General features: G+C 45.1%; 1 protein-coding gene across 3 annotated transcripts; it reads right to left on the reverse strand.

Annotated features, from left to right (window-relative positions):
- Positions 1-11,185: 11,185 nt before the first annotated feature.
- LARP1 (La ribonucleoprotein 1, translational regulator) lies at positions 11,186-99,461 on the reverse strand. Of its 3 annotated transcripts, none has more exons than XM_040345095.1 (19): positions 99,063-99,461; positions 63,268-63,329; positions 60,060-60,125; positions 44,768-44,927; positions 38,151-38,279; positions 35,635-35,784; positions 35,372-35,534; positions 31,859-32,003; positions 30,437-30,608; positions 29,400-29,572; positions 26,575-26,961; positions 20,497-20,620; positions 20,166-20,368; positions 19,411-19,517; positions 17,351-17,508; positions 17,121-17,265; positions 16,805-16,914; positions 15,484-15,611; positions 11,186-14,517 (listed from the first exon to the last, which is right to left on the reverse strand). In XM_040345095.1, exons 1-19 carry the CDS (start codon positions 99,262-99,264, stop codon positions 14,308-14,310), a joined length of 2,994 nt encoding a protein of 997 aa, XP_040201029.1. In that variant the 5' UTR covers positions 99,265-99,461; the 3' UTR covers positions 11,186-14,307. The 3 variants fall into 3 exon arrangements, with proteins under 3 accessions (XP_040201029.1, XP_040201028.1, XP_040201030.1); XM_040345094.1 differs by having other exon boundaries at positions 38,151-38,303; XM_040345096.1 differs by lacking the exon at positions 99,063-99,461 and adding an exon at positions 78,828-78,914 and having other exon boundaries at positions 38,151-38,303.
- Between the last annotated feature and the right edge of the window lie 44,718 nt (positions 99,462-144,179).

Raw genomic sequence — 144,179 nt, forward strand, 5'->3', positions numbered from 1 at the left:
ATATGTATAACTTTATGTGGCTCCAATTTGGATTACTTTTCTGTTTGACTTCTATTACCACTGATCAGTTGGAGGTAATTTTTTATTCGGGCCACTGGCGTAGTCAGACTTTCGGTATGCATAGTTGCTGACAGCGTGTCACTGGGATGATATTCAGTGCGGATCATATGACCGCAGTCAACGTGCTGTGTTCGGGTCTCCACGCTGAGGTTTGATCCGCACTCACTTCCTCTTGTTGGTAGTGGAGAGGTAGTGGCGAGGTCTGGTTCAGTACATCCTCCCTGCTTTACATACAGGGCATTGAGCGCGGCTGATTGATGGCCAACATGCCAGAGCGAGGCATGAATTATCATGCTATGCTCTATCATTTATTGGATAAAACAAATATATTATGATATTTTGATCAGTGCCAGCCAGCAACATCGGCGTCTTGGAATTCTCCCTTGTATTGCACAATCTATATTTAACCTCCTTATCGATTTAAACAAGTGTTTTATGCAATTTCATAGACCGGAAGTGACACACTTTCCACACAGAAACTTACGATTGGTACATGATTCAAGTTGGGGCCACGTTGTCTGTATAAGCGCATTGTCTGTGGCAGGGACTCACAACCCAGATGACGTCTAAGTAGACAAAATGCGTCAGTTCGAGTCCTGCCAACATCATTGCACTATTCCATGTCTCTGCAAGAGCCTTTTATCTTCATTTGAAATGAGAGTGTTCCTGCATTAACTTTTTTTTTATGTTAAACTATTTTTTTTGGTTACATTGTGCGAGTACGTGGATATCCTTTGGTCCCCCTTCCCTCTATGTGAACTTCACCCGTATGTTCCACTGAGAACCTGCCAATGACCAGTGCTGTTCTGACCCGGATCAGTGATCATATGCGATCCATCATCACTTTAAAACAGTGAATATCACTACAAGCCTGCATGACTTAAGAGGTATATGCCCCTTTAACTTTACCATTTCCAGTAAGCCCCAACAGTTGGTGGTGGTTTTCCTTGCAAGTTTTCTTCTGTCATGTTTCCATTGAAGCCTCAGTGATGTCAACCTACTGACAGTGTTCACCTACTTCAGGACATTTTGATTCAACCCCCTCTTGTTTTACACCTTTTTCCTCACATTGGTGGAAAAAAAAAAATTCAAATTAATTTAATATTTTTTTTTTTACACTTGCATTACAAAAATAAAAAAAATGAGGGGTGGGTGCCGTGTACATCCATGAACTTCAGAGAAAAGGATTTTACGATAACAAAATCCTATTTTCTCTTTCTTCATGGACAGACACAGCTCCAAATATTATTGACAGTAGGGATGTCCCCAAGCAGTGTGTGTGTGTGTGTGTGTGTGTGTGTGTGTGTGTGTGTGTGTGTGTGTGTGTGTGTGTGTGTGTGTGTGTGTGTGTGTGTGTGTGTGTGTGTGTATATATATATATATATATATATATATATATATATATAAAAAAAAAAAAACAAGGGGTGGGTACAGCAAGCAAACCAACTTCCACCCAAAAAGAAACAGTGCTCCTCAACGGAGGAGTTGCAACCTTAAACAGCCGCCTGCAAAACTTTTCGGCCAAAGCAAGCATCCGCAGATAGATGCATGCACATCAACCTTGTAAAATTTAGTGAAGGTGTGAACGGACGACCAGGTCGCCACTTTACATACCTGTGATACAGATGCTTGATGTCGGAAAGGCTCAGGAAGCACCTATTGCCCTGGTTGAATGCGCTGTGACAAAAGGGAGGCGCCCACCCCTGTAGGGCATACACCTGAATAGGACTTTGTGACAGAAGATCCTCCCGTATTGGCAGTCGCCAAGGGACATCCACTAACAGGTGTTCCAAGGGCACGGAGGCCAATCTGGAGCAATTAGATTCACTGGGATTCCTATGGGTCATCACTCTGCGAAGCAGACGAGGAAGAAGCTTCAGAAAAGGGGGGGGAAGTATATATCAGCTGATACTGTCCCCATGGAGCCACCAACACGTCCGTCCGCCCAGGGATCTTTGGACCAGGCCACAAACCTCAATACCTTAGTTGTTGCAGCTTATGTTAATTTAGTATTTTTCCTAGCGCGGTATTTTCCTGTTTTTTTTCCACAAACCTCAATACCTTGCGCTTGAGTCAAGACGCTAGGAGATCCACGTCTGGCGTGCTCCAGCAAAGTAGCTGAAACACATCCGCGTGTAGTGACCGGTCTCCTTAGTCCAACATCTGGAGACTTAAGTTGTCTGCTTGCCAGTTTTCTATGGCCGCTCCGCTCTGCCCACCGAAGGATGTGAGCGACCTCCAATGCTGCAACCAAGCTTCTTGTTCCTCCTTGATGGTGGACATATGCCACCGCTGTTGTCTGACTGGACGTCCCTGAAGCTTCAGAGACCATGTGGAGAGGGCATAGTCTGATTGCCCAAAGTTCCAACACATTGATCAGCAGACAGGATTCGTCCATCGACCCTGTGTTGACTGAACCCCCCCCCCCCCCAGCCATTCAGTCAGGCTGGCGTCCGTCGCGATCACCGTCCAGCAAACGGGAAGGAACGACTTCTCGGACTCAGCCACCATACCAGGGAAGCCTTGACTAGTTGACAATCCAGGGACGACGGAGACATGTCCCATTTGGGCAAGATTTTTCTGCAAGAGACGTGTGTGGAATTAGGCATAAGGTACCGCCTTAAAAAGGTGGCCACCATGAGACCCAGGACTCGCATGCAGGAGCGCAGTGTCGATCACCTGCAGGATGCCAACAGCTTCACTGCCGACCGAAGAGTCTGCAACTTCTCCAAGGGGAGGAAAAACTCTCACCTCTGAGGAGTCCAGAATTAAGCCCAGGTACTCCAGGCGCTGAGTCGGCACCAACACCAACTTCTGTAGGTTCAACACCCGACTCTTGAAGAGTCTGACTAGCGATCGCCACATCTTCCTCTAATTTTGAGCCCAAAGCAGCTCTGAGCAGGAGGTCGTCCAAGTAACCCATGATAGCGATTCCTCACCGTCTCAGCAAGGCCAGAATAGGAGCGAGCACCTTGGTAAAAACCCTTGGTGCTGATGCCAGGCCAAAACGGGAGAGCCACAAACTGGTAGTTGGTTGTCCCTGACCGCAACGCGCAGAAACCTCCGATGCCTGGAATATATGGGGACATTCAAGTATGTACCCTTGATGTCCAAGGACGCCAGAAAATCCCTTGGATGGAGTGCAGCGACCACAGAGCGAATTGATTCCATCCTGAACGTTCGTCGAGAGCCTTGAGATCCAGGATTGGACAGACCCCATCCTTTCGAGACTACAAACAGATTGGAGTAGAATCCCTGAAACCTTTCCGGCAGCGGCACAGGTACTATTACCCCGCGCCTCAGCAGGTCCTGTATTGCCCCCACTAGGGCGTTCCGACGAGCCGGAGGAAGATGAAGGTTTGAGGAAAAGAATCTGTTTGGTGGACAAGATAGAAACCATCTTGTACCCTGATGAAACCACTTCGCAAACCCACTGGTCGCAAAGCAGGGAGGTCCATCGAGCTGCAAAGGTGACACCCCCACCCACCCGGGCAGGGGCAAACCTTCATGCAGATTTGTTTTGCTTGCAGATTTGTTTTGCTTGCAAATCCAGGGATGCTTTTGTCCCTCAGCTGGCCCCTTGTCAGCCTGGGAACATTTACCTGCGGGCCCAGACTGACGAAAATACAGCTGAGCAGAAAAGGAGGGCCCTGGCCTACGGCAGTGCTCCTTACCTTTTCTGGATTGTGGGAGTAACGTGCCCTTACCCCCAGTGGCCTTCTTAATAATGTCATCTGTAGAGGCTCCAAATAGCCTCTCTTACTGCAAGGGTAAAGCCACCAGTCTTCTTGGAAATCTGGTCCGCGGACCAGCATTTTAGCCGAATCAGGCGACGTAGTACCACAACAGATACTGAGGCTCTGGAGAGTAAGAGAGCTGTATCCAAGACTTAAAAAGGAAGAAAGTGCGCTTACTAATGCAAACAAATCGTGAACGAGCTGCTAACTCAAAAATGTTATACTAACATAAAATCTGATACAAAAAAATGGAGTAGCGCTGAGAAAAATGAAGTGAAGGCCTTCAAAGGACAGAAGGCTGTATAAAACACAATGTCTATCAAGGTGGTGTGATATACAAGAGTGAAGACAATTATTAATATTAGTCCATGTGAAAATCAAATTCAGAGCGTGACACCCCAATGTGATTCAGGTTAAGTGGAGTCTGGTTCCAATAAAGAAATGCGACTTGCTGACCCTTACCGCAAAGAAAGATCCTAACGGACCAAGTCAAGCTGGATTCACTGGGTGTGCTGGAGAGGATCCTCTCTGTATATACAATCCCTCCAGGGGTCACCAATCGATCAGTGAAGCGACCAAATAAAAAGGAAAAAAAACTCATATAGTGTAAATCCGTGTATGATGATCATAAACGTGTATCCCCAGTGACTGGTAACAGACAGTGTGAACATAAACAAACCACCACCAGTACACACACTGACCCTTACCAGAGCCACTGATCCATCAGGATCAGTCAGAGCATAGGGGATATACACAGTAGGCAGCGATGGGACGTCTCAGCCAATGTTGGAACAGGAGATGCAGCAGGTAGAATATGTGAGAGGAGGAAGAAAGACTCACATAGCGTAATACCGTAGGAATATTTAATAAAATAAAGTAGTAACACTTACAATTGGATAAAGAAATAACAGCAGGGTATGAGAAAAAGCCGGCCGGCGTGTCAGAACGGATCCTCTGACTGATCCTGATGGATCAGTGGCTCTGGTAAGGGTCAGTGTGTGTACTGGTGGTGGTTTGTTTATGTTCACACTGTCTGTTACCAGTCACTGGGGATACACGTTTATGATCATCATACACGGATTTACACTATAAGAGTTTTTTTTCCTTTTTATTTGGTCGCTTCACTGATCGATTGGTGACCCCTGGAGGGATTGTATATACAGAGAGGATCCTCTCCAGCACACCCAGTGAATCCAGCTTGACTTGGTCCGTTAGGATCTTTCTTTGCGGTAAGGGTCAGCAAGTCGCATTTCTTTATTGGAACCAGACTCCACTTAACCTAAATCACATTGGGGTGTCACGCTCTGAATTTGATTTTCACATGGACTAATATTAATAATTGTCTTCACTCTTGTATATCACACCACCTTGATAGACATTGTGTTTTATACAGCCTTCTGTCCTTTGAAGGCCTTCACTTCATTTTTCTCAGCGCTACTCCATTTTTTTGTATCCAAGACTGCATCACAGACGTACGTAAGGCCATGCACCAACTGGTTGGCCAACTCCACACATACCGGGGGTAGCCTGTTGCTTCTCCACCTCGCGGTGCAACAATTTTGCCCACTTTTAAGAGTCTGTGAAACCAGGGCCGCGGCCAATACTGGTCACAATGCTGACCCCCAGCATGGTGAACATGGACCGGGCCACTGCTTCAGACCTCCTGTCAGTAGGGTCTTTAAATGCAGGGGTCCCCTCTACCGGAATTGTGGTGAACTTATTCAACCTAGACACCAGGGGGTCCACAACCGGGGGACCCATTCCTGGTCTATAAACTTATCAACATAAGTCACATAAGGAAAAACTTTAGCAGTGCAAGTCGACCTGCGGGACCCAAAATGGACCGACACCTCAGATGCCCCAGCCGCATCCCCCAATTTGAGGGTTTGCCGCACTGCGGCGAGATGTGCTCCAACAAGCGCCTTTTCCTGCGCTGCCCCAGACACAGAGTCTTCCTCACTGTCTGAAGGGTTCTGGTCTACATCCTCCAATACATCAGAACAGGGGCCCTGTGCCACAGCCAGGCCCGAGTCTGAATCGGAGCTTTCCCCAGATGATGGTGGGGGAGGGGGTGCTTTTTTTACTCCCCCTTACGCCCACACATCACTTCCACCCTGGTAACAAAGGACCGACGACAAAGCGTCCAGAGATACTACAGGTGCTGGGGCACCAGTTGCTATCACAGGAATTTCTGGGGTAGAAGCGCCAGCCTCCGACGCCATACTGACCTCGCGCACCTGACAGCCACTCAGGGACTAAGACAAGGTATACGGGGAAAAAAAAAAAATTGGGATTTTTATAACAACTTACCTGTAAAATCCTTTTCTTGAAGTACATCACGGGACACAGAGCTGCATAGTAATAACTATGTGGGTTATATATCCTACCTTCAGGTGCTGGACACTGGTGTAATCAATTAAACAGTAAGTTCCCTCCCTATATAACCCCTCCCATACTGGGAGTACCTCAGTTTTTGTAGCAAAGCAATAAGTGTCCCAATATCCCCAAACAAGAGGGGCGGGAGCTCTGTGTCCCGTGATGTACTTCAAGAAAAGGATTTTACAGGTAAGCCGTTATAAAAAAAATCCTATTTTCTTTATCGTACATAACGGGACACAGAGCTGCATAGTAATAACTATGTGGGATGTCCCAAAGCAATGCCTACTAAGGGGATGGAGACACCAACAACACAGACCGCCATTAAAAGGAGAGGACCTATAATGCTGCCTGCAGCATACTGCGCCAAAAAGCTGCGTCCTCCTGCCGTCTTATGTTCACCCGATAGGAATTAGTGAACGTAAGCACAGACGACCAAGTTGCGGCCCTGCAAATCTGAGTTATAAAGGCTTGGTAATGCATCGCGCAAAGAGATTACTATCTTGGTAGGGAGCCCCCAACAAAAGCCAGGGGGAATCCCACTCTCTAAACTACAAGCCTGAATAATAACCTGATGAATCAACATTAAAAACAGTTGAATTAGACTTTGCCTGCCCTTTCCTGGGGCCTTCTGGCAGCGCAAACCTCTCAGTTTTCTGTATCCGAGTAGCTGCTTCAGCTAGGGCTTAACCCTTCTTACTCTAACGAGAGGGAGAGAGACCATCTTAATAGCTGATCTGAATACTGCCTGTCCATATCTAGGGTCTTCTGGCAGCACCATAAAAACGCCAGCTTTTTATATCTGAAAACCTTCAGATAGATTGTTAACTGCTCTCATCTCTATTGAGAGAAAAAGCAATAACCTTCCTTCCGCGAACCAAGGTTTTGAAAAAAGGAAGGCAAAAATATCTTGGATTCAAAAGAACACTAGATCCTTCTAGTAACTAAGGTTGGGTGAGGATTTAACATCACCCTTCTTGTGCAAATAATCAAGTATGGCCCTATACAAAGAAAGTTGCCAATACTTTCTTGCAGATGCAACCAAGAACACCAATTTCCTCTTTAGAAGAATGAAGGGAGTATGGCGCATCAGCCCAAGGTGCTGACCCTGTAAGCTGACACACCTAGATCCAATCTTCCGAGCCTAAGGGCGACCTAACTGGCGAACTTATACCCGTCACCACTTGTACAACGGCCCGAATCAAGAGTGTGACACAAGTGACCCTTGAAAATATTGACAAGGCCGAGATCGGATCATTGATGGAACTTAAGGCTAGCTCCATCTCCTTACCACTGTAGGAAGGCAAGAATCTTACTTGAGACATACTACCAAGGATGCCACCCCTTGGTTTCACACCAGGAACATAGGCCTTCCAGATCCTAGGATATCTGGTCCTGGAGGCCAGCTCTCCTGTATGAATCAAGGTAGTTGCCGCTGATTCTGAAAACCCCGATCCTCAAGAATGCGGGCTATAACAGCCAGACAATTAATACCCCTGTATGCAAGACAGGATGTAACCCTGCGAAGCAGGCCTGGACAAGCCATAAGGAGTCCTAGTTCCTATACGATCACTTCTGCTGTGCCTGCACAGTCAGGTTGCATGGGCTATGCCGGAGCAATTAGGTCAGCTTCCGTTCCTCTAAAGTAGCATGGAAGCCACAAAGTTGAGGCCCTGGGGGGAGAAAACACCTAACCAGCGATGACTGGTCCCCCAGGATCACGGACACATCTGTTCCGCATGCGGGTGGATCCTTTGTCCTTGCCACAAAGTTGTTCAATTTCTTGCTGAACCTGGACGTCAATACCCCCTATGTACAGGGTACCGTTTCTGTGACATATGGTCAGAAACAGGTTGGGGTGTAGAGGCTAATCCCCCGGACATAATCGTAGACGGCTCTAGCAAATCGCCTGCCAATCTAGTATTCCATGAATTGACGATTGTCAATAGGCAAGGCACAAGCTCCTCCCTGGTAAATAAAGAAAACCACCACAGAGGCACTGTGAGATTGTATTCAGACAGGGCAACCCTGTAACTTAAACGTTCTGGCTTAAGGGCCTGATGCTCCATCTGCAGCTCTAGAAGGCTGACAGATAAAGCTCCCTTGGAGCATGACCACCTTCCCTGTGCCGTGGTCTCTTCCAGGCCTGGATTCTATCCCTAGAGGCCAGCCCTCGCAACCTGCTCCCAGGTAACGGGTATGAAGGATCTTCCCTTCTGTCAATCATTCAGTCAAAAACCCTCAACTGAAATTCCAGCATATCCCTGGGACCAGACTCCTAGGATAATGCTAGGTTAGGATTCACTTGTTCCAGGCCGACCAAACAATGTCTATATCAGCCTTGATTAAAACTGAGCATAGGGAACTGTCTCTGAATGAAGCCAGCATATTCCCACTAGACTGGGATCCTAACCCAGGAGTTCCAGAGTTTGCTTCAGTATGCCATTACTGCTATACCCTGGGCCTTTAGGTAGAGGCGGGCCCTAGCAGCCTCGTAAATAAAACACACCTGCAAATGGCTCCTCATGTGCATGTGGCCAGTTTTTAAAAGGCCACATGCCTCTATGGAAGCGTGTGTACATGGAAATATGAAATCATGCAGGTTATCAGGTAACCGTGTGCGATCTCGCATCTCTATGCACTCCCGCATCTTTATGCGATTTTCAGCGCTAGAGGCCAAAACCAGTGCTAAACCCACGACAAGATGGCTGCCGCTCGCTTCATAAAAAGAGCACGAGCTACAAGAAAATGCAAGCCAGCTGTATTGTAATAGATACAGTGCGGCTACAGGAAAAGGTCGCCTGCGTGATCCTGAGGTAAATTAAGCCCCCAAAACGCTCACCATTAGCGGGCCCCCACACAGCATGCAGCCCCCAGTAAACGGCAGGCCCAGAAATGCATGGGGGGGAGGGAGGGTGAGAGACCCCCTAAACAACCACCCCAGGAATGTCCAGCTGCTCCATCCTGCCAGGACATGATGAACCGTACTTACCCGTCCCGCTGGATGTGTTCCTGACATACCCACCGCTGAGCAGTATGGAGTGGCTGTCGGCCATGGCCCACCGTGACACGAACAGCAGTAGCCCGGTCATACGTGAGCCCCAGAGCATATAGCTCACCGGCCACCCCTGGAGCAATGGGGTATGTCATGGCCGACCCCACGCGTAGCTAAAGGTCTGCTCATGCTCGATAGCTGGACTGGGGAGACAACAAGGATCTATATTATCCAGCCTGTCACTCAGCCAGCAGTTGATAGTAGCTCTCAGGATCAAAAATACAAATAAAAAAAAGTTCTCCAGGACCAATGTGCCCCTAGGGAGCCAGGTCCTTCTCCTATGCTAGGCAGAAAAAACGAAGCTGCTGACTGCAAGGTGAGGGGTTATGACTAGAGGGCCCGTCCCCTGGACGGTGCTGTTCGGGTTTGCTGTGTTACATGTTTAACTTGTCTGCTTAGTTCTCTCCTGATAGACGGAACATAATCCTACTGTCAAGAATATTTGGAGCTGTGTCCGTCCATGAACGAAAGAGAAAGATTTGTTTGGGGGCGTCCAGATGCATTTTGTCCCAGATGTGGAGGGGCGACGGGTGATTTAATCCATATGCTCTGGTGGTGTCCCAAACTATATAGATATTGGAAGGATGTGGTGCATAAAATAAATACAATCTTCAGCACAAGCATATGGCTGGAACCAGTAACATGCATACTGGGATATATAGGGTGGGAACAGGCCCACGAAAATATTTTTGTTCAAGCTAGAAAGGCGATTAATTGGAGATTGTGGGTAAGGATCACGCGCCAATAATAAAATAAGTTTAAATAGTGAATAAATTAAAGTGTTTTGAGCTGCTCCCCAAAATTCAGAATCTGAATACAAACAAAAAAAGCAAAGACAGGGGGTGCTTATTACCATTGCAAAATATGTATAGTGAAAAATAAATATTTAAATTGTTCTAATAAAATTCCAAAATAGATACCAAATCTGTGCAGTATCTGGCATCCATCCAAACTTGGATGTTTAACCAGTAATTCAACAAAGCAAAAATTATCACATGCATAGAAATAAGTTCGTATGTGAAAAAATGTATTTGAAATTAAAATAGATGAAACAAAGTGTCCATAGAGAAAAACTGTGTTAGAAGTGTTCAAATTCCTTGAAATTAACGCTGTGCAAAAGGACAGGGAGGGTTTCCACCTTCACCGATTGAAGACACCAAAAAAGTGCATATAAGGATGGCTCCTTACCAAAAGTAGTTGACCTTTCTCGTTAGAAAAAAGGTCAAATAAAGCTTGTTGTCACCACGGACAGATATGCAACAAATGAAGTTCCCTTGGTTCAGCTTGTTTGAGCGTCATAAGGCATGGTAAAAGAAGAGAGATACCGCCATAGCATAATAACATTTTGAATAATTTGAATATTTATTTTTCACTATACATATTTTGCACTAATGGTAATAAGCGCCCCCTGTCTTTGCTTTTTTGATTAATTGGAGATGGTTAGACCTCCAAACCACCATCAATAACAAACTGGCAAAGATTGGCTTATATGAGTAGTGATAGCAGAAAATGGTTAAACCTTTCCCAACAGAACTAAAAGAGAAAACATCCATTCTCCTGCAACTAGCATGCCTCCATTTTACTAGTGTCATAAGAGGGGTTATCCTGGGCTGGCTTCCAGTTTTTTTGCTTGCCAGGGTCCAATCCTTGCATAGGCAGCAGGTAACTTACTATATTCCCCAATGGACAAAAACAAATAACAGTTACTGCTGCATTAAACATGCAAACCTTTATATTTGACAGGATTTTAGCTTTAATGTGGCACAATACCTGTGGAATAAACAAACGCCATCAATTTAACAGAAAGAAAATGATAAAGATCAGATTAAAAGGAAAAATATACAAGAATTCAAAGGCCTTGTCAAATAATATTTCAAAGTAAATGCAACATCTTAACATACACTTACTATTAAAACTGGAAACAGATCACAAGAAAAGGAAAGAATACACAAAACACTGGTCTTTTAAAGTTTTTATTTTTATACATTTTTTTGTATTAAAAAGGAGAAAAGTAGAATTACCACAAATTACCATGACTAAAGCACAGCTATAAGCAAATCATAAAACGCAATAAGAATGGATACTCTGAATAATATTAATGTTATAATACAAGCGCTCATTCAAGTATTTTACATTTTCTTTCTTTTTTTTTTTTTTTGATTTTCTCTGTTCTCTTATGATTTGTTGGATTATAAAAAACGGGCAAGATTATGTACTTAGCATTCCATGACACGGGGCAGCAGCTTGCATGAACAAGGTTAACCTTGTGGTGGTGTTGGTATTTCAAAGTTGGCAAGGGATCGTGGGTAAAGGATTTTTTTTTCCCTAGAAAAAAAAAAGTTTTAACCAGATTCTTGGTTCCTGAAGCTAATGGAACATCGTCTAAATTCTGAAAGTTGTAAAAATTAAGAACCTAGTGAACACCCTGGAGGCTGGAGCCTGAACTGGGGGGCAAAAAAGCTATAGGAGTTTATAAGTACACACCAGCATTCTGAAGGGGTTCGATAAAATATCTAGAGAGAGTCTATTTGCTGGCGTTTAGGTAGCTTGGATCTGGCAAAACCTCTTTAGGTAAGGTGTAACAAACTGGGACCATGCAATGTTTCCTTGAATTATCTAAAGCCAGATTTAACTCTGCAGAAATGTGATGTAAACAAAAAAATTTACACTGTCAAATCCCAATATAAAAACAAAAAGTAGGCCAAGTAAGGCTCGTCAGCAGCTAACCATATGATATAATATATCTTTATATATTATGTAATATATGTTCCGTAGCACAAATATACATTAAAAAAGCATATTTTGGGCTATGATTTTGCCCTTTCCACTGCATAAATGATCGAAAAAGGAGGAGCATTGAGAGCTTATCTTAAAGCACCATTACAAAGACTTGTAGAGGATTTTGAAAGTTTCAGACCCTCATCCCCATCTCTCCTCTATTCTCCAGTGAGACAGAACTATGAAAAGTAGGACAAAACAGCTGCTGGCTCCTAGACACCAGCGATGGTGAACACAAATGCAGGACAGATAAAGGGAATCACTAGCTTCTGTGTTTGAACAGCAAAAAAATTTCATCCTCAAGGATCCAGCCCTAAATAAAGTGTGCACAATGCAGCCATGCTGCATACTAAGTGAACTAATGTGCAGGACTAGTACTCATCCACCGCAGGAATAAAAGCAATAAACCAGTATTACTACCAAGGGCAAAGTGAATACAGTAATTCTGCATATTCAAGGTGTACCTGTTGCCTTGCATTTAAACACAGGGTACTGGCACTCCAGAAGTTCCAAACCTGTGGCTGTGTTCACTGGCAAAATGGCCCCCCATCATAGACCGAATTCTAATAGAGAATATTGTAAATTAGCGTGTAGGACCGAAGACACTTTTTTATGGAAATGCAATTACCCGATTTCCAAAAACTAAAGAGGGTTGCATCCCAGTTACCCTGACTTTAGGGTACCCAGACCCCATCCTCTCGCCTGTGCTGCAGTGCAAGTTCACAGCATACAAATCAGATGCCTTGCCAGCTCAAAGGTTTTGCACCTTTTTGCCACAATTATGACAGAGTTTAAGATAGAAAGAACCCCATACAATTTAAACCACCACCACCACTTTTTCAATTTGCCAATGGTTCCAGAGCCCTGCAGACAACACTGTGGCAGTGATATGGTTAAACAGTTAAAACGGTGTATTGTTTCGAACGCCCTCCGGCGATAAAAATATCCAATGCAGTCCAGGATCGCATTGACCAGCTTTTACTTGCCAACGTTTGATAAAATGAAGCCCTGTTATCACGCCCAAAAGTGACACAGCAGATGAGCAAAACCAACCCTCGGCACAGTATATACCCAATCAACTTAATTCTATACATCCCTTGGAGGAGGAAAAACAGTCTCACTCTGCAATCAGTGGCAAATTCTACTGTATGCACCCAGTAATTACACCCTGGGGTTTAGCCAAGCTTGAAAGGTCTCTCTGTGAAATTAAGCGGCAGTGATGGAAAACAAAAATTTAAACTGCTCACTTGTTGTCATGCAACGTCCCCTTTTCTGCAATCTCTGCTTTCAACCGGCCACAAATTCTCCCGCAAAAACAGCAGCTCTGAGTATCAAGGTTACAATAAGGCAACATTTTGTACTCTGCTTTATAATCGCCTAGTATAATTTGAGAGAGAGAGAGAGAGAGAAAGGCAGTTTTTTTTGTTCAAAGTTTTTTTTCAAAGTGTTTTTTTTTTTTTTTTTTTCGTTTCCATATGTAGCCGTCTGCTATTAAGTTTTTTTCTGTAGTTTTTTCTTTCACAGTCTGAAGTAACAATAAAACAAAAACAAATAAAAATATATATATATATCTTTAAAAAGAAAAAAAAAGAAAAAAAAAAAAAAAAGATGCAGGCTGTGGTGAAAGCAGTCGGCTGTGTGCCACAGGGGTTTTAAAGGGTTTTGCTGTAGTACAGAAGCCACAAGAAAGCAGCAGCACCTCCAAGTGGCCAATTTTTAGATTCTCAGTTGTATCCAGGGGAGGAATTCATCTAAAAGGCCACAGGCGAAGAGGGCGGAGTCTAGAATATAGTACAAGCAGCTCCGACGCAGATAGGAGTGGTGATGTTTCATCCTCTGGAGCCTGTAACAGCAAACCTCTGCTTTGTCCGTTCAGCAGTTAGAGCAGAGATGAATCCTGCACTTGTTCGGCCAACCCAGTTTAGAGGAAGGGCAGCAATTCAATAATTTAAAAAAAGAAAAAAAAAAGGAGAAGGAAAACATCTGCCTCCCAACTCCTCCAGCCCTTTCCTCCAGGTTCCTGCTAATAGGGAGAAAAAAAAAAAAAAACTAAAAATTTCATACCCCTAAAGCAAACCAAGATCCTCTTCCATTGTAGGATGAGCATCCGCCACCCTGGCAGGTAAGCCGTGGGAACAGTCCAATGTCTCCAGAATAAGGAGTCTTTTTAAAGCAGAATAATTTTCCTTCAGCAGTAGAGGGGAATCCATATCAAGTTTGAACCATCACATCCCTCCACACTGAGGAAATGTCCCTAATGTTCCCTCCCCAAAACCCTCCATAGCGCCAAATAGATCCATGCTACTTCTCCCCACCACCCAGTGTTTGGGAATTCGGGATGGCAGTCGAGGGTTGGCTTTGGCCTTTGACATCCTCCTTTGCTGGGTTGTGGGACGCCGATTGAGACTGATGACTAGATCCTTTGCTGGAAGACTGTGAAGGATACCTTCTTCTGCCTTCTCCCGACAAGGAGGGGCGCCTTCGGGATCCTCCATCCTCTCCAATCGGGGGCTGGAAAAAAGAGGAGACTTTATACTTATCAAAAAAATACCAGCTGTACATGAAGTGTAAAAAGCTAAATGGTTAGCGGTGCTTTCTTGCCATGCTGGAATGCTAAACTCCCTTTTTATCAGGGCAATTTCTGAATGATTGACTTGTTTTATGTGGGATTCCCGTTTGGTTTCCTCCAACAAAAACACAATTTTGTGTTGAGACCATTCAAGGCAAAGTGACAGACTCTTCAAGGCCCAGCTCCTGGCCAACTTCTAACTCCCAAAAGCACGAGGTATTTAGGGGTGAAATACAACAGCCAGTGCTGGCGTTTTTATCAAGTCCAGGGCTGAGTATGAAACCCTGGGATTATTAGGTACACCCAAGGTCATCTGGTTCATCAGGTTATCAGATTATTTTTGTTTAAATTGACTAGCAGTCGTAAAGAAACTGGAAGATTTTTTTTTTTTTCGTTTTAGATAGCATGAAGAGGGGTTATAACTTTTTTTTTGCCATTTGTGTCCCATTTGGGAGATGTTCTCTCTTCATTTATTGTCCCACTGCCAAAACAAGTGAGAGGAAATCCATCCAAAGTGAAAGAATCCCAGATTGTCACCAGAAGTAGTGTGCCTCTTTGGAAGATTTCCTCTCTACCCCTCTGGGGCCACCCCAAAAATGTGGGATTTTCACTTCATGATAATGGTAAACATGACAAAGTGAAGATCCGTGAGGAGACCGCAAAAAAAAACCAAAAAAAAAACCTTCCACACTATCCAAACCTGGAAAAAAAAAAAAAAAGGTTTGCCTAGCTATACATTTGAGGGGTGTGCACTGATTTTTGGGCAGTTATTTTGTCATAAGAAAAACTGGGGTGCTAATTTTATGTACATTAGAAAAAACAGGGTACAACTGAGCCTGCAAATAGTGTGACAATAGTCTAACTGAACTGCTACAAGTCATAAAAAAAAACTGTTCTCATAAACTTACATCCACTCGGAAATCCTCTAGCCGACGGAACTTGCCCAGGTAATCCTGCAACTTTGGATCAATATCCAGGGTTTTGGCTTTGGAGTATTTCAGAAATGCCCAGAATTTCTCAAGTCCATATAGTTGACCTTGAATGAACAAAAGTTGAAAATTAGCAATACTGCAGTACTACGCAAATGAAAGGCAAATCAGCTACTGAAGTCCACTTCATAGCAGCACAAGTCCAACATATGGCTGGCTGGGAGAGGGAGAGACCTCCACCCTTGTCCTGCCTATCTTGAAATACACTCTAATTACCTGCACTAATAATGTGTACGATCAGGAAAGCCCCCACCTTTTAGTAATCAATGGATTTACCCAAGTCACACCCCTATGATCTAACAAGCTTCTCCCTGAGGTCTGTAAACTACAGGACTTTCAGAGGGGGATAGAACTGGGAACAGGGTGGAAATTTTATGTCAACAGTTGTCTCATTCTTTCAGCGACTCCGTTCTAAATTTAAACTAGCCCAGAAATGGTTTCTACCAGTGCTTGCACCTTCTGCTCTGTTTGATGAGCCAAGCGGTCAATACTAAAGGTCTCATTTCTGAGGCATATACACAACTATTGGATACATTTCTCCTTAATGTTACGCTGCTTAGCAGAAGATGGGAAATCGACCTGGGGGTCATATCAAATGACATATGGGATGATACTTTGCAATCTGCACAGATTGCATCTATAATCCTCACACCAATTAATGCTTCTTTCCTTCAGAGTATGTTATACCCACAAGGATTGGTTTGCGAGACGACCTCCAGCACAGTAGATGATGCACTTCTGTGCAGTGCATCATAAAGGGAATGGAATACACGTTTTTTGGGGGATGCCCCAAAAGCGATACCAGGATGGAGCGATTAAAACTCTTAATGGACCCACTCGTCCCTTATGGATATTAGCCAACACCTACATCTGTAGAGGGTTGGATATCTGAAGAAAATGGATGTCTTTAACTCACAAAACATACTTCTTTTAGAACATAATGCGTATATTTGACTCCATCTGGCCAACATTATATTGGTGTTTTCTGACTCCTATTACTATTGTACTTTATTATGTGATACTGTACAGCAATCTGTTTTTACAAATGTAGGCCCCCAGGGTTATGAACTGTATGAGGTCTTCTCTTCTACAGCCTTGTCCTATGTGATGGACACACAGATATAGATACACAGATAAACCTATCCTCAAGAAAGATTACCCAGGGGGGGAAAAAAAAAAAAGCATACTAATTAGATGTGTAAAACTATAGGTAGAAAAATGCTTAAATTATAAGCCTCACCAGTTTCATAATCCCTCCCGGTTTCTTCCTGGAAGTCCCGGAAAATGTCCACTCTGAATTTTTTTTCCAGACCATAGCTGTAGTATCGGAAAAGGCACTCCAAACCATACCTGATGAGAAATGGGCAGTGTAAAAAAAAAAAAAAAAGAAGACTTTAGAATTTTGGCCAGTAAGATGTGACAGTGCAACAGAAGATCAATGTAATAGCAATAGTAACCAAGAGTGCTGCCGTGTCATCTTTCAACAAAGAAAACAATTTTGGGCAATGAACTAAACATACACATGCTTTAGCACATTCATGCAGTTGGTCACCTACCTGTATCCTTCCTTTCCATCCTCTACGGCGAGTTGACGGAACTCCTCATACATCTTCTTATTGAAATGATCTCGTAGGAAGAAGGACCAGAAGCGAAAAAGCGTGTTCATTTCCTGGGACTGGCCAATGCCTAGCCGTTTCCTCTCTAAGGAACGAACAAAGCAGTGAGTTGTCTGCAAGTGAGGGCCTTGCAAATCAAACCTGAACATTTTGCAGTGGCAAATTCTCACCATTAAGGCAACGTCGGCGGTACTTGTGGTAAACATGTTGTGTAAATCCATTCTCCTTCAGCAGTTCATGGGAAGGATGCTGGAACTTTGGCAGAGACTGAGGTGTACATCCAAAACTGCTCAAGGCTGGAGCCCCCTCAGAAGGGCTAGCATTGGAGCTGTAATAGAAAACAGATGATCATTTTCACAGCTGTACTTCCAACAGTCCCTATATCATAAGGCCATTATCCTAGACCCACTACTATTGGAATTTAACTTTATTCCTTGTGATTTAGTGACTTTCATAAATGATTCCAAGAAAACTGTGAGCACTTTGGCTCACCTCAGCAAATGGATGTCAGGTACACTTAACATATTTAATGTTCCATAAACAATTTACTGTAGTTTCAGAGAAAGTTACAATACATAGGGACAACAATAGCAATACTATAATATACAGACATAAGAAAGTGAAGTGGAATAAAAATCCATAAAACATACCTACATACAATCCGACATTGAACAAAGGAAACCAGGGAGGGAAAAGAAAGAAAGACCTTGTCCTCAGAAGTGATAGAAACATCTCTATCAAGGTTGAATAAAATTAAGCTGCCCAACGGACACGTATATTGCTGTTTTTTTCCCTAACATAGATAATGCCTCAGTAATGGCACAGGCTGCCATTATGCAGTCTTATGAAGCCATGATCAACTTGCTGTTTATAGGATGCATTAAGGTGGAAAAACATGAAGCTTGTTCTTATTCTTATTATATTTTCATGTATATGTACGTGTTCGTGTCCATTATTGTTAAATAACTTTTCAGGCTGAATGATATGTACCCTGTCTGACGATTGATTGTTCTTTATTGTAAAATATAATATCTTTAAAAAAAATTTTATAAAAATAAAAAGGTTGAATAAAATAAAAGGAGCGGTTGTGGGCTATCAATGAGAGGGCAGAAGGCGAGTGTGGGGAAAGGGATCTCTGGTTAAAGAGACGGGTCACGGCCAGATGAAAAGGGGAAGGCTGCATTCACACCTGAGCACTTGGTGTGTAAAAGCATTCCACAAATCGTGCAGAAAATGTGTGTCGCTTGTGGTGCCATGTATGGTCAACAGCACCCCAAATGCGTCAAGCAGATGCGCACGAAAACACACGGGTAAAAAACTAAACAAAACAAAAAAAAACACCACACATGCAAACGCAACGCCCAGAAAGGTACACAAGTTACTTTGGTGCATTTGTTGTATATATGGCACCCCTTTGAAAAACATATCTATCTATCTAGGCTGAACAGGGAAAGGGGGCTGGTAGAAGAAAAAAAGATGTCTGCTTCCCTTTCCAGTCTCCCATCCCCTAGCTCAGAGATGTACCGTACTTCCAAAAATTCCACAAGACGGAAACAGCAGATAGGCTACACTATGAATATCTTGTAGTATGCACTGAGGGTTCAGCATCATGCATTAATCAGGCTTGTATCCAATATAATTTTATTTAATTCTACACCATCAGTCCAGTAATATTAACCTAGCAGGTTAGCTTTAATATGTTGTGCGGAGTCACCCTCCCAACACAATTGCATAGAGCATTGCAATGTTTTTTATGCATATATATATATATATATATATATATATATATATATATATATATATATATATATATATATATATATATATATATATATATATATAATCTCTCACATGGAAACTGCTTCTTTACTAAACCATTCTCCATTTGCAGGCCTATCAAGCATATTTGTGACACTAGTTTATAGAAGCAGGAACACTATTACTAAAGCCTGGTAGAAGCCGATGTACTAACTATGCAATGTTAGTACATCAGTCTCCCCACTGAGCTATTGTGTTCTTACAGGGAGCCATTGGCTGCAAGCGCTTATAGGATGCCGTTCGGTAGATGTTTTTCTGGCATGCCCGTTCGACAGAAGCCAGGCAGGCTGCTGTACACACGGGTCAAATGTCGGCCAGTTTCTGTTCAACAAGCCAATGCTGCCCGATATTCAGTCTGTGTGTACCAGGCTTAAGCTTTGTGTTATCAACGTTTTATCTATTGCTAGCTTACCTCACAGAGGCAGTTCGAGGTCGATGTTCCCTGGAGTCCATCACCCACCCCACGTGGCACTCCATTGGTGGATTAGAACTGTGGCGCGTTTTCCTTTTTCTTGGTGTCTGCCAAAGATAGAAAAAAAAAAAGTAATTGAAATGTATTCATAGGAGAAATGCATTAAAGTGAACTTCACAATGCCTAAAAAAGCGCCAAAAGGTAACAGTACACAGTCCCATTTTAGATATAATGGCTTTCTGCTAATCAGGGCAGGTTTTTCTTTTCTATAAAGTAAAGCTTGAAAACATTCAAAAAGGTCCAGTTCACCTTTAGGAGCATCTTACATCCAATATTTATTTCTCCCCACAGCCGCTGTTCCAATTTGAAAACAGAGTGGCAGTGTGGGGCTCCGCCCATACAGCTGCGTCATTCATTTACAGCTTCCTGCAAATTATTGGACAATTACCATTGTCTGCAGCAGCAATTTAGTGACAGTCTAGTCTGCAGGATCCTGAAATCGCACACAGGATCTGCTGATTTCGGTGCAATGCTTTTCACAGACTCAAAAAATAAATCCAAATGTTTTACCTGCAAAAATATGATTTTTTTTTTTTTTTTTTTTTTTTAAAGGTCAACTTATCCTTTAGGGGCCTATGCACAAAGGCATTATAACCTCAAACTGTTTTTATTGTTTTTGTAGGTTGAGATTGTAGCCCATACCTTCCAGTAACTTTATATGTTGTATGGTTATGCGATTAGTTATGCTCCATTACCTTTGCATCGATTGCTCGTCCCTCCTTCACTACAGGGTAAAACCGAGGCGTGAGCGTAGGATCCTTCAACCGGGGGGTGCGTGGGGTACGTGGTGTTCGGGCATTGCGGTAATTTGGTGATTCTGGGACTGTGGTCGGTAAGGAGCGGGCAATGGAAGGTTCAGGGACACCAAACAGCTTGTTCGCCAAGGCATCTGTGGGAACTATAAATCAGGAGATATTAGAAGGTTTTTCATTCATCAGATGGCCACACATTATTTAAAAACTAAAGAAACATTACTAAGGCCACTTTGAGTATTTTCAGAAAGCATTGCAAGGCAATTACCATTACCTTGCTGAAATTTTGGGGGTCCTGGAGGAACTTCTTGGTTGGGATCAACTGGAGGTTCTGGCGTTAAGGTGTCAAACTCCTCTCGGGTGATCATGTTGACCTTTTTAAAGTTCTCCACCTCTTGCTGAAATGAAAAAGAAAAAAAAAAAGGATTGTGAAAATGGCAGTCAGGCTGTGTATATAAACAACATGTATAAAGAAGGTTGTGTCTTAGCATTAGTATAGAAACTCAACCCACTGAGCAAAACAGGGAGAATGGTACGTGGGTCTTGTCTTTTTGTAGGGGTCAGAGTTCAAGCAGGCTAAACAGGACTTGTCAAAAATTGACCTCACTCTTTCTGGAGCAGGAACCAAGTCAGCCAAAGTGCACGCAAGTGTTACAGTCTGATCACCAAACTCATGCTTCATGCCATGTGTGAAAAAAAGTCTGATCATCTTGGCATCTGTAGCATTCATTTAAGCGGCCCTGACACTACTTTACTAAAGCCTCAGTCCAACCATTTCTGTGTGCCCTGTTTCAGCTTTTGGACTTCGAAATGTTTTCTGGCTTTGCCACAAAGCTGAAAGGTGCAGACATTAAAAAAAAAAAAAAAAAAGTTTTTGTTGCATGGCAGATCTGCTGAAAGGGCATGAATGATAATCTTACCCACAAAGTGCTAAAAAAAAATTGAGAGGGCAGCTCTGCAAAATAAGATTAGTAGTGTGAGGGGTATACATTAACCCTTACTTTTTAAACTAACCCAAGTCACTTTCATCGATGCCTATGCAGCACAGTTCTCCATTTAGGCATAAAAAGGCAAAGGCCCACAATTCTTAATCATCTTTCACATCCCAGGAGAACAATTAAGAATACACAAAAAAAAAAAAACATTTAAACAGATAATGTAAACATTATCAAACTACCGACCTGCTCAGGACAAAAGCGACAAGAGTTCTGTTGCCATGAGCAATAGCCTATAAAACTTAAAGTGCTAATGATTCAATGATGAGACTTATCTTTAGAAGGGTACCATGTGCAGCAATTCATCTGTGGTATACAGGGAGTGCAGAATTATTAGGCAAGTTGTATTTTTGAGGATTAATTTTATTATTGAACAACAACCATGTTCTCAATGAACCCAAAAAACTCATTAATATCAAAGCTGAATATTTTTGGAAGTAGTTTTTAGTTTGTTTTTAGTTTTAGCTATTTTAGGGGGATATCTGTGTGTGCAGGTGACTATTACTGTGCATAATTATTAGGCAACTTAACAAAAAAAAAATATATACCCATTTAAATTATTTATTTTTACCATCTCAACATTCACAAATATACATTTCTGACATTCAAAAACAAAACAAAAACAAATCAGTGACCAATATAGCCACCTTTCTTTGCAAGGACACTCAAAAGCCTGCCATCCATGGATTCTGTCAGTGTTTTGATCTGTTCACCATCAACATTTCGTGCAGCAGCAACCGCAGCCTCCCAGACACTGTTCAGAGAGGTGTACTGTTTTCCCTCCTTGTAAATCTCACATTTGATGATGGACCACAGGTTCTCAATGGGGTTCAGATCAGGTGAACAAGGAGGCCATGTCATTAGTTTTTCTTCTTTTATACCCTTTCTTGCCAGCCACGCTGTGAAGTACTTGGACGCGTGTGATGGAGCATTGTCCTGCATGAAAATCATGTTTTTCTTGAAGGATGCAGACTTCTTCCTGTACCACTGCTTGAAGAAGGTGTCTTCCAGAAACTGGCAGTAGGACTGGGAGTTGAGCTTGACTCCATCCTCAACCCGAAAAGGCCCCACAAGCTCATCTTTGATGATACCAGCCCAAACCAGTACTCCACCTCCACCTTGCTGGCGTCTGAGTTGGACTGGAGCTCTCTGCCCTTTACCAATCCAGCCACGGGCCCATCCATCTGGCCCATCAAGACTCACTCTCATTTCATCAGTCCATAAAACCTTATAAAAATCAGTCTTGAGATATTTCTTGGCCCAGTCTTGACGTTTCAGCTTGTGTGTCTTGTTCAGTGGTGGTCGTCTTTCAGCCTTTCTTATCTTGGCCATGTCTCTGAGTATTGCACACCTTGTGCTTTTGGGCACTCCTGTGATGTTGCAGCTCTGAAATATGGCCAAACTGGTGGCAAGTGGCATCTTGGCAGCTGCACGCTTGACTTTTCTCAGTTCATGGGCAGTTATTTTGCGCCTTGGTTTTTCCACACGCTTCTTGCGACCCTGTTGACTATTTTGAATGAAACGCTTGATTGTTCGATGATCACGCTTCAGAAGCTTTGCAATTTTAAGAGTGCTTCATCCCTCTGCAAGATATCTCACTATTTTTGACTTTTCTGAGCCTGTCAAGTCCTTCTTTTGACCCATTTTGCCAAAGGAAAGGAAGTTGACTAATAATTATGCACACCTGATATAGGGTGTTGATGTCATTAGACCACACCCCTTCTTATTACAGAGATGCACATCACCTAATATGCTTAATTGGTAGTAGGCTTTCGAGCCTATACAGCTTGGAGTAAGACAACATGCATAAAGAGGATGATGTGGTCAAAATACTCATTTGCCTAATAATTCTGCACTCCCTGTATAGAGGCTAGGGTGCACAATGAGCCTCTCCACAGTTGGTTAGCATCTCATGTCCAGTATAGTCCCACCCCCAGTGTTCAGGCCTAGAATGTGCCCATAGAGGAGTCACAGCTGGAGGGCTCAGTGTGCAGAGTGGGGCCTGGAACCTGCTGTGACATGAGAGGGCAGCTGACCAACAGGCACACACTGTGACCCTAAAAGAACACAATCCAGTCACATGCAGAGTACAGTTCTTTGGGAGAACCAGAAGACAGGTGAGCCTTGTTAACCTTCCTTACAATAAAAAAAATAAAGTGAGAAATTATACCGCTCTAAAAACTGCTGATCCCTTGGCTTTGCTTCCGTCCCACTAAACCAAAAGGGTGCTGGCTATGCACAGGTGCATTGGATAGAAGAAGATCCTGGATTGCCGCACTCCTTAAAACCATGTCTTTATTGTACAAATAAAATCCAAAAAACAACCAAAGCCATGCAGTCAAAATGAAGTGAACAGGAAAAGGGTAGCTGACATGTTTCACATCATGTGACGCTTACTCGTAGCTCGCTTTTTTTGGATTTTATTTGTACAATAAAGACATCGTTTTAAGGAGTGCGGCAGTCCAGGATTTTCTTCTATCCAATAAAAAATTTGGTCAAGAACTAAAATCTGCTTTTTTTTTGGAACAGCCAGAGGCAACACAAGACAAATAACCCACAGATTTACTTCAAATCCTGGTATGCCTTGCAGCCAGAAGGAACAAGGAATGCCCAACTTTGACTTTTCTCTTGAAAGTTCTGAAGCATGTTGGGGGACCCGAAACAAAACAAAAAAAAAAAACAGAAAGCAGATTATGTCCTTACAGCATACAGGGTTCCCTCCGCAAATCGCTCCCAGGATACACCTAATCTTGGAGCAGCATTTACAGCGGGGATCAGTAACCAGTCAATTGTGGGCAGGTGACAGGTAGATTGTGTCCCTTTCATTACAACCTGGATAGGAGCGTAGGTGGCACTTGGTGGAATGGATCCCCTGAATTTTCCTTCTGCAGCAGCCAAAATATGGCTTCTCTTTGTCTCTCTACCATCAGCATTCAGCTGCTGCAGGAGAAAGATACAGTGGGAATAGGTTCCAGTAATTGACACCCACACCACCCCTCCTGTCCACCTTCCTTCTTTTGCTCCCCTTGCAGTGCTGCTGGCTTCCCCTTGTCTCCTGGCAGCTGCTGCAGGGGATCGTTACAGAAAGGAGCTGGTAAATATGTCCTTTACCAGCCCCTTCCTTTTCTGAGTGAACACAGTGTAAACCGTTCACTATACTTCAGTTTGTTAATGAACAGGGAGACAACTGCACAGTAATTTCTTCATTAAGTGCAGTTGAGGCTACAGAGATAGGGGACCGTGTCCTCAATCGCTGTCTCAAAAAACAAAAAAAAACCTGACACCGTCTACTGCCTGACACTGTCCACTTTTAAAAGGTAGGCCAAGTTTATATATTTTTATTTGTTGTAATACATTTTTCTAAGCTTTCCTTACCATTTAGTTAGGTGTGGCTCGTAAATGTTGAAAAACAAAAGTAAAGGGGCACCCCAGTGCTCTTTGATCTTTCATGTTAATCTCCACATCACACAAGGTTGCCTACCCCGATTTAGAGAATTAACTCAGGATACCACCTGCTGGAGAAATTTGATATTGCAAAGGAACAGCTGCATTTTTATGGTCCTACTTGATCCAGCAGAGGGATCTTTTTTTTTTAGTTTAATTGTTTTTTATTTGATTTTAAAATGACTTAGTACAGCAGGCACATATTTCAACAGGTAACAGTGTTACACCATATAAGAATACATACAATACGGAAGAGACAAAAAAAAAAGAGACAGCTTCTACAGCCAATACTGCCCGTACTCCTAACTTATATACCCTTAAGTACCTGATGCCTGCAATATCTCCTAGCCATACATCTATTCTTGCCCCTTCCCCGTCCCCCCCACCCTACCCCTATCTAAGGAAGCGTATTACCCCTTTAATTGATCTGCTGTGTAGGACAACAAGAAGAGAAGGGAGGAGGCCCCTGCGCTTTTCTGTTAACAGAGTCCCCTTGTGTTAATATGAGAAGACAAGTTCCCCAGGGTGGTTTGCCCTATCAGAGCTCCCGGCAATCTCACCCCGGCATCTAAGGAAATAAACCATCGATGCCGGGGGGGGGGGGTGTTGGGGGTGACGTTCTGGAATCAAACGAGGGTGGAGAGGTGGTCTTTCGTTCAAGACTAACCCTCAAAAGCGGGTGGAACTCCGCTTTAACGTCAAGCCCTTTTGCAATACAGCACTGCGGCGCTTTAACCGACAATTGCGCAGTCGTGCGACGTTGTACCTAAATACAAGTCCTTTCTCCCACCACAAATGGCTTTCTTTTGATGGCATTTGATCACCTCTGCAGTTCTGCGCTATAAAAAACCCACAATTTTGGAGGGAGAAAAAAAAAAAAAGTATTTTACTAGAATATCCCCTAAAAAATTGTATATTGATTGGTTTGCGCAAAAGTTATAGCATCTACAAAATGGGGGGAAAAAATGTAATGGCATATGTACTAGTAATCGCGGTGATCGGCATTTTTTTTTTAACGGGACTTCGACATTGCGGCGGACAGATCGGACACTTTTTTGGGACCAGTGACATTTATACAGCAATTGGTGCTATAAAAATGCACCGACTACTGTATAAATGACACTGGCAGGAAAGGGGTTAACACTAGGGGGCGATCAAGGGGTTAAGTGTTCTCTAGGGAGGTGTTTAACTGTGGGGGGGGGAGTGGACTGACTGGAAGAGAGATGGCTTCTCCTGATCACTAGGAACAGACGATCTCTCTACTCCCCTGACAGAACAGGGGTCTGTTGGTTTACATTGACAGATCCCCCGTTCTGCCTGTCTGGAGCAATTGCAGGTGACTGGCTGAACATAGTGTCTATGCGCATCAGCGACGCGCGTTGGATCTATTACACGGTAAAGAACGCACCGGCAAGCCGATTCGCGCAATAGAGCCGACCTTACCGCCATTCTGTCAAGTTCTCCAACCCGTCAAACTCCAACCACTTAACTTGCGGTTTATTTAAAACCAGCAATAATTGTTTTTGACAAATTTGTGGTTGGACACAATGCTGGCAACCGAATAGAGTCCGGTGCAGGAAATTATGAGTGGAGATTCTTATTCCGCTCGGATACTAGCCAACAAAATGGTCGCCTCCGAGGCAGCGACAACTTTGTCCTCGTTAGCCGCTGTGCTGTCAACACAGCTCAGTCTTCCTGTACCGAACTAGTCAGTTGTCGGTGTTGTCTCCACCCACCAATTTGTCAAAATCTCAGATTACTAAGGTTTTAAATAAACCGGAAGTGACTGTATATCGGCGGCGGCTGGTCGGCAGATGGTTAAAAGGGGATACATTTATTTTGGTGCACTGGCTCTGGTTATTTCAACTGTGAATGCGACATTACTATAAATGAACCACTGTTACCCTGCTCACCTTAATCTGGGAATACTCTGGCTCAAACGTCTCAGTCCACAAGTCCTTCTCATAGTAGAACAGGCCATCGTTGATCACTTTGGCCCACTCAGAGCTCATCTTGGCCCGGGACGTGTGGTATCCTGTGCGATCTCCTCCAGGGTGCTTGCGCAGAGAAGGTGGGGTTTGCGTGACGATCAGGATTTTGTTCACATCATGGTCGTCGATCTCGAAGTCAGAGTCCTCATCTGACCAGTCTGTGAAGGTGTTCTTGCGGCCATCCATCTGTTCCATCTCCTCATCAAACATGAAGTCCAGCTCCTCTGGCTCGTCCTGGTCCTTGGAGGGTTTCTGAGGCGTCACTGCAGCGGTCACTGTCTGCTGTGGGGACTTCACATCTTCTGGCTTCTAGATAATTCAAAAAAGACATTACTACACACACACACACGCAAGCAAGACGAGGTACATATAAAAATTACCAAAAAAAAAAACACACAAAAAAAAAGTTACCACAACCGAAGCCAAGAAATAATTTGAGAGAAAAAAAAAAAAAAACACACGTGTTCTGTAAAATTTCTAGTTTGAGCACAATTTGTTGCAGTTTATATAGAAGTTCAGGAGATTGCTGCCTGCTAACACCCTAGGGCTACTAGATAATTTATCACAATAAGTTCCAAAGCAATAATGAATGTGTTAAAGCATGGCAAAATAGCCATATTTAAAAATGGCTGGAGTTCATATTTAAATGCACTACAGTGGAGACTTGATATTTAGATCAGACGATATGTCATTTTGCAACAGCTCCAAAAGGAAAGGATAAAAAGGAAATTTCTTTACCATTTAATACAGGGTCACATAAAAAGTTCTGTAAACAATGAATGCGTAATCATTAAAACCCAACTGTTTATGCCAAAAAGTATCAAACCACTGTGTCTCAAAATAGTATGTTTCTTACCCCCCCCCCCCTTCTATAAATCAGCCCCGGCAGAAAACTGCTGTGCTTGTCAGTATGCCACAGATTAAAACTGCTGCAGGCTGTGTGAGTGCAGAGGGTATTGGGACCACTGCCAAGTCAGACCTACAGTCCTCCAAATAGCAATGCTGAAAACAGAGTGCAGTGGCCTTTCTCTAGTGGTACTTTCACACTGAGGAATGTTTGCCACGATTTTCGGCCACTAGCGGGGTTAAACCCGCCCGCAAAACCATGCTGCTGCAGCGGCAGTTTGCAGGCGGTACAGCCTGGTACAGGGGCGCTATAGGAGCTGTATTTTTACCGCTTCTCAAAGATGCGCTTGGCAGGACTTTTTTTTTACCGTCCTGCCATTGCAACGCTCCAGTGTGAAAGCTCTCAGGCTTTCACACTGGATAGAAAGGAGCGGCTCTTTCAGGGCACATTGCAGGCGCTATTTTTAGCGCAATATCGCCTGCAAAGCGCCTCAGTGTGAAAGCAGCCTACCGCATACCCAAGCATTGGGATCTTCTGCTGGGGAAGGGTTACAAAAATAACACAGATGGTTACTTACTATATTGCGCCACCATGATTTAATTTATATCATTGTATTATAAATTGGGCATTGAAATGTATTTTAAAAGCAAGAAGTGATATTCTAAAACAGGGATAAGCAATTAGCGGACCTCCAGATGTTGCCAAACTACAAGTCCCATGAGGCATAGCGAGACTGACAGCATCAAGCATGACTCCCAGAGGCAGAGGCATGATGGGACTTGTAGTTTGGCAACAGCTGGAGGTCCGCTAATTGCTTATCCCTGTTCTAAAACATGAACTAGAGCTTCACGAGTCTAGTACATGATTTACCAATACAACTCAGGTGATGAAAGTCAAATCATGATGTATTATGACATCCTACATGTAAAAATCTTTTTTTCTAGAAAATTTCTCCGAACCCCCAAACGTTTTTTTTTTTATTTTTAGCAGAGACCCTAGGGAATAAAATGGCAGCCGTTGCAACTTTTTATGTCACACAGTCTTTGCGCAGCGATTTTTCAAATGCTTTTTGGGGGTGCAGTTTCATAAATATATATTTTATGCTGAGCAAATAGATACCCAACATGTCACGCTTTAAAAATTAGGCACGTTCATGGAATGGCACCAAACATTGGTACTTAAATATCTCCGTAAGTGGCGCTATAAACATATATTATTTTTCGTTTAGAGTTATACAGGAAGTCTTGGGCTAGAATTATTGCTCTCTCTCCAATGTTCGCGGTGATACCTTATATATGAGTGATTTGAACATTGTTTACATATGCGTATACATTCTCTTCTGCACGTGGGGACAGGGGCGCTTTAATTATGAATTACTTTTTGTTTAATTTTTACACTTTCCCTGTAATAGGAATAAAAGTGATAGAAAAAAAAAAAAAAAGGTTTTAAAAAGAGAGTGTAAACACCCTGTAATAAGAATAGTGTGCGACAGGTACTCTTTATGGAGGAAAGGCTCCAAAAGTCAGATAGCCACACCCATCTGTCGCTCGTATTTCTCTATGACTCCTTCTGACGCCAGTGGATTCCTTCTGCGGGTCACCGATCGCACGGGAGGGCAGCAGGAGTCACCTCCCACCGCTTGTAAGAACGATCAAGCAGCTGAACTGCCACTATGATTGTTCTTGTGGTGCACAGAATCACCGGCTGAAGAGAACGATAGCTGAATGATGCCTGTAGCTGCATGCATCATTCGTATATCCCCACTGAAAGCCCAGGATGTCATATGAGGTGCCATGGGCACGAGGTGGTTAAGCTGGAACCAGTCCAAAAGTAAATATTGCACATTGCCCGGTAATTTGCCTGTACTGGTCCACAATGTGTTGACTATTTCTGGTCTAACCTTTGTCCTGGCTGGGGAAGGTCGTGGCCGCTTCTTGACTTCTATCCAGCTCTCAGAGTCTAGGTCTGGTAAACTTGCCGACAGCCCCTTTGGCATAGTCTTCAGGTTGCTAACCTCCTCTGACTTTGAGGGCACATTAGGGCTGGATGATCTCGGCGATCCAGGGGCTGATTCTGCAAATAGGGATAGAAATTATAAAGGTTCTATTAGATAAAAAAGTACTGTCCTCCGTATAATACGCTTATTCATAACCTTGACACACTCACAAAGGGTGGAATATTGAGGAGAAAAGCTTGGCAATTCAAACTGCGCATCTGATGAAAACCTATTTGCCAATGTAAAAACCACAGATCAAAACCATCACTAGATCCAGAGATATGGAAAGATGAAAGGTTAATGCAAGCCCTAACTTGTTAAAAGCTTAGCCTGCACCTAATGCTTCTCTACTGTTACATAAGTTGAAAACTACACATTTATCGAGTTTTGGTACAAAAGACTAAACTGAATAAAAAGCCTTGCCACCTTGCAGAACCCATAGCTGATCTAAAGGGAAGCAAAATAACCTTTTTAAAGAATGCTGCAATTGTCTATACCAAGAAAATGTTCTGCCTATCCCCCCAAGGCAGTCGGACATTCCCTGGATTAACATAATAATTTAGTATTATCTCTTACAAATGCGAATAGCCGTTATATTTTGTGCATTTAAAAAAACTCCCAGCCTTTTTGTTGCAATTTATTGGTTTTGATCTAGCTCCAGTGGAAGTCTATTAGAAGTGTAAACAGCTCTAGATGTAAAGAAACCTTCCCATATTCAGAGGTTAAAACTTTCACCAGTTCATTTTGCAATGACCTAAAAGTGAACAGCTATGCACCAAGTTTACTTTACAGACCATTTCTTTAGTGACGTATCCACTTAAATCGACTTTAAAAAAAAAAAAATCAGTTATTCTGTTTTACTGGTGACTAGCCCTTTGCATGCTATTTTGAAACACACCATCCACCGTACTGATAACCAGGTAGTTAAAAAAAAAGTCTACCTGTCTCCTTCTGAAATCCTTGTCTGGGTACAAACTCTGGACAGTTGACGAGTTGGGAAAAGTCAGTTTGAGAAGCATCCCCTGAAGTACCTAAGAGAGGCCAGAGAGCAGGCTGCTCTTTTCTACGAATTTTCTCATCAATGACTTCTACCACTTTACTGTCTTTTAATGCCTAGAGGTTAAGGGGAAAAAAAAAAAAAACACATTTGTTAAAAGAAAAGCTTTACACAAAATGGCTAAATGAACATTAAAGTACATAAAGTTTACATACCCTGGCAGAAGTTATGATTTTTTGAGAATATGAATAACACAAACTTTTCTTTCACTCATGGTTAGGGTCCTTTCACACAGAGCGGACCGTTTCTGTGTCCGCCAAAGCTCAGCGGGGATACTCGCTGAGCTGTCGGCGGGTATGGCGGTCCCCGCACACAGTGCAGAGACCGCCCTGTCTCTGCTCCGCTCTCCCCTATGGGGGATCGGATGCAGACGGACCGTCTGTCCGTCTGCATCCGATCCGTTCCGCCGAACGGAAAAAAAATAGGGTTTCTTCCGTTCGCAAAAGCGGATCCCGACGGACGCGGACGCTAGCGGATGCTCCATCCGCTAACGGACGCGATCCCATAGGGATTCATTACAAGTCCGTTAACGGACTTGTAATGAACGGACGAACGGTCCGCTCGTGTGAAAGGACCCTTAGTGTTTAGCTGAAGCCATTTATCATCAACCAACTGAATTTACTTTATAAATCATAATGACAACAGAAACTACTCAAATGACCCTGATCAAAAGTTTACATACCCTGACACAAAGGGGTTTGAATGGCTATTAAAAAAGGTAACCATCCTCACCTGTGATCTGTTTGCTTGTAATTGGTGTGTGTATAAAAGGTCCATAACGTTTCTGGACTCCTGACAGACCCTTGCATCTTTCATCCAGTGCTGCACTGACATTTCTGGATTCTGAGAAATGTTTTTTTGAGATATCATTCATAGTCTCTGAAAAATGGCCAAGAAATCTAATTCTGCCGGGGTATGTAAACTTATGAGCACAGACCTGGACGTAGGCTGCAGAAGGTCCATAGGATTTGGTATGGGGGAACTTGGGGGGGGGTTAGCCAAAAGCGTCAGTGGGGGGACTCGAGAAGAGGAGGATCGGCGCTGCTTTGTGCAAAAACACTGCATGGAGCAGGCAAGTATAACAGGTTTATTTTAATTTAAAAAAAATTGAATATTTATTATTACTTTAAGGTTTAATTAACAGTTTGTGAATGGAAAGAGGATGACCCATTTGGCAGAATACTTTGTTATCCCAGAAATATGGTAGCGCTTGTAAAGGGGTATTCAAAGTCTTCCTGATCACATTTGCTAAAGAAACACTTTGAAAATACATTCTGTCACCATTAAAGCTTCAAGTACAACCCACCTTAATTATCAGCGCAACGTCAGTGGTGAGAGCCTGCACCCTATGAAAGGTGGCTATTAGCTCTAAAGGAAGGAAACCATCAGTATCCATTCTTCTACGCAGGTAAAAGTCTCTCTCCAGATTGTCCACACTGAAGTAATATTCTCTGAAAGACAATATTGGAATCCATTTAAAACATCACAAGAAGATCTTTAAAATAATTAACAGTTACATATGAAGCACAGGGATTACAAACCATTAAAGTGGAGGTTCACCCAAAAACTCAATTTTTAACATTAGATTGAGGCTCATTTTTGTTAAGGGGAATCGGATGTTTTTTTTTTTTAAATCGAAGCAGTACTTACCGTTTTAGAGATAGATCTTCTCCGCCGCATCCGGGTATGGGCTGCGGGACTGGGCGGTCCTATTTGATTGACAGACTTCCGACGGTCGTATACAGTGCGTTACGATTTTTCGAAAGTAGCCGAACGTCGCTGCGCAGGCGCCGTATAGAGCGGCACCGACAATTGGCTTCTTTCGGCTACTCGTGACGCGATGTATGCGACTGTCGGAAGACTGTCAATCAAATAGGAACACCCAGTCCCGCAGCCCATACCCGGAAGCGGTGGAGAAGATCTCTCTCTAAAACGGTAAGTACTGCTTCGATTTAAAAAAAAACACCCGATTCCCCTTGACAAAATGAGCATCAATCTAATGTTAAAAATTGTTTTTCGGGTGAACTCCCGCTTTAAGCCCAACCAAAGCCAACAGCTCCAAGGCTTGCAAGCCATTAGACTTGGTTTCTACCAAGTTTGAACTCTGGGTAAATGTATGCATAAATTGTTAAGTGGCTTTTTATCTCCTCTATAAAAAGTATTCATTGAGCCGTTCATCCCAAGGGCTTGTGACAGACTGAATACACAATTTTATCGATGACCAACCTAAATACCGTATTTATCGGCGTATACGCGCACTTTTTTGCCATGAAATTCAGGGCAAAATCGTGAGTGCGCGATATACGCCGATATCCGCGCCGAGTTTGAACTACTGTGCCGGCATATACCAAGCGCAGTACACTTGTGTATAGTCGGGCAGGCTCGGGTTCTCTCGCAGTCACGTCTTGGACGTACAGGACGTGACCGCGAGAGGAGCCAAGCCTGCCCGACTATACACAAGTGTACTGCGCTCGTTATATGCTGGCGCAGTGGTTCAAACTCAGCACGGGAAGGACACCGCAGAAGGACGCTGGACCCGACGAGGAGGACACCACCGAAGCCGCAGACGGACGCCGGACCCGACGAGGCCGCCGCGCAAGACACCAAAACTGTAAGTACTAAAATCTTTTTTTACATGAATGCTGGTCCACTTTAGGAGTGCGCGCTATACGCCGGAGCCGTGCTATACGCTGGAGCGCGCAATACCCCGATAAATACGGTAGGTTTGATTGTGGACGTTTTTCACTGGTCAAGGTCCACAATACTTTGTGGTATGAAGTATAAAACCTAAAGCACAGCACCTAATGTAGAATTGAGTAACATATGTAATATAATGCATACTGTGCAGAATGAGCAGGGCCGGATGTCACATACAGAACAGTATCCGATTGGCTCAGAGAATGTAACATACAGGACAGTCAGAAAGGTTATATTTGCTAATGTGGCAAACATACCGCAACTTTGTTTGCAGTACACACCATGCGGTCATGTGAGGGAGTGTGTGGGTGGGGCCAAATCTCACCCTTACTACAAATATTGCATGCTACCTGACAAGTGCCTGGACAATTTTAGTCCTGAACAAAGGTACACAGAACTGGTTAAATGATGAAAGTTACAATACAGGTTCCTTTTCCAGTCTTATGCTGAATTTTGCTAAACTGCACAAGACAAACATGTACTGTAAACAAGATGCATGTAATACGATTAAACTGTTGCTGCTTTCTTTGCCACATGCTACAAAGTCTATGCAGCTTCCACCCTTAATTTCTGCATGATCGTGCTAGGATATGCCTCCGATTACAGATTACTATCCTAGGAACTGATATGAGGAGAAATTTGTGCCAACCATGTAATAACAGGACACTGGTAAGTAAAAGCCACATCTGATCAGAATGTTAACCTGGGGCGGTCAAGAAAATGCAGACTGAGGGCTGTGGAAATTAAAGATTAATTCCTTGATTAATCGCTATTTTTTTTGGATCGATCAAAATTTTGATCGGTACTAGTGGTGCAATGGATCGTAAAAATTATCCGTGATCCGAACGGTCACCATATGCGGATCGGCGCATCACGTGATCCGGAACTCCACTGCTGCCTCAGCCATAGGGAAGGCTGCGGCTTCGGCCTAGCTCCCAGCCATCTTGGTCCATCCGACGGCCTAGGTGAGCCTAGAACGGCGCGCTGACATCAACCGGCCTCAACTGCTTGTGTTCGGCCGGCTTCTCTGGTAAGACTAAGCAAGCACTAATCTTCCTATACAGTGGGGGAGATGTCTGTGGCCCATATTACAGTGGGGGAGATGTCTGTGGCCCATATTACAGTGGGGACTATATATGGTGGTGATCCGAAAAATGTATGCGCGTTATAATTAATCGAAATTAGTCGATTACCAAATAAAAAAATGTAATCAGTAACAGCCCTAAAAAATGTAATTGGCTACTATTAACCAAAGTAAATCAGCCTCCCCCTTTTTAGTTTCTCAGTTTCTGCCAATTCTGTTTTATACCATGTTACTGAAACGTCCTATGTGCAAGCAATTGAAGTATTAACGTGGTTGTTCATTGTTAGACTGTAGTCGCAGTTATGCTACATACCTTACTTTGTAATATGAAACTGTTAGTTGGACTACTAGCTTGTACACATCGTTGTACTGTACATCTTTTTTATATATATATATCAAATAAAGTAAATCAGCCACCATAAACTGCTAGACTATTCATTTTACTCCACCATTTGTCCCACAGAAAGCCCCTGAGTGTACATGAACTTTTTACTTTCAGAAGATTAAGCAAACCCAAAACACCTTTTACATGGCATGGCCCAGGTGTGTAGCTTGTAGCTTCATCACTAAAGCATTGTATTAAAAGGAGGTGGACCAAGTCATACCCAATTTCAACAACTAGAAGCATTTTGGGAGGCTAGAACACAAAGGGGCATTATTTTAAAGTTTGAGAGGACATGTACTTTTAAAAATTCAGTTATAAAAAAAATTATAGGTAACAGCGGAGGCTCACTTCCTAGCTGGCATCACATGCATCTGTATTAGCTCTTAGTAACCTAAAATAACATTTTATTGTGGTTTTGTATGCAATATTAGGTTCAGGGCTTTTTAGTAAAATACATATTTTGCATTCTGCTTTAGGTAGTAAGTTGGCCCATTTGCTTAACTGATGAAAGAAACCAGTATAGAGATTGCAAGATACAATTTACACACGTGGATGACTTATTATGCCGACTCATCCCCTTAGGAATAAAGTACAAAATAACTGCAGTGCCCATAGATTTTTGTAGAATTATGCAGGACTAGAACATGACTTACATCTGCCTTCTGATGTAATCTTTCAGCAGCTCCTGATCCACACTGTACAGATCTGAGCTGCTCATGTTGTCATAATAGTAAGTGATATTACTGGGACATTTCTGACCTCGAGGACCATCTGAACCATCAAATTTCCTGTACCCATACTGGTAATCAAAGTGTGCTATATGTATATAAAAAGAAAAAAAAATTAGTCAACAGGTCTCTGTAAGAATATATATATATGTAGTTAATTTTGCAGGACATTTAGATTTTGGACTTACGACGCATGCCTCCTCGGCCACGTCCTCTCCCTCTACCTCGTCCACGACCGCGTCCTCTGAAGCCACCGCGTACAGCACCCTCGCTTTTCACGCTAGAGGTGTCATCATAATCTGGCCAATCCCGCTCCTGTTTGTTATCCGAATACCAAACTGAACACAAGAATAATAAAAAAAAATATATATATTATTATGAATACACTCAAAACCAAGGTACCCTTTATGGCAGCACCAACAGTCACCCGAAAGCTGTATTGCAATTATATTTTCCTCTTCCTTACGAAATTGCTGTATACTAAAGGGGCGTCTTTAGATGTGCATTTAAAATTAGAGGTGAACAAGCATCTAAAAAAGGGATGCCTTTTCATACATCAGATAACATGTAGTCCATTTCTCTTTCCTTACCCTCAGCAATTTTAAAGTGCAAATTCGCTGCTACGATCCACAAAGCAAAAAGACAAGGGTCAGGTATTTTATTTTTTAAAACGGATAACATTCTCTCACTGAAAATTTACTGATTTTGGCACTTATCTCTTAGCTACAGACTTCTGTATTAGGTTCTCCTATTATCTTTTCCCTTTACTCTTAAAATCGGTAGCAGTCAAGTACATGACGTCAGACTCGCCCCTAGTCCTGAGCATGCACTTTATGACTCCTCCAGCCGTATTTGTGAACTGAAAGTACAGGCGTCTCCAGGTTACAAAACATTCGACTTACAAACTCCTGTTTACAAAATGGAGGGAGACAACAGGAAGTGAGAGGAAATCTACCCCAAGACCCCATACACACTATTAGATTTTCTGCAGATTTTTGCCTTCCGATTTACCAAAACCACACTGTGCACGGGCCTGCCCGATTGCATACAAATTGTAACTCTAAAGCCCCGTATACACGATAAGAAAATCGTACGCAAATGCCGCATTCGAATCGATCGCACGATAATATTATTCTATCGGACATGCACAGAATTTTTAGGACGATACCAGATCATATGATTTTGGTTTAATCAGTACAGCCGGCGTTCGAAAATGCATTGCAACACATGACATAATTTCCGAATTTTTATTCTGTCGTTCGAGAATTCACGACTTTAGTAAAATCTTCAGATTCGATCTGAGATTAGCATGCAAAAAAAAAAAAAACAGATGATCAATCGTCCGATAATCTCATTGTGTGTACCGGGCATTAAGGTTTGACCTCATATGGTTTTGGTAAATCTGAAGACAAAAATCTGCTAAAATCTAATAGTGTGTATGGGGCTTTAGGAAGGGAAATCCACTCCTGTAAGTTATAGGAAAAATGTGTCTACTGGAGCTGTAGCACCCATCCTTGCTTCCACAAGGACCCAAAATGTTCAAAATTCAATTGTCATTGGGACAGAAACAGAGGTAAAATCTTCTGAACAGGAGCACAGACAGCAAAACAAATGATACAGGGGTGTTAACCCTTCCCTATCCAAAAATTATTTGGCTGAAGCTACAATGCAAAAAAGTACCTGTTCCGACGTACAAAACAAATTCAACTTAAGATCTAACCTACCTTGTTTGTAACCTGGGGATTGCCTGTACTTACTATGTGCTCTGATGTGTCAATGGATGTGAATAGCAGAAGTGTGGGGGTGAGAAACACCAGGGAGGGCATGAAACGATCTTAAAAAGGTCCATTGTAGAAGCAGCAAAGTGTGGACAAGAGAAGGATTTATGTAACAAAGTACATGGCTGTTTAACTGCTTGCCAACCAGCCGCCGCCATTATACGGTGGCAGGTTGGCACATTCCCGCTGCACTGCGGGGGACCCGATGACTGCCGACCACACGTGATCGCATGCACGAGAGCCAGAATTGGGACGGGTGTGTGTGTAAACACACAAATCCCTGTTCTGTGAGGATAGACAGATTGTGTTCCTACTAGCTAGGAGCAACAATCTGTCATCTCCTTTAGTCGCTCCATCCCCCTACAACACACACGGGGGAACAGTTAACCCCCTTGATCGCCTCTAGTGTTAATCCCTTCTCTGCCCATGACATTTACACAGTAAGTAGTGCATTTTTATAGCACTGATTGCTGTATAAATGCCTCCCCATCAACGCTGCCGGCGATAGCTGTCAGAATACAATAGCTCAGCAGGAGGGGGCCCCAACCAATGTGTGGATGGGGGGGAAATAAAAAATCAGGTCAGTTTTTTTCATGCAATCCATTGGTTAAGGGGGGAACTGACTCATGTATAGGCTGCCCTATATTTTTATTAGCACCTGTTGACTCGCACCTAAATTATATACGCATTTGTAATTCCTGGGAGCAAAGACAAAGCTCAGTACTTTTCGGTATAGGGACCATGTGGGAGGAGGGTTAAGCCCAGTCTAAGCCCAACGATTGACTAATAGCTTCCAGCAAAACTAATGAAATGATATGGTGCCTCGATGTATTTGACTTCCATTTGCAAGTGAAAGTCACTTCACAGGGTCACATTAGAGTGATCCGAGATGCGAGCCACGTGTTAGAATGGATGTCTGCTCATACCTTTGGGGTCGCTCCGGTTTAAAGAGTGACGCTGCTGTTCATTCTGGCGGTTGTTCCTTGAAGTGGTTTTGTCTCGTGGTCCCTCGGGTTTCATTTCAATTTGCAGGGGAACCCATTTGTGTTTATTTCCTGTGATGGGGAAGAAAGAAGTTGCTGGAATAAAATGAATAAAAAAAAGAGGAAAATAAGAAATGAACATTTATGTGAACAAGTTTACTTCTGTCTGCCTTTGGATTTGTCTTCTCAGGGTTTGTCCCTGCAGACAAAACACATCATGCCAGCCAACTAAGGATATTTCCACAGATAGACTTGGTTGACTTTGTCAAAGCTATAACCCTGTCAAATCAACTTATTTGTGCTGAAGCATGTTTGATTGCAGAGAAGTATTTTAGTTAAGTAAAACAGCGACATGTGAGCTCAAAGCATGTACATGGTGGGTCAAAGATGCATTCACAAATGTAACTATATGCAGAGAGCCTTGGATCTGTACAGCTTTCCCAGGCAATGGTCAGGAAGTAGGAACTGGCAGAGTTGGTGGGAAATCCTGCACAGCTCTAAGGTGACAGCAGGAGCAAGATAAAATGCGACATTATGGCCATATTAAAAAAGGGACCAAGGCTCCTTTCACACTAGGCGGACTCCGTCGCTACGGAGTCTGCCAGCTCAGCGGGAGATCTGTCCACTGAGCCGGCAGATGACAAGCCCCTCAATGCAGCAGGGGCTTGTGCAGCATGGCTGTGTCCTATGGAGTGATCTGATGAAAATGGACAGCATGTCCGTTTTTATCAGATCTTACCCGATCCGCCATGGACGGATGGGAACGTATCGCCATACGTCTGACTTTGGTTGATCGGGTCGGATGTCTCCGCTGACATCCGATGCTCCATAGGACTGTATGGCCCCTTTCACACATGCGGATCCGTTTTTAGACATCCACTTGCTCAGCGTGGATCACTCCGTTGATCCCCGCTGAGCCGGCGGATGACTAGTCAGTCTCTTCGCACTTTGCAGAAACGAACCGATCACATCACGTCTGTCTGTTTTCATCCGATCCACCAGACGGATGGAAAATGGGGTTTGCATCCGCCTGGATTTAGCGGGGCAGATCGGATGTCACCGCTGATATCCGTCACTCTATAGAGATGTATGGAGCGTCCGTTCAGGTTCGCCTGAAAAAAAACGGCAGGTCCGCACATGTGAAAGGGGCCTTATGGGTTAAAAAAAAGTTCAGTTTTTAATAAGCGTTTTTTCCCCCCGATGAGTTATGTAAAATTATGAAATTAATTAGAAATGCTTTAAAAGGCATTAAACACGCATTTTAAAGCATCCTACACTGGACTAAACCTTTTGTCGATTTACATTGACAACGTACAATATTGCACACTTAAAAAGCCTGTTACAACTACATATAACTGACAAACATTTTAATGTCAATGAAAACACCATCAGGCCAAATAGGTGTAAATCTAACCTTAAAGGCAATTTTTTTTTTTTACAAACATGTCATAGTCACCCGCAGTGGAATGTATTTCACAGATCAGCCCTGAAATGCCTCTTCTGGGGTCCCCCTCCTATGTGTCTGCTCCCATAGCAAGAACTTGCTATGGGGCAGACATTGGGGCTCACTCCCAAGGTGCTCTGTGTTATCAAAAAATGCCTCAAGGTAAAAAAAAAACAAATAAAAAAAAAAACACACAAACCTTAAAAGCGGTAGTAAACTCCACTTTTAAACTTGTACCTACAGGTAAGCCTATAATAATAATAAAAAAAAAAAGCTTACACATAGGTACAGTGAATATCTCCCAAACTTGCGGTGTTTAGGAGAGATTCACACGGTATGAAACCGGTGACAACGCATGCGCTCTGAAGGGACGACATACCTGTGCCATCCCCCCCATGGCTCCTGTGCCGTGACGTCATCACAGCTCAGCCAAAAGACCAGAGCTAGCGAACCTGGAAGGAAGATAGAAGCCCTGTTAGCAGTGACCTGTGCACCACTTCAGGACTTCGCTCTAAAAGAGAAGTATTTCATAATGTGCTAGTACGCAATGCATACCAACGCATTAAGCCTCTGCCTAGCGAGAATTTTTAAAAACGTTTATATTTTAAAGGCCTCAATTTACTACAGCTTTAAACCTTAAAGCAGTTGTAGTGTCATTTTTGGAACTTTTAGTTACAGGTAAGGCTTGCCTGTAGGTAAAAAATAAAATAAAAATTCCTAAACCTTACGGTTTAGGAGATATTCCCCTTGCAATGAGCCACTGACTGCAGCAGCGCATGCGCACAGGGGATTCTCGGCTTAAGGTCCAACAGATGCCGGACCTTGCCGGAAATAAGTCTCCCGCACGCATGCGCAGGAGTGACGACATCGCGGCTCCAGCCACTCATAGCACTGGAGCTGGAGCCACGATACCCGGAAGACGCCGAGGTAACATGTCAGCTACCTCAGCGTGGACCAGGTAACTTACCAAAGCCTCGTTCTAAGGCAAGTATTTCATAATGAGCTAGTATGCGGTGCATACTAGCTCATTATTCCTTTTGCCTTACAGGTGAGAAAAAAAAAGAAGAACAGGGCCATGCAAGCCTACCTTCTAACCGAACGCTTCTGCATTGCAGTTACTGTTTTTATATGTGCATGCCTCAAAGTGAGTTTCATTGTACTGTAAATTATTTTCTTGGAGTCCACTGAAGGACACAGGAAGCCATATTGTTAGGTATACAGTCAACTGCAAGAGCATTAGCAAAAAAAAATAAAAAATGCAGCTCAGGATAACCCTTTGTACTCCTAGCATGCCTTGGCTTGTGTAGCAAAGCAGTATCACATAAGTATCAAACACCAGGAAACCAAAGATCAGTCAGCCTATTATCAATTGTATGTAAGGTATTTGAGGGAATGTTAAGTTACTCTATACAGAAATTTGTCTGCAATAAAAAGGTATCCTAAGTGACCACAAGCATGGATTTAATAAAGACTGTTCTTGTCAGACCAAGCAGGCATATGAGAAAGTGATATATTGCATGGTGGAAATCCAGCAGATGTAGTTTATCTAGATTTTATATTTCAATATTTTTTAATGAAGTAGTAAAAAGATAATGTCATAAGGCAGATTCTTTGAACAATAGTACTAACTGGTGCTAAACCAAAAAACACAGACATTTTTTCCCCATTTATCTAGATTTTAAAAGCATTTATATATCTATAAAGGTCTGTAGGACTTCATGAAAATGTACACAAATAAACTGGTTACATGAACAGGTCCTGAGAGTTGATAAAGGATTCTCTGGATGGTCTAAAAAGTTGTAAATGATATGCCCCAGGGTTCAGTTTTGGGGCCAATGATGTTCAATTTGTATACTAATGCAAACGAGGCTGGAATTGAAAGCTCAATTTCAGGGTTTAATTATATCAAATTATGCAGGGAACTTTGGTACAGAATTTAGAATTACTACAAAAAGGCCCTAAAATAGGGGGTCGTGCAACAAAATGGCTGATAAGGTTCAATACAGAGAATGTTAAGATATGCACATGAGTGCCAAAATTGCACATGAAAGGGAGAATCGGTGATGGAAAAGAAACTTGAAAGCTGTGGCTTGGCATTACATGCCAACAAAATACTCTCATGCAAAGAGGCATTATTTAAGAGAGGAATGAATAGTTCTACCCCATTACAAACAATTCAACCTCATCTTAAATATGTAGTTCATTTAGTCACCAGTCTTCAGGAAAGACATTGAATTAGAAAGTTCAGCAAAAGGGCAACAAAATTACCAAAAGGGATAAAGGACCCCAGCTATGAGAATCAATTACATAGTTATTGCACTCTGACAAGAAGCACATCGTGTTTTTTTTTCTTGGCAAAAAAAAAGTTACTTACTTGCACAATGAAATAGGATTTGACGGACAGCAGCAGGAGCTAATGGTTCTCGCTGCTGCTTCTGTGTCCTGTGAGCAGGGAGAGTGACGCTAAGGTCACTCTCTCCGACTAAGGCAATGAGAGGAAGCTGTGTATTCATTGATCGAATGCAACGCTGCCTATGAATGGCTAATTGCCACTTGAACTGACCTTTGTTCCGGGTATAAGATGGGACGTCTATCTCACAGCCGGAACCCAAGCACAGTACTGTATGTAGCTAAGAAACATACAGTGCTTAGTGCCAGTGCAGTATTCAGAGAAAGAAATCATTTGGACCAGCTTGGTTCAAACAAATTACTGTATTTATTGGCGTATAACACTCACTTTTTTACCCTGAAAATAGAGGGTAAACTGTGCCTGCGTGTTATACGCAGGGGGCTGTGGAAATTATTTTTTTTCCTGAAACTTCCCTCTTAAAGTTAGGATGCGTGTTATACACAGATAAATACGGTATAATAAGTGACAGGAAGCATAGAGATTGGCTTTTAGGTCAGAGTATATCTGCATCAGAAAGCTAGCTTGTACAGCATACAGGTAGTTTCAGGTATCACAGGGCCCTCCAACATTCTACCTACAGTGCATTATACGCATTGCAACTTGGTGCATGGATTGCACCTTTAAGTCCAGAAGTCAGAAGGAACTGGCCTCCAGAAGATGGCACTTGTTGGGAGCAGGCAGACAACATCTTGGAGAATCTAGTTCTATATACTGTCCCCGCCAGTGTTCTCAGGGGACCTGCTCAGAAAATGATCCTGCAATGTTGGGTTGGGCCACCTGTTATGGAATTTTCTGAAATTGCAAACCAGAAGAGGAGAATTCTCCAAAGACAGTATCTGCCTGGAAGTGTGAAGAGTACACACCAGCCCAAATATCTGAAAAGGCTGGTTCATCAGGCCTCGGTCTAAATGGTTCACAGAGGCAAACAGGCAATCTTCTCATGAGGTAAACCCACAACAGTGGAGAAGAGGGCTTAAGGGGTCAGAAAAGAGACAGGAGAAAAGAAAGCTCACTGAAAGGAAATGTCTCTTTAGGCTTGACTTTCCAGCAACACCCATCTCCCTGACCAAGGGAGAAGGCAAACGTGTGGTAGACCCTTTAACTGAAGCCTGGCATTTTGTGGATACAGATTTTGCCTCCCAGTACCTTAACCAGAGTGGTCTACACATGTGTATGGACAATAGGCCCATCATAAAACAATATAAAAAGCCGCGCCAGATATCAACAAAAAAAAATGAATACAATAGTTCAACAGTCCACAACTGGTATGAGTAAATGGATTTTAGATTGGTTCTCAAACAAAGACAGAATCGCTGTATTGATCAGAGGCTGATTTGCATGTAGAGATGTTCAGCTTTTCAATGCACCAGGTGACATGCATACAATGTGTGAGATCCCACCACCGGTATTGTATATCAGCTTACCAGATAGCAAGCCTTTAGTGCAGTTGGCTATAGCCCAGCCACGGCCTTTGAATCCCCTGGGCTAAGATGTTTCAAAATTCCCAATCAAATGGCAGCCTTGAAGTTGAAAGTGGTGCGTGTTTGCGATTTAGGACACCCCGCACCTCATCAATTATCACAGTAACACGACAAGCGTAACCCAATCCGGTTCATATACAGACAGGAAGATAGAAAGGGACGCAATAGCGTGATATCGTAGGTAACAGATTTATTAAAAAAAGTAATGTACTTACACTTAGACAGTATAAACACAGCATGTAAACAGGTAAAAAAGCCGGCCGGCTTATGGAGCCCTCCTCCTAGGCGTGGTGACGTCACTGACGCTGCCTCTGAGGCAGCGTCAGTGACGTCACCACGCCTAGGAGGAGGGCTCCATAAGCCGGCCGGCTTTTTTACCTGTTTACATGCTGTGTTTATACTGTCTAAGTGTAAGTACATTACTTTTTTTAATAAATCTGTTACCTACGATATCACGCTATTGCGTCCCTTTCTATCTTCCTGTCTGTATATGAACCGGATTGGGTTACGCTTGTCGTGTTACTGTGATAATTGATGAGGTGCGGGGTGTCCTAAATCGCAAACACGCACCACTTTCAACTTCAAGGCTGCCATTTGATTGGGAATTTTGAAACATCTTAGCCCAGGGGATTCAAAGGCCGTGGCTGGGCTATAGCCAACTGCACTAAAGGCTTGCTATCTGGTAAGCTGATATACAATACCGGTGGTGGGATCTCACACATTGTATGCATGTCACCTGGTGCATTGAAAAGCTGAACATCTCTACATGCAAATCAGCCTCTGATCAATACAGCGATTCTGTCTTTGTTTGAGAACCAATCTAAAATCCATTTACTCATACCAGTTGTGGACTGTTGAACTATTGTATTCATTTTTTTTTTTGTTGATATCTGGCGCGGCTTTTTATATTGTTTTATTTTTCTTGTCATCACACGCTAGCCGCTGCCTGAACTTACTGTGTTGTGATAGCGCGGTTTTTTGGTGTATAATAGGCCCATCATAACATCTAGATACAAGTCTAGATGTTTGAAGCAGCCATGTTCCAAATGCTATGGATTGAGATCAGCAACAATCTACACCGAGTGCATGGAGCTCAGCCAGGGACAAATGTAGGTTCAGCTTAACTTTCCATGGAAACACTCTAGTCAGTGTTTCTGAACAGAAAACAATTAAAGTCCCAGTGTACGTTAACCCTTAAAAAGCACAGAAATTGCTAATAACTGACCTCTCTTTTTATGAGTTGATCTCTGCCCGTCATCATCTCCATTCTTCTCCTCGCTGGACTCATCTGATCTCACTCTTTGGTTTTCTTTCCCATCTGCACTCTCTTCCTTCATCTCCTTCTTCACAAAAGATTTCCTGGATGGTTGTAATTTTTGAGGCGGCTGTACGGAAAGCAAAAAGTGGCAAACAAAATGAGTGAACTTGACCTTTTATTTTTCCCATTTCAGACAGAATGATGGCTGAATTGTCAGTTTTTTTATTGATGTCTGTGGTGCCCTTGGAATATTTCCTCTTCTATTCTGTGTGGTCAAGAGTAAACAATTGAGGATAATGAGTGGCCGAAAAAGTGTTAAAGTGGAAAAAGATTAGAACTTCTGTCATGTTTCTATCATGTGCGTCACTGCTGGAAGCTTTTTATTCCCTCTCTATACCAATATTTACATATAAAAAGCGAATCGCCTCAAATGACATTGACAACCCTCCCCCCCCTGGAGATTCTAATACTCTTGTAGGTCTTTTTTACCTATGGTAAAAAAGAGCCTTTGTTTAGTTCACCTTATAAAATATGTATATACACACACACACACACACACACACACACAGCGCCACTTTCTCTGAATTGTCCATGCTTTTATCATTGATCTAGGATACGATGTGTTACTTATAAAAAGGTGACATCCACTCTGCTTATAAGTGTCACTAAAAGGCAAAAAAATTTTTTTTGCACGGCCATTTGTCAAAGAAAACCCCAAATTTTGGGTTAACATTGGAACAGTGACACTAGTTCTGGCGATACCCCGGGATTCCCCAACTTGAAAAAAAAGAGATTTTTAATACAGCTTACCTGTAAAATCTTTTTCTTGGAGTACATCACGGGACACAGAGCGGCATTCATTACTATATGGGTTATATGGAGTACCTTCAGGTGTAGACACTGGCAATCTTCAAACAGGAAATGCCCCTCCCTATATAACCCCCTCCCATAGGAGGAGTACCTCAGTTTTGTAGCAAGCAGTATGCCTCCCAAAATGGTCCTCAAAAAGAGGGGTGGGAGCTCTGTGTCCCGTGATGTACTCCAAGAAAAAGATTTTACAGGTAAGCTGTATTAAAAATCTCTTTTTCTTTATCGTTACATCACGGGACACAGAGCGGCATTCATTACTATATGGGATGTCCCAAAGCAATGCTTACAATGAGGGGAGGGAGAACATCTCCAAGACAAAAGGATTTAATTTAGAGATATACTCAAATCATAATAAATCCAACTTATTTGAGAAAAATAATCTTAAATTTTAAATTTAACTCAAAAAAAGAAGAGGAGCCCCCGGGATCCGAGGGTCTCAAACTGCAGCTTGCAGCACTGCCTGCCCGAAGGCAGTATCAGTATTCCTTCTTACGTCCAACTTGTAGAATTTTGTGAATGTGTGGACAGAAGACCAGGTTGCCGCCTTGCAAACTTGAGCCATAGAGATCTGGTGGTGTGCTGCCCAGGAGGCGCCCATGGCTCTAGTAGAATGAGCCTTTAATGATACTGGAGGAGGCAACCCTTTCAAGCCGTAGGCCTGAGTGATTAATTGCTTGATCCACCTAGAAATGGTGGACTTTGCAGCTGCCTGCCCCTTCTTGGGCCCATCCGGTAGAATAAACAGCACATCTGTTTTTCGGATTTTCTCTGTAGCTTTAAGATAGGCCTTCATGGCCCTGACAATATCCAAGGTATGCAGCAACCCTTCCTTTCTGGAAGTAGGTTTAGGGAAGAAGGATGGTAATACCAAATCCTGGTTCAAATGAAAACTGGATATGACCTTCGGTAGGAAGGAAGGATGAGGGCGAAGAACGACCTTGTCCTTATGAAATATAAGATATGGTTCCTTACAGGATAAGGCTGCCAGTTCCGAAACTCTTCTTGCGGAAACTATGGCAACCAAAAATACCAACTTCCTTGTCAGTAGAACCAAAGGAACTTCAGCCAATGGCTCAAACGGTTGTTTCTGTAAACTTGACAGGACAAGATTTAAATCCCACGGACAAAGCGGGGATTTAACTGGAGGTTTAATACGTAAGACCCCTTGAAGGAAGGTCTTAACCAGCGAGTGGGTGGCCAGCGGCCGCTGAAACCACACTGACAGAGCAGAAATCTGTCCTTTGATTGTGCTTAATGCCAATCCTTTATCCACTCCTAGCTGGAGAAAACTTAAAACTCTATCAATGGTGAATTTGCGAGGAAGCCATAGCTTGGACTCACACCAGCCTACATAGGCCTTCCAGACCCTGTGATAAATCACCCTAGAGACCGGTTTCCTGGCTCTGATTAGGGTAGAGATTACCTTCTGAGACAGACCTCTACCCCTGAGAATCAAGGATTCAGCTTCCAGGCCGTCAAATTTAGATGCCGTAAGGCAGGGTGGAGGATCGGACCTTGCGATAGCAGGTCTGGCCTTAGAGGCAGAGTCCAAGGGTTTCCCACTACCATCCTTAGGATTAGTGAGTACCATGCCCTTCTGGGCCATGCTGGAGCTACCAGGATGACTGGTATGCGCTCCACCCTGATCCTGCGCAGCAGGCGGGGTAGTAACTGGAGCTGGGGAAAAACATAAAGAAGTTTGAACTGATGCCAAGGGCAAACCAGAGCATCGGTTCCGCAGGCCATCAGATCCCTTGACCGGGACATGAACCTGTCTAGCTTCTTGTTGAGTCTCGATGCCATGATATCCACGTCCGGCACTCCTCAACTTTGGCAGAGTGCTTGAAAGACCTGTGGATGCAGAGACCATTCCCCCGACCATAGAGTCTGGCGGCTTAAGAAGTCCGCCTGAAAGTTGTCCACTCCGGGAATGAATATTGCCGATATGCAGGGCACATGAGCCTCTGCCCATAGGAGAATCAAGCTCACTTCTCTCTGAGCGGCCTGACTCCTGGTTCCCCCTTGGTGATTTATGTATGCCACTGCCGTGGCATTGTCTGATTGAATTCTCACCGGGAACCCCTGCAATTTCGACGTCCAAGCCCTGAGGGCTAGTCGAACAGCTCTGAGCTCCAAGATGTCGATGGGTAACAGCTTCTCTGGCTTTGCCCAAATACCTTGGCGAGTGGAACCGTCCACAATTGCTCCCCAGCCCGTTAGGCTGGCGTCTGTGGTCACTATCTTCCAAGCCACTGGGCTGAAAGACCTTCCCTTCAGTAGGTTCTGAGGATCTAACCACCAACACAGACTTTGCCGGATTCTTGATGAGAGTGGCAACGGGATATCCAAGGCCTGTGGCCTTCTGCTCCATGCTGACAGGATGGCTGCCTGCAGGATGCGAGTGTGGCTCTGGGCGTATGGCACCGCCTCGAAGGTAGCCACCATCTTGCCTAGTAGTCTCGTACATAGGCGAATAGTCGGTTCTTTCTTGCTTAGAACCAGTAGGATTAACACCTTGATGGCCTTGACCTTCCTCAGAGGTAGGAACACTCTTTGTTGTTCTGTGTCTAATCTCATGCCGAGATATTCCAATTGCCTTGTGGGCTGGAATGCTGACTTTTCCCGGTTTAGGACCCAGCCGAACCTCTCGAGGTATTGGACCGTGAGGGCCACTGCTCGCTCCAAGCCGGGAGACGAGTGGTCTATGACTAGGAGGTCGTCCAGGTATGCTAGAATCGTGACCTCTTGAATCCTTAGCTTGGCTAGGATTGGAGCTAGAACTTTCGTGAACACGCGGGGGGCCGTAGCCAACCCGAAGGGAAGCGCCACGAATTGGAAATGACGCGAAGCCACCATAAAGCGTAGATATCTTTGATGTGGCTGATAAATTGGAACATGAAGGTAGGCATCCTTTATGTCTACGGACGCCATGAAGTCGTCCTTTTGGAGTGTGGCAGCTGCTGACCGCACGGATTCCATCCGAAATGAGCGGACTTTTAAGTATGCATTTACCATCTTTAGGTCCAAAATTGGCCTGACATCTCCATTGGACTTTGGGATGATGAATAGGTTGGAGTAGAAACCCAGTCCCTGTTCCAGGACTGGTACCTCTACTATTACTTCCTGGGAAAGTAGATGAACTAGAGCCGATCTTAATGCGGCTCCTTTCTCCAGATCGTTTGGAATCCTCGACTCCTGGAAATGAGGAGGAGGAAACCTTAGGAACTCTAGCTTGTAGCCTGTGGCCACGGAAGACCGTACCCACTCGTCGGGAATGCTGGCTTCCCAAATCTCCGAAAAGAGTCGCAGCCTTCCCCCCACCTTCGTGGGTGGGGGCGCCCCTTCATAAGGTAGACTTGGGGGCTGGTTTTGCTGGTTTGCGAAACCACTGCCTCTTGCCTCTAACAGCCTGTCTTTGTGATCTGCTGTTGAAGCCGAAGTTTGTTCTTGCAGGAGGCCGTTGATACTGCTTAGTATTAGAGGGCCCCTGTCCAGGGGAGGACTGTCGTTTAAACGCAGGCCCCTGAACCTTCTTCTTAGTTGGCAAGAGAGTACTCTTGCCGTTTGAAATGGTCTGAATGTATTTATCTAGGTCTTCTCCGAAGAGCCGACCTCCATGGAAGGGGAACCCTACCAGGAGTTTCTTGCATGGGGGCTCAGCCTCCCAGCTTTTTAACCATAAGAGTCTTCTCATATGGATAAGAGATAACGATAAACGTGACGCTTGCTGGATAGAATCCTTGATAGCGTCTACCGTAAAACAAATGGCCTTAGGGACATCCGAAAATTCTTCTGCCTGCTCGGCAGGAATAAGTTCAAGCATTTGCTTAAATTGATCCGATAAAGCTTGAGCGACTCCAATCGCAGCCACGGCTGGCTGTACTACTGCCCCTGCAGCAGTGAAGGAGTTTTTAAGTAGTGCTTCCAAGCGTTTATCCACTGGATCCTTGAAAACCTGTATGTTTTCTACAGGGCATGTTAACGATTTGTTAACACATGAGATGGCTGCGTCTACTGCAGGAGAAGCCCATCTCTTGGAAAACTTTTCTTCCATAGGATACAAGACAGAAAATTTCTTAGGTGGTAAGAAAACCTTGTCTGGTTTGTTCCAATCTTGGAACAAGACTCCCTCCAATAGAGGATGGATCGGAAACACCGCACTGCTTTGAGGCGCCCTCAGTGAGCCCAAAGCTGAAACCGTCGATACCTGGAGATCTGGTATAGGCAGGTTGAATGCCTTATGGACCAAGTCCGTCAAGTCTTGAATCCACCAGCTCTCCCTCAGGGAGACTGCCCCAGACTCCTCTGTATCCGGATCATCGATCCCTGAACCTACTTGGTCCTTGTCCAAGAGGTCGTCCAATTCCCCAGAGGAAAGGACCTCCTCTTCCGAGGGTCCGCGCACGGGTGACGGAGATCTATTCCGCTTACTACCCCGCATAGCTGCGGCTATCATTTTTCCCATGCTTTTCTGCATCTCATTTAAAGAGGTAAGTAACACCTCCTCCGTGACCATCTTAGGATTGGGTTGACTCGCGTCAGCTCCAGCCCCCGATCCCGATGGCCCAACGGCTCCCAGTGGGGAAAGCAGCGGCATAGCTCTATCCGAGACCTCAGACCCTGTGGGGGAATCCCCACCTTTTGTACCCTCTGATTTGTTCTTTGATGCCATGGTACAATACCGAGGTACACCTGCTACTTATTGGTACCTGGGACTTATAAATAGTTAAATGCCCAAACACCTGTTTGGGGAATAAAAAATGTTTCCTCTTCCCCAGATGACACTTTTTTTTTTTTTTTTTTTTTTTTTTTTTTTCAATCTAGGCAAGAAAAAACATTCTATCCCCCTGAGTAGTATTGCCAAAGAAAAGACTATGAGATGGAAAAGAAAAACAGCCTATTCCTAGGCTAAACCACAATCTTCTGAAGACTGTAGTATTCTTTCCGGCCACTGTGTGTCCTCGGCGCCCCGTGCTTCACTCCAGTCCTTCCTCCCTCAAACCATAGTATTGAATGAACTGTGGTATCTAAGGAAGGGCCGCCCCTTCCTTAAATCACTGACCCGCCCTTCCCCCCCAGCAAAAACGGCGCCAAATGCGCCTATAAACACGTGCACGCGCGCCGCGCGCGTGCCCGCCGACGGGGGGGGTGTATGGGAGGAAGGGCCTCTCTGTTCCTGCAGCCGCAGCCAGAAAACACACGAGGAGGACAGCGTTTTGCCTGCCTTGCAGGCATGAGGAAGAGGACTGGATAGAGCATCGCCTGGAGGCTTGCAGGTAAGCATAGCTCTCTGACACACACATACATTTGTACACAAAAGGCCCCACTCACAGCTTTTCCAATACTACCAGGGAGGTCACTTTTTTAAGGGGAATAACAACATATAGAGCCATCCTATCTTCATGATATGTGACTGGTTTGCCAGATGCAATGCATAACTTTTAGGCATGTCCCCTGTGACCTCCCAGAAAAAACTTGCTAAGAGCCAAGTTCCGCAAGTTTTCCCCTTACTTACCTGCTCCATGCCGCAGGACTTTGCAAAGCAAGAGGCCCATTTTCCCCCATCTCCGTGGGGATGTCTAGACCTTCAGGCCCTGGGAACCTTCTTCTTCCATGAAGGATCCACTGTCCTGGACACATACAGCACCCTGGCAAACAGAAAACATTAGGCGCCCAAAGGTTATCTAAGTTCTGGGCCCAGGGTCCAGCTCTCTTAAAAAGAAAGCATTATGGGCTATACCCCAAGGGTTTGGGGTCCGGTTACTGACCACTTTAGCGCTCAGGCTTTTTTGGACAGAACCGGTAGCTCACCTAATCCCAAGGATGCGGAGGCAAGCTAAACCATGACTAACACCTAAGACACTGGCGTAAAAACTGAGGTACTCCTCCTATGGGAGGGGGTTATATAGGGAGGGGCATTTCCTGTTTGAAGATTGCCAGTGTCTACACCTGAAGGTACTCCATATAACCCATATAGTAATGAATGCCGCTCTGTGTCCCGTGATGTAACGATAAAGAAATAAAAGTTTTGCCTTTAGTGACACTTTAAAATGTTTTCCTTCCCCAGGTTCCTCATCATCCCTCAATTTGCTAATGAAATTTAAAACAAATTGGTTTTTCTTTACACACCTAATCACTGGGTCTTTATGTGCCTCTACGCAATGCAGGCCGATCACGCCTGGTGGGAGGGTCAGCATGGTGCTTTACATAGCATCCTGAAAATAAAAAGCTGTGGCAACGCCCACTTTTGATGCTGAGCCACCATGGTAAAGAGCCCAATTCCAGGTTGTGTGTTCAATATTGTATTTAAGGCAAGGAGAGTCAAAATTAACCATTTCTTTTACGAAGAAATGCAGCTGCGGTTGGCTGTATAAGTTGCTGCCAAAACAAAATCGAGTCAAGCTGAGCGCCGCTCAGCCATTCACAGGAAGCCTTGTGCTTTTATTAACCACGTCAATCATCCCCTTACTGCCCCGCATGCATACAGCTGCAAGGCGGCTTGGAAAACTGACGTACCTGTAAGTTGGTCTGTGCATGAGATACAGTGGGTGTGCGTCTGCCAGACACCCACCCACGATCACCGTGCAGAGTAAACAAGGCGGATCCCCGTTCTCACAGGGGACAATACACATATATATATATATATAAAAATTTAAAACTCTATCCCATAGTTTGTTTTGCGCACAAGTTATAGCATTTACAATATACGCCTATTGTGTGTTTTTCCCCAAATAAATATGGATATGTAAAACAATACATAATTGGCCTAAACTGATGAATAATTTTTATATAAAGACATTTTTGGGGCTATTATAGCAGTAAGTTAAAAAAAAATTTTTTTTGTTTACAGCGCAAAAAAACTGCAGAGGTCATCAAATACCACCAAAAGAAAACTCTGTTTGTGGGGGGGGGCGCTACCCATTAGGCCATGATGTAGCAAGAATGAATGCGCACCGCAAACCAGCAGATCAGTGAGAATAATGATTCAGGAGTGCTGGAGGTGAATAAAACAGCTCGATTTCAACAGGTATCAAACTAGTTATAATGCAAAACATTACTTTTTACTTTATTAGCTACTGTCAGACTTTAATTTAAGAGAAAAATATTTTTGTCTTTACAACCCCTTTAAGCATAGTTGCATAGTGCGGTCATGCAGCACTGTACCCATAAGACATTTTAATAATTTTTTTCACATGAATAGAGCTTTCTTTTGGTGATCTTTAATCACCACTGGGTTTATTTTTTGCTGAACCGAAAATTGTGAAAAAAAAAAAAATCTTAGTTTGTTATAAAATTTAGCAAATCTTCATAAATTTAGGCCAAAATATACTCGGCTACTTTTCTTTGGTAAAAATAACCAAAATCTGTTTAGTCTGTAGGAAAGTTAGAGAGTCCACGAACAGATACATAATATCTATCTAAATTTATTTTTGGAGACCCAAATATTTTAGAACAGTACAAATACCCCCAAATGACCCCCTTTTGGACAGTCAAATAAATGTATTTAGTAAGAGGCATAAGAGTTTATTGAAGTTGTAATTTGCAACATTTTTTTTACAATTTAACATACGGTCACCAAGTGCAGTACCAGTGTCATAACAGGTGTGGTGGCGATCACGGGCACTGACAGTGTATAAAAAAAAAAAAATTTAACATTTTTGAAGCTAGCCATACAATTGTACACCATGAATGGCATGAAGACATCCATTGTTTACAATTGTCATGTGATCTGCTGCGATTGGTCACGGCAAGGACATGGTACTGGCAGCGGCCCGGCCACGCATGGGGCATGTTGTAGGAGGATGTCATATGATGTCCACCCAGGACAAGCGGTTAATGAATACAAGGCCTACCTCCGATTGGCTGAGGTGGAGACATAACTTTACAATCTCCATCCAAGCCATTAGAGGAAGCTTTTCTTCTTTGATATCACAGTAAACATTTTTTCAGTAAGGGCGGGTTAATACCAGACACTGATTAAATGGGTTGAAGTCACATAAAAAAGTAGTGCATCCAAAGATGCTCCACACCAAAAAAAAAAAAAAAATGCATGGTACATGAATGGTACCATGCAAACCAGTGTAGGCATATGGGACTGCATTTGCGATGTCAACAGGACTATATTGACACCTGCAACAGTTTGCACATCCAGTGCATTTTGAAAGCAGAAATTAAAAGGGTGCACAGCATTCTTGTGCAAGTAAGCCATAAAAAAGAGGGAAGCCCTTACAACTGTGGAAAACAAGGGGAGGAGCTGGGAGCACTGGCAGGGGACCTGAGAAGAGGAGGATCGGGGCTGCTCTGTGCAAAATTATTGTAGGAGAGCAGACAAGTATGACATCATTTTAAAAAAAGGTCTATATAGCCACATTAAAGCGGAGTTCTACCAAAAAAAATGTTTTACTTTTGCTTTTCGGATCCCCCCCCCCCCCCCCCCCATCACATTTGGCACCTTTCAAGGGGAAGCAGGTTCCTGTCTAATACAGGAGGTATTTGCTCCCACTTCTGGGCACAGATACCAGAGCCACCCGCGGGTATCTACACCACTTTCTGTGGGATAGATCAGCACCTGAGGGATAGATCAGCTTCGGGTGCCGACATCGCGGGCACCCTGGACAGGCAAGTGTCCTTATTTTAAAAGTCAGCAGCTGCAGTATTTGTAGCTTCCGACTTACCTGCTCTGTACAATGATTATGCACAGAGTAGCCCCTAACCCCCTCTACTGAAGTCCCCCTCCTGCTGGTGAGATCCACTCCTCCATCCTCCCGATTACCCTATAACAAGCTACACGATACGTGGGAACACACCCCAAACTTGGCTGTGTGTGCTCGCGCTTCTCACAGGATTGGGCTCTTGCAAGTCTCTTGTGAGAGCAGGAGTGTTTTTTGTGCCTTAAAGCGGAGGTTCACCAAAAAAAACCTCCCGGCACAAGCAGACCACTATCACCAAGTTAAATGGCCCCTTAAAAAAAAAATGTTTAGTGTAAATACCGTATATTTTTGTTTTTAGCTGGCATTTCCGGGCTTTTCCTGCCGCGGGAGTGGGCGTTCCTACTCCTTTCCCCGGCGCCGCAATGTCAGCTGGGAGTTTGGCGTATCATGTTTCTAGCAGACAATACAGAACGCCGTTGTTCTATCGAGCTGGTTCTGCTATCAGATGGTCTGAGCAGGCGCAATTGAATCAGACGGAAATCCGAGTATGAACAGTTCGTCAGCTGGAGATGCCGCTCGTCGCTCATTGGTTAGACACGCCCCTCATTTGTTAGAAATGTCGCTCGCTCGTTCTATACAGCAGACGCTTGCAGGAATTGATTGCTTGTGGGCTTCACAATGCCCACAAGCAAAATGGAAACTGTCAGGAACCGATTTTAAAAGTTCTTATTTGCCATCAAAACGGACAGGCGATATTTGAAGACACCGAACAAGCAAGTTTAACTTTGTATTGTGAAACCCCATTTATTGCATCAGAAAAAAAAAAAATCGATTCATGATTCAAATTTTTTTTATGATAGACACCGCGCCTGTCCTAAGGAGCTGCAGGCAGGAGTTTTTAGGCGAGGCCACGGCTTTGGCCTAGTCCGCGCGATCCTGGGAAAAGGCTGGGGACTAGGTCGAAGCCACGGCCTTGCCTAAAAAATCATGCCCGCAGCTCGCCGCGATCCTGGGAAAAGGCTGCGTCGGCCTAGTCCACCGTGATCCTTTTCCCAGGATCACGGCGAGCAGGATTTTTTTTTAGGCGAGGCCGTGGAGTGCAGGTCCTATGGAAAAATAATAAAACAACTTGACCTCCCAACTCGATTCAAATCGATTTTTTCCCCCAGCCCTAATTAACCTTTTGTGTTCAGAACCACTTTAACCTGTCCCTCTTCTATCCAAAACTAGAAGCCATTCAGGATGAGCTTCCGCTTTCATTGCACTTTTGGGCAGTTGCACTTTGAGCAACACCATCCCCTTCCCCAGTTTTAAGCTGGCCTTGGACTGCAGTCCTGATCAGTGTATTCTGACAACAGCAGAGTCCCGCTGTCAGAATAAAATAATGCAGTGGGAAGGATTTCCGCATCCGACTCAAATAAGTGGATAGGGTAAATCGGTGAAAACTATTTTTCAACTCGCTGGCTAAACGAAAAAAAAAATCCAGTGGAATTTGACAAGATCACCCAACTGCTTCTATAATCTATTCCTTGCCAGACCTGTGACCGTTTTCCACAAGTCCTTTCATTTTTAAAGGACCGAGTACAAGCCCATACCCAGGAGTCCATAGGGATCAATGAGTGTACACAGTGCACGTGCAGGCCTGTCCGGGAATTTTTTTTTGACAGGCAGCCACTTTAGCAAGTTGGGGGTCAGGTGACGAAGGCCTCATTCACACAGGTACAGAGGTTCAAACAGTGTGAAGATGCTGGTTTATGCAACAAAGAGTGAGAGGTCTGGCATTTATCCATCCCTGAAAGTATGTAAATGCTTGGATGTGTGGTCATCGGTATACAGCTGTAGGCAGGTCATGGGTGTTGTGTATAGCTGCTTGTACAAATCAATCACTTCTGGGTGCAAAACAAATGCCTCATTATGCTGTACAGACTTCTGTGCTTATGTGAATGAGCCCCAAGACTGGCATGGAGCTGGGTCATGATCCAACATAAGTAAATACCCCAATGTGCAATTATACCTCAAGAACCTGTTTGGGGACACTGGAGTATATTTTCAGTGGGAGCAAATACTTAAAACAAAAAAAACTTGTATTAAAATATTGCTAAATGCTTTAATTTAGATTAAACGGCAATATCACCACTGAAATAATCATTGTACACTGCTCCCAATTAGGGCCATAGCAACAAGCCCTTCTACAGAGTGAATCCAGCAGAGATGAACTCATTCCTGAAAATACCGTTTCTACATTGCAGCCTGGGCCAATAATCCACCCAGTCCTAGAGGTAAGAGGATGCATAATCTGCAGATTAACCTCAAGATAAAAAGCCCAGTGTCACCAAGCTTAAGCTAGGACTATAAAAACACAACCAGCACAGGAATGTATTAAAGTGGCGAAAATGAAACTCTGCATGCACCTCAACGTTCGAGCGACACCAGCTTCGTAAATTAAGGTTAACAGTTTAAAAGACAGATTTTCTCTTTCGAAGCAAATGTCCACACATCTCCCTTACCTGTGTCCTCAAAGAGCTAATGAAATCTGAAACCTGCACATGTGCCAAGCTAGGCTACTCTACCCCGGGAGCCTAAAAATAAACGAAGAGGTGAAGCCATCACACAGAGCAGTGCTGCCGGCTGCACGGGTGGCTGGCAGTCCCAGAATAGAGAAAGCCAGTGACGGACCTGGCAGGAGGAGGGCAGCCCTAAATGGAAATCCTGCTTGCGGGGGACCCTGTGTGCTATTCCTGGTGTCACAGCTACACAGGAGCTCTTCTCTGTGCATTGAATATTTCATGTACTCCTGGTGCATTCCACATCCTAACAATCTGGACTTCACGTCTCACAAAGCACAATTCTGATACCCAGCCCGACAATGGAGACCAAGTGCTAAAATGCCCATATTGCAGCACAGCAAAAACGGGTCCCCCTCTGAAGATCCTGTAATCTGTCTGAAAACCTTCAGTGAACTTACCAACAAGCACAGAAACTGCACCCACGCAACTGATGCATAGCATTCACTGTGCGCACATTTAACTGATGCATACTGGCCCCATTGGCACACACATTAATAATGCATTGAATCGCCTGTATGCGCACGCACACGTAATTAACAATTTTCATGCGTGGGAAATTATCTTCAACCAGAAAATCGCACTTACGGCCTTTTAATAGTGCTACAAGTTTGCTTTTTTTATGCTCTATTGCAAATTAAAAATGGAATATCAGATTTAGTGAAACCAAAACATTGGATTACTGCACATGTATCTAGAAGTTTTCCAGCATGCTCTGCTATTCAGACCAACTCTGCCTATCGAGGCGCAGCAACACTCACATTGAGCAGCTTTACCAGCAATGCTCAGAAATGCCACCAAGGTTATCCAGGGACACAGGCTGTGCACACTGGCATTAAAGTGGACCTGTTACCGACACTACACATCAAGCCTATGACCAAACAAATGGTACGCAACTGCACAGTTGCAGCAAATTAAGACTCTAAACAGGATACGGTATGAGGGTCTTAAGAGGACAACTGTAGTCCTTCAATACATTTCCTGTAACCCCTAAATGCATCCCACCAAGACAAATAACCACCTCCTTAAGCCCTGATCCAATAAACTTCACTGTGCAGAACCATTTGTAGCGCTCCTGCCTTTCTCTACTCCCTTAGGAATCAATGGGGTAGCCATACAGGCGTTATATGAAGAAAGGCTGTATTGGTTCCCAGTGGGCCTACACACTGAAGATCACTGAATCGGGCATATAACGTATTTGGTCCTAGTTGGATGCACTTAGGGGGCTGGAGGATTTCTAAAAGGACCAAGGCACAAATCTTATTAAAAGGACTAATGCACCATTATCCTTTAGGCACCTTACACATCAGCATGGTCTTGTCATGTCATTTTTCCGTGTTTATCGTGTGATAGTATAGGGCATAGCCCATTCACTTGAATGTGCTGCCCTACACATGACAAAATACTGCAAAGAAGCTCCTGCACCTTTTTTGGGTGATGAGCCTCATGCGTGTGCTAGCAATGTTTGGGGTTCTTTTACCAATTGGGTGAATTTTTCCTTTTTGGAAAGAGTGGCAAGGGATTAGAAGAACCTCTCAGGTTTTACTGCTGTCTGATGTGGTGATGTATAGGAACAGACATATATATTTATGGATTTTTCACTTATGTGATTTTATTACATATGAAAATGTTATTTTGAGAATACAGTTTATGGTTTTGAAATGTGTGAAAAGAATACCTAGAAGTCACACACATACACTGTTTTTGGGTAATTTTGCGGCTTATTGGAAATGTGCTTCCTAGCCATGTGCATTCTAATCATGTAAATAACTGGATCATTTAAGGGGAAATCTAATGGGGACACACCTGTTGATAGACCAGCCGTATAAGTGGGCAATGCCCCGCACTTTGGGAGATTTTTTTCTAATTCACTGTTCAATCTCTGGACAGGAAGTGAAGCCAAATCTCCCCAATGGTACAAAAGTGTAAAAGTTAACTTGAGATGGGTTTAATCCTTCCCTACTATATCCTAAACTACAAGAAGGAAAAAAAAAAAGTTTTGATTACATATACACATTTCTATATACACACACACACAATTTCTACGATAGGGAGCAGAAATAACATTTGCAAAATAAGTCCTTTTTCTCTAGACATTTTACTAGCCTACTCCCATTCCCTGATCTCTTGTCATTAGCATTGGTTTCTCCCATTTTCTTTTCTACACCTCCTAGGCTTCTCATTGTCAATGCAGTCTGTTCGAGACAGCAGGACCATAGTATCCATCTCAATGGCCCCCCTTTCACTATTAGCCAAGTTACACAAAACAGACACAAGAACATAAATTTTTATTTTACTACTTTAATGCTCTTCACTTGTGTGCCGAGCAGACTAAAAACTGGGTTTGCAGGGGAAGTTTTTGTTCAGCCACCAGGATAAAAAACACTATCGTTTTCAGACAGTGCACTCCTGCCTGTCACAATACACAGATCAGTGCTGAAGCTGCTTATCGATGGCAGATTTTTCCTGCAGGACCATTCGACAGAAGCAGTCTAAAAACCGACTGGTTTAAATGAGGGACACACACACACACACACACACACACACACATTAATGCTCATCCGCTTCCTGCTGAAACGGCTGAATTTGAATAAGTCTAAACCCTGCTTTAGTCTTTCCCAAACCTAAAGACAGTATCTAGAATTCTGTGAAACCCAATAAAAAAAAGTTTTTTGTTCTAAGCTAAAAAGGGCCTTGTTCAACCAATATGCCACTGCCTGCATTGAGCTTGAATGCCCACAAGGGCCGTTAAAATGTAAGCTCTACTGGTAAAGTCTTACGTAAATATGTCAATGTTTTCCAAATGACTGCAGGATTTGCCAAAACCATATAACACAGCTATATATAAAGCCAGAACTATAGAGACTAATACATTTGTGGCCTTAGAAAAATGACAGCTGAACCTTGCCAGGTTGCTATGGGGCAGCAAATGCACTGCTCTGCATCCTAGTGTCAAAATAAAAATGTGTAAAGTGCAGTAACTCAAAGCAAGTTTACAGATGTCTAATTAGTTGCTTTATCTTACTGAACTTAGAAACATGTTACTGACCTATCAATTGATTTCTGACCAACTGTTTCTGTCTAAACAAAAGCAGAAAACTAAAATGGCAGCATGCACTCAGACACCAGTACTGCACACAAGTTAGAATGTGGGAATGCAATCTGTTTTCTTACCGGCGTGCTTTTATGGGCAATCTCTCCCGGGGTCGGCCAATTGGTGGCATCACCAAAGTCTCCAACCTGTAGATAAAGAAAAAGTAACAGACCAATTTAAAAAACGCAGATACACCCAGTGCCAAGAGTTGGCAGAGGAAGGCTTTGATCACACTAAAAGCTTTTATCTGCAAGTTTTATTAGCAAGTAGAAGTGTGCAGCAATGTTTATGTCAGCTATTTCCAGGATTCTTTTTTTTGTCTCTTTGCTTCATCAGTGCACATACATCAGAAAAAATATTTTTTAATACTAAATCTGAGCAAAAATACACGTAGTTGCTCCTTTGTACACTGCAGGAAAACGTTAACTGTATGAACAGTACCATTATTTACACTGTCAACCGAGCCAAAACCAGCATGGGTAAATGAGGCTTAAATAGATGAGATCTCTCTCTATCTATATTATACAATATACAAAAGAGAAAGAAATCGGGACAAGACTTGGAGTTCAATCACACACACAGCACTGCAATAAGAGTAGGATATGCATCCAGCTGTATTTTTTGGCTGATCAGTAAAACAGTTTCCACAGCAGTCCAAAAACATGTAGTGAACTGAAAAGGTATTTCTAGTCACGACACCCTAACTGAGGCTTACACCTCAAAGCCAAGGTGTCACGAAATGTTCATGCCATCTTTAACGCTTGGCCAATTGGTGGCTATTACTTTGTTTCTTTTACAAAGGTAGATCCCCAAACAAAAATTGCTATGCATGTTTCAACATTCAGGACTACACAGGATTAGGCACCAGGCCCCATGTGACAGTGTAAAGTTAACGTCACATGGGCATAAGCTCTGCCATTGGTGATGGGTCACTAGCGGCAGAGTCACGTGGGAGAGCCTTCCACTTAACTCTGAAATCGTTCCCTTGCTCACAAAGAAAGCTGCCAAAATGTCCCTCACTAGCGTCTGACGCCCGTGTAACATGGCCCTTAGGGGCCGATGATTGACTTGCTCAGGGACAAAGTACTACATTATGGGAAAGCAGGAGAGAGGTTGTCATGCGTCTGCTTTTTTTGTTCTGGCCTATGGGGAAGTGAGTGGAAAGAAAGCATCTGCTCCTCACTCTTTCTCATTAAAATTAACCTATTTAGATTGCACTTAATGGGAAAAGTACAGGTTTTCTTAAAACAGAGTTCTGTAAAAGACCCTGCAAAATAAGCATACCTTTATACAGAATCAATATTACAATAAAGGTCCACTCAAAACGGAGAATGGATTTTGCTCTGAGTTATACATCGCAGTGCTACTGCATACAGCTTTATCCTAAGAGCCCTTTCACACTGAAAGCTTGGGTGCTTCGGTGGTAAAGCACCGCTAGTTTTACCAGCACATTACCGTTGTTTTAGATGCACTTTTTGCCCACGCAAGCGGTCCAAAAAAGGGCTAAGAGCACCCACAAAGCACCGCTGCACATTGATTTCAATGGGCAGGGGCGCTTTAGGAGCAGTATATACACACCACTCCTAAAGCGCCTCAAAGAAGCTGCTTGCAGGATTTTTTCTGCCAGGGCAGCACTTTACAGGTGCCATTTGTAGCGCTAAAGTGCCGAGAGAACGCCTCCAGTGTGAAAGGGGTCTAAGGAAAAATGTATAAGCAGAGAGAACTTCATGACTGGAGGAGTCAGCCATGGGACTATCAGGTCATATTACTGGGCTCTCTACCACACCACAGTGCTTAATATGCATTAATGTATTTAACCACTTAACGACCGCCGCATGTATATATACGTCCACAGAATGGCACGTACAGGCATATGGGCGTACATGTACGTCCCTGCCTTTCCGCGGGTCCGATCCCCCCCCCTCGGTACATGCGGCGGTTGGTTCTTCTGTGGGAGCGATCCGGGATGAGGGGCCGGCTATTCGTTTCTAGCCACCCCCTCGCGATCGCTCCCCGGAGCTGAAGAACGGGGAGAGCCGTATGTAAACACGTCTTCCCCGTGCTTCACTGGCGGCTGCATCGATCGTGTCATCCCTTTTATAGGGAGATACAATCGATGATGTCAGACCTACAGCCACACCCTCCTACAGTTGTAAACACACACTAGGTGAAACATAACTCCTTCAGCGCCCCCTGTGGTTAAACTCCCAAACTGCAACTGTCATTTTCACAATAAACAATGCAATTTAAATGCATTTTTTGCAGTGAAAATGACAATGGTCCCAATAATGTGTCAAAATTGTCCGAAGAGTCCGCCAGAATGTAGCCGCCATTAGTAGTAAAAAACTAATTAAAAAAAATAATAATGCAATAAAACTATCCCCCATTTTGTAAACGCTATAAATTTTGCGCAAACCAACCGATAAACGCTTATTGCGATTTTTTTTACCAAAAATATGTAGAATACGTATCGGCCTAAACTGAGGGAAAACATTTTTATATATATATATATTTTTGAGGGATATTTATTATAGAAAAAAGTTTAAAATATTGCATTTTTTTCAAAACTGTCGCTCTATTTTTCTTTATAGCGCAAAAAATAAAAACCGCAGAGGTGATCAAATACCACCAAAAGAAAGCTCTATTTGTGGGGAAAAAAGGACACCAATTTTGTTTGGGAGCCACGTCGCACGACCGCGCAATTGTCTGTTAAAGCGACGCAGTGCCGAATCGCAAAACCTGGCCTGGGCCTTTAGCTGCCTAAAGGTCCGGGGCTTAAGTGGTTAAACATCGTTATGGGTGTGGTAAAGCTGGTGCTGTATTACCTTTCTTATCTGCACCAATCACAATCCAACTTCAAAAAGGCAATTTGAATCTGACTGGAGGCTATGAAAAACTTCTTAGAGCTCCTATTTTTATCAATATAAACATTCAGGTAGTGACAAGGGTGTTTTTAAAAGGGCCGTACACACAGGCCGAATATCGGGAGGCATCTGCTGGTTTAATAGAAGCCGGCCGACATTTGGTCCATAGGGGGATGACTGAAAAAGGTCTGCCGATCAGCCAGTGGCTGAGAGTGCTTACCAGTGTGTGTGTGTATTTTTTTTAATTACTTCCACATTCACCCCGATGTGTACCAGGTTTAAGGATCAAATTACAAAAAAAAAAAAGTAAAAAATTTGGCAAGTACAGTAATGCCTGAAAGGAAAAAAAAACAAAAACTGAGCTACTCGAGACCTTATTTTCAATTTTAACTGTAAAAACATAGCATCGTGGTCACGACATTACCTTGCTACCTCGTCTTGTTCGGGGTATACCAGCCTTCACCACCTTGGTGGGGATTGGAGGGTCTGCAAAGGGAGAGGAAAACACATTAAAAACAGGGATCATAACTAGGTTATCAAAAAGCAAGTCAGTGACTAACAAAATATAAAAGCATTAGAGCTGAGAAACAATTGCAGAGTTGAAGAATGTCTGCTTTAATCACAACAAACCGGTCCAACTTTTTTTTTTCTAGAACTGGTCAGTTAATGGCTTATGAACATTCTATAAGCTTTCTGAATGGCTCTTCCCACTCAACATGGCCTAAATGTTGCATACAATATCAATGAGGTGCGAGGTAGGTCCATGCAGTAACTTGCATCCTTATTTGGCATGTGTGTTATAATCCAAAATAGTTCTGGTTGCCTTTGTGCTAATAGTTCGTTATGGCAACCTACTTCCAAGCAGCTATTTTTCAAGATCAGAAATTTACAAACATAACTGGTTGCTAAAGGACATCAAATTCTCTTGGAAGATGCATGCTTCAGGCCTACCACGCTAACCATTAGTGCCTCCATGCTGTCTGCATGTCGATAGTACAGCTTTCATAGACCTGGAAACATTTGGGCTTGGCTTGCCTTTCCAGCAAGATAAGGTAAGCTTGGTATTAAAATGCATGTAAAATGCATTTACGCCATTCCGTTCATCTCGATCACTGATAAGCTTGCGCTAAGTGAACAAAAATGCTGCCAGCATTGCACAATGGAAAGTAGAAAAAGTCCAGTCATTAAGAATGACACTGATCCCATCAAGCATTCTGTGCAAGTTCTGCACACACTTGAACCTCCAATCTTGGCTGCTATAACATTTTCTCCCTGCACTACAATATATATATATATATATATATATATATATATATATATATATATATATATATATATATATATATATATATATATATATATAAATAAATAAAATGAGGGGCTCTGAATTTCCTTCCATGGGGTAGATTTCCTAACTTCCAGTTGTCTCCCTCAGTTTGTAAGTCGGATGTTTGTAACTAGGGGACTGCCTGGACTAGGCAAATGCCACCAAGTATCCCCCTTCTGGCACAAAGTCATTTGAAGTGATTAGACCAATTTTTTTTTGGCCACAACCATAAACACTACATTTGGAGAGGAGTTGATGAAACATACACCATTCAAAAATGGCAAAGAAATCATAAAAATCTTCCAGGGTATGTATACTTACAGTATATATTGGGCAAGGAGATAACGCCGACATTTCTAGTACTGTGTTAGTTAATGGTGAACTGGCTTTGCAGTCAAAATGAAATATTCACTATGGCTCAGCAATCTATTAGCATTACAGTCCAACAAAATGCTATACAATGTGCTATTTACACAGTATATCCCCACATTAAAACAAAAAAAAAACAACAACAAACAAAAGACCCATTCCTCGCTTCACCACGCAAATACAGGTTTATCAAGAAAGCATCTTCAGAAAAGGGATTATTCAATAGCGTCCTGCAAATAGCAGCAACTGCTAGGCCCAGATTTCAGTTTACTGTAGTCATAGCTTATTGAACAAGCCTGATTATTTACAACAATCTGCCCAAACAAATGGCTAGCACATGAAAAAGGTTAGCAAGGTATCGCTGAAAATGCAAATTAAGCGATTGTCTAGAGCAGTTTACACAACCTGCACAGTTTTAAGAAAATTCCAGAAAATCAATTGAATGCGCAAAACACAAAACAAAAAAACACACACCACACACACACACTCCTCATTAGCACATCTTTTTGTGTCTAGAGTGATTCTACCACCACTAACAAGTTTTTTTTTTTTTTATCCCAATCTACTTTAATGGCGGTGCACAAAAACCCTGCACAAAAGTGCAGACACAAAAAAAGGTGTTAACCTAGCCTAAAGCTAAAGAACAGAAATGTAATATACTGCAACTGATCAGTCCTTAGATGCAGTGGTTGCATTGGTCAGTTTTTCAGGCTAAGGGAATTTTCAGCAAGCACAGAAAATTCAGGATGCTCTTGCCAGAAATGCAGTGTCCTTGTCACATCCTAGGAGCTGCACTGCATTTTCCTTCCTGGCCATCTTATATTGTTTTCTCCATTATACAGGGGGAATTTACAAAGAACATGTTTGTAGTTTATATCAGAAGATCAGCAAGGATGACAACCATGGCAGTAGTGCAGCCACCACCTTTAGGGCAAGGTTCAATACATAACATTTTTGGTTTAGGGTTAAGATACACTGAAGCCTTTCAAATTTCAATGGGCAGGGTGCTTTAGGAGAGGTGTATACACTGCTCCTAAAACACCTCAAAAGATACTGCTTGCAGGACTTTATTATCCTGTAAAGCACCTCAGTGTGAAAGTAGCCTTAATGTAACCATATTGCTAAACTTAGAGGCGCCTCTCCTCTTTTATACTCAGTTGTGATGTTACTCAAATCAAGACATCAAAAGTAAAAAATAAAAAATTGCTCATCCTATAAAACACTCACAGACCAAGTTACTCGCAAATCCATTGTTTTACTGTATTTCTTTTATTCTTGAAAGCAATAAATTTTTTCAAGAAATTGTGATTTTCTGCCTCCTTTTAACATCCCCAGTGAGCTCCTGAACCTCTCCTCACTTCTGTTTGTAACGAACAAGGCATGCTGGTTACAGTCATGCACACTACAAAAGCCCATAGTCCCTCTCAGGAAAGAGCAAGAGAGGGTGGAGCTTCAGTCCTACACAGATTGGGACCATGGAGAAAGAATGTAGCCACCATCTAGCAGGAAGCTGGGAGGATTTATTAGTACCATTCAGAGAATGCTTTGCAATACTCTGATGGGACAAGGTGGAACACTTTGTATTCATTCAGAAAAAAACAAATTGAAAACGTTAATATTTAAATACATAAACACCAAGGAAAAGTTTTTGGTGCTAGGAGTTTACTTTGACAAAACTTTGTTTGGTGCAGCGATGTTTTGGCAATTTTCATGACAATACAAATGGCAGATGCAGTCTTTTTTTATTACCTTAGGAGGACATGTACACATTTTATTTACTAAACTTAGGCTTTAAAGCAGACTCTCTCCTCACCCACTTTACATCCATTTCACTCTGACACCTTCCTCTCCCACAATCACTCGTTTAATGGTGACAATGAGGTTCCCATTTGGTCACAGCCTCTTGAGAAATCAAACATCCCAGGAGGCCTTGGGGTACTCTGTACATGTGTCATGGCCCATCATTGGGGGTCTAGCTGCAAGAACAAGTTGGCTCAGATACAAAAGAGAGACCAGGTAAACTAGCAAAATGCTACGATTCCCCAGAGCAACATTGGACACCAAGAGTGTGCTTTCAGACAATAACTTTAACCACTTAAGACCCGGACCAAAATGCAGGTAAAGGACCCGGCCAGTTTTTGCGATTTGGCACTGCGTCGCTTTAACTGACAATTGCACGGTCGTGCGATGTGGCTCCCAAACAAAATTGGCGTCCTTTTTTCTCACAAATAGAGCTTTCTTTTGGTGGTATTTGATCACCCCTGCGGTTTTTATTTTTTGCGCTATAAAACAAAAATAGAGCAACAATTTTGAAAAAAAATGCAATATTTTTTCCTTTTTGCTATAATAAATATCCCCCAAAAATATATAAAAATACATTTTTTCCCCTCAGTTTAGGCCGATACGTATTTTTCTACCTATTTTTGGTATAAAAAAAAAACGCAATAATCGTTTATCAATTGGTTTGCGCAAAATGTATAGTGTTTACAAAATAGTGGATAGTTTTATTGCATTAATATTAAAAATATTTTTTTTTACTGCTAATGGCTGCGACCAGCGTTTTTTTTCGTGACCGCAACATTATGGCGGACACATCGGACAATTTTGACACATTTTTGGGACAATTGTAATTTTCAGAGCAAAAAATGCTATAAAAATGCATTGTCTTACTGTGAAAATGACAATTGCAGTTTGAGAGTTAACCACTATGGGGCGCTGAAGGGGTTAAGTGTGACCTCATATGTGTTTCTAACTGTAGGGGGGCGGGGCTGGACGTGTGACATCATTGATCGTGTTTCCCTATATCAGGGAACACACGATCAATGACGGCGCCACAGCGAACAACGCGGAAGCTGTGCTTACACACTGCTCTCCTCGTTTTTCAGCTCCGGGGACCGATCGCGGCCACGGCACTTCGGACCCGGTCGCGGGTGCATGCGACCCACGTCTGGAAACTTAAAGAGGACGTACAGGTATGTGCTTGTGCCCAGCCGTGCCATTCTGCCGACGTATATGTGCAGGAGGCGGCCCTTAAGTGGTTAAACCATATTAATAAAAGCCAATTCTTATAAGCATCCTGGCGATGGTATGGTCTGTATCAACCCCTGTATCTGCTTCTTTAACTTGGTCTGCATGTAAATGTTAAGATAAGGCCATGAGAATAAATTAGAATAATAAATATATATATATATATTATATATATACACACATACACACACACATTGTATTTTACACACACACAAACTGTTTTATTATTAAAAAATACACAAACCCACTAGTATAGAAAGTTCACTATAGTGGTCCTTAAGCACCGTTCACACGATCCAAAAACCGTACGAAAAATGCCGCTTTCTAAACGATCGTACGATAATCGGATAGTTAGTACAGAGCTTTCGAGAGCCGATCAGGACAGTTCATCCAATTTTATTCTATCGGACATGCACAGAATTATTTTTCGTACGATGCCAGATCGCCCGAAAATGCAATACAAATGCATTACAACACATGACATCACTTCCGGTTTTTTATTCTGCCGTACGAGAATTTTCGTGACTTTAGTAAACTCAGATTCGACGTGAGATTAGCATACAAAAAAAAAACCGGACGATCATTCGTCCGATAATCGGATCGTGTGTACCGGGCAGTAAGCTCTGAACGAAGCTCAGGGTATTAGCAGCCTGCAGCATGAGGGGGAAAAAAAAGCAGGCAGCCAATGAGCGATAAGGTGTCCTTCACAGCAACATATGGGACAAGCTCATAGAGTGACGTGGCCTGCAGACAATAATCCACAGCGTTTGACAGTGTCAGGGGTGTGTCTGGAGCACACATGGCTGGTAGGTGGGGGTGGTTTGCAGCTCTGAAAAGGGCTGGAAGCCGCTGAAGCACATGACAAGCATGTCAGGGAACAGCGCTGCAGATCCTGAAAGAATTAACTCCATAAATGACCATGACGGCTGAATAAGAGGATAAAATGCCACACGAAGGATGCTGCCAATTGCAAGGAACATCAGTGCCGAGGGGAGGAGAAATGCAGAAAACAAGGGGTTGGGTTAATTTACATAATAAAAAGAAAAAAAAATCCAGTTTGGGAGAGGCAGGAGACAAAGCAGGATGAGGACATGTGATCCTATACATGCTGAGTTAGTATTTGTATTGTGTGCCCTGCGGCTAAAAGATAGGAGAACCTGCCAGGAACAAGCCATGAGAAAAGCATAACTCAATAAAAGTGCTTTATGAGGACTTATAAAAGGGATGATATAAGACCAAGAAAATAAAAAATTACATTTGCAAAAACTTTTTTTTTTTTTTAAGCACATACATAAGTTCTGCTTCCTAGAGATCTAAACTTGATAGAATAAGGCTCTCTTAGCCCCACTTCTTCCAATTACTGGTACACAAGTCTCACTTCAAGGATGCCGCATAGCTAGAAGGAAAACCATGTACCTTAAAGCTGAAGTTTGGGATAAGAAAATACTGACTAAATACAAGAGTCATGTGTATTCTTACTTGTGCATTTCTTCTAGAGACGTGCAGCAATCCAGCATGAAGCTTTGGTTGTATATTAAGTCACTGCTGATCTCACTTAGTACAGACTGGTCTCATATCCATCCCCCATTGTAGATATTTGTAGGCAGACTGCTGGGTCCCTCACAACTGTGCTACATACAGCACAAGGAGGCAGGGTTGGACTGGGACAGAAATTTGGCCCTGGACTTCATCCAGACTGGCCCACATTGACAGGTCTCTCCCATGGAGGCTGGACAACTCCCGCACCCCCCCCCCCCCCCACTGGCCACCCAAGCACCCTCTCCCCCTTCACTAGCCACTAGCCGTTCTACTTTATTAGAGTAGAAGGGCTGGTACTGCTCCTCTTATAGGCAGTACCAGTGGGGAAGCAAGACATTATTTCACCCGGGGCAAAGAATCAGTTCGGTGCCCCCCCCCCCCCCCCATGGGACAAGATTAGGTAGAAGTGAGAAACTCCCAGGCCATAGCTGTTGAGCCAGCTGTCTGTCCCCTCCCCCCATGATCCTCTGTCCCCCCCCGCTCCTCTGTTCCCCCCAGGTGAGCGCTGCGGGGAGGGAGAGACAGAGGAGTGGAGGGGGCGGTAGTCCGCTGTCACTGAAGCTGGCCCACCGAGCCATCGGCCCACCGGGAAACTCCCTGTAGTCCCAATGGCCAGTCCATCCCTGCAAGGAGGTCACCAATACTTTTATATGCTAATCTTTTATGGCTATTAGACACCATAGTGGTGGATCATACACTGACTATTTTTTCATAGGATAAAAGTGATAAGCATAGCTGATTCAATAGGATATCCTTACAGCAAACTGTAAATGGACCATTGTCTATACATCTCAACGGGAAATCAAAGTGGCCGCCCATATAAATGTATAAAAACTCTAGAAACGGTTTCTAAAATATTGGAGATTACAATAAAAATGGGAAACTAATCAATGCAGACCTGTCACGAGAGAAACACAGGCTGCCAATGCGAATCCCTCCATGATATATGCCCAAAAGTATTACTAAACCCACAGCAGTAAAATCAGTCTGTATATGCAGTAAAGTATGCTCGTCTTACTCACTGTGGGACCTAAGGGGTTAATCCTTTGCATTTTGTAAAAAGACAGTTTGATCCTTAATACACAGATCCTCTCCTTCCACTGACTCCAAAACATGTCCAGATAAGACAGTGGATAATAGTGGAGTCAGGCTGCACATGCTCAGTATGACATGTATTGCTAGAGTTATTTTTTATTTTTAATAGAGCGCAGCATGTGATCAGCACAGGGCCAATCAGCACTGTTTAGACAGAGGGTCAGGGGTCCTAAATCGTGATAGGGTAGCCAGTGCAGTATGAAAACTCCACCTACAAGCTTTAACCAGACACCAATAGAAGTCACAAGACTGCTATATACTGCTGATGAGAAAAAGGTATTTTAGTAGTTATATTTACTAAAATAATTGCGTTCCATGTTCTGTGTACTGTGGGAGACTGGATATAGTGAATGCCGAGTCCTGGGTTTAGTAACAATTTAATACTTTGAATTATAAACTTGCAAGAATGCAAATAGACTTTTTTTTCTCTGATCAGCATAGATGTTAAGGGTTGGTGACTCAAATGGTCTTGGAATCATTGTTCGCATACCAACCAGCCAGGGTGCATTTGATTTGAATTAGTAGTAAAAAGGCTCAATTTAAAGGGGTTGTAAACCTTTGTGGTTTTTTTCACCTTGATGTATCCTATGCATACTTTTAAATAAGCTGTGCACTGCAACATACAAGCAATCACAACCATGTGCTGCGGTTTACTGCAGCAAACCGTACATGTGTGCCGCAATGAATAGCTATGCGCCACATGCATAGTCAGAGCATTGTCATGCATTACTGCAAGATGTGTTCTAATGCATTCTTTGTGCTCCTTAAGACTTATTCACACCACAAAGCAGCGTTCCACATGCTGTGTCCTTTTGCCCTGGCACACACCTGGGTACAGGCAGCCGCTGAGGTGAGTCACCGATATATTAACAGACGTGTCTCAAAAACATTGGTCGCTGCAGATAACAAAACAACTCTCCAAGAAAAGCTATTTTAAAAAGGTAGCTGGAAAAATGACCACTTCTTACACAAGGAGAGTGACCCTGAAAACTGCCACCTGAATCAACACAAGCTTTCTCTGTGCTTCGAGGCAAGTTATCCTTTCACGCTGTGACTTTGATCAAAGTATAAGCTACATGTAAGAAGAGATTATTAAAACTTCATGGTACAGATAATGCCCTGCCCCCAATACACAGTGCTCCAGTGAAAGCAGGTTGCCTATAAACAGTAACAGGGTAAACAACAAACCTTTGGAGAGATCGGGCAGCTGCAGGTGACAAACCAGTTACCAGAGACTCAGGTTCTCTCTGGAAGCAATTCTAGTGGAGGCGATTCTACACAACCATATGGGCTGGCAACTCTGCAAATGGTCGACTACAAGTCCCAGTATGATTGGGAAGCAAGAGGCTGGGAATGTGGGCCTGTACAAGAAAATGACAGTCGCCTGGTTATTATGGTCATTTCTGCAGCTTCAATGAAAAGCTTAAAGCGGCCAGTGAAGTCAGCCGACTCGTATTCCTGCTATGGCCACCTGTGTATTTCTCTTGGGTCACAAAATCTATGTATATGCAAAGCCTAACATCTCATTGGCTCCCTTCTGGTTCATACAATTGAAAGCGTTGTTTGATGAGGGAGAGAGAAAAAAATAAAAACTTGATCCTGCCATAATCTTGTGAGCCGATGTTCTGTGTTCTCTGCCACTGCTGCCTTTTTAGCTGGTATTGTTCCCAGAGGTTCTTTACCTTATTGCATAGAATGCATTATGGTGTTAAAAAAAAAAAAAAAAAAAGTGCCTAGTACACAATTAGAAAATCAGTTGAATGATTGTTTACATTTTTTCATGTCTTCATCCCATGGTGAAAACAAGAATGCCTAAAATGGTAAGAAAATTCATGGACAGAGGACAACTTATGTAGATATGATCTATGTCTAGTTCAGGGGTGCGCAACCTTTTGAAGAGTGAGGGCCACATAAGCAACTTGGTAACCGGTCACGACCACAATAAGTGGAGCGGACAGAAGACAGATTGTGTCCCGTCTGTATATGCAGAGCAGACACAGCCCACTATACTCTGTGGGCCCTCCCATACAATCCAACCAGATGGAAGGGGACAGATCCCCTTCTGTTTATTTTATTTTATTATTGGATAGATGTAGGTGGGTCAGTTTACATCTTCCGCTCCATAGAGATGAAGGGTCTGTATGGGTTGAACCAATCATAAAATGGGCCCAAGGTGGACCTGTGGCTTTCCTGGGTTAGCTGCCCTTTGCCATCGGTATCCTGCAGGTATGGCGCACTTTCTGAAAGCACACCAAACCCACAGCCAATAACAGAAGCCTATGGCTCAATGCAGGTAACCCAAAGGTGCACTGCTCTGCACCTGTGGATCAGATTGAAAGCAGCCCAGTAACCACTGCAGAACAGATATGCCCAAATAATACACAGTTTTTTAGCAATAAACTTTACTTTAATAACAGTCCAACATTCAGGTATCGCTGTCCCAGGCATATAGCATTTAGTATCACTCCTGGGACAGGAGCCGGCGCTATACAGGAAGCATCCGCTTGTGTGGCTCTGCTCCTTCTGCTGCCGCTTGCTTCCTCTACCGCCGGCTTCATTCAGAACACTGATGCTCTGGGATAGCAGGTCAGCAACCTGCAATCTGGGCTTGCGAACCTGCTATCCCAAAGCAGAAGGTCACATCAGAGGGCTCAGCGGGCCACTGGTTGGGCACCCCTGGTCTAGTTTATGGTCAAAACTTTGTTACCAATCATGCACAGACTTGCTTATTAATTTTTTTTTTATTAGAACAAATACCGTAACAAAAACCAGATGCTATCATAATGAGAATTTTTCTTCCGACACTCTGAACAGTCCATATCAGGTCTTGAAAGCAGAGTACTAATGAACTGAAAGTCGAATGATTATTAATACAGTTGCTTGATCGCACCTATACTGGTGGGATGTTGCAGGTGCGTTTTTGCGCATTGTGTTTCGGGCAGCTCATTCATTTCAAATTGGCTGCCTTGCGCAAGAATATTGCAAAAAGATGTGCATGACTTTTTTTTTGTTAAATGCACGGCACCAAAACACATGGCACATTGGTACCATGCCTTTTGGTGTACGCATTAGTAAGGTGCGTTGGGCTGCCATTAGGAATAGAATGCCCTTTCTGGTGCATTGTAAAAAAACGCATATATAAAGAACCAAAGCAAGTAGATCAGGGGTAGGCAATCTCAGCCCTCCAGCTGCATCAAAACTACAAGTCCCATGAGACATTGCAAGACCCGAACAATAAACAGGCTTGACTTGCAGAGCCATGATGGGATTTGTAGTTTCACCACAGTTGGGGGGGGGGGGGCTGAGGTTCCCTACACCTGAAGTAGACAAAAACACACCCCACAACTTCTAGTGGGGAGGAGTCAGAGCCTCTGTCAAGTTTTGTTTCCCCATTGGGAATACTTTAATTCATGTCCTATCCCAGTGGTGGTCCTCGGGTCAAACGACTTTCAGCATATTTATCTTATGTGCTCTTGTGGTAATTTTCCCCTCTTCCTGCCCCAGAGAGCAATCACCAGGAAACATTTGGGAAACAATACAGCAATAAAAACCCTGACAGAGGTCCCAACGTTTCCCTCTGTTCTGGTGTCGAAGAGGACATTGCACCTAACTTTGGAAGGATTTTCTCTCACTTTCTCTTGTGTCCCCTGGACAGGAAGTGAAGGCAAATCTTCCCAATGGGACACCAAAAAAAAAAAGTCCCTATTTTATCCTTCGCTCTAGATACATTTTAGGGCTTGTGCAGAAAAGCTTTTGAGTTCCAGAACAGTTCAACAGAACTGCACATTTTTCTCCCCCCCCCCCCCCCATATTTTCTTAGTGATCTGCACTAATTTCAGTGGGTGTGATGGGAATGACACCACTGAGGCTGCACTTAACCTGCTTTTGTTTGAACACAGCAGGTCCTATTGAGAACCTGCAGGCAAGGCAGGTCAAATGTAGACTCTAACATTTAAATGCATGCATTTCAGCAGCTCCATGTTCTAAAACAGGAGTCTCCAAACTGCAGCCCGAGGTCCAGATGTGGTCCTTTGCTAGCCTTTACCCAGCCCTTGGGGTACTATTCCTCCCAATGACACCAACAATGGGGCACTGCTTTTTCCATTGTTAATGATGAGATACTATTCCCCCCACTAATATGAATGATGGGGCACTATTCCTCCCACGAATACCAATGATATTACACCTACTGACTACCAACCCTGAAGCCAGGTTTATTCTCACAGATGCTGGACCCAGGACATTTTCAAACCCTCCCCCACCCTGGCCACAATCCCGCCCCCCTGAAGTCTGACAGACAGAAAACTGGCCCTTTGTTTGAAAAGTTTAAAGACCCCTGTTCTAAAGCAAAAAAGCAGCATTTGACAACCAACGCTTGTCTACATAAGCACTTCTGTCAACATACACGTTATTGGCAATGCCATGTGAACGCCTGGTAAACACACAAATCCACCTGAAAAGCAACCCATTCTTCCTGCACAGCACATAAATGCATGCCTTCTCCATTAACCACATTTCTGACTCCCATGTACTTAAACCTATACAATCACTGAAACTTGTGAATTTAGTCACAGCTCGCTTTCAAGATGAGTCATGTGACAAAAAAAAGGGGGGGGCAGAAGTGGTTCATTGATGATTTACGCATATAGAACCCGGTTTGCCCAAAGAATGTTTGAATCTACTTACGGTTGACTGGCTACAGAGGCTTTGTTGCGTTCATTGGAAAAAAATAAACAGGGATTTTAGGGTGATCATGCCAAGTTGGGGGGGGGGGGGTGGGACCCACACCTAAACTTTGTCTTAAGCATCAATTTATATTGGCTGTATGTTTTGCTGTCATATTTCTACAGCTGTGACAACACACTATACCATGTATGCCGATTAGGCAATTGGATGGTTTACATATATCCATGTCACTGGGAATATTAGTCATGGTTGCAGGTAAAAACCTGGCAAAAGAGAAGCTATTCAGTGTAGCTTGTGGATTCACGCGACGACCTCTGCTAGCGGAAAAGAACAGCAAACCCCATAGGACAGGAGGGAAAACATAGCATGTGCCAAGCCAATCCAAAACAAACAGCTCATACACTGTTCTCACACGTCATGCTTCTTGTATGAGGGAAATCCATGTAACAATTTTTCAGGTAGGAGAACATTTAAACAGATGGTATTGCAACAATCTGCATTGCTGCCAACTGTCCCTGGCAGGCCCATGTTGTGACAGTTTGTCTCAGGAGATTTGTGCCTCGAAATGTTCCTGGCTTTCACCAACACATGCCCATAAAGGCCATCTTTTGTCATTCTACTTTTGAGCTTTTACGGCAAGTTTGCAATCAAAAAATGTTTTGCATGTCAAGTTAAAGTACTGCTCCGCCATCCTAAAAGGATAAACTGCAATAGAGCAGCTCAGTAACAGTGCTAATGAAAGGTTGCCACCTATAGGCAAACTCTAGTTTTGGGTAGAGTGGGGAAGTATTAGAACCGCTGTCAAGTTCTTGTGGATGTCTGTGTCCTGACCTTTATTTGTGCAGGTGACCAGGGTCAGCACAAGCAAAAAATTATGGAAAAAACATTTTACCGATGTCCCCATAAAAATAAAGGGGAAATCTCAATGGAGACAAGTTTATTAGATCTCCCCTTGTAGAGATGTACACTCACTTCCTATTCCATCTCCTAGACAGAAAGTGAAGGCAATTCTCACTTTACTTCCTACCCTGAAAGACAACAAAAGGACAGTAGAAAAAAAAAATGTGTCGCCACTGGACGATTTTCACTCCAACTGTAAAACTTTTCATTTCTCATCACTCCAATAGCCTGTACAGGATCTTAAAATCGGATGACAGATCGTTCGTTTTTTTGCATATCGAAAATGGAGGTTTCCAAAGGTGCGAAAATTTTCATACAACAAAAATCAAAAGTGATTTCATGTGTTGTAGTGTATTTCTATTGTATTTTCAGATGACAACTGTATTGATTAAATCAAAATTTGTATGATCTGGTATCATACAAGAAAAATTCTCATGTTTGTTCGATCGGATGAACTGTTGTAATCTCTGTACCAACGATCCGCTTTGAAAGCAGAATGTTTCGTCTGATTTTTGGATCGAGTGTACGGCCATGGGAGTGGTCACTAGGACAAACTGAGAAGGAAACACTTCCCAGCAGGAACAGATGGTAATGGAAAGAAAAAAAAAACATTATCTAAACTAGATTTTCAGTATCTCACACCTATTGCTAAAAGTTTCATTCAATAGGCTTAACATAGACCTTCACGGCAGGTCACCAAATATTTTATTGATAACTGGAGATAAAAAAAAAAAAAAAAATTATATTTAAAAATTAAATTGAAAAAATTACTTTTTGAAACACAATAAATATTTTTTTTTAGTAACACATTAACTACCCTGCTTCCCAAATGAAGGAAAAATGTTCTGGACAGCTGCAAAAAATTTTTTTTTTTGTAAAAAAAACACACACACACACACACACACACACACACACACACACACACAAAAAGCATGCCACAGCAGACGGGGTAAAAATCTGACGCGTTTCACACCAAACTTTAGTGCTTATTCATGCTGTTCGCATGCTTTTTGTGTGTTTTTTTTATTTTACAATAAAAGCAATTTATTTTTGGAGTTCGGCTGTCCAGAAAGTTTTTCCTTTATTTTGCATCATTCCATGCATTGCCACCCCCCTTCGGCTTTGGATCAGTAGACTTTCCGATTAGTATCTTAGAGCGGTGATTCCTCTTTTACCCTGCTTCCCAGCTGCTAGAACACCACACAGATGAATTTACTCAACCTTGCATGTCATTTAAGGAAAATCCTACTTCAACGCAATTTCGAAGCCGCTAATCAGTATGATTTGCACCATCGATATCATTGCCGTTTGCGACTTCATTTAAAAGTAGTCTAAACAATTCGCAAAAAAAGAAGCGCAGGAGCCTTTCATAAAATCGCAGAAACATGAGTCACGGTAATATGAGCAGTTCCTTTGCCGGAAATAGGGTGCGCCTGCCAAATCGCATGAAAATCCGTACTGTATGGACTAGGTCTAAATCCTTGAAGAACACCTCATCACATACAGAAAATTGCAAAAATGACTCATAGATCGCACCAACTTGGGGAATGCATAAAATACAAATGATGTACCAAAAGTCTCAGGCAAGAAAACCACAACAATTAGGTTCCCTAGTTTTTAGGTACTTGAATGCTAAGTCGGGACAATGGAAGGCCTGGGCATTCCTATAGATTACATTGTAGGTGTGTGAAAAGCAAATACACAAGTCAGTGAAGGCAGACACGCGAGTACCTGGCAAGCATAACATAATGCAAAGATGGTACAGCTTGGAAGTACATGCTGTAGTGTAGGCTTAAGCAGGCCATACATGGTCGAATTTCGAACAAATTTTCTTTTCAAAATCAGAAAGTTAATTTTTTTTGTGATGCGATGATGCCACCATTGATTTTCGAAATTCGGCCGACAAAATATTCATGTTGCCGGGAATATTCGTTTCTTTTCGGGAATATTCTTTTCTTGCACATGTGCGTTTTTTTTTCTATTACATTTCTCGCACGATTCTCCCATCATTGATCAGAAAATCGCTAGTTTTTCAAAAAATTTCAACATGTCCGATTTCTCAAATTTGTTTGCCGCACGAAAATCGGCTGTTGCCGCAGTCCACTAACAGTGCGAAATTCTTTCTAAAATTCTTTGATACGATTTTCCGTGTATGGCCGCCTTTAGCTGATGGAACTAAAAGTAGCAGCTTGAACTAACAGCTGGAGAAGCACACATTGCCCAGGCATGATAAGGAATGAAAAAAAACAGAAACCTTACAGATGAGCTCCTTCCTTCAACAGAATTCTTTGAATTCAGCTACATCTCTGACCTGTCATTTAGGGTGAAAGTCACACTGGGCATGGTTGAACTCACTGGTGTCTCAATTTGACTGTCACTGCGGAAGTGGAGCCGATTGCAGAGAATTGTTAAAAAATGAAATGAAAATTATGCACATTTTTTTGGAGAGCCCTTTAAAATCAAACTACATTTTTACATTCCCGCAATACAGATAAAAACTCCAAATGCCAGATTGCAGAGACAGATGGGAAATCCAGATTAAGGGACAGAAAATCGGTTAGTGGGTTACAGATGCACAACGACATGCCAATCTCAGTGCATATGAACACCACCAAGTTCACAAATGCAGTTAGGCATATGCAACTCCCTTTAACACCACCAACACTGTCAAAGTAAGGGCAGACCCATCTGTGAAATGATAAGTCCCTTTGGCACCTATTAATAACCAACCCTGACTCTACACATGTTGGGTGGCAGGATGAAATTTTTTTGTATTTTTAAATTACTTAAGGCAACTGCAAAGCCCAAAATCCATCAAGTTGAAAAACACTTCACTGCTACTGTATGTGAGAAATACCCAATCACTTACCAGCCAAACCAACTGCACATACTTTTTGTGCACACACATTTTCAACACCATTGCATAAGAGCCTCAAAATGCTCATGCAGCTAAAACAGTAAAAATTGTTTTTGAAATCAAATCCATCTTTCACTCCAAGTAAGCCAGAGATGGAAATGTCCCACCTCTAACCCCACCCTACCGTGCATGACTAGCTGCTTAGGGTCTTCATCAATGTGCTCCAGCTCAGCAATGAATCACACAGACGCTGAGCATAGCTGCTGAGCAGCCCCAGACTCCACCTTCTTGTTGCTTCCTCAACCATTGGCTCAGCGGTTATGTACCTCTGCCTACTGAACATAAACTCACTTCACTGCAATACATGTTCCAGCAAACTGAGCAAAACAACATCCCTCCACAGCTTGCAAAAGACAGTGTTGAATGCCAAGGTTTCAGGAGCCTCACTGCTTCTAGGAGCAAAAGTCCAAGGCAGGAAGATGCCAAGCGAGGTGACTGCAGCTTACACCCGTTACATCAGTGCTGTAACATAACTGGCTTATCTGCCACCAAGTCACACTCCAAGATCCTGCCTTGCAGCTTGGGTTGATGAACTCATTCCACAGCATGCCATGGCCCACTAAGCTGGTCTAACCTGTCTCTCTGGTACTAGCCAAAGCCAATATGCAGGGCTAAAAGGAAGAGCACTCGCAGCTGTGTAAATATGCCCAGAGTTCAGACACATGAGAAGAGTTAGTATAAAAGTCAGCTGATTTGATTAGAGCCCCTCCACTAGATTTAACCCCCCCCCAGCTTTTTATTTGAGTGGTACTTCAACCAATATGTTTAAATTAAAGTAAGGCTGGCCTGGCGTAGACCGTTTTAATTTTGGCCCTTGGTTAGCCCTGCAAGCACCACCTGGTTCAAGAAAAAAAATTAGAAAAATAATAATAAATTATAGACTTGGTAAACTATTGGCCGAACCGTGAACTGAGAATTGGAGGTGCTCCCAAAGCCGATCATTTACAGGTAATTGCTACATGCCCAATTGTGCTGCCAGGTGGGGCTTCTGTAACCTGCCAATAATCACAAGTATGAATTCGATTTTGCCAGCACGATTTCCTCTTTTCTGTACATGAAACCAAACACAAGTTAGGCCCCTTTCACACTGAGCGCAGGCGGTATAGCAGCGCTATTTTTAGCGCCGATATACCGTCATTTTTATCATGATATTCGGCCGCTAGCTGTGCGGTTTTAACCCCTGCTAGCGGCCGAAAAATAGTTAATACCACCCGCAACGCACCTCTGCAGAGGCGCATTACCGCGGTTTCCCTTTGCTTTCAATGGGAAGGATCGGTGGAGGAGTGGTAGACACCCCGCTCCAAAGATGCGGCTAGCAAGACCTTCGGAGCGCTCCTGCTAGCGTACTGCTTCAGTGTGAAAGCCTGCAGGGCAGGATTATTTCAGGCGGTATATACCGCCTGAAAAACATGTCAGTGTGAAAGGGGTGGAACTCCAGTTAATTTTTGTTTAGCGGTGGGTGTGGAATATCAAAGAAAAACCACCTCTGCCGGACTTGTCCACACTGGAGATATCCCCACAACATCCTCTGCCAGTTCTAAATTTGCAGATAAGGAATATGCTATGCTCTCCTACTGCTCTTTCATGGTCTAATGAGGGGACACCACTGTAATCCTTAAAGACGAACTCCAGGGAGCAGGGTAACCCAGAAGAGGCAGTAAGAGGCCACTCTGTGTAATACCCTTGCACGGAGCAGGGAAGTAGAACTTTTTTTTATTGAAATAAAGAAGGTTTACATTCCCTTTAATAGCATGCACCTTTGTAGATTCTGTCTACCACATTTGCACTTACTACAGCAGATCAGAAAGCAGTAAAGATGATCAAAGTGCAGTAAGCCACCAGATTACAGCTCAGAGGTGATTTCTTTAGTTCAGACCTTTATTTTCTTCTGGTAGTAGTTCTTTATTCTGCATGGAGTTTGTATGCTTCCCCCCCCCCCCCCCCACCGTGCTTCCACAGGCATTAATCTGCATGTCTGGACTGCCGTCTAATGTCCATTGTCATGAAGTGCCCAACAATGCCTTGCTGAGCACCATAAAAATACCTTTTATTTCACAGGGTGGATATGTGGGTCGCACTAATGCCCTGCAGCTCTGGTTCATGGGTCTGAAACTTGAAAGACCATCAGCCTGGAGTTTGAATGGGTTATCTCTCCAGGAGATCTGGTTTCCACCAAAAAACAAACGTACAGGTTAATGGTCTCCTTCCCAAATCAGCCATGTCAGGAAGATTAGGTTGTAAGCTACTTTAAGTTAGGATTCAAATTGAACAGGGCTTGACAAATTTGCTTGAAATCTAGGAGCCAGGAACGCCCCCCGTCCTGCCGGGCTCGTGTGCAAAAGCATACGCGAATAGCACCCACATATGAAAGCGGTGTTCAAACCACACATGAGGCATCGCCACGAATGGTAGAGGGAGAGCAATAATTCTAGCCCTAGACCTCCTCTGTAACTCAAAACATGCAACCTGTAGAATTTTCGCCTATGGAGATTTTTAAAAAGGTAAAAGTTTGTCGCAATTCCACGAGCGGACGCAATTTTGAAGCGTGACATGTTGGTATCAATTTACTCGGTGTAACATTATCTTTCACAATATAAAAAATAAAAAATTGGGCTAACTTTAATGGGTTTTTTTATTAAAAAAAAAAAGTATTTTTTCGGATTTCCCCCCCAAAAAAGTGCGCTTGTAAGACCGCTGCGCAAATATGGTGTAACAAAGTATGGCAATGACCGCCATTTTATTCTCTAAGGTGTTCGAATAAAAAATAGATATAATGTTTGGGGGTTCTAATTAGAGGGAAGGAGATGGCAGTGAAAAAAGACAGGGGAAGCTCCATTAGCATTGTTGGTTGTCTTGTCATAACAACGGCCACCACAAGATGGCGCCAGATCACAGAATGAAGCATAGGCCTGCAGAAGGCCACAAAGCCGTGGCCTCAATTACCGGCCGGTGTGTTGTCACATTCTGCTCCCCATCACAGAATGCTCCGGAAGTCACGTTCCGTCGCCGCCATCTTGCTACACCCCACACACTCCTGCACAGTAATGAGTGAGAAGGGGCAAGCGGAAATCTTGTTACACCCATCTGAGTTTTAGATTTCACACTTATTTTCAAACACAAAACGGAGCTTATATGCTTAAATACAGTGTTTTTAAATCCGACAGACTGTTTAGATGTTAAATGTGAAAATCAGAGGTGTTTTGTCACATCAGCAAACATGTAAGGTCATCAGGTTTGCTGCTGCTTTCAACATTTAAAGCGGGGGTTCACCCTAAAAAAAAAAATGTTTCTTTATCTACCATCCAAACGAGCATACTAGCGTCAGCTACAGTATGCCTTTTTTTTTGCGCGCTGTAATTACGGTTTAATCTGTAACTTTCGTTTCAGACTCCAGCGGGGAAATGGGCGTTCCTATGAAGAGGGGGAACATGATTGACGGCCGGCTATGGCGCGTCACACGTTCTGAAAAAAGCTGAAATAGGACGGGGACATATACGGCGCCTGCGCAGTCAGCTCCTAGTCTGTACGCAGGCGCCGTGAAGAGCCGAGTCCTACTCCGGCTATTTTCGGAACGTGTGACGCGCCATAGCCGGCCGTCAATCATGTTCCCTTCTTCATAGGAACGCCTTTCCCCGCGGGAGTCTGAAACAAAAGTTACGGGTTAAACCGCAAGTACAGCGCAATGGTACATAGTTGTGTTTTTGGGTGAACCTCCGCTTTAAACAGTCCGTCGGATTTCCAAATACTGTCTTTAAGCATATAAGCTCTGTGGGGATGCGCTATGGGGCAGTCTTTAAGTGGTTAAAACAACGTTACCTTTCCCTGTTCTGTGCAATGGTATTGCACAGAGCAGTACATTACCTCCTCTACTGGGGTTCCTGGCTGGTGCTCTGCGCCCCCTCTTCTGAATGCCCCATTATGCTGCTATGGGGGCACTATTGCAGGCATGCTCCGAAGCTGGGCTGTGTGCGTCCACAGACTCAAACAGCACGGCCTGGTCCCAGGTCCCTCTTGACAGGATTTGATAAACAGCAGGAGCCAATGGCTCCCGCTGTTGCCTCTATGTCCTGTAAAAACAAAAAAGGAAAAGCAGTGCTGCTGCCAACGACCCATGCAAGTATTTAAGGGGGAACTGTGGGGAGGTGAATATGTAAAGTTGTATACCTTGGTACAGAGAGCCCATGACCTGCATACACTCTACAGAATTTGACTGGGGGGGAAAAAAAGGGGGGGGGGGGTCTATGGGCTGCCTTAGGTTAGGTAAAGTACAATTATCCTTTAACAAAACTCATCTTTAAAATGTAGGTAAAGAATGTACAGCACATTGGCTACAGGGAAAAACCTGTGGTAAAAGGTGACCTTGTACTTCCAGTCCCAAGTATCTTGAAGCAACACTGGCCGAACGGGTCCCCCCTGCTCCACAGCTAGGCCCACACATACTATCAACCCCCACCTCAAACTTTTTACCAAGAGCAGGGCTTGACAAATTTGCTTTGAATCTAGGGGCCAGCTAAAAAAGCTAGGAACCAGTTTGTGTGCATGCACAGCAAAGTGCATCAGAGTGAACGCATTCATGCGTAGGCGCTGAATACGCACACTTTTGTAAAGTGTGAATGTATGGGGGGGTGGGAGGGCCTCAATTTTTTTTGCTGGGGCTTTTATGTGCTTGAGTGTAACTTTGTTTGCAATTTGTTTTTAACTGTCAATAGGGACCCGGAAGTGAAACAGGGTTGGGTGGTGCAGAGGCAGGTAAGGCACATTACCCGCATGTGTGGAAGCAATTGGCTGGCAGCAGAGTCACCTGAATGCTTACAGCTGACAAGTGGAACAAAAACCACCTCCCTGCCCAGCACCTAAAACTGCATGTCCCAGGCATCAGGCAGTACAAATTGTGCATCCTTGAAAAAAGTGAATTGGCTGTTAAAAGCCCAGGCACCAGGACAATTTCTAGCTGCTATTGCGACCTGGTGCCTGGGATTTGTCAAGCCCTGATCTAGAGGAACCCTTGAAATGATTTTCAAGTCTTAGGGAACACTTATCCAAACTCAATTGGTGGACAGTGGGGAAAAATGCTCCTCATACTGATGGCTAGCAGCTGGAATACCACCTCAGAGAAACCTAAATGCACACTCAAGTGAACTTTAATGGCATCCCAGTCTTCGTCCATAGGGTTCAATATTGAGTTGGCACACCCTTTGCAGCTATAACGGCTTCAACTCTTCTGGGAGGGCCGTCCAGGAGGTTTAGGAGTGAGTCTATGGGAATATGTGACCATTCTTCCAGAAACACGTTTGTGAGGTCAGGCCCTGATGTGGACGAAAGGCCTGACTTGCAGTCTCCACTCTAATTCATCCCAAAGGTGTTCTATCGGGTTTAGGTCAGGACTCTGCATGCCAGTCAAGTTCCTCCACCCCAAACCCACTCATCCATGTCTTTAGGGACCTCGCTTTGTGCACTGGAGTGCGGCCATGTTGGAACAGGAAGGGGCCATCCACAAACTCTTCCCACAAAGTTGGGAGCATGAAATTGTCCCAAAATGTCTTGGTATGACGACGACTTAAAGAGTTACCTTCACTGGGACCAGGCCCAACCCCTGAAAAACAACCCCACACCATAATTGCCCCTCCAAATGATTTGGACCAGTGCACAAAGCAAGGTTCATAAATACATGAATGAGTGAGTTTGGGGGTGGAGGAACTTGACTGATCTGCACAGAGTTCTGATCTCAACTCGACAGAATACCTTTGGGATGAATTGGAGCAGAGACTGAGAGCCAGGCCTTCTCGTCCAACATCAGTGCCTGACCTCACAAATGCGCTTCCTGTAAGAATGGCTAAACATTCCCATAGACACCTAAACCTTGGACAACCTTTCCAGAAGAGCTAAAGCGGTTATAGCTGTAAAGGGTGGGCCAACTCAACATTTAACCCTATGGACTAAGACGCCATTAAAGTTAATTTGCATGAAGAGGCAGGAGTCCCCATACTTTTGGCAATACAGTGTATAATTAGGTTCATACAGCTGTCTGTCAAGCAGGCACCATCAAATGAAAGGTCAATCTCTGGAGAAGTCCTGGGGTTTCCTAGAACCTTGGTTAAGAAAAACTGCCTTAGGCGCACTAGACTTTGTAAAAATGCCAGAGCGGGAGACTAGGATGGCTTCGATCTAAGGTAAGTAATTCATAATGGGCTAGTATGCTAGTCATACTAGCTTATTATGCCTTTGTCTTGCAGGTTTTTATATTTTGGAGTTTACAACCGCTTTAAGCTTTTATCAGAGTGTTTTTACAGCTGGGGGGGGGGGGGTCCAGTGTGCATGAGGCCTTATAGTGGCGATTCAACAAAGTAAATACAATGATACGCCAGGGTGAATATTATAAAAGCTGTACACAAACAAAAAAGGTGGACAAGCAGGGGGTCAGACATGGCAGTGTCATAGGGATGGATAAACAAAACAGTCACAAGTTACGGAGCAACCACAAAGAATACCTAGCCAATCACAACAGAGTCACCGGGATCCAGTGCACGCAACAAGAGCATGTTCACCCTTCATGAAAGTTACCGTGAAACATTCCTTATCGTTAGATTTTTTTTTCTTTTTGCTTACAACACTACAGAGTGCCGTTACCAGCGAAGAACCATGTGGATTATTTTGTGGACCTCTGTTCTAAAAGGCAGAAGGTTTTTTTAATCTAAATGCATTCTAATCATTAAGACAGGGTTTGACAAATTTGCTTGGAATCTAGGAGCCAGAAAACGCGCCGCGCCCCGTCCCGCTAAGCTTGCGCGCAGAAGCGAACGCATACGTGAGTAGTGCCCGCATATGTAAAACGGTATTCAAACCACACGTGAGGTATCGCCGCGATTGGTAGAGCGAGAGCAATAATTCTAACCCTAGACCTCCTCTAACTCAAAACATGCAACCTGTAGAATTTTTTAAACGTCGCCTATGGAGATTTTAAAAGGGTAAAAGTCTGTCGCCATTCCACGAGCGGACGCAATTTTAAAGCGTGACATGTTGGGTATCAATTTACTCTGCGTAACGTTCTCTTTCACAATATAAAAAAAATTGGGCCAACTTTACTGTTAGGAGTTAACTTCAAAGGTAGAATGATTGCAAAGGAAAAACAATGAATGAACACAAATCTTCCCAAAAAGAACCAAGGAGCGTGTCTTCAAACACCAGTGAATGTGGTTGTCGGCTTACCAGAAAAAGCGACTGTAACCAGTCTCATCAAACACAGGGATATGGGTCTCCCAAAAACCAATCGGGTCAGCAGCTACTAGATCCAGGGATGGCTCAAGGGATAAAAAAAACAAGATCTCTCATAGCGCAATGGAGAAGCCGCGGATTTACATTTATTGACATGCTGCATTACTCATCGATGATGTAAGTGCAATACTTCTTTCATTAAACGCTTTTATATCAACATATTGCACTGAGAGAGATCTTGTGCAACCAATCTACCAAGTAAATCGGACATGATTGGGGTACAGTGGCTGCCACTACCAAAAACAAAATAAAAAAAGCTAGTTGCCCGGCTAACACTTGTGAGTTGCTTACACAGAACAAGCTGTCAATGAGTGTCAGAATTCCTTTATACTAGTTCCAGGTCAGGGACTCAGAATGCAGTGAAGCCAAAGCATCAGTATGACAGAAGTAAGATTTTGCAAAAGGATAGGTCATCAATTGCAGCCTACATAATTCTCTTGTAAGAGGTTAGGTGAAAAGTAAACTAAAAGTTGCCCTTCCTGCCTTGACTGAAGGCTATACAAGTGGCAGACGCAGCATATGCCAGTCGCCTCTGAATTCTCCACAGTCCCTACTGTACAGCCAATGTATTTATCTTGAAATGGAGAAGATTAAAAGCTTATCTGAACAACACACATAATCGTGGCTTCCACTACGTAAAGCGCATGTTACAGTGTATTGGTGAGTTATATTCTTAAATATTAAACTCCTATTTTATTCTTTGCTAAATGCAGACTAAAGTCAAATTATTGCTCCACAAAAACAAAAAATGACTAGGCCAGTCATTGCTATGCTACTTTAATTGTGTGGTCATGCAATTCTACACCAAAGAGAAAGTAATATTTCTTTATTTTCACACAAATAAGAGCATTCTTTTGGTGGTATTTGATCACCACTGGGGTTTTTATGCTATAAAATATATTCAATAGAAAAAAAAATTGTCTTCATTAGAGGTCGGCCGATATATCGGCCGATATTTGTCCGTTTTTGTGAAATCGGCATCGGCCGATTATTGTGGAAAAATCGTCCGATTTGCGGCTACAATATCCGGCCCCGCATGGCCGCCTGCCCTGCAGTAGTGTACTGACCAGTCACCAGTGCCCCCGCTCCCGCATTCATGTACGATTCCTCCATCCACATGGCTACAGAATGAAATGAGAGATTTCAATGGCATTGAGCCGTCCGCCTGGCCCCGCCCCCTCGGCTTGCTGTTCGGGAGAAACAAACATTGGCCCGCCCACTCCTTCTCGGTGCTGTGTTAGGGAGAAACAACCATTGGCCCCGCCCCCTCAGCGTGCTGTATTAGGGAGAAACAACAACTGCCTCTTGACTTAGTAACTCCCCCAGCAGGAGATCGTGGCCAGCAATAGCTCCCTCTCCCGTCCCTGCTGAGGCGGAGTCTGCTTGCATTACACTCTAGTTCTAATCAATGATTGGCTGGTCAGCTCATCTGCATGCACCTAGCCTATCAGGTGCATGCAGATAGATTAGAACACCAGCATGTATGGAGGGTAAGTTGCCTAAAATTGTGCGCTACTGTGCCCCCTGCAGAATTTATTTATTTATGTCTTTTTAAAGTGAAACCTGGCTGAGGCTGGCATTGAGAAAATGGATGAGGATGACTCTGGGTGTATATCAGAGTTACATTGTGGAGATCCTCTTCACAATGTAACTCTCATCCTCATTCATTTTCACAATGCACTGCAAATCAATTATCTTTGTTACCACAACGCAGCACCACCCACGCCTAGCACCACCCACGCCTCTCCACAACGCAGAATATTTAACTAAACTATTACATTTTACAAAATGGGTGGGAAAAAATAAATAAATAAATCGGCATTGTATATCGGCCCCCCGATTTCTAAATATCGGCCATAGAAAAACCCATATCGAGTCTTCATATATTTTGGCCAAAATGTATTCTGCTACATGACTGATAAACAGAAATCCCAATAGCTCTATGTTGATTGGTTTGCATGAAATGAAAGTTACAACTTATACAAACTATGATAGAGATTATATTATATATATTTTTTTTACAATATTAATGGCAGTGATAAGCGATTTATATTGGCACTGTGATAGTGTGGGGGGCAATCTGACAAGGAATTAACTGCCACTGCCATCAATACAGTAATCAGTGAATACTATACACTGGCTGTGAGGGGGGGTACCATCTCAGGTAGTCAATGGGGTTAAATGTGTGCAAAGTACTGCTTTCACTAAATCTAAAATTTAGTTATCCCTGCTTTGTAGGCATGAGAAACCGACCATTCTCTCTGTACAGAGCTCTGTGTTGATTATCAACACAGAGCTCTGGTCTGTGATTGCACAGGCTTCCGCTGTTTAGAATCATAGCAGGTGCCAACCAGGGGAGCATGCATGCGTCCTAATCCCAGAAGTAAGCAGCTACATACCGGTACGTCACTATGCCTACACCATCCGCAGTACATTGAAGGCGAGTGGTCAGGAAGTAATTAAAAGCGCAGAGACCATAATAAAGGCCCCTTTCACACCGACATGTTTTTCAGGCGGTTTAGTGCTAAAAATAGCGCCTGAAAAAATCCTGCCCTGCAGTCTTCACTGTGAAAGCCGGAGGGCTTTCACACAAAAATAAAAATAAAAATAAAAAACACACCCCTATGCAAGCTTGCACTAAGCATCCCTACCCAAATCAACTCTGGACTACAGAACACATCACCACCTGGTTATAGAGATGAGAGAGAAGGGGAGCTGGATGTTCCATAGTCCTGGCATACTTCAAGCGGTGGTTCACCCTGATTTTACACATTAGGTCTATGCAATTAGTAGGCAATGACAGTAACCACACCATTTTTTTTTTTTTTTTTTAAGTCCTCCTTACCTCCATTTCAGCAGCCGTCTGTGTCCTGTCACTCAAAATCCCCCACGGGGAATGGGCGTGTAAGTCCATTCTCCCCGTCTTGTCAATCAATTTCTTACACTCCTCCGGAGAAGCGCTGGACAACGGGGCGTGAGCTTGTGATGCCGGCCGTTGTTTTGGCATCAGTGTAGTGTTGACGGCGACGCTCGCCGTCAACACTGCACATGATAGAGCGGTGAATGCTGGGAGGCCAGCATTCACTGTATCCCGGAAGAAGACCCTGTCGGCTTCAAAGAGCCCACAGGTAAGATGGAAACGTCCATCGCCTGTGAATATAACATCTTCTTTTCAGAATTACATCGCTTACGCCGGCTCTAGGAGTGGGACACCCTGGTAGTGCGGGAGTACAGGTAAGCCCTGAGGATTACTGCACAAAAAAAAAAAAAACGATATCCCGCCGAACCCCCGCTTTCATATGCCAAGGTAGCAATGCTACTCCTTTATTAATACAGTAAAAGTGACTGAGCATTACTAGCACAATCGCTAGGTAAAGCTAAAAGAGGCCTGAAATGTTATTATATATACACACCACATCTAGAAAGCTGCAATATTTAGATACACTTTAAAGTGACATTCGTTTCTTGAATGACTGTGCAAGCTGTAGAAACCTCCATAGGCTAAACCTGAACGGTCGCCCAACACGCCTGTTGGCGTTTAAGCACTAGAAGATCCAGATGCCTGAGGGTAGTCAGATAAGTGCTAGCATGCCACACCACACACTAAGAGCTATGGTTTCCTTTAGGACTAATAAGACATATCTACATACAACCATTATGAAGTCTGCTCATTCATTACTTTTAAATACTTTACTCCTTTCAAAATTAAGGCTCGGTTTCCCCTACTGTGACCTGAAAGTCATGTGATTTTGATGTGACTGGAAACAATGCCTGTGTATTCTTGAGGTCTGTGATCTCAAGTCGCATCAAAGTGGGATCAAAGTAGTGCAGGGAATACTTTGAAGTCCCACAGATATGAACGGTACGGTACTCATTGGAAATCATGGGGGGGAACAACTTGGTATGCGACCTTGCAGTCCCAAGTCGCATGACAAGTCGCACTAGTGGAAACCAAGCCTAAACCTTGGTTCACACTAGTGCGATTTGGAACCGACAGATCACATGACAAGTCACACCCCATTGCTGGCAACGGAACTGTGCAAAATCGACTCATGTTGCAGCGTTGCTAAAAAAGGTTCCTGCGCCACTCCCCCACCCCCACATTTCATTGCAACGACTTCAGCTAAAGTCGCAATCACTGGGCATTTAAAAATCAAGACAAGCTTACTGCCCAAAAAGGAGCAGGAGGCTAATTTGGGCAACAAATGCACATAGGGCAGCCTAGGGAAGTGAATGGGCTGTCTTATGAACAACATGCGCAAACGTGCATGGCACTTTTAAAACCGCAAGCAACAACGATCATTCCTGCAATCTGATCTTAGTTGAAGGGACAACCAGATCCAGTTCCTTCAGCTGAGGTCAAGTGACCAACTACATGGGAGCCCCAAGCAGCTTCTGTGGCACAAATATTACACGGCTTTTTATCTCTCATTACAGTAGTGGGTGGGGGAGGACTGTTTTCAGCGTAGTTCTAAACAACCTTTTGGTTCCAGTTTTACATATTCGTTGTATTCTAATGCTAATAACCAAAATCTGCCACTGCACAAGTGACCAGAAAATGCTAATTTTATTAACAAAACAAGCACTGTCCACACAATCTCATGCACTCCACTTACACAATAAGCAAGCTGCCCCCAAGGTGTGGCACCTTTAAGACAAATGCGGAGCCATCTCTATTTCCTCTCTGCAGGTGACAATTCCTTCCTGAGGCTGCAGGACACAGAAACCAAAAACAAGGCCTGTGAAGGGGTCCAAGACTCTATTATATGGAAGTTCCTTTGATTGTACAGAAGTGGCACACTAATGTTAGCTCGGGGTGAGACTGTATACACTGCCCTGCTAGATTTTTAAGAACAACTATTACTTATGTGAAATGACCAGAATTCAGAGGGAAAACACATGAAACAGTATTTGCTGTTTCTAGGCAACAAGTGACTGTTTTCAATGAACTAATAATGCTCGCCATTGGATCTGATAGTTAGCTGTGAAAATGCTTAGTACTGGGAGATTTCAGCGCTCAACTCTTCTCCCTGCTACTCCATGTTGTGGGCTGTCCCTCTGCATCCTCATGTACAATGCAGGCCCATCTTACTTGAGGATATCGCATTATAGCATGGAGAGAGCACAATTTGGTAATGGCCTTTTTACTGGTACCCAAGGCATAAACACCCCCAGAGTTTGGGTTTTAAAAGTTAAGTTTAAGAAGGAAAAAATAAATACAAATCATGTCATACTTGCCTGCTTTGTACAACAGTTTTGCACAGAGCAGCACTGATCCTCTTCTTAGGTTCCCCCTCCAGCACTCCTGGCTACTCCCCCTTGACCACTGCCCCCAATAGCAAGCCATTTACTATAGGGGCACTGGCTCCTAAGCCACTCTCTATGCATTTATAAGACACAGCTGTGACTTGGCCCTTCCCCCGCTCTCTCTCCATTGCCTCAGTGGCTGTGATTGACAGCAGTGGGAGCCAAAAGCTCCAGCATCTTAGTGAGAGACCCAGGACTGCTGAGGCTCCTGTGCACATCACTGGATCGAGAGGGACTGTGGGGAGAGCAGCACATGTTTATTTTTATCTTCACACATAAAATGCATGAAAGTAATAATAATAAAAAAAAAAAAAAAAAAAATCGGCCTTTACAAACACTTTAAATCCAGAACCCTGTGTGTTTGTGTAAGCTGTGGCAGGGAGTATGTTCCAGCAACAGCAAGTACACTCCAGATCACCATAAAAACAATGTCCAGAACTACTTGATGGGTAGACTCTGCTCACTGAATGCTGAGCTCAGAGCTACCGCGCTAGGGGAGCGTGAACACGAGAGAGGCTTTGATTCGGCTGGGAATGTCCTAGCAAGAAGGCAGGATGGAATGTTGCCATTTCTGGGAGATGCGCAAATAGCTCACACCTATAGCAAGGACATTATCAGACTTTAAAGTTGCACATTATTTTTTTCTTCTCAGCTACGGTAGCTCCAGCAAAGGAAATGTTTTGGTAAAGGTTAACTACTAATCCTTTAGTTTAGTAATTATTGTATCAAGTGCCATCATAATGCTATTACAGCACACAGTGATGCTTTCTTCACCAACTTCCCAGAGTACCCCAGAAATAAAAGCCTGGGGTGTTTGAATAGAGAACTGCTGATCTTCACTTTCTAGTATGATTGGATGAAAGAGAAAGGCAGCCTTACTGACCAATCATGGAGGCACAGGAAGCAAGTAAAGGCAAGCAGTAACTGATGAAGCCAGTATTTCCAGGTATCAAAGGGTACCTTGGAACAGATGTCTGCACCAGCATTCAATTCAGGCAACACTATACTCAGAACCAAAGTACAGTTTTTAACGTCTTATTGCACAGAAAAGCAGAAAAAGTCCTAAAAGGTTGCATTTAGGGATTCCAACAAAGTCCTATGTAAACGTTAAAGAGCCCAACGGTGTCTTAATAGGCCCTATCCAGCGTTAACCATTTCTAGCTCATCGTGTCCTGTACAACAGAGGCAGGCCTCAAAATCTTGTGCAACCTCAGATGTTACTTTTCCCAGAATCCCCCAACCTAAAAGTAAACAAAGTAGAATTCTGGCAGCTTTAGCTGAACAGCTGCCACTATTGTTTAAATGTGTTACTTTGTAACACCTTGGGGGGCTCTGTATTTTCTTTACTAGCAAATCACCTGACTTAGTACCATTCTGTCTTGTGTTTATGAAAAAGACTGATGCTGTACTTTATGAACCTTTTGAACTGTACATGTCTGTATGGATACATTTCTGCAGTGTCAAAGTACAGCATCAGTCTTTCATAAATGCTCAACTGTTTATTGTCAAAGGCAGCCTCCTGACACGCAAGGCAAGCGACTGCCTGGGATGGGATCATGTGATCAGTCTACTGCAGCCAGAGGAAAGCATTTTCAGTCTCCTCCTGTGCTGACCAGGCATCAACATTACAGCAGGTCACAAGGCAAGACACATCAATGGGGGCTGATCTGTTAGACAATTGTGAACACAGCCAAGAACTGCACAGGTACCAGGATTCACACAACAGTCATCTTTGAGACTGCTGGCCATGAATGATGACTGAACAAATATGGGGCTGTCCTTTTGGGGAGAAAAGCAGACAACTTCTCCTCCGGTCCAGGCTACATACCGGGGAGACTTGAAAAATCGAGGTAATCCAGGCTGGAGATCTAAGAGGGTCAATCGAGATCGCGATTATACGATGAAAGCGGTTGTGACCCCCCCACCCCCCCAAAAAAAAACGCAAGACAAAGGCATAATGAGCTAGTATGACTAGCTCATTATGAATTACTTACATCAAAGCACCCCAAGCTGTTGTCGTCTCCGCCTCCGGCCGCAAACATCTCTCCGGAAAGGTTACTTCCGGGTATAGCCGCTCCATCGCTGTGATTGGCCGAAGCAGCGAAGACGTCACTCCGCGCATGCGCCAGCATTAGACATTGAGAAAACTTGGCAGTCTCAGTGCGCCTGCGCTGTTGTCTACGACGCGCAGGTGCCGTAGACAACAGTGTATTCCTTTTGCCAAATATATCCTAAACTGTGTAGGTTTAGGAGATATTGCAAACACCCACAGGTAAGCCTTAATCTAGGCTTACCTGTAGGTGTAACTTACCACAAAGGGTTTACAACCGCTTTAATCGTGCAGCTCTAGTATGTGGTTTATATTGGTACATTATGACTTACACCTGCAAGGGGCCGGATATATTTTTGGTGGCAGTTGATTACTGCTTTATGACATTTTATTCTTACGTAAGCAAAGCACCTCCCCACACCGACACACTTATACCCACCTTGCCTGCACTTCTTCCTCAGTTGCCAGCAGTGATGTTATCCAGTGCCTGTGGGTATAAGTGTACATGTGGCCTGGCGATGTTTGCCCAATCAGTATGATGTAACCGAGTGTGATTATTATTATACAGGTTTTATATAGCGCCAACAGTTTGCGCAGAGCTTAACAAAATAAAAGGCAGACATTACAGTTACATTTTGGTAAAAGGAATCCGAGGGCCCTGCTCATTAGAGCTTACAATCTAAAAATGTCGCCTTGAGGCAAATTAGTTCGCATTTGTAGCGCTATACAAGTTACTCACTCACTCAACAGTGCCGATTTTGGTACTGACTGCAATGGAGGAAATAACGAGGGAAGGTAAATGTGAGGGAGTGGGTGACCCCTTTTCAAAAAATATTGCCATGTTCCCCTGCATGGGCAAAGCTGAAAATCTTTAATAAGACTAAACTTTTGAAAGGAATTTTAAACTGTATTTAAATCAAGGTGTTGCAAGAAGCACAAAATCACATTGTGGTTTGTAAAGTGTGTATGCATTTTCCCCGCCAACACATATAGGGTAGCCTGTTTATTTCAAGGTCCAAAGCAGCTTACTGAGCTTTGTATTGAAAATTGCATGTCTACTTGCTGTGGTCTAGACTTTTTTTTACCCTAATGCATTATCTGCATTAAAAGGTAAAAGCTCCCCCTCTCTACCCAATAACACCTACCCAACTCCTCCACTGACCATGCAATATCTGTCTGCAGCGCTGCTCTCTTCCCTTTCTCACAGAAGAGGGAGAGCCTATGGCTCCTGTTGCTGTCAGTCAAATCCTGTAACAAGGGGCTAGTGGCATGCTTTGGCCACACTATGTGTATCTAGGTATGCACACAGCCCGGCCTGGGAGGGAGCCCCCTCATCCCTTTAAACTCGAACACACATAAATTACACAGGTTCTGTGGATGATTTAAGAGGAGTTCCACCTAAAAATGGAACTTCCTCTTAATCCACTCCTCGCCCCCTTACATGCCACATTTGGCATGTAATTTTTTTGGGGGGGGCTTCAGGAGAAGGGGACTTCCTGTCCCACTTCCTCCTTCCGCCGAGGGGCTGGAAAGGCGATTAGCTTAATCGCCTTTTCACAGCCCCTCCCTGTAGGCGAGCGCCTGTCCAATCGGACGGAGCCGCGCCGCTCGGGCATTCGCCCGGCCGTGAAGCCAAAAGCTGTCACTGCCGGGTGCCCACACTAAGAATGAAGACGCGCCGCTCCTTGCCGGCTGGCGCGTCGCTGGAGCCGTGGAGCAGGTAAGTGTCAGTTTATTAAAAGCCAGCAGCTACACTTTTTGTAGCTGCTGACTGTTAATAAAGTTAAAAAAAAGGTGGAAAACCCCTTTAAGGTGGTAATTAAGCTCACATGGAGCCTTAGCTGCATTAAATTTGCCTCAGAACCTGTGTAATTCATATGTATTCAGGTTTAAAGGGGTGAGGTGGCAACCCTATCCCCCTCAGCACACCAAAGAAGTGGGCCTGTGGAGGAGGTAAAGGACAGCTCTGTGCACACAACAGGAAGCACAAACCTTTTTTTTTTTTTTACAATAAAATAGGAGTCCTTATAATGAAGCACAAGTAGCACACGTGTGTGATCAGGAAACGCTGAGGTGTGACTGGAGTCTAACATGAGATTGTGGCGATTGGACTTTAATCCACTTCAGAGTCTGATCTACCATCCCCCCCAGTGTCAGTCATGGGTCTCCCCAGGAACAATGATCACCCGTTCCCTGCCCCCCATAGCAGGCAGTCTCCGGAGATGTGTGCCTCGTGTAGGTCTCATGGGCGCTTCTAGGCCGGGAATAGCCGAGCGGACTATTTATAACACAGCGCGATGTGCGGCGTGCCAGAGAAGTATGGAGACACGCCAAGGCCTCCTCATCCCCGAGAGAGGGGAAGACACTCCGCACATGGCGAGGAAGAAGGCCCGGCCTCCATACACCCTCATGTCTGATCACACATGGACGGGCCGTCACTGCCGTACAACGTGCTCACAGCGGCGCTCAGGCCTAACCAGAGACCCACGTTGCCTGTCTGCACGGAGCATGCTGGGTAGCGGCGGGGGCGGGGCTACAGGAAGGCTGGACGTTCTATAGATCGGCACCGTCTATTAACCCCCAAGCCGCCAGGCAAGTCTCCGCCTCCCTCCCACCCCGAATCTACAGGCCAGGCAGCACTCCTCCACCCACCAGCGGGCCAGACTGCAGTGTCATCACAGGGTACTGAGCCAATGGACACCCCGCCCCCTCCACAAACACACACCATGTCACAAGCCTAGTAAGGGGATCGGGCAGGTGACCGGTCATCATGGATGACTCTCCTCCTCAGCAGCACCATGCTAGTCCCTGTACCTCCCGCACACAGTCCAGAGGTCACAGCGACATGAAATCCGCTTTATCACACCAGGACTACCACTACCAACCAATCACAGGACACACACAGACCAGGACCACCACTACTAACCAGCCAATCACAACTCACCAGACAACCTCTGGTCGTCCAATAAGGCTGTAAGCACACACTGTACAATGCAGAGCAAACCATCTCCTGCACTCTACACATACATTTTTCCTGCCCAACTTCCCTTCAACTATGTAGTACAAGGGCCTGCCTACAAATTGAAAGTGTTCAGCTTGGATCTCATTATTATATGGTTTTGATAGATCTAGAGAATATCCTACATTTACTGGTAAGCGTGTTCTTAGTGGGTCAAGCTGATGTTCATTTTTACCACAGCGACAAGAAAATTGGAAGGAGTAGGAGGGAACATTTCTGGAATGTAGGACTTTAACACTCTTCTTTCGCTAAAGTCCATTCATAAAAATAAAAAAAAGATGGCAAGGCAAATGAAATCTTTCCAAAGATATGAATGTTTGAGAATTTGTCAGAAATCCCATTCTGTTACACAAAAATGGGCTGCAATGTATCCCTACAGGCGATCAGAATTCAGTGCCCATTCAGGTTCCTCACACCAAATGCAAGTCTGTGGCACCGACTGGAGACATAAAACCGCTTACATCCAACCCCACATAGCAATTATACGGGTCTGTACTTCCTCAAATCACAAAAAAAAGTGGTCACACGAGACTTCTACTCCCGCCTTGACCCAAATGGGGATCGGTCAGGGGTCCTGTCCAGAGGGTAACAATTTAAAAGAGGCCTGAGCCACAAGCTATGATTAAGCACCACGTGTGAAACGCGTAAGCCGTTTGCCACCCCCCTTCTGCACAGTATGGATTGTTTTTCTGGATTTTAACTACCAATAAATGTGTTGTATCGGCGTGTGGCCTTCCAGGTCTATTCTTGTAACTTCCTTTTCAGTTACAACAAAAAACCTCTGAAGAAGACCATTATGGTCGAAACACGTTAGTATTTTTTATACATGCGATGTTCACTGTATCCAGCTGTATAATAATCTGTTGTGTTCTGTAAACTATATGAAAACACATTGCTATGTCCTTTGTCTATACCGCTACTCATGTCTTATTTATACTCCCCATTTCTTTTGGTGTATGTGACATTCCCTTAATAAACCTTTTTACATATTGCATCCAACCCTTTATTTGAGCTGCCTAAAAACCCCACTGGGGGAAAAAAATTCTCTGTCTCCAGGTCTATTCTTTTTCCCCTAGGGTCAGCATACAATCCACTTTAAAGTGGAGGTTCAGTCAAATCCTAACTATACTTAAACTTGCCCCACCCCCATTCTCAGCCTCTTCTACCTACCCCGTAAAAGGAAAGATGTGGATACTTACCTATACTGAGGGTGCCCTGCTTTGGTCACATGATCACCCAGCAGCAGCCTCAGGGTAGAGGAGAGATCGCTGGGCAGTGATGTCACCCATAGACTTACTATGGGGCATTCGTTATCATCTGACCCTCTACACGCGGCCGATTCTGGGAACCAATAATGTGACTGGAGCACCCTCAGAATAGGTAGGTATAGACATCTTTTTTCTACAAAGGTGGTTAGAATAGGCTCAGAATGGGGGTGGGAGCAGGTTTAAGTATAGTTAGAACTTGTCTGGAGTTTCTCTAAGTTTACCACTCACATTAGTCAAACCTCCTAGGGAGCTCCCAGCAAGTACGTAGTGCAAAGGCCTGCCTGGTAGGCCCTCGTATTACATAACACTGGTAGATCTAACATTGATTGTAATGTGTATAGTGAGCCCCAGATATACCAAAAATTAGGGCCTACATGATCTGTCCAATCAGGCTGACCCATGTACTATATAGTTGTTGGGGAGTACAATTTGTAATGTGCGGCAAATTTTATTCATCCCATCTGATATTTGCATTTGAAGTGACCCTGTCACTGGCATAGAAACCTAAGTCGGCAGCACCCAGTGTAAACAAGATCTTTGTTATTTTGAACAGCTGCCTATCTTACCCAATAGGGTGTCTCAGATGATAGCACCACCCAGCTGGGAGCGGTGGTCTCTCCCAGCAGTCTAGTCTAGTCTAGTCTAGTCTATGTTCGACACGCGCGGAAGCAGCAGGAACATTTTACTCACAGGGAAACTACTTATTCTGGTGCTGCTGGGTCAGGTTTCTGTATGCCAGTCACAGGGTCACTTAAAAAGGTCAAAGTGAAAAAAATAAAAAACTAGATTAAACCCGTGCAAACTTTGTTTATAAGGGCAGTCTAATAAATTCTTGGAGATTCTGCCAGTCCACAACCCTTCCTTCACAGGGTGACAACACTAGCTCTCCTGTAGTTAATTCTTAGCAGTGTTGTCACCCTGCAATGGCTCCTCCCTCCGTATATTGGTGGGGTGGAGTTACCACTCCTCCCCCTCTGAGGCCCACATACAAACACATCTGGGAGGGGGCAACAACATAGGGCACCATAAGTCCCACCTCTGGCAGAGTGAAGACCCTTGGCGACCTGTGAGCAGAGGAAGGAATATGAAAAGGTGGGGGTGGGGAGGGATTCTGTAAAAGTAGTAACCAGATTTACCAGAAACACACCTTGGGGCTGCCGTATACATGCACCTACCCACATCACCTCCAGGTGCTGCCTGAGAACGTGTAATAACCCTACAAGAGCCATGTGTTCCAAGAGCACGCCTGACCAGCTCCGAGGTCTGATAAAACGCTGTGCTCATGCATTTCACCCACCTGGAAGACAACACTCATGTGTACAGCCCTGATATGGTCAGCAGACACTCTCCGAGGGAGACCAAGCAGCTGATCAGCTCGTGTACCAGGCTCCTCCTCATGGCGGACCCCTATATTCCCCCCCCTCCAGCCATTACTGCACTCACCTGCCGGGTGTTGTCCATTCACCCCTCCGCTGCTCTTTATCCAGGGGTTCACCTTGGGCGGGGGAGCTTCCACGAACTCCCTGCGTCCCAGCCCTTCGTCTCCGTCCGATCCCAGCTCCTGCTTGCCCCCGTCCGAGTCCGGTGCCGCTGCTGGTTGCTGCAGGGGCGGCGGCATGAGCGGAGCCTCTACCTGAGTGGCCATGTCCCACCACCCCGGGCGGGCGCTCTCTGTGTCTCTCACACACACTTCTTTCTCTGCACGCGAAGGGTTGCGGCCTAGACGGCGGGCGCTTGCTCTGCTCAGTCACCGGGCGGCCCTTCCGACCTTATACCGCTGCAATATGGAAGCCAAGGAAGACCACGCGATGGGGCAGTGCGGGCACACGCTCTGAGGCACGCCGACGTGCGCGTTCCACGCTGGGGAGGAGGGGCGGGGCTGGGAGGTGTATGTGAGGCGAAGGGCGGGGCAGTGAGGTGTGTGTGGAGGGAGGGGCGTGGTGACTGGAGCTCCATTCATCTCGCTAGAGGGAATACAAACTGCTGGCTGTTGTCAGCTCTGAGCCTGCACTGTGTGTATGTACGCCAGTGTTGCCAACCTACCAGATTGAAATTTACTGGCACTACACCCAAAATTTACTGCCATTTTACAAAATTACAGTTTTAAATGCAAAGTTCAGTATTTAGGCTACAAACAAGTACACTATGGAAATAGCAATGCGATTTAAAGCGGAGTTCCACTAAAAAAAATTAAAGTCAGCAGCTACAAATACTCCAGCTGCTGACTTTTAATACATGGACATTTACCTGCCCAGGATCAGGGCCATATTAATAGCATCATGGGCCCCTGGGCAAAGAAATGCTCTGGGGCCCCTACAACGATGACAGTGCAGGTAAACAGACATCAAGTAGGTAGGAGGCAGAATGCCTCCCCTGTGTATCTATAACTCTCAGTGCCATCATGGGGCCCCCCAATTTCAGGGCAGCATGGGCTCAAGGACCAGCTGCTTTGGGTAAAATGCAAGGGGCCCCCATGCAGCTGGGCCCCCTGGGCAGTGCCCAGGTGTGCCCTCTCATTAAGACAGCCCTGCCCGCGATGTCGGCACCCAAAGCCAATCCATCCATTGCCCCTGGGTGGAGGCGCCGCCATCTTCAGTAAGGAAGCCTTGCGGCTTCACTTCCTGGTTCCCTACTGTGCATGCGCGAGTCGCGCTGCATGATCCCACTGGTCGTTGCCGTCTTCTGGGAGACACAGAGGTCCCAGAAGACGGCAACGACCAGTAGGATCATGGTATTATTAAATCGAAGATAACAGAAATATGTTTTTTTTTACCTTAATATCCACCCAAAAATTGAACTTCTGCTTTTTGGACCCCCCCCCCCCCTCCGGTGTCATATTTGACATATTTCAGGGGGGAGGGGGGGGGGAACAGATACCTGTGTCGTGCAGGTATTTGCTCCCACTTCCGGGCATAGATCACTGCAGTATCCGTGGCGATCTACGCCATGTCCAGCCCCTCCTCCACGGATACTGCAGTGATCTATGCCCGGAAGTGGGAGCAAATACCTGCATGACACAGGTATCTGTTCCCCCCTCCCCCCTGAAATATGTCAAATATGACACCGGAGGGGGGGGGATCCAAAAAGCAGTTCAATTTTTGGGTGGAACTCCACTTTAAGGTAAAAAAAAAACAAAACATATTTCTGTTATCTTCGATTTAATAATAGTCCATCAGCTTTTGTTCCCCACCAGCTCCTGCTCGTAAAAATGCAAATGTAAAAGGGGACTGTTGTGATTAACTTCATATGATTAGAAATGTTATTTAATTGCAAAATATATGTATAGTTTATACTATAAAAAAAAAAAAAATTGCTGTGCATGGCTAAAGTGTTCGGGTTTGAGAAAAGGTGGCAGCCCTACTTATACGGCAGCAGGTCGGCTCCACTGTGCGAACCAACGTACCCGTACATCAGTCCATGCATGCGAGATTGCGGCCACGCGTGCAGCCTGCAATCCCTGTACAGAGAGGCAGATCGGGGGATTTGCCATTGTAAACAAGACACATCCCCGTTCTGACAGGGGAAATCTCAGAGATCTGCTGCTCCTAGTGATAGGGAACAGCAATCTCTATCATGTCCCAGTAAACCCATCCCCCCACAGTTAGAACATGCTGAGGAAACATATTTAACCCTTTGATCGCCCCTAGTGTTAACCCCTTCCCTGCCAGTGTCATTTAAACATTGATCAGTGCATTTTTTATAGAACTGATCAATGTAATAATGTCACTGGTCCCTAAAAAGTGTCATTTGGGGTCAGATTTGTCTGGCGCAATGTCACAGTCCTGCTACAAAAAATAAAGATCGCAGATCACCACCACTACCAATTTAAAATTCCCCAAATCTTTCCCATATTTTGTAGACATGATAACTTTTGCGCAGACCATTTAATATTACGCCTATTGCTATTTGTTTACCAAAAAATTGTAGAAGAATACATATTGGCCTAAACCAGTGTTTCTCAATTCCAGTCCTCAGGCCCCCCCAACAGGTCAGGTTTTCAGGATTTCCATTATTTTGCACAGGTGATTTGATCAGTTTCACTGCCTTAGTAATCACCACAGCCTTTTCATCTGAGGGAAATCCTGACCTGTTGGGGGGGCCTGAGGACTGGAATTGAGAAACACTGGCCTAAACTGATGAAATTTTATATATATATATATATATATATATATATATATATATATATATATATATACATACACACACATACACATATACACACACACACACACACACACACACACACACACACACACATAGAAAACCTGGGGGAATAGGTAGCAGGTACAAAAGCTCCCTGGGATGAGCAGGCACAGATACCAAGTCCATAGGATAAGTGAAAAACAGTGGTGTGTTTATTGGTGCTATATACAAAGTCTATTTACAGGTGCTGTACAGTGTGCAGAAAAACAAACGGAACAAAAAAATAGTTAAACAAAAACCTAGCCGTGTCTCAGCTCTAACCATACAATATATATATATATATATATATATATATATACAGGCCCTCACTACCAGGCAGAACAAGCCTACAGCTTGTCAACCTTCCACATAAACTGCTTAACAGTTTCCACCAACCTCCTTGCTCTCACAAACCAACACTACCTGTGTTTCCCAGGCAGAGCAAAGGTTGTCTGCTCAGGTGAGCTTAAATTGACCTGGGAGAGAGGACCAACACCTGAACTGGATCAGAGACCTGGATCAGAGATCCATGAACGTGTAAGAGAGGAGCCTGGGAGAGGTATAAACCCCGAATAGGACTTTCCTAGGCTCTCTCTGGGACGCTCTGCTACTATATATATATATATATATATATATATATATATATATATATATATATATATATATATATATATATTATTATTATTTTTTTGGGGATATGTATTATAGTAGAAAGTGAAAAAAAGCAGTAGTAAAGTAAAAAAAAAAACACAGAGGTGATCAAATGATCAAATACCACCAAAAACTGTTTGTGGGGAAAAAGGATCCCAATTTTGTTTGAGTACAACATCGCACGACCACGCAATTGTCAGTTAAAGCGACACAGTGCCATATCGCAAAAAATAGCCTGGTCATTAAGGGGGCAAATCCTTCCGGGGCTGAAGTGGTTAAGCACTTTTTTGATTCAAAGAAATGCACGGAAACGCTTGATTTCAGATTTTAGTGTGTTTTTCTACTGAAATACAATAATTCAATGAAAATAAATAAATTAAATAAAAAACCCTTTTCCCAACCCCCAACCCTAATATTAACCCCGAACACTAATATTAGACCCTAATCCTAACCCCAACCCTAATATTAAAGCAGTGTTCCAGCCACAATGTAGCTGGTGACTTTTAATAAGGACACTTACCTATCCAGGGAGCCCATAACGACAGCCTCCCCAGGCCGATCGGCTCAGGTGCAGGCGCCGCCATTGTAACTAAGGCCCCTTTCAGACTGGGGCTGCAGCCGCGGTGGCGGTATAACGCCGGGATTGCCGCGGGAATCAGCCGCTAGCGGTGCGGTATTAACCCCCACTAGCGGCCGATAAAGGGTTAATACCGCCCGCAATGCGCCTCTATAGAGGCGCATTGCGGGCGGTATTGCCGCGGTTTCCCATTGTTTTCAATGGGAAGGAGCGGTGAAGGAGCGGTATACATGCCGCTCCTCTCACCGCTCCAAAGATGCTGCTGACAGGAGATTTTTTTGTCTCCCGCCAGCGCATCGCCTCAGTGTGAAAGCCCTCGGGCTTTCACATTGAGTCTGCAGTGAAGGAGTTTTTCAGGCAGGATAGCAGCGCTATTTTTAGCGCTGTACCGCCTGAAAAACTCCTCAATGTGAAAGGGGTCTAAGGGAAACCGTCAGTGAAGCCTGTTTCCTACTGTGCATGCTTTTTGAATGGTCCGCTATCTTCTGGGATACACACGGGTCCCAGAAGGCAGTGGGGTAGGGTGACCACGTGTCCCGGATTGCCGGGACAGTCCCGTATTTTGCAGGTCTGTCCCGGGCACCATCATTCCAGGACAATACAGTGTCCCGGAATGAAACTGCCACCCCCCAGGCCAATCTGATGCCCCCAAAAAAGGTCACCACATCACCACTTTACTCACTGACAGTACTTGTCCTGGCCGGGAATGCCTGGAGGAGCACAATCCCCGCCCCCTGCTTGTGATTGGAGAAATCATAAATCCCACCTCTTTAACCAATCACTGTGCTGTGATTTCTTACAGCACAAGCTGATTTTTGGGAAGGGGGGGTGTCCCTGAATGGTAGTTTAAAAATATGGGGCCAAATCCTCAAAAGGGATACGCAGGCGGATCTGCTGTTCCGCCTGCGTATCCCTGTGCCTATCTTTGGAACTGATCCTCAGAAGCAGTTTTCCAAAGATAGGCAGAAGATCCGACATCTGTAAGAGACTTACACTGTCGGATCTTTGGATGCAGTACCGCATCCGCCGCTGGGGGCATTTCGCGTCGAAATGCCGCTTCGCGTATGCAAATGAGGACTTACGGAGATCCACAAAGCTTTTCAGCTTTGTTTTTTCTCCGTAAGTTTACGTTTGAATGCGTAAAATTAGGGATGCTTTTACAAGGTGTAAACTGTTTACACCTTGTAAAAACAGACCTTTTTTTCGATCGCGGCAATTTTTTTTTAAATTTGATTTTTTTTTTTCGCCGTATCTTTTTTTTAACCCGTCGCAACTTTATTGTCCCGTCGCAATCCACAAAGCCCGGCGTAACGTAATTTCGTGCGATGCACGTCGGGAAAATGACGTCACGTGCATGCGCAGTACGGCCGGCGCGGGAGCGCGCCTCATTTAAATTGTCATCGCCCCCTGGATAACAGGACCGCCTTGCGCCGGGAGAATTTAGGTTACACTGCGTGAAATTTCTAGGTAAGTGCTTTGTGGATCGGGCACTTAGGTAGAAATTTCCCGCCAGTGTAACTTAAATGGGAAAAATTAAGTTAGGCTACGATTTTGAGGATTTGGCCCATGGTAACCCTACAGTGGGGTAACTGAGAAAATGACACCATGGCCAGTGGCCGAGGTAGTAAGCAAGTACACAATTTTTTTTAAAGAATTAACCTGAAAACGAGTGGTGGAGGGGTGGTCATTGCTTTAAGAACAACTTGTAAAATAGGGTGGAACTCTGCTATAACCCCTAACACTAATAACAAACCCTAAGCCCTATACCTAATGTAGCGCTACCCCCGCAGGAGCCGCTTGAATATTGTTGGTTCCCCACTCTGCCCCTTTAACCCCAAGAACAAACTCAACCCTACTGGCACACCTGGTAGTAGTGTGGTGTAAATACCACAGTAAAGGACACCAGTTATAGTAAGCACAGAAAGTAACTTTTACTGTGAAATTGCTTAAAGGAGGATGGAACAAACAATCACAGTAATAAAAGGCAATAAACAATTATGTTGTAGAAGAACAAAAGACAGGTTACAGGAAAATTCAACAAGATCAAATCTGTCTGCTGTCAGGGGGACCCCTTTAGGTAAAGTGGCCCCAAGAGCAGAAGTAAACACACAATAATGAGTCAGAAATGTAACATTACTTTACTAAAGCGTGATAACCTCAGTTAAATCTGGTTAAATGAGTCCAGGCAGGAGGAGGGTAGAGAAATGACCTTGTTTTAGCCCTGGTTCACACTGGGTACGATTTGGAACGATTTGAGATGCGATTTGACATGTCAAATCGCATCTCAAATCGGCGGCAATTGTCGGCAATGGCACTGTCCTAATCAGTGCGACGCCGCATCTGCGATTTCAAAAAGTAGTTCCTGTACTACTTTTTGCGATTTTGGGCCGCGATTTACATTAAATTGCGGGCGAAATCGCGGCAAAATCGCGGCCGCGAAATCGCGGTAAAATTGCGCATTTTACCGTGATTTTGAATTCGCAGCAGTGTGAACCTAGGCTTAGTCTGTTAGTTCTCTCCCTTCTTCACCCAGCACCACAGTCCCAGAAGGCCTGCTTAACCACAATACCTGACCCAGTGCACTGAATCAACCCCCCAACCTGGATTCACCTGTAAATGGCTAGTGTCCTGAACACCGATGGGGCCCTTAAAGTGGTTGTATAGGCATTTTTTTTACTTTTACCTACAGGTAAGCCTATAATAAGGCTTACCTGTAGGTATAAAGAATATCTCCTAAACCTGTACGGTTTAGGAGATATTCCGCTCGCAATGCGCCGCTGATTGCAGCAGCGCATGCGCAGCGGGCATCCTCGGCTAAAGGACCGGCAGTCGCCGGACCTTGCCGGATTGAAGTCTCCCGCGTGCATGCGATACCCGGAAGACACGCCGAAGCAAGATGACATCTCGCTCGGCGTGGACCAGGTAAGTTCTCTTCACCTCGTTCCGAGGTAAGTATTTCATAATGAGCTAATATGCGGTGCATACTAGCTCATTATGGCTTTCGCCTTTCAGGTGGAAAAAAAAAAAATCAACGCGGGTATACAACCACTTTAAGAATTTGGGTGACTTTAGGGTGGCGCACTTGTTGATCTCCTGTAATGAGGTGAACACAGTACATCCAAAGGGCTTAACAGGCAACCAATATTGTAATCCTAAGGGATAGTGGACAAGTATTGTTTTTACTGCCAGGCAGCATGCAACAGCATCACCGTTCCATGTAACTAAGGAAGGCAGAGCAACAAAGATAATTCAGAGTTCTTGCTTAGGAACGATTGGGCGAGAACCCACTCACCAACTCTCAAGGCTGCAGGGGAAGATACTGTGATACCGGTCCTTGCAAGTGCCTGATTGACACCTCTTTACAGTCCTCCTTTAGCTCCGGATGCCCACTGGATCTAAGGCCGCAGCACTCTGTCCCCACGTCCAGACTCTCTTGCGCCTTGTGGTAGTTCTCCCCTCTCCCAGGAAGCCTCTCTGGTTAAATCTCCCCTGTGCAGCAGTGCTTCTTGGGATATGTAGTTCTCTGTGTGTTCATTTCAGTCAAGCAACCTAAGCTGGGAACTCCATCTCCCAGAGTTCCTTGCCGCACCTCCAATCCTGCCTTGATTGGCTGATTTCACTCTGCCAATGAAGAATTAGGGGAAAAGGCAGAATGGGTTGTCTTGCCTTTGAACATATCTGTGAGAAGAAAAAGGGAGGGGGAAATCACTCCTGCAGAGCTGACAAGTTGCGTCTCTGTTCAATGAGAGTTCCAGCCAGAGAAGATGCAGAGCAGATGCTACACACTCCCCCCACCAGAGAACCTTTGGTCCTTCAAAGGCAGTAAGTCTGGAACCTGTTACATGCTTTAGAGTTACACTCAGAGAAAAACTGGTTAAAGGGGTTGTAAAGGTTAGTTTTTTATTTTCTAAATAAGTTCCCTTAACCACTTAAGCCCCGGACCATATTGCTGGTCAAAGACCAGAGCACTTTTTGCGATTCAGCACTGCGTCGCTTTAACTGACAATTGCGCGGTCGTGCGACGTGGCTCCCAAACAAAATTGGTGTCCTTTTTTTCCCACAAATAGAGATTTCTTTTGGTGGTATTTGATCACCTCTGCGGTTTTTAGTTTTTGCACTATAAACAAAAATAGAGCGACAATTTTGAAAAAAAAGCAATATTTTTTACTTTTTGCTATAATAAATATCCCCAAAAAAATCGATAAAAAAAAACTATTTTTTTCCTCAGTTTAGGCCGATACGTATTCTTCTACCTATTTTTGGTAAAAAAAATCGCAATAAGCGTTTATTGATTGGTTTGCACAAAATGTATAGTGTTTACAAAATAGGGGATAGTTTTATTGCATTTTTATTAAAAAAAAATTTTTTACTACTAATGGCGACGATCAGCGATTTTTTTCGTGACCGCGACATTATGGCGGACACATCGGACAATTTTGACACATTTTTGGGACAATTATCATTTTCACAGCAAAAAATGCTATAAAAATGCATTGTTTACTGTGAAAATGTCAATTGCAGTTTGGGAGTTAACCACTAGGGGGCGCTGAATGGGTTAAGTGTGACCTCATATGTGTTTCTAACTGTAGGGGGCGGGGCTGGATGTGTGACATCATTGATCGCGTTTTCCTATATCAGGGAACACACAATCAATGACAGCGCCACAGTGAAGAACGGGGAAGCTGTGTTTACACACAGCTCTCCTCGTTCTTCAGCTCTGGGGACCGATCGCGGGACTCCAGCGGCGATCGGGTCCGCGGGTCCCGCGGCCATGGAGCTTCGGACCGGCGACCCGCGACCCACGGCTGGGCACTTAAAGAGGATGTACAGGTCCACCAATCAAAACCTCCTCCAGATACCCAAAGCCAGATACAAGTCCAAAGGAGATCGAAGATTTGCAGTGCAGGGACCTCGCCTGTGAAATGCACTACCAACTAACATCCGGCTGGAGTCAGACCACTTGGCCTTCAGAAGAAAGATTAAAACACATCTCTTCTGAGGTCAAGGGGTTTCCTTGAAAATGGAAACAGCGCCCAGAGGCGATTCAGTTCGCATGTGTTGCGCTTTACAAGTTTCTCACTCACTCACAGGTACATGCTTGTGCCCAGCTGTGCCATTCTGCCGACGTATATGTGCAGGAGGCGGTCCTTAAGTGGTTAAAGAATTAGCATTAGCATAGGAGGGAAGGTTGTCCTGCCTACAGGTCACCTTAATCGGAATGGCCCAGCCAGATGTGAGCTTGCGTCATCCTCCACCAAATCAGCGGTGGGAGGATCAGGCGTTTCAAGAGTCTTTTGAGAGGTAAGAACAACCTCCTCAGTGCTTTCACCCAGAGTGTCATATGTTAGTCTTTTTGGCGGGTGAATAACCCTTCGCCCTCGCTGCTCTTTAGGCTCTGGGGCTAGCACACTGGCCTCTTCTTCATCAACAGCCTTGTTTTCTTCTTCTTGCTTTATAGTATTATCTTCCTCTTCCATTAAGGATAGAAAGCCTTCAGGATCTGCTGTCAACCGGGAAGATTGAAGGTCTTCCAACTCCTCAAAAGGTGGACTTTGAGGCACAAACTCAGGAGCCTTTGGCCTGAGTATCCCAGTATCAGCCGCCTTTGGGAAGAGAAGAATAGGGGGTGGCAGGCCCAGGCACTTGAGACGGCCACAGCCAATCCATTTCCATCTCTTTATTCTCGCTGTTCTCATTTTCTTCAGCAAGGGGCACAGACAGAGATCTAGTCAGTGGCCAGGATCACTGAGAGACCATGGATATAGACTGTGGATCCGGTTGTGATGGCACATGAACTGCTTCTGACAGGGGCAATACATGATTATGGTTCTAGTTCTTCTGCGAGCCTGTGTTTCCCTCTAGCTGGATCTGATACACTGGGAGTCCTGGCAACTGCTTGCAGACAACATAGGGTTGTGACCTCCAGCCAACTTGTGTTTTCCAAGTACACCCAGGTTTCTCTGTAACACTCTGTTAGGCTGGGTTCACACTACGGTTTTCCCGTCCGTCAGCCGCATACGATTTCAGTATTGAAAACGTACGGGCCCGGACGGGAAAACGTATAGATAGAGAATGCATTGCAAATCGTATGCACTCAGATGCATCCGGGTGCGTACGATTTGCTGGCAAAACGTTTTTTAAACATCCGCAAAACCGTGTTCAACCACGGTTTTGCGGTCGTTTTTAAGACAGTATGGCAAACGCATACGTTTTCCTTTAACATTAATGTTAATGGAAAACGCACATGTGTGCGGTTCCATACGTTCCCGTCCGTTTCAGCCGCATACGGTTTTCCATATAAATCGTATGCGGCTGACGGACGGGAAAACCGTAGTGTGAACCCAGCCTCACCAGGCAGATCCTGCACCCGCACCTTGAGGTCAAAATTTATTTTATTTCTCTGTCTGGCTTGGGCCTTGTCATAAGCAGCCTTCAGACTTCTCCGCAGACAGTCTACATATCCTCTGTGGGAAGTTGCTGGGGTATGGTCTAAGGACATGCCAAAAGCTAAATCTTCAGCTGTGCCTCCAGTCCGAACATCAGACGATAGGTAGAGTACCCTGTGGCAAAATTTGCGGTGATGTTATAAGCATGCACGATAGACGCTATATGCTTGCTCCAGTGCTGCTTTTGTTCTGAAGTTAACAACTGCAGCATATCCAGGAGAGTTCAGTTGAATCTTTCTGGTTGAGGATCTCCCTGAGGATGGCATGGGGTGGTTCTAGACTTCTTGATGCCCAACAGATCTAAAAGGCTTTGGAGCCTGGGTCCCAGGAGAAGTGCATTACCGTGCACTTTATAGTGTTAGCGTTGCGATCAGTACTGATCTGGTAACTTTATGTTTTTTCACTTGTACACTTTGAACTTTTTTCCTTATCCTGGTCCACGTTCACTACCTTACTAGTCCCATTGTTTGGGACTTGTGGTCCTGGGACCCCTTATCACCTGTGATACCTCTTTACCTGTCGGGTAATCAGATGTCCCTCAGACTCTTTTTCTGGCCTCCGTTTGAGTCAACAACTCTGTGGTCGTTCTGGACTTGTTTGGGCTGCTGGGACATTGTGCCCCTAGATTGTCTCCTGACGAAGCGATATCAATCGCGAAACTAGTAGAGACTGGAGATTGTCCTTTTCGTCACCCCAACTCTTCACCTGAAACTCCCCCCTCTTCGAGGGATTGCACGCTTGGTGATCAGTTTGCCGTCACGTCTTGTGTATTGTTTTATCAATATATGTTCTGTTTTTAATTCTTGTTTTTTATATTATGTCAATAAATTTTGTTAAACTTATTTCAATGATAACTCGATTTTGAGTGTATCTACTTTACCAAGTACCGCTATAGTCCTCCCCGCCCACCTTTACTGTCAGTGTTTCAGGGTCTACGGGGGTTCCCTGAACCCTTCAACTATTCTTTGAATATTAGGATGATGGTACATTTCCAACTAACTTATAACTTCTAATGCTAGAGGTTCAATTTAGATCTAAAAGTCTCTTGATTACACTGCTCCCAAAGTCTCTCCCTTGATTGGAGTGTATATGTTGGGGGCAGGTCAAAGTGCACAAAGAACTTCTCTACTAAGATCTTGGCCACCGTGGATGCCTGTTCCTTTATGGGAAATGCTTGAGCAAGTGGTCAGTTACTGCCAGGATATCTCCCTGTCCACTCAGATCATGCTCCAAGCACAGAAAATCAATGCACACCAGCTCCATGGGTCCCTAACTATGAAGATGGCCTATTGGGGCACCTCGTGAGGCAAAGTATTCCTCTGGATACATCTGATGCAGGAGTGGCAGTAACCCTCAAGTTCAGTCCAGATGCAAGGCCAATAAAACCTGTCTCTGACCAGTTGAAAAGTCATTTTAGGCCCTAAGTAACCATGGCTGTCGTGAAGAGCAGTTAATACTGTCTCCTGGTGTTTTCCTGACAGAAACAACTGCCATCTTCATTTGGGGTCATCAGAGGGGCCCCTTCGATAGACCAAGCCTTGATGCAGCTGCAACCAATTCCATTCTCGATGTAGTGGATGGGCCTCCTTTGGGGATTCAGTGAGGAGCAAGTCAGGGCGTTGGCCCTCCAAGGCCTTCAATGCCAAGCTACAGAGGGTGTCTTCCAACTGGTCCCTTTGCAATTCTTCCTTAGAGAGCTTTGGTAGACCTTCATCCCCCACTTGGGTGACATTGCAATAACATCTGGGGACACCAGCGGCTGACATTCCAATTTCCTCGGCCCTTGATTCTCCTCCTACATGATACTCTGCTCCTTGACATAAGGCTCATACCCCTTCAGAGGTAAGCTGAGTCCATTCATCTGAAAAATCTCTGTAACCATGAGGCCTTCTGGAAGGTACTTCAGGCTGAAAGTGAATTCAGACAGAGCAGCTAACCACCTGTGACCAGTGGTGTCCAACTTGGTAGTAGTAAGGATGTAGGTGAGAAGATTATTGTCTGTCTTGATCACAAAGTCTATCCCGTACAGATAATCTCTCAGCTTGTCTACCACTGCCCACTCCAAAGCCAGGTATTCAAGTTTGTGCCTGGGGTAGTTCTTTTCAGCAGGTGCTAGTCAGACTCTGACTCACATGGCAGGTGTCTGCCATGTTCTTGATAGAGCACCTTGCCTAGTCCTTCTCGACTGGCATCAACATGTAGCTCGTATGGCTTGGTTGGATCTGTATAGGCCAGGACCGGGGTAGTTTTTAGACTCCACTTCAGCTGCCTGAAAGCCTATTCACACAGAGCAGTCCACTGTTCCTTAATGGACTCTCAAGGTTTTCTGTGTCCTCCAGCTGGTTTGACAGGCTTCACTAAATCTAAGTCATCCTCATCTTCTTCGTTTTACAGCAGCTTATTGAGTGGGCAAGCTATTTTAGCAAATCCCTCTACTAATCTTCTGTAATAGAAACAGAATCCCAGAAATGACCTAAGCTCAGTCACATTAATAGGCTTCGGCCAGCAGGTGACAGCCTCTAGCTTTGGGGGGTCGGTGGCCACTCTATCAGCAAACAGAATGGGGCCAAGGTAGTTGATTGATGGTTGATAAAACTGGAACTTCTCCAGAGACAGCTTCAACCCCTCGTCATGAAGTCTCTTCAGGACCATCTCCAGACGCTCTTCGTGTTCTTCCAAGGTCTTCCCGAAGACAATAATGTTATCTAGATAAACCAACACCACAATCATGTTCATGTCGCCCACAGTCTTCTCCATTATTCTTTGAAAGGTAGTTGGAGCACCTGCATTAAGTCACGCTTAGAACAAAAGCTAACGTTTCGCACTGTAGCTTCAGTGCTTAGTCATAGCTAGTACACCAGTCTTCTCTCGATCCTCAGGATGCATGGGGATTTGGTAGTACCCGCTCTTCAAGTCCAGCACACTGAACCATTCAAGTCCAGCACACTGAACCATTGTGCCCCTGACAGACTCTGCAAGGCATCTTCTATTCTGGAAGTGGTGTACTCATTGGGAATAGTCAACGTCCTGTAGTCAATACACAGCCTCAGTAAACCGTTCTTCCGTACTACCACTATCGGGAAGCCTATGGACTCGGATGATACCTGCTCTCTTCAGCTCTGCCAGTTGTTCACGCAAGTCTTCCAGGTCCCCTAAAGTAATCCCTGGAACCCTTTCGCTGAACGGCTTATCTTCTTGGATCCGGTGTTGGGCGCTCTTTGCAAACCCCACATCGAACTCACTCTTGGAGAAAGCAGCCTGCCATCTAAGGAGCTAGGTCTTGTCTCTTTCCTTCCATTCAGGTGAGAGAAAAGTGTTCTTCAGATAGAATTTCTCGACAGGGATCCCATCGTTTTTTTTTTCTTCAAATTTCAGGTTCACTTGTCCCAGCAACATCCGAGTCAGCATCTTCACTGGCAAGGCTGTTGTGTTGTGAACACTGACCAAGATCTCTTCCTGTGACTTCTTTGCAACACTTTGATTGAAACCACTTTGGGAATTATCTCCGCCCCCATGTATTTTCCCTGTCTGTCCACTTCAAGGACAGTGAAAGGACCTGATTCCTTCCAGTTTAGTTTGACAGATGCTCGTAAACAGGCCACTTCTCCATACTGCCCTTCTGGCATTTTGATACCAACTCTTCCATTGCAGTGAGAAATTCCGGGCCCTATCATGGCCAGGGGTGTTGGGAGGGAACTTCCTCCTTAACTGTCTCAGCCTGACTAGAACTGGTAGGACCCTAATCTGTAACCTTCTAATGGACTATATAAAGCTCCGTCTTGTTGGCCAATTGCAATCTGACGCCTTTGAAACTCTGAGGAACCCCTGCTTCCACTCTAACAACGCATAGGCGCATGAGGTCCACTGTCTAATCTGACAGCAATCACCCATACTTTCCTGTCTGCAGACAATGTCTTCACTGCTTGGCTGATTTGTTCCTCAGTCCAGGTCTCCCCAGGGAGCTCAATCACCACGCTCGACTCTGAGCGGGTGCCTTCTTCCTCACACCACTGGATCACAGTGGCAGGGTCCATTCTCATGCTTGTAGAGATGCTGTCTAAGGGAGTTGATTGCAGAGTAGCGGTAATATCCAGAATGAGCCCCCACATGTAGTGCTACCCCTGCAAGAGCCGCTTGAATATTGTTGGTTCCCCACTCTGCCTCTTTAACCCCAAGAACTGACTCAACCCCACTGGCACACCTGGTAGTAGTGTAGTGTAAATACCACAATAAAGGACACGTTAAAGTGAGCACAGAAAGTAACTTTTACTGTGAAATTGCTTAAAGGAGGATGGAACAAACAACCACAGTAATATAAGGCAATAAACAAGTATGTTGTAGTAGAAGAAAAGAAAGAGGTTACAGGAAAATTCAACAAGATCAAATCTGTCTGCTTTCAGGGGGGACTCCTTTAAGTGAAGTGGTCCCAAGAGCAGAAGTAAGCACACAAGAATAATGACTCAGAAATGTAATGTTACTTTAACAAAGATTCTGATAACCTCAGTTAAAGCGGAGTTCCACCTAAAAATGGAACTTCCGCTTAACCCACTCCTCGCCCCCTTACATGCCACATTTGGCATGTAATTTTTTTGGGGGAGGAGTGGGGGCTTCAGGAGAAGGGGACTTCCTGTCCCACTTCCTCCTTCCGCCGAGGGGCTGGAAAGGCGATTAGCTTAATCGCCTTTTCACAGCCCCTCCCTGTAGGCGAGCGCCTGTCCAATCAGATGGCGCTGCGCCGCTCGCTCATGCGCAGTGCCGCTCGCGCATGCGCAGTGGGTGCCCAGCCGTGAAGCCGAAAGCTGTCACTGCCGGGTGCCCACACTAGGAATGAAGACGCCGGCCGGCGAAGGGGGGCGAGGAGCGGAGCCCCGACCGGCGCGTCGCTGGAGCTGTGGAGCAGGTAAGTGTCTGTTTATTAAAATCCAGCAGCTACACTTTTTGTAGCTGCTGACTTTTAATAAACTTAAAAAAAGGCTGGAAAACCCCTTTAAATCAAGCTATATGAGTCCAGGCAGGAGGAGGGTAGAGGAATGACCTTGTTTTAGTCTGTCACCCTTCTTCACCCCAGCACCACATTCCCAGCAGGCCTGTTTAACCAAAATACCTGACCCAGGGCACTGAATCAACCCCCAACCTGGTTCCACCTGTAAATGGCTAGTGTCCTGAACACCAATGGAGCCTTTAAGATTTTGGGTGACTTTAGGGTGGTGCACTTGTTGATCTCCTGTATTGAGGTGAACAGTGTATATAAAGGGCTTGACAGGCAACCAATATTGTATTCCTATGGGACAAGTATTTTTACTGCCAGGCAGCGTGCAACAGCATCACAGTTCCATGTAACTAAGGAAGCCAGAGCAATAAAGATAATTCAGAGTTCTGGCATAGGAAGGATTGGGCGAGAGACTGCTCACCAACTCACATGTCCAAAGGCTGCAGGGGAAGATACCGTGGTACCGGTCCTTGCAAGTGCCCAATTGACACCTCCCCACTGGAACATTGCACGCTGATCGGGATGCACTCGGAGTCCTCCTTTAGCACCAGATGCCTGCTGCCGACTTCCTGGTTATAGCAGGCGTGACCCGCCAGATTTAAAGGGGTTGTAAAGGAAAACATTTTTTTTTTCATAATAAGCATCCTTTACCTGCAGACATTCCTCTTTTTTTACTTCCTCATTGTTCGTTTTTGCTCAGAAGTTGCTCTATTTCTTCTCTGTTCTGTTCACTTCCTGCTTGTCTGATTTTACTGACCACCGTGATGGGAGGCTTTACTGCGGTGGTCAGTAACATGCTCACCACTCCTGGAAACTACATCTGTGTGGCAGGACACTCTCTACGTGTTAGAGACTTCAAGGAGGTGTGAATTACTGGGTGTGCCGCAATTCATACTGGGAAATAGTAGTTCTTACATTAACGAGCGATGCAAACCAGGAAGTGAATGACAGAACAGAAACTAGAATGCCAGAGGTGATATAGATGAAGGAATTTAATAGGTATTTACTCGTTTTTTAACAGAATCATTACACTATTCTGTCTGTCTACCTTGCAGACATTAATTTTAGGCAAATAATTTTTTTCCTTTAGTGACGCTTTAAGGCTGCAGCACTCTGTCCCCACATTCAGATTCTCTTGTGCCTCGTGGTAGTTCTCCCCTCTCCCAGGAAGCCTTTCTGATTAGATCTCACACTGTACAGCAGTGCTTCTTGGGATATGTACTTCTCAGTGTGATGATTTCTATTGTTTTTTCCTTTTCCTTATCTTTCTCTGCATTTGCAAATTGATAAGCCCTCGGGCCAATTGGGGTATTCATGATCGTGTAGCCATACCCCTGTAAGAGCCGCTTAATGTATGTATGGTTCTACACTCTGCCTCTCAACCCCAAGAACTGTCTCAAACCCACTGGCACACCTGGTTAGTAATGTTGGTGTAGGACCCAGCAACAGAGAGAAAACACAATAATAATAGAGCATGTAGTATGTAGCGCTACCCCCTCAGGAGCCGCTGATTGTTTTGGGATCGGCGTATTGAGTTACCTCTATGGGTTGTCTAGGGGTGAAGGTAGTGAGTAGAGCGGTAATTGAATGTCCAGTCTGCAGATTACGTTTTCTGAATACTTTATTTCTTGGTCCAACACGACCAACATCAACTTGAGGTAGACAGAAAAGGTTGATGAAATAAAAGAACTCTGCGGTATCAGGCCTTGGATAAGGAAAAGCAGTCTTGCTTCTCTACAGCTGTAACAATACGTCGCCACTCTAGCCAGAGTGGGTGAAGTGCCCCCGGACAGACCTCTGCCACAGGCCTGGCAGCCGGAGCGTCACTTTAGGTTGTTGGGAGGAACAAGTCTCTGCCACCGACTTGGCTCTGACTAAATTAGGATGCCAGATGAAACCTCTGCCACAGGCTCAATGCTGACAATGTGAACAGCAGAGCGAATCCTCCCAATAAATCACTTCAGGGTCACCGGTTGACAGCGCAAGTGTACCTGTCAATGTTTGGTCACCAGATCCCCGATGGTTCGTTCAAGCCCTTTTGGATAACCTGCCTGCGGGTTTTCCTCAAGCTGATCCCCCACCGAACGGCATACAGCCTGGGATCTCCTCAGTAGAAGTGGGGACCCAGTAAGTCACTGGGGCCCCTTTGTGGCATCAGTGGCTCCAGGCCAGCAGGGCCCAGAGTCTGGAACTTTGCGTGGCGCGCGACCCCAGGCCAGGTAGGCCATAGTGGTGGGGCCCACGATGTGCGCACACCCTGAACAACGGCCTACGCCACAGAAATACCCCCTCCCAGCATGCACAGTGAGGCTCAACTCCTCTCATTGGCTGCTGGGAAGAAGGGGCTCTGCCTGGATCCCTCTGGTGCCATCTGCCGTCCAAAGATGAGACCATATCTCTGGACGCACAGACTGACCCACAGGACAATCCAGGATTTGGCGATAGCCAAATTTAACAAAATTTAGAATGAGAGCAACTTACCTCTCTCATTCTCCCACTAACTTTAGCGTAGTGCCCTTACTGAAAGTAAAGGGGGCGCTACATACTCCCCCCACTTGAAATGACACTGTCTCCAGTGTCTTAAGGCATTCAAGCCTGAATGCCAGCCTGATACCTGCCAAACAGTAAAGGAAAGTAGGAAAAAGAGAGAAACATAAATGTAAAACATTGAATTACAAATCTTAGTGCTTTTAAAACATGACATGACATTACACAGCCCTATCTATCTATGCTGCCCATTCTCTGCAGTGTTTATAGTAGGTGTTACGGTACCTCTCTTCCCGAGCTCCAAAGTACACGAACCGCCGCTAACCGCCGACGTGCAATAGGTTCCAACCGGCAACCCTCTCCATACACCGTCCTTAGTGGCCAGTAACCCAATCCCCTCCAATAACGAGACCAAGCTCCATCATGAGGGTAAAACACGAACTGTTTACTGTGGGCTACCCGCCCGTATTTATACAGGTCTCCCGCCTGGTGGACACTCCCCTAGGGGACCAGATGGGAGACTGAAATAACAGAACGACATGGGGACATTTCAAACATACATCCCCACCATTTCCCAGCATGCATCACAGTTACGACGTACATTAAAATCTATAACTTTATAACTGCCGAACATTTTATATTCATATAACGTATCCCCAGATAGCCTGGAACTGAGGGCATATTATTGGGGAATAGCGCCCAGATCCCATCCGCATAGTCCAGTCGCCTCGTGGTCGACGTACGAATGGGCGACTTCATGTAAAACGGCAAAGCAGACGAACACAATGGCCCAGATTCAAGTAGAATCGCGCAATATTTGCGTGGGCAAAGAGCAAATTTTTTTCTCTGCGCCCACGCAAATATTGCGCTTTGCCCGCGATTCACGGAGCAGTTGCTCCGTAAATTGCGCGGGCAATATGCTAAGCAGCCGGGTGCAAGGCTGCCTAATGTAAATGATCCCGCCGGGGGCGGGAATCATTTAAATTAGGCACGCTCCCGCGCCGAGCGAACAGCGCATGCTCCGTCGGGAAACTTTCCCGACGTGCATTGCGGCAAATGACGTCGCAAGGACGTCATTTGCTTGTAAGTGAACGTGAATGGCGTCCAGCGCCATTCACGGTTCACTTACGTAAACAACGTGAAATTTGAACGTCGCGAGCGGGAGGCGCAGCTATACTTTAGCATTGGCTGCGCCTGCTATTAGCAGGAGCAGCCTTATGCTAAAGGCGCCGTACGGAAACTCCGTACCTTGCGTACGCAGGGCCCGCGCAACTTTTGTGAATCGGTGGTAGTATGCAATTTGCATACTACACGCCGATCACAAAGGCCGCGCCCCCTAGCGGCCAACGCAAGAATGCAGCCTGGGATGTGAAGGCATAAGGAGGCTTATGTTTGTCACATCCTAGGCTGCATTCGGTGTAACGAGGTTCCTGAATCAGGAGCACTCGTTACACCGGAGCAAGTAAGCACTTGCGCCGCGCAACTATGGTTGCGCGGGCGCAAGTGCTTCTTGAATCTGGGCCAATATGTCCAGTATACGGATGGGTCCGTCACATGGCCCCCTCCTTGTGGAACACTCCGGCTGACCCGGCTTGACCCTTTGGCGGGTCAACTTGGGGATGACCGGACGGAGAAGGCGTAGAGACGTCTGTTTGCCGAGATAATCCATCCGCATTCCCGTTCTGCTTACCGGGTCGGTAGCTGATGGTGAAATTGTAAGGCTGTAGTGCCAGACTCCACCTCAGCAGTCTGCCATTGTCTCCTGAGACCCGGTTAAGCCAAACTAGGGGGTTGTGGTCCGTAATGAGGGAAAATTCTTGTCCGTATAAATAAGGACTCAATTTCTTTAGTGCCCAGACCAGGGCTAAACACTCCTTCTCCACTGCCGCATAACTCACTTCCCTGGGTAGTAGTTTTCTGCTGAGATACGCGACAGGGTGCTCCCCTCCATCTTCCCCGACCTGGCTTAGCACAGCCCCCAGTCCATACATGGAAGCATCTGTATGGACGAGAAAACGTTTGTTAGGCACTGGGGCAGCCAGGACAGGGGCATTCACTAGAGCTTGCTTCAGGGCCCGAAACAGGACCTGCTTAGGTAAGTTTTTCTTAGTCAGGTCCGTCAAGGGCTTGGCCACCGTACTGTAGTCGGGGACAAAACATCGGTAATACCCTGCCGTCCCCAGGAAGGCTAGCACTTGGGTCTTGGTGATAGGTGTGGGCCAGTTAGCTACCGCCTCGACCTTAGCTGGCTCTGGTCGCTGGGTCCCACATCCTACCCTGTGACCCAAGTACTGCACTTCTGCCATGCCTAAATGGCACTTATCTGGCTTCAAGGTCAGGCCGGCGGCCCGAATCTTGTCCAGCACCACCCCCACGTGGACTAAATGGTCTTCCCAAGTCTCGCTGTAGACCGCAATGTCATCCAGGTACGCACACGCGAAGTCCTGGAAGCCATCGAGGAGTCTATCTACCATACGCTGAAAGGTAGCCGGAGCATTCTTCATTCCAAATGGCATAACCTTAAACTGGTATAGGCCAAATGGGGTGACGAAGGCCGACTTAGGGATAGCATCCTCGGCCAGGGGGATCTGCCAATAACCCTTGCACAGGTCAATGGTGGTCAGGTAGCGCCCCCTGGCAATGCGGTCTAATAATTCGTCTACCCGGGGCATCGGGTACGCGTCAGTGGTGGTCCGTTCGTTGAGCCGCCTGTAATCTACGCAGAACCGGGTCGTCCCATCTTTCTTAGGCACTAGAACTACAGGCGAGGCCCAAGGGCTGTCTGACGGCTCGATAACCCCCAGCCGAGTCATCTCCTGTATCTCCGTCCGCATTTCCTCTCGGACTGCTTCAGGGATACGGTATGGGGGTTGTCGTAGGGGGTTCTGTCCGGGCGTCTCGACTTTGTGCATAGCTAGTGTGGTGTACCCGGGTTCTTGGGAGAACGTCGCCTGCTTCTCCCACAGAAGCTGTCTTGCCTGTACCTTCTTTGCTGGGTTTAACCGGTCTCCTAGCTGCACAAGGCTTGTAAGGTCCGTCTGGGGATTCCTCTCTAACAAGTCAGGTAAAGGTAAGTTCTCGGGGTCATCCGTAGCTGGGGCACAGACTGCCGCAACATCTTCTGGTCGCTCCTGATACTCCTTTAACATGTTCACATGAAAGGATCGCTGGATCCCTTCATCTGAACAGCTGGCTATAAGGTAGGTAGTATCACATATCTGCGCTAATACTTTATACGGGCCCTGCCAAGATGCTTGCATCTTGTTTGCCTTCACAGGTTTGAGCACTAGAACCTTCTGCCCAACCTGGAAGACCCGCTGTCGGGCGCCCCGATCGTACCACCGCTTCTGTCTCCCCTGGGCCGCCTGGAGATTTTCCCTTACCATCAGGGATAGTTTCTCCATGCGGTCCCGGAGTTCCAGGACATATGGTACTATGGGGGTCCCTTCTTGCTCCGTCTCCCCCTCCCAGTGTCCTCTAATGAGATCTAGGGGTCCTCGGACCCTTCTCCCATAGAGTAACTCAAAGGGGGAGAACCCAGTAGATTCCTGGGGCACCTCTCTGTATGCAAATAGCAGATGAGGCAGGAATCGCTCCCAGTCTCTGCAAGTGTCAGTAAAGGTCCTCAGCATCTGTTTGAGGGTACCATTAAATTGCTCGCAGAGGCCGTTGGTCTGTGGGTGATACAGTGAGCTAAGCAGCGGTTTAATGCCGCACACCTTCCACAGTTGCTGGGTGAGCACAGCGGTAAACTGAGTTCCCTGATCAGAGAGAATCTCCTGAGGGAACCCGACCCTAGTGAATATCTTAACCAGGGCATCAGCTACTGTCTCTGCCTCGATATTAGACAGCGCTACTGCCTCTGGGTAACGTGTGGCATAGTCCACCACGGTAAGAATGTACTTCTTACCGGAGGGGCTAGCCCTGGCCAGTGGACCTACAAGGTCAACGGCTATGCGGGAAAAGGGCTCCCCAATGATAGGCATCGACTGAAGCCTAGCTTTTGGGTGATCTCCCCGCTTTCCTACCCGTTGACAGGTGTCGCACGTGCTACAATACATCCGCACGTCTCGGTTCAAATTGGGCCAGAAAAAGTTTTGAGTGATCCTATGAGCTGTGCGGTGGGAGCCTAGATGGCCCGCTAACGGCACATCGTGCCCAATCCGTAAAATCTCCTGCCGGTACTTGGCAGGTACCACTAGCTGTCGCTTGTGCGGAGGGGTGCTCGGTTTTTGGGACGGTCTCGGGATCCTGTACAGCCTATCCCCCCCCCACTCGTAGTGCTCCCCATCTACTCCTTCCTCCCCTGAGTCGGCCCTGGCCCTGTACTTCGCTAACGTCGGGTCTTCCCTAGTCTCCCTTCCGTACATCTCTGGGGTATCCCAGCCTAAAGGGGCCGGATCTAACATACACGTCGGGGTAGAGGGTCTTACCTGGGTCGCAGCAGCAGGTGGGCCGGCTTCGGCGGCACGGGTCTGGGCCCGGGTCGTGACAGCGTCTACTGCAGCGGGGCCCATGGGAGTATAGGCTGAAAGGAGGGGGGCCAAGTCATTGCCAAGGAGGACATCGGCGGGTAAGTCTTTCATAACCCCCACGTTCACTTGTCTAGCGCCCACTCCCCAATCCAAATGTACCCGGACAACGGGTAGTCGGAACACGGCACCTCCGGCTACTCGTACTGCGACCGTGTCCCCGGTATGTTGGTTCTCGGATACTAGGTGCTTCTGGAGTAAAGTCATGGTCGCACCGGTATCCCGTAGGCCACTGACCTCCTTCCCGTTGACCTTGACACACTGTCTGTGGTGCTGCCTGTTATCTCGGTGGGCCGCCTGAACGGGGTCGGCCTCATGTAGAATACCCCAGCATTCCTCTTCCTCCACACAGTGAGTTGCGGGGAGAGGTGGTCGTGGATTGGCCCCTGGGGGTCTCTTCCAGGACTGACTTTGGTTGGCATTGTTCATCGGGCACTCCGGTCGCTTGTGTCCCAGCTGATTGCATAGGTAGCACCGACTGGGTTGGGAGTATTCCCGAGAGTTAAACCGGGGTGAGCGGGGATACTGGGTCGACGGAGGGGGTGCTGAGGGCCGATTCATAGGGGGTTGGTAAATAGTAGCTGCTGGCTTGTATTCCACCCTGGCGGGAGCCTTGGTGGCTGAATTGTCCAATTTTTGGGCATCCGTATACTCATCCGCCAGGCGAGCTGCTTCATGGAGAGTGGAGGGTTTACGGTCCCTTACCCACTCTCTGACCCCTGTTGGTAATTTGTCGAAGCAATGTTCCAACAGAAACATCTGTAGCACCTCCTCTCCGGACACCGCCTGGCACCCCGCCATCCAGTGTGCGGCGGTGCGGTGCACCTTACATGCCCATTCAACGTAGGAGTCCCCAGTCGTTTTTACAGTGTCCCGGGACCTCCTTCGGTATGCCTCGGGTGTAATGGCATACCAGGAGAGTAGAGCTTCCCTGACGGCCACATAATCCCTGATCTCCTCGTCAGGGATGGCCCGAAAAGCCTCACTGGCCCGGCCGGATAACTTGCCGGACAATATAGGGATCCAGTCCTCCAGGGGTACCTTGTGCAGGGCACATTGCCGCTCAAAATCAGCAAGGTACCCATCGATCTCTCCTTCTGTCTCACTGAAGGCTTTAAATGCTGCAAACTGCACCTTCTTTCTTTCCCCCGTGTCTGCTGTGACTGGGGCTGCTGCAGTGCCGCTTTGGCGTAGCAGGTTGGCCTCCACAGCGGCTTGGACTTGGGCGATAATTTCCGCATCTGGGTTGGGACCATAATGGGCCAGCCTGATTCTTACCGCCCGGTCAAATCTCTCTTCTTCGGGGGTTCTGTCGTCTGGGCTGGGTCCATTGGTTCCCTCTACTGCTGGTACTCCATCCATTTCCAGCAATAATGTGATAATGTCCCCCTTTTTGAGGTTACTGGCCTGTCCGCCTCTTTGCTCTAATAAATCCTTTAAGGTAGCTCTTCTCAGGTTTTGGTATTGCAATTCCATTTGGTCCTGGTTGTAGTGGTTTCTTTGGGCGCTGAGGTTCATCCCGTCGCTTGCCACCAGTTGTTACGGTACCTCTCTTCCCGAGCTCCAAAGTACACGAACCGCCGCTAACCGCCGACGTGCAATAGGTTCCAACCGGCAACCCTCTCCATACACCGTCCTTAGTGGCCAGTAACCCAATCCCCTCCAATAACGAGACCAAGCTCCATCATGAGGGTAAAACACGAACTGTTTACTGTGGGCTACCCGCCCGTATTTATACAGGTCTCCCGCCTGGTGGACACTCCCCTAGGGGACCAGATGGGAGACTGAAATAACAGAACGACATGGGGACATTTCAAACATACATCCCCACCATTTCCCAGCATGCATCACAGTTACGACGTACATTAAAATCTATAACTTTATAACTGCCGAACATTTTATATTCATATAACGTATCCCCAGATAGCCTGGAACTGAGGGCATATTATTGGGGAATAGCGCCCAGATCCCATCCGCATAGTCCAGTCGCCTCGTGGTCGACATACGAATGGGCGACTTCATGTAAAACGGCAAAGCAGACGAACACAATATGTCCAGTATACGGATGGGTCCGTCACAGTAGGTGGGTCCAAATAACCTGCATAAAAAATAAAAAGAGAACATACACAGAAAATATACATCCTGATATATTATAAATATCTACTATATACAAGTCTCCAAGGTCAGAAGTGAGACTGCATACTCGGGCCCGAGCATGAAATCTCCCTTCCTCTCAGGGACCTATCTAAGTGCTGAGCATAATTTACTTTTAAACATAGAAGAGAACCGATATATATATATATATATTACAGTTCTGCATTTAAACGTTGCAGAACACAGCCCCTAGCGGTCAGTGCGCTGGCACTACGGCAGTCCAAGTTCAGTAGCAAAGAAATAGCAGCAAAAAGGAAGTAAAAATATTAAACATTTCCTTTCTTGCTGAATGTTCCTCTTGCGCTGTGAAGAAGTTGGCAAGGACCCCCTCTAACTGACTGAACCCAACCCCTCCAAAGTTCTTCACATAGGCCAGAATGTGGATCCGGAGAGGCCAGGGGGAAAAGGGAGAATAACTACTCGAATGGAGGCAAGAACCCTTGTCCAGAACTTCTTAAAAGTACATATGCCAGACAAAGCAGACATGCAGCTCACTTGTAGAAGCGCGGTTCAGCAAAATAATAAGGTCACCATCCGCAGTGGTCGTGGTGACTGAAAACACCTGGTCCTCTCTCCCAGAAGATTTCAGCACGACCCGATCGCTGTAAATATGTCGGCCCCAGCTCCAGGCTCGATGACAGCGCTCAAACTTGGTGTTTAGGTAGGACAGTCCCAAATCCGCACCCTCCAAAATGCGGGGTATCTTCAGGTGGGACCAAATAGCTTCCTGGCACCAAGCTTCCTGTTCTTGGTCGATCTGCTTCAAAAGGGAAGGTGGCACGTATGGGTACTCATTCCCGTGACTGGCAGCAACCCTTTGGATTACCAGGCGCTGCAGCCTGGCCAAACTTGGCAAAGTACGTGGGTCTCCGCGTCCCGGCCGCACTATAGCGTCCGGATCCCCCGAAGCCCTGCGACTCAGGAAACATTGGCTCGAACATTTCGTCATGGAGATCTCCATCGTCGGAGAGCGAGTCAAAGTCCGATGAATGTAGTTCCTCCACTGGCAAATAACCACAGGGTTTGGCTGTGGGGACCCTGGGGTAGTATGGCAAGGAACGTTGAGGAGGTAGGCCTCGACCGCGGCTGCGGGAGGCTGGAGCAGGTCCTGCTCCTATAGAGGCACACCACAAAGAGATAGCTGTGGAAGTAGTATTCCCCAATGTGGCCTCTGCCTTAGAACTGGTCACATCTGTTACACTGGTCGGGTCACCTTCTTGGTCTTTCATGGTCGTCGGGCTTACCTCCGGTGAGTAGGATGGCGGGGTAGATGTTCGAAGGGTCAGGGCTTATGAGACCGAGATGACCTCAACGCTGGAAGGCTCCGGCTCCACAATTATCACCGACGGGGATGGTTCTGGCCATGTGGCTTCCTCCTCCGCTGTGACGACTCCTGTAATATAGTCCACCCTATACTCCCTAGGAGTTTTAGCGGGCGACTTAGCAACAAACAAGTAGGCCTGGCACTTCTGGCACCGGGCAAACGGCTGGATCTTTACGGACAGCTCCTCGCAACGAGGACAGGACAGGCCCAGCATCTCCGATCCTCCGCTCGACAGGAGCACAAACTGTCCTTCGGTGGCCATACGGATCCCTGTGTCCGTCACTGGCACTCCAGACAGGGCAAACATATTGGAGACCCCCGGTGAAGTAGCAGGGGGCCTCAATTTCTGGGCAACCACACTCGGTTGCAGGAAAGCAGACATCGCCACATGGTTTCCCTTTCTCTCTTGCTGGTGGGCGGTGTTCTGCTGAAATGGCGCGAAGACTCTGTTATTCGTCTCACGCATTGGTGGGTGACTCCTCCCACTTGAAGAACTTGTCCGGACACATTTCAGGCGCGTGCTGTGCTGCACGTATGCCCAAGCTTAGCTGTGCGAGGTTAACTCCATCATTACCGGACAGTTCAAAACACGACACTCTTCGCTTTTTAGTAAATCTTGTACTCACAATTTCCATTGCCAGAGGTAACAGCCGATATCCCGGATGAGCCCCCACGTGTAGCGCTACCGCCTCAGGAGCCGCTGATTGTTTTGGGATCGGCGTATTGAGTTGTCTCTATGTGTTGTCTAGGGGTGAAGGTAGTGAGTAGAGCGGTAATTGAATGTCCAGTCTGCAGATGAAGTTTTCTGAATGCTTTATTTCTTGGTCCAACACGACCAACATCAACTTGAGGTAGACAGAAAAGGTTGATGAAATAAAAGAACTCTGCGGTATCAGGCCTTGGATAAGGAAAAGCAGTCCTGCTTCTCTACAGCTGTAACAATACGTCGCCACTCTAGCCAGAGTGGGTGAAGTGCCCCCGGACAGACCTCTGGCAGACAGAGCATCACTTTAGGTTGCTGGGAGGAACAAGTCTCTGCCACCGACTTGGCTCTGACTAAATTAGGATGCCAGATGAAACCTCTGCCACAGGCTCAATGCTGACAATGTAAACAACAGAGCGAATCCTCCCAATAAATCACTTCAGGGTCACCGGTTGACAGCACAAGTGTACCTGTCAATGTCCAGTCACCAGATCCCAGATGGTTCGTTCAAGCAATTTTGCATAACCTGCCTCTGGGTTTTCCTCAAGCCGATCCCCCACCGAATGGCATACAGCCTGGGATCTCCTCAGTAGAAGTGGGGACCCAGTAAGTCACTGGGGCCCCTTTGTGGCATCAGTGGCTCCAGGCCAGGAGGGCCCAGAGTCTGGAACTCCGCGTGGCGCGCAACCCCAGGCCAGGTAGGCCACAGTGGTGGGGCCTACACCCTGAAGGTGGGTGCGGCACCTGGAACCAGGAACCCGCGAAGAACCCAGAACAACGGCCTGCGCCACAGAAATACCCCCTCCCAGCATGCACAGCGAGGCTCAACTCCTCTCATTGGATGCTGGGAAGAAGCGGCTCCACCTGGATCCCTCTGGCGCCATCTGCCATCCAAAGATGAGACCATATCTCTGGACGCACAGACTGACCCACAGGACAATCCAGGATTTGGCGACAGCCAAATTTAACAAAATTTAGAATGAGAGCAACTTACCTCTCTCATTCTCCCACTAACTTTAGCGTAGTGCCCTTACTGAAAGTAAAGGGGGCGCTACAAGTATATTTACCAAGGCCTTGGGTTCCGTCACTTCTCCCGCTGTAATAAGAGATAGAGTCTCACACAAGTTGTATATTAACCATTTAAACAGTTTACCGAATAAACTTATTTAGCACATTAGACACAGGGGGGTCATTACAACATAAAGAATGGCAGCAATAACAATCAAAGTGTATGCAAAACCCAAAACTCAATGGTCACTTTAACCACTTGGGATCCGCCTGCCGTCAATTGACGGCTACAGCGCGGATTCCAAAAGCCAACACGACGTCAATTGACGTCCGCCCCTTTGGGCGGTCCCCGCGCGCGCTCCAGAGCGCGCAGCGGGGAAATTCTGTGTTGGCCGTGTCCCTTGGACACAGCCAATTACAGATCGCCGCAAACGGCCAATCAGAGTGGCCGTTTGCGATGCGATCTGTGCGGCCAATGAGAGGAGATCTCACTGTAAACATATGAGATCATCTCTCATTGCCGCCTCTCCCTCCTCACACAGAGACAGCGTGTGAGGAGGGAGAAAGATCTGTGAGTGTAAAACAGTGATTCGTTACAGTGTTACAGTTCGTTACAGTGCCATCCATCCCAGTGCCATCCACCAGTGCCATCCATCCCAGTGCCATCCATCCCAGTGCCATCCATCCCAGTGCCATCCCAGTCCCCTGTGCCGCCAATCAGTTCCCACCTGTGCTGCCAATCAGTGCCCGCCTGTGCCGCCAATCAGTGCCTGCCTGTGCCGCCAATCAGTGCCTGCCTGTGCCGCCAATCAGTGCCCACCTGTGCCGCCAATCAGTGCCCACCTGTGCCGCCAATCAGTGCCTGCCTGTGCCGCCAATCAGTACCTGCCTGTGCCGCCAATCAGTGCCTGCCTGTGCCGCCAATCAGTGCCCGCCTGTGCCGTCAATCAGTGCCGCCAATCAGTGCCCACCTGTGCCGCCAATTAGTGCCAGCCTGTGCCGCCAATCAGTACCCGCCTGTTCCGCCAATCAGTGCCTGCCTGAGCCGCCAATAAGTGCCCACCTGTGCTGCCAATCAGTGCCCACCTGTGCTGCCAATCAGTGCCCATCCGTGAAGGTTTAGCACACACCAGCAAAATGTCCAAAAGGTCCTATTCCCTTGAGGAGGCTTTCCAAATCATTTCTGCCCCCGACGAGAGCAACGTGGAGCTCTCTCTTTCAGAGTCCCTTTCCAACTCTGATTCGGAGTTTGACGTCGCTTATGAGCCAGCCATCAGTAGCGCAACACTAAGTGACTCAGAGGAGGAAGATAGCCGGCCGGCTAAACAAAGGCGTTCTGGTGAGGAGGCAGTGCCATCCACCAGCACTGCAGTGCCATTCACCAGCACTGCAGTGCCATCTGCCAGCACCGCAGTGCCATCTGCCAGCACCGCAGTGCCTCGGCAACAAACTTCCAGGACCCATGCCAGCCTTCCCTATGCCCTTCAGAACCCCTTGTGGCTTCCTCCTACTTCAGGAGAAGCCAACATTCCCCCTTTCACGGCCCAGCCAGGAATCCAGGTGGACACAGAGAATTTCACCCCAATTGATTATTTTAACCTCATGTTTACAGAGGACATGCTATCCGGAATTGTGGCCCAGTGCAACCTATTTGCACAGCAATTTATTGAAAATAATCCCACGTCATATTATGCCCGTCCCTTCCAGTGGAGAGACCTTACGTTGGACGAGTTCAATTTTTTTTTAGGCCTCACATTTTGTATGGGACTCAACCCAAAAAACGCTTCACGTGCCTTTTGGTCCAAAAACCCGATCTACCACATGCCCATCTTCTCCAGCGTAATGCCCAGATCCCGATACTTCACCATCATGAGATTCCTACATTTTAACGACAATACCCAGTGCCATCCCCGAAATCATCCAGAACATGACAGGCTTTTCAAAATCCGGCCCTTACTCAATTATTTTTCCGAGAAATTCCCCCAATTGTATACCCCGGACCAACACATCTGTGTGGATGAGTCCCTTATCAAATTTAGTGACAGACTACAAATAAAGCAATTCATCCCCAGCAAAAGAGCCCGCTATGGTGTGAAGGTGTACAAATTGTGTGACCGAGTCACAGGATACCTGTATGCCTACAGAGTATACGAAGGCAAGGACACCCAGCTCAATCCCCCTAATTGCCCAGACTACTTGGGATCAAGTGGCAAAATTGTTTGGGAACTCATTAACCCCCTATTGGAAAAAGGCTACCATCTATACGTAGATAATTTCTACACCCCTCTTCCCCTGTTCCACAACCTGCACCGGAAGCAGACGCCAGCATGTGGCACCATTAGAAATAACAGGAAAGGCTTTCCTCAAAGCCTGGTGAACAAAAAGTTGAAAAGAGGAGAATCAGCAAGTCTGAGAAACAATGTGGTTCTGGCGGTGAAGTGGAAGGACAGAAGGGATGTCTATATGCTATCTACTATCCACAATGAAACCATTGTTGAAACCCGCAGAAGGCGTGGCACCACCATCCGAAAGCCCACTTGCATCCAGGACTATAATTTGTTTATGGGGGGGTCGACTTCAATGACCAGATGCTTGAGCCCTATCTTGCCACAAGACGCACGTACCATTGGTACAAAAAAGTTGCCATTTTTTTTTTTTAATTGGCCATATATAATTCTTTTGTAATTTACCGCAACTCCACCCAAAACCCCAAACGATTCCTTGGCTACCAAGAGGACCTTATCACTGCCCTTATTTTCCTGAACGATGCACCCCAAACCATCCGATCTGATGTATTAAGTCGTCTCGCCGAGCGTCATTTTCCCGATAAAGTCCCTCCCACAGAAACAGGCCGACGACGTCAAAAACGATGCAAGGTATGCGCCAGTGAAGGAGTCAGACGAGACACAGCTTACCATTGTGCTGATTGTCCTTCCAAACCAGGCCTCTGTATAACTGAATGTTTTCGTCGTTACCACACCAAACTAAAGTATTAATCCTCCGTTCCTGCCTTTACACACCTTCACACCCCTTATGCCACCGCCTGCTCTGTAACTGACCCCAGCTTGTTTTTTGACCACGATTCTGCCTAATGATTTTGTAATACCTCTGCCCGATCTGGAACTGACCCCGGCTTGTTTTTTGACCACGATTCTGCCTAACGATTTTGTAATACCTCTGCCCGATTTGGAATTGACTCTGGACTGTTTTTTCGACCATTCTTCTGCCTAACGATTCTGTACTGCCTCTGCCTGATCTGGAACTGACCTCGGACTGTTTGACCATGTTTTTGCCTGCCTCATGGACTGATCTTGTACCCTGCTACTGGACTAGTGGGAACACAGGGGTCTCACATATGTGTGGGGCTCCATAAAAGTTTTTCTGGATGAAGAAAACTTTTTTGTTTTCTCATCCTAGATTAGGGTCTAGTTGCCCGGAGGCTTCAAAGAGATTTGGGTGGGAGAAGCCTCTACCCCTGTCCCCATTCTGTCCTGAACGAGGCCCTACTTCTGCCTGCTGCCTGTAGGACCTATGCCATCATGCCTCTGCCTGTTGCATGAACTGACCACCTGCACTAACCCTGACGGGACAGTATCCCTGCCTGGACGTTGCTGACCAAGTCCCTGCCTGCTGCCTGGACCAGTGCTATCCTGCTGTGTAGAACTGCGCTACTATTACAGGTAATCTTTTGTTTACGCTTTGCTCAGCATAATGTATTTTGGGGTGTAATTCTTGGTATGTGCATACTATGTGTCTCTGGAACACCTGACGGTGTTCCTTGCATGTTGGATCTCTGTATGTGGTCAGACTGTGTAGAAGTCTCACACATGTGGTATCGTTGTACTCAGGAGGAGTAGCAGAATGTATTTTGGGGTGTAATTTTTGCTATCTAAATGCTATGTGTTGGAAATATCTTAGAAACATACAACTTTGTGTAAAAAAAATGCATTTCATTTTTCTTCCACATGTTCCAAAAACTTCTGGAAAAAAATGAACCATTCAAAAGACTCATTATGCCTCATAGATTATACGTTGGGGTGTTAGCTTTCCAAAATGGGGTCAGTTTGTTGGTAATTCTATTGTCCTGGTGTTCCAGGGCCTTCAAAAGTGTAATAGGTAGTCAACTAGTTAGATGTGCAATTTATGCTCCTAAAACCCCTGATGGCGCTTCCTGCATGTTGGGCCTCCGTATGTGGCCAGACAGTAAAAAAGTCTCACACATGGGGTATCATTTTACTCAGGAGGAGTAGCAGAATGTATTTTGGGGTGTAATTTTTGCTATGTACATGCTATGTGTTGGAAATATCTTATCAATGGACAACTTTGTGTAAAAAAAATGTGTTTTCATTTTTTTTCCACATTTTCCAAAAACTGCTGGAAAAAAATAAACCGTTCAAAAGACTCATTATGCCTCAGATTATACGTTGGGGTATTAGCTTTCCAAAATGGTGTCACTTTGTGGGCAATTCCATTGTCCTGGTGTTCCAGGGCCTTCAAAAGTGTAATAGGTAGTCAACTAGTTAGATGTGCAATTTATGCTCCTAAAACCCCTGATGGCGCTTCCTGCATGTTGGGCCTCCGTATGTGGCCAGGCAGTGAAAAAGTCTCACACATGGGGTATCGTTTTACTCAGGAGAAGTAGCAGAATGTATTTTGGGGTGTCATTTGTGGTATGCACATGCCATGTGAGAGAAATAAGCTATTACAATGACAATTTTGAGAAATTTTTTAAATGAAAAATAAAAATCTTAATTTTGCAAAGTATTGTGGGAAAAAAATACAACTTCAAATAACTCACCATGCCTCTTAATAAATACCTTGGAATGTCTACTTTCCAAAAAGGGGTTATTTGGGGGGCATTTGTACTTTCCTGGCTTGTTAGGGTCCCAAGAAATGAGATAGGCCTTCAGTACATCAGGTGTGATCAGATGTGACAATTTTTTATGATTTGCACTATAGCTTGTAGACTCTAAAACTTTCACACAGACCAAATAATTTCCAAAAATTTTGGGTTATTTTTATCAAAGACATGTAGCAGTATAAATTGTGGCCAAAATGTATGAAGAAATATTAATAATTTGCAACATTTTATCACAGAAACTAAGAAAAAATCATTTTTTTTCAAAATTTTCGGTCTTTTTTCATTAATGGCGCAAAAAATTAAAAACACAGAGGTGATCAAATACCACCAAAAGAAAGCTCTATTTGTGGGAAAAAAAGGACAAAAAAATCATTTGGGTACAGTGTTGCATGACTGAGTAATTGTCATTCAAAGTGTGAGAGCGCTGAAAGCTGAAAATTGCTCTGGGCAGGAGGGGTGTTTAAGTGCCCAGTAAGCAATTGGTTAAAAGCATATGCAAACAGTCAAAGAGTGGGACTTATGTTCAATATGATAAAACCCTGATACTGAGCACCTTCTCACCCCCCCCCCCCTCAGAGCACACACCACACCTGTAGAAAATTATTAAATGCCATGCAGTAGTGAAATACAATACATTTGTCCATATAATGTGCTCAAGGGCTCCCCCTAGACTTCCTCACACTGTTATGCTCTTTGAAAGTTGTGATGCTGTATAGGAAATGGCAAAGTCTCTTTTCTTCTTCCTCTTCAGCTTGATCAGTTAGATTATACTGCAGTGTTTGTAAATCCAGGTAAGGAAATTAGTAGGTAGTAAAGTAATTGTAGCGCTCACCCCCGCAGGAGCCGCTGGTTTGATTTTGGGATGGTGTGTCACCTCTTTACGCGTCTAGGGGTAGATAGATGAGAGCAGCAATGACGGAATGTCCAAACAGCAGGTGTCTTTCTTGTGCTTTTATTCTTGCCCAACACGGCAAACAATAAACTTGAGGTAGATAGATGAAAGATGGGTAAGGAGGAGAATTGCAGATTCAGGCCTAACAGCAACGGAAACAATCCTGCTTCCAACGATACTTTACTTTCGTCGCCACTCCAGCTGGGTATAGTGTACCTAGATAGGCCTCTCACACCGACCTGGCATCACTCGGAACCTTGAAAAGAGACAAGCCTCTGCCACAGACTTGGTAGAAACGAGAATCAGAGTGGAACCTCTGCCACAGGCCCCCTTCTCTGGAATGTAGTTAGTGAAGTAAATCTTGCTCAGAAATATTAATGCCCGAATCAACCTTTCTTGTTTTGGGTCACCGACTGACAGGTTGCTGACATCCAACCTCCCAGTGTCCGGTCACCCTGATCCCCGATGAATTGTCGAGGCCCTGTTGGATTGCCTGCCTCTCTTGGCTCTCCTCAGGCTGACTCCTCACCGAACAGCTATCTCGCTTGGGATCTTTCCTCAGAACTTGGGGACCCAGTAAATCACTGGGGCCCAAACATAGCTTCAGTTGCCCCGGGCCAAAATGGTCCCAGAACCAAGAACACCGCGTAGCACGTGTGCCTCGGCCTGGTAGGCCATATCGCCGGGGCCCGTGATGTGTGGTCACCCTGAAGGTGGGCGCCACACCCGGAACAAGAACTCCGCCTAATGGCGTCCGCTCCAGAAGTACCCTTCCCCAGCATGCCCCGCAAGGGAAAACACCTCCCGATTGGCTGCTGGCAAGAGGCACTTCAGCTGGAACTCCACTGCCGCCCCGGGGTGGAAAAGCACCCCAGGAACACAGAATCAACCGACAGCACAGCCCAGCTAGAACAGAGGCCCAATTTGCACAAATCACTTGGATGAGAGCTAATTAACTCTCTCATCCCCCTCTAATTTTAGAATAGCACCTGTACTGAAAGTACACAGGCGCTACATAATAATAGAACTGATGTGCTGGTAACTGAAAGTTTGCACATAAAACAGACTGGTAGAGTTTCTTCTTTAATAAAGATTGCAACTCAATCTTGCGTTGCAGCGCAGGGAAATCAACCTTGAAGTTGTACTATACACAGTCTATGTCTGAGTGAACTACTCCTGTGGGACTACTGATCCCAGTGACAGTCTGGAACTAGTTTAAATAGTAACTGTATTTATCTGGGCAAGTACCCGCTCACCAACACAGGTTCAGATGCTTTCCAGGCTCTTCTCTGGGTTTTTCAAGCTGTTCCTAGCTGGCCTTGTCACACTGTGCTTCTACCTCGGATAGCTGGTGCAACTGCAAGGCAGGAAATCTTTAGAAATCTTGGATCCTCCGGTCCATCTGCACACCAGTGACTGTGATCTGGAGCTCCTCAGAGGCCAAAAGATTCCCTCCGCGCCATCCAGGCCGCAGTCCGTCAGCCACACACACTTTCCCTGCATGCAGGCTTTAAATGGCATCCCAAGAGGCCTAAACGAGGCCTGCTTGTCCTTTTTATCTCACTACCCAGCAGGCTGTTCTGTGTCTTGGGCTTGTGGGTAGGTGAACTGGGCATTGTGGGTAGGTAGTTTGTTAACTAAGTTTTTACATATCAGTCACTTCCTCCTTCACTACATTTCCCACAATGCTTTGTTTCATGGCTTAATGAAACCAAACAAAAGTCCTAATAACATTAAATAGAATGGAGCCGAACTCTTATTTAAATTACATCACACATTTACACAGTAACTTAGGTGGCAAAAACTCCTGCAGTACAATTGCATAAGAGTTAAGTTTCACCCGCACTTTATTTTTTTATTTTTTTTTATGTTACCCTGCATTCACTGATGACTGTGATAGGGACGAGTTCCCCCAGCATTAGGGTTGCAATCAGGGCTGGCCCAAGACAATGTGCTGCCTGGGTCCAAGAATGAAATGCTGCCCCCCCCCCCCAAAAGGCCCCCACATCAATTATTTTATATCATGGCAATTAAAACTAAAATTAAATGTATTAGGAAGTCAGATTTACATGCAACAGCACCTTGTCTATATGCAAAATTATGACATTATGTTCAGTTCCAAGGGGCAGGCTAGGGCAGTATAGGGGCGGGCTAGGCCAGTATATAAGACAGGCTAGGGTAGTATAGGGGCAGGCTATGGTAGTATATAGACAGGCTAGGGCAGTATAGGTGCAGGCTAGGACAGTATATAGACAGGCTAGGGCAGAATATAAACAGGCTAGGGTAGTATAGAGGCAGGCTAGGGTAGTATATAGACAGGCTAGGACAGTATAGGGGTGGGCTAGGGCAGTATAGGGGCAGGCTAGAGCAGTATATAGACAGACCAGGGTACTATAGGGCCAGTCTAGGGTAGTATATAGACAGGCTAGGGTAGCATAGAGGCAGGCTAGGGTAGTATATAGACATGCTAGGTTAGTATAGGGGCAGGCTGGTGTAGTTTATAGACAGGCTAGAGTAGTATATTGACAGGCTAGGGCAGTATAGGTACAGCTAGGGTAGTATAGGCTGAGCGGCCCGTGGGGCAGTTGTCATCATGACACACAAAATTGCTGGCTTTTTTCTTGCAACCCTCCCATACAAGTCACATTTGTGGAGAATTTGTGATATTATTGTCACATGCACACAATGACCACTCTTTTTCATAAATTCCTGCTGCTGCAGTTTGGAGCGACATCCTTATCCAGGGCGGGTCTGTGTTGTACCAAATATCTTCCACTTCATAATAATTGAGTTCACTGTGCTTCTAGGCATGGATAAAGTCTTTATAAAATGATTTGTATCTATCTCCTGAATTGTGCCTGTCCTCTTTATCCTGGAGATCGTTTGACAGTGACGTGTCACACATAGTTGATTGTTTGCTTCAGTTGCACTACCAGGGACTGAAATGCTCCAGGAAAGCTCTTTTTATACTGAGCTTATCCAAATGACCACATCTGATCTTAGTTGAAAGTCAAATGGCTTTGTGTGCCATTAAGAAGGTGATTAGCTACCCCTGATTGAGTATACAAGTCATTTTTAGGAGGGGTCAAAAATATTCCAATTGCACACCTTCCAGGAAATGGCCAATAAGTAAAAGGGTGCTGAAACGATTACCGGCTGGGAACCGGAAAGCAGATCATATACACATATTCGCCAGCACACCAAGGATCATTTAAAAAAACGTCCAAAAATGTAATGCATGTTAGCACGTTTCGAGGTCGCGCAGGACCTCTTCGTCAGGCAAAAGATGACGAAGAAGTCCTACGCGACCTCGAAACTTTGCTTTTTCTGGATCGCTAACATGCATTAAATTTTTGGACGTTTTTTTAAATGATCCTTGGTGTGCTGGCGAATATGTGTATATTTTTAGGAGGGGGTGATCCCTTTTGCAACTCGGTGATTCTGTTTTTTATTTTTTATTTCTGACATGTTGGTGTTATATTTTTCACTTGGATGTTATAAGTAGATATATATCTAAATAAATATAGCTGGATAAAACAAAACAAAAACAAAGACCTAAAAAGGAGGGGATGCAGGTAGGTAATACAGATTTGTGTTGGTCCTGGAGGAGTTGTGATGAGGGGGACTGGTGGAATAAGAGGATTTGTGCTGGGGGGCAATTTGGAAGGGGAGAGGATTTGCACTAGAAGGGGGTTTGGGCTGGGAAGGGGATTTGTGCGTGTAGCGCTACACCCCGAAGGAGCCGCTGATTTGTTTGGGATCGGCTTACTGAGTTACTTTCTTGGCTTGGTTTAGGGGTGACATCCGTGAGTGTAGATGAAGAGCAAGTGTCCAGACACAGAATGAGTTTTCAATGCTTTATTCCAAGGCCCAACTTGGCCAACATCAACATGGCACACAATAGAGAAAGGTTAATGAGCGTAGAGAAACTTTAGTATCAGGCCTTGGATATGAAAAAGAGCAAGCCTGCTCTTAGCAATAGCGTAACTCAATTCTTCGCCACCCCTATCAGGGTGGGTAAAGTGCCCCCGGACAGGCAACTATCACATGCCTGGCAGCCGGAGCGCCACTTAAAGATCACTAGGAGGAACAGGCCTGTAGCACCGGCCTGACTCAGAGCCTCTGGTACAGGCTTTATCAATTTGAGGTATGTGAGATCAGGATGAGTGAATCCTCCCAGTCAATTCAGATTTTTGTGTCACCAACTATATGGTAAACACTGCGCTGCTTAAAGAGTACAGCAGCTAACACAGCTAATTTTGAATAAAAAAGCAAAAAACAGAAGGAAAAAAATAAAGTGTAGCGCTTAAACCAGGTAAATAGTAAAATTATACTTGAATATAATATTAAATGACAAAAGGAACTCAGTGACAGTTCATAATTGCAACATGGTCTCACTAAATGTGTAAACTAAATAAAAAAATGTATTGCGTGAATACACAAAAAAAGGGGGTGCAGAAGTCCATATAAATTATATTCCACCACGTGAGAAGGGATACAATCCAGGGAATACTATGACGTCCTTGTAGTGATCAGACTGCCACCGACAGTGTAATAATCTGCTTACCAGAAATGGTGGACTAAAGAGGACATATGTCGCCTGAAGTAAAAAAAGGCTTAAAAGCATATATCCAGGGTCATGGAAGCAGGCAGCTAGATGTGATGATCCTCCAATGCTTCTGATAGGACACAGCTTCAATGGGAACTTTTTGTTGAAAGGGAAGGTTCCTGGGCCCAACCACTCAGAGTGGTAACAGAGATGTTTTGTTTAAAAGGAAAAAGAGAAGGGTGGCCACATAGCGTAAAATTGTAACTAAAATAACATTTATTAGTATAAAACAGCAATTACACTCACATGTAGGCTGAAATATTCAAGCGTGTATATACACAAAATGAGGTGGCAGTGGAAGCGACCCGATGCATTTCGTATAAAAATACTTCATCTGGGGTGAAGTATGATGAAGTATTTTTTTGTCATTTAATATTATATTCAAGTATAATTTTACTATTTACCTGGTTTAAGCGCTACACTTTATTTTTTTCCTTGTGTCACCAACTGACAGCTTAAGCATACCTGTCATGTGGCGTGGTGACCGGATCCCCGATGGTTCGTCTAGGCCTCCCGGACAACCTCTAGTTCTAGGTTCTCCTCGAGCCGATCCCCCATCGCACAGCTCCCAGCCTAGGATCCTTACAACAGAAGGTTGGGACCCAGCAAGTCGCTGGGGCCCCTCTCAATATTAGGGTGAGGCTCCGCATGGTGCGTAACCTCAGTAAGGCAGGCCGCAGTGGCGGGGCCCATGGATGCGCGTACCCTGAAGGTGGACACCGCACCTGGAACTGGGGCCCAGCACAGAACAGCAAACAATGGCGGTTGCCACAGATATATCCCCCCCAGCATGCCCAATGAGTGCAGAACTCCTCTGATTGGCTGCTGGGGAAGGTGGGTCTGTCAGAACCCCTCTAGCGCCACCTGCCGCCCGGGGGTGATAACGCACCCCGGGGCGCAGACTGACCTACAGGACAGATTCTGAAATTGGCAACAACCCAAATTTCCACAAATTATGAATAGGAGTAAACTAATCCTCCCATTCCCCACTAATTTTAGCGTAACGCGACACTAAAAGTAAGGGGGCGCTACATGAGGATAATTCGTTTTGCGCTTGAAGGGAGGATTGGGGGAGGGGGGTTTGTGCTAGAAGGGAGGAGAGGGTTTTGGCTGGGAGGAGTGATTGGGGTTATGTACTAAATTGAGAACTTAGGGGAGTCAGAGAGAAGTGTTGAGAAGAGAAGAGAATTTGTTCTGGGAAGAGGGGTTGGGCAGAGGGATTTGTGCTGGAAAGAAGGAGGGATGAGGGGGGGGGGGGTAGGCGGCATGGAGTAGGATTTGTAGTGGGAGGGGTGGAAGAGGATTTGTGAGGGATCACAGAGGATTTTTGCATTCACTTCATGAGCTGCCCTATGCGCGTTTGTTGCCCAAAAAATAAGCTTATGCTCCTTTTGAGCAACAAGCATAGCTTGTTCTTAAAACTCATGTTTTGCCGCTATGGCGATGTGCAACAGTAGCAGCAAATTCTATTTGTCCTAGTGACTGTTATTACCAAGAATGAAAGAAAATCCGAAATTTTGTCTTGTCACCAGAACAGAAATTAAAGCGGGGTTCCAACCACAATTTGCATTTTTTAAATGTATGCCCTTTCATCAATCTTTTTTGTGCTATAAATACGGTCACTTACTAGTTTAAAATCCGCCGCCGCTCTGCATAGTTATTCAGATAAGATACTTTATAAAGTTGCATCCAGAGCATTGTCATTTTGCTTGTGGGCATTGTGAAGCCCACAAGCACTTACTTCCGGGAATATGACCGTGACGAGTGCTAATGGGCCGTCCGTCCCGCCCCATTCTTGTGCATGCACATTGCAGCAGCAGCGCCGTCAAGCACTCGGGTTGCCATCACAACGAGCGGCGGCGGAAGTGCACGCCGTTGTGATGGCAACGAAGAAGCTAGTAAGAAGGCTGCATGTACCAATGATCAAAACAAAGGGCTTTGCCAATCTTGAAAATTGCGTCAAAATCCTCACTGAATCATGTCACTTCCGGTCTCGAAGTCCCGCGATTCTAACACTACGGGAAGCGCATGGCATCCTGGGAAATTAGCGTCCTGAGGAGCTGAGGGAGCTGACGTCAGAATCCTAGGTGAATCCGAAGGCAGATTTCGTGGGACCGCATAGCAACAGGCATTTCTAGGTGAGTAAAAAAATATATATATATTTTCTCTTTTTTAGGTCTAATGTGCACTATAATGGAAAACACATTTTTTGATGGAAACTCTGCTTTAAGGAGGAAATCTTCCAATATGGACAATGGCTTTAGTGACCCTGGTGACAACCAGAGATTTACTCAATTTGGAGGGATTTCCTCTCACTTTCTGTTTTGGCTCTGAGACAGGAAGTGAAGTGATATCTCCCCAATGAGGAAGAATTAAAAAAAAAAATAAAAAAAATGTCCTGGACCCACTCCAGAACCCACTGTGCATAGCTCCCATGAAGCCCTATGCTGCCATTGTAGCAGTCTGTACACCATACACCATAAAACACAGACCATAGTGAATATCCATCATAATGCATGCAGTGGCAAGCACCCATTGGTAAGTGTTACCACATGACCCCACTGACCGATGAGAAGAACTTATTTTTTCTAGGGCACCTTATTAAAAGAGGAAGTCTCTGATAGTTTTTTCATTGATCACCTGGCTGCGCTGACCAATGATGAATACTTACTTTAGGGCTTACTCTAGCCTGACCATTTCCCAGCTATGCAGCCTGCAGTCTGACCAGTGCCCAGTAATGCAGCCTCACCAGTGCCCATCAATGCAGCCTGATCAGTGTCCAGCAATGCAGCCTCACCAGCGCCCATCCAATGCAGCCTAACCAGTGCCCATCCAATGCAGCCTCACCAGTCCACATTAATGCAGTCTCACCAGTGCAGGGGATCAGTGAGAAGAGAGGAAGAGGAGAGCCGGCCGGATCATCACACAGGCCAGTGTCACCGGCTGTGACAGCTTTAATTAAAATCGCCGGGTGCCCGCCGTCACACAATTCCTGCCTTCTGGATCCGCTCCTACCTATGATAGACAGCACATGTCCTGGCATTGGACAAGTGTGCTGTCAATCAAAGGAGCCAAACCAGACGGCAGGCACCTGGCAATTGAAATGAAAGCTGTCACAGCGGACAACACCAGCTTGAAACCCCCCAGTGTGTGGTACCTGGAGCGGACCACCCCCCCCCCCCCCCGTTGCTATGCCACTGGCTTTGGCACCCCCCTCAGCACCCACCCAGGATTGGCCCTGCACCTACCGCTGCCCTTGCCTGCCGGAGACAAAACTGGGGACAGACTTGCTTCGGGCAAAGTATCCTCAGTCTGGGGACTGAGAATACCATGCTGGACCTTCAGAGCACCATGCCGTAACCGAGGGCTCCCATGTACATGCGCGGGAGTGACGTCACCGTGGCTTTGGCCACTCACAAAGCCGGGAGCCCAGAAGGGGAGGATCAGGGCTGCTCTGTGCAAAACCACTGTACAGAGCAGGTAAAGATCGCCTTGCCTTTCCCCCAAAAATTACATAGTTTTGGAAGGAAGTCAGATGATAAATGCCCCAGATGTCAAAATACAGGTGACCTTATACACATGATGTGGAAATGCCCAAAATTGCATAGATATTGGGTTAAGATTTTGGACATTATAAATGCAACCTTTGGGACTGCTCTGGAACTTGAGGTCAGGGTATGCCTACTGGGTTGCATTGAGGAGAGTATGGGGCGGAGGGACATATTAGAAGCAGTTAAAAGATGCCTGTTCCAGGCGAGGAAATTGATAGCGTTAAATTGGCAAGCACAAAATCCACCCACAGTAACGGAATGGGTTAATGTAATAAATAACACAATAGGGAAGGAGAGGGGAACATCGATTAGACGTGGAAACCTCAAAAAATTTAAAGCAATATGGGAGCACTGGTTGAGTAAAATAGGCCGCTCACTATAATGTAAGAACAAGGAAAACAAACCTGTAAAGGACAAATTAAGAAAGAAATATGGAAAAAAATGTATATGCACTTTAGAAGTAAGAGAGGGGGGAGGGGAGGGAGGGTAATGGGATTAATGGATATTTTTGATCTATGTAACTAAATGTTGTGTATGTACACGAAATGTATGGATTGTAAAATATGGATATGCAACTTTTTGTATTTGTATGGAAAAATAAAAAAGTATTGAAGTTAAAAAAAAAGATTGCCTTGCCTTTAATATCACTTTAAAGCCCAACTCCAGGACAAAAATGCAGTGGGGCTGTGCCTTCACTGCATGGGTCAACTGCTCATTTTTCTCTTATCGTCCAGCTCCTTAAATCTTGACAAGTGGGTTATGTTCCTGTTCACAGGAGAGGACTAGGCAGAAACATGTTAGATAATCAAATACATGTTACTTTAACAGAGTTGAACAGCCCCGCCCAGGGGGCGGTCCCTCCAGACATAACCCTCCTCCCTGCAGTATGCAGCCTCAGTTTCGTTCTGCCTAGCAAAGGAGAAGGACATATAGCTCCCTTTGGGCCCAGCGCCCTGAGAAAATTTTTTATTTTATTTTTTCTTGAAAGAATCTTCTATCAACTGTCGGCTCAGAGACAGGCTGGATATATAGATCCTTGTAGTCTACTCAGTCCGGCCAGCGAGAGTGAGCACACTTTTGCAAAGAGGCTGGGTCTGCCACGACATACTCCATGACTCCTGGGGTGGCCGGTGAGCTTTCCGCTCTGAGGTCCACACTGGGCGGTGGTGTTGTCTCACTCACAGTAGACCGGGCCGACAGCTACCTCCATTGCGGTTGTAGCCCTGTCAGGAATGCGTCAGTGAGTCCTCGCTTGGACGGGTAAGTACAGTCCCTCCCGCTTAGGTGGGTTGGTAGGGCTGGGCATTCCTGGGGTTCAGGGGTCCTCTTATCCTCCCTTCCCTCCTCCTTTTCCCTCTGCTGCATTGCTCACGGAATGGGCAGAAATTGCTGCTGTCGGTGGGGGGGGGGGGGGGCCTTACTGAGGGGACTGTGGTGTGTCTGGCCTGCATTTCTGTGCTGGGGTCTTTTTTACAAAGAGGAGTGTGCACTGTGTTTTTTCAGCCTAGATAGGCTTTCCCTGCTTAAGGGCACGAGTCCTCGGTGGAGAAGGTCTTTCTTCCCCTGGAGAAATTGCAGACTCTTCAGTCTGCAGTGAAGGTATTGGCATAACGCAATCGGTCATCTCTCCGTTTTGCATACGAGTCTTATGCCTGTTTGTAGACTCCTTCGAGGCGGTACCGTATGCCCAGTTCCACACTTGTGTTTTCCTGAGGGAAATACTGTCTGAGTGGTACAAATCTTTGTCTCTGGATCATCAGATTCAGGTGCGCCACCTAGTCAGTGTCTCTCTGAATTGGTGGCTGAGATCCCCGACTCTTCGTTCCTGCGGCCACACCACCCTGAATGCGCCCGCTCTCGTCTAATATCGGCAGCTAACCAGGGTCGGCCTGGTTAGTACTTGGATGGGAATACCAGGTGCTGTAAATCCTGTCTACCGATCGTTGTCCTAGTACTTTGGGCGATCAGGCTATGTCTCTCCTCGTGGTCGAGGAGGTTGTAAGGTCGTCGGATCTGGATTCAGCCGGAGAATGCCACGGCCGTGGCTTCGGTCTACCATCAGGTATACTGGCAGGTGTACTACTGGAATCGCCAGATGATGGACCAGGGCGACTGGTCTTTGTACTTGGAGGTTTTTCAGCTCCCTTGCAGGACATGAGACTCACAGGGCATGGATCTCCTGGCCGCTCGTCTCAACCAAAGGTGTTGAAGTTCATGCCCAGGTCTAGTGATCCTGTACAGACGCGTCAGTTGCGTTGGTGGCCCTGTGGGGTCTGTATCGGCTACTTTATGCCTTTCCTCCATTGTAGTTGCTTCCTCGGCTGCTTCGCAGAGTGGAGGCTGAGGGGATCCTGATGATTCTAATCGCTCCAGATTGGCCTCAGCGTTGTTGGTACGTCGATCTCGGGCGCCTGGTGGGCGGGAGGACCTTCTGTCTCAAGGTCCCATACTTCCTCCTGTTGTACAGTCACTGGATTGCACGACATGGCTATTGGAAGCCAGGTTTTAAGAGACTGGGGTCTGTCCGACTCGGCCATCTCAACCATGCTTAGGGCACGGTAGTCTTCTTCCTGGAGGATCTACCATTGCACCTGGAAGGCCTACATCTCTTGGTGCGAAAAGATGGGGTGACGTCCACGGACGTACTCGGTGTACAGGGTCCTGCTGTTTTTACAGCTTGGAGTGGATCTGAAAATGGCCTTAAGCACCGTTTGGGGGCAGATTTCAGCCTTGGCTGTTTTTTTTTTCAGTGGCCTTTTGTGGCACATTCCCTGGTGGGTGCCTTTTTGTGCAGGGTGTTTGTCATATACTTTCCTCTCTTGGCCCACCTCTTCCCCCATGAGTTTTGACTTTGGTGCTCTCGGTTCTTCAGGAACCTTCCTTTTGGAAACATCAGAGAGATTCTTCTCTTGACACTATTTCGGAAGGTGGCATTTTTAGTGGCCATTACTTCTGTCAGAAGGGTTTCTGAGTTGGCGGTCTTGTCTTGCAAGTCGCCATGCTTGATCCTCCATAAGGATTAGGTGGTGATGTGCCCACGACCTTTCCTTCCTCTGAAGATGGTTTTAGCCTTTCGCCTGAATGAGGACTTTGTTCTTCCATCCTTATGTCCTCGGCCGGCTCATCCTACGGAGGTTGCGCTTTATACTTTAGACGTGGTACGCGTTTTGCGGGCGTACCTGCCATTTTGGAGATCTGACGTTCTTTTTGTGTCGGTGTCTGGTCTGCAAAAAGGGCCTGGCGATCTCGTCGACCACCATTTCTCGTGGATCAGGCAGACCGTCATACAGGCCTATGCTCTTAGGGGTGCCCCCTTTTCCGGTCACTGCACTTTTCGACCAGGGCAATCGGTGCTTCCTGGGTTTTCCGACATCAAACGTCTGTCTCACAGGTGTGCGAAGCGGCGACTTGGTCGTCCGTTCACACTTTTTCCAAATTTTACATGGTTGCTGTGAGTGCATCTTCTGATGCTTCTTTCGGCCACTAGGTTTTGCAGGCGGCTGTTTAAATTTGCACCTCCTCCGTTGAGGAGCTCTGCTTGTTTTGGGGTGAAGTTAAATTGGTTTTACAGATACTGTTCCCACCCTTCGTTT

This window comes from Rana temporaria, chromosome 3, assembly GCF_905171775.1.
Source record: "Rana temporaria chromosome 3, aRanTem1.1, whole genome shotgun sequence".
Lineage (NCBI taxonomy): Eukaryota > Metazoa > Chordata > Amphibia > Anura > Ranidae > Rana > Rana temporaria.

What these genes read in the sequence shown, in the direction of transcription:
- LARP1 (XM_040345094.1), bottom strand. Translation starts at nt 99,264, where the DNA reads ATGGCCACTCAGGTAGAGGCTCCGCTCATGCCGCCGCCCCTGCAGCAA. An exon ending in TGGCCGAGGAGGCATGCGTC is followed by an intron (nt 35,535 to 35,634) that starts GTAAGTCCAAAA and finishes ATATACATATAG; the next exon opens with CACACTTTGATTACCAGTAT. An exon ending in CTTCCCCAGCCAGGACAAAG is followed by an intron (nt 26,962 to 29,399) that starts GTTAGACCAGAA and finishes TGAATTATCTAG; the next exon opens with AAGCCAGAAGATGTGAAGTC.